This window comes from Synchiropus splendidus, chromosome 1 (genome assembly GCF_027744825.2).
Source record: "Synchiropus splendidus isolate RoL2022-P1 chromosome 1, RoL_Sspl_1.0, whole genome shotgun sequence".
Classification (NCBI taxonomy): Eukaryota; Metazoa; Chordata; class Actinopteri; order Syngnathiformes; family Callionymidae; genus Synchiropus; species Synchiropus splendidus.
Genome location: NC_071334.1, coordinates 53,077,375 through 53,220,669, shown reverse-complemented (window position 1 = coordinate 53,220,669; position 143,295 = coordinate 53,077,375). Strand labels below are relative to the sequence as shown.

The window sequence follows — 143,295 nt, the reverse complement described above, 5'->3', positions numbered from 1 at the left end:
AATAGGATGACCTCAACTCAGAGAACGTGTGAGAAAGCAGATGCAGACTCAAATACAGAAATAAAAGAAAAAAAGCTAAACATAAGAAACTGAATTAAGAGGTTATTGTCATGTCCGCACTTTAACCTGTTTGTTTTTCTACTGTTTGTATTTTCTCCACGTCCCTTCCTCGTGTTTTTATTCTGTTACTCCCTCTTGTTTTCGTTTCTTCTCTTCAACTTCACAAGCAAATGCAGCTGGCTCGCACCGTCTTATCAATCCCTCCTCAGATACATTCCTCCCGACACCAGCTATGTTTGCCAGATGGTAGATTTCCTCTCTCCACTCAAGTACCTCTCCACTTCCCATGACTTCCGTGTTCTAGCTTCAGCCCTTGACCTCTCAAAATTCCTCCCACGCATGAATTCCTATTCTGTCGCAACCCTTTGTTTTCACGTCCTTCCTCGCTAGCTTCCCAACCTTCCATTCATTCCGTGTGTGAGCAGTTATTTGTCTCATTTTTCAGTGAAGATAAATCCGCTTTGTTTACCCCTTGTGTACGACTGTGAATAGCCACCGCCACCAAGCGCTTTTAGTTCATTGCCACCTTGTCGAGCTTAACTCCGGGTATGTTTTCTGTTCTCCCAGTTTTATGGCTTGTGATTCTAATCCGCATCCATGTTCCAGATTCTTCCCTGTTTCCTGTGTGTTTTTCCTGGTTCGCGCTTTGGTTCCCGGTGCCTTTTGTTCATAGTTACTTGTCTGTGTATTTATTTACTTGTGTCAATCGATTAAATTGTTAAATTTAATATTGTTCTCACGTGTCATCTGTCGACTTGCATTGATTGCATTTGGGTCCGTCCTTTGACTAATCATGACAGAACCATCTGGCCATGAGCAGGACCCTGTGTTGGTAGCTGGTTTACAGAACGCATTAGGCGTCAGTGCTGGCCAATCGGTACTCTTGAAAGAGCCGTACAGAGTGTCCTGGAGCCACTTAGCTGCTCTTCCGTCAGTCCTAGCAGCTCCCTCTGCAATTGACCCAGCACACCTGGTTACCAAAGGCCGTGAACCTACCATCCCCACACCGGAGGTTTATGCGGGTAAGGCAGGTTTTTGCAAACATTTCTTTTTTCAGTGTTCTTCAGTATTTGATTCTCAACCATCTTCATTCAAGACTGACAGATTCCGAGTGGCGAATTGCATAAGCCTACTCCGTGGCAAGGCCAGTCAGTGCGCAGTCTCCCTATGGGAGTCAGACGCTGCCATCTTAAATAACTTCTCTTATTTTTTCTGCAGAAATGAGAAGGGTTTTCGATGCTACTGAGAATTGTGTTTATTTTCTCAATTTACAGACTCTGCTCGCATGCCATCTCCCGGTTTGGTGACGCCTTTTGTTGGACTTTTTCTGTTGTGGACTGATCCTGGTTCAGTGACGTTTGGGATTTTAGACTTGAGTTTATTTCTCCTGGTTTGTTGATGCTTTTTGTTGTATTTTTATATTATTGTTATTAAGCTATTGTATTCTACCCGCTGTGTGCCTCCTGTGACTCTTTCATCACTGCGCTTGGGTCCTGCTTCACATCTCGAACGTTTTGTGTGTGTTTTGCGGTAATTAATGTTGAATTGTTTGATCATAAAATCCAATTTCTAAAATACACAAAAATCAAACAAATGTTTTTATTGTCACATTGCAGTTGTTTGTGAGTAGGTTGAGATCCTGAACCAAAAACGGTGGTAATGTCAAAGTTAAGCATCATGAATAGTGATAATGTGATTAGGACCACAACTATTTTATAAACAGGTTGGACCCGTGGAAGCCTGTGCACTAAAACTCCAAGCAGATAGCTGGTTGGAGTCTAAACATTTGGGTCCACCTAAAGGGAATATTTGAGATATTCCAGTTGAGCACCATAGTTGTTGTTGTTGTTTTCTAATTAAACAGGATATTTGATCGATGATCGATTTGATCATGGTGTTCTTTCTGCTCCCTGATGTCCATTTGCTTTGTTCCGCTCTGTTAACAGTGTTTGATGGTGTTCTTTTGGCAGCAGAAGTCAACCCCTGCCATTGGCTCTCTTGTGGAGGAGTCTTTACTCATTAACGTGTCATTTGGCTCTGAGTTTAGGCCGCTGCCTTTTGGTAGACTTGGCTATGAAGTGCAGGACTTGTGCCAGTCACTGCGTCTCTTTCCTGACTGATGAAAGAAACTTCCCTGCTGCCCCCAGTTTTGGTCTTGTACTAAGGTGACCGCACATCGGATGACAAATGTGGTCCATGGAGACACATCATCTCCCACTACAAGTGAACCTTCCACAGCAGCTTTGAGTCTTTCTGTCTTCACTTCAGCTGTACGCTGGGCTATGTACAGATCAACGTCAAGGGGTCACCTAGAAAGGCCATCAGCAGTAACGGTATCTTATTGTAAGCTAAAAATCGTCCAGCTCACAGACCCATTGATGGCCTGTTGCATTCAATTTCACAGTTGTAGGTCGTGTACATGTTCGGGGCTTGTTGTCTGTGAACACAAGAACGTGTGGGGAATAAAAAAGGTTATATCGAAGCTTTCACATGAGGTTCAGTCAGTTTGTTTACATTTACCTTCAGGCTCTGGGACCAACTACATAGGTGTGCTGGGTGGTAATCGGCCCTTCTGATTTTTACTTACCTTTCTTCCTTTAGTTGTGGACAATGGTGGTGAAGATACATCCTTGCTGTCGGAGGCAAAAGCATGACATTCCTCTCACAACAGCTGCCAGAACTGTATTTTCTGGGTGAGTGTCACAGTCCAAATGAAACTTGGTTTCTATCCATCCATCACATGGAATTGCCCTCCCATTACCAGCAACTGCTACAAGTGGTTAATCCCCCAACAGGTCAGTCATTGGTCTGATGGTGCTGAGCATTTGTTGTAAACATCCAATATCTTCCCTTGCCGTACGCTCTGTACCGTAGAATGCAGGCAACGTGTGTGGTATGTTCGATTACAGAACAATTAAATACAACTATTCTTCTGGGATGTCCTCTGCTGCTTGTACCTCAATATTGTCAGTCAATGGAGAACAGTGGGGTGAAGTATATTTGTATGTGGACTTGCAGTACCCTCTCTGGTCTTCCTCTCTTTGAAAGTCTTTTTGGTCACTGTCCTGCAGTACAGCAGACGAGGGAGGATGTGATTATTATGAAGATGAACATTATTAAAGCAACACAGAGCCTCTTGGCTGGTTGTTGCTGGGATAGACTCCATGAGTCCCCACAACCCTGAACAGGACAAAGCAGTTGTTCACTGAAGATGTGTGATAATGTATGTATGATGATTTATTACCGATTCTCATTGTGAACATAAATATTTTAATTGGTGGTTTCCATATGCTCATGTATTATATAAATGACAGTAAAAATGTTGGCGCTCATTCATGAAAGATATGTACCTGTCACTTTTTGGATGGTGGGAGGAAACTGTGGCGGCAGGAAGAAACCCATACTTCCATCTTGCACAAACTTTAGGCCGGCTCCACGTGGCCACTGCTCTAACTACAGTTTGTGTCCCACTGTGCTTATAACATGGGTACACAGTGTTACCGATGGATGCGTGTGAAAAACCTGTCATCGACACAATACTTTATAGACCCAGTACCGGGCAGAGTTTGAAAGAAAAAATAAAATAGATAAATAAATGATAATCATAATAATGTCACCGCACAGCAGCGCCTCAGTGACAGTGCACAGAAGGATCAGTAGGTGGTTTGAATGGATTTCTGGTTAAACATAAACTCCATCAAGGAATGACCTGTTGATTTGAATAAACCGATGACACTTAAACCTGCTGTGTGTTTGTCTTGGAGTGAGAAGTCACAATGGCTTCAGGATACTTGTTGCTGCTGCTGATCGTGACCTGCTCTGCCCTGGAAAAATGCATGAATGACACAGATGTTTTTCTCCAGGAACTCAGTCAGAACAATCCAAAGGATTTTGCTGTTGTCAGTAAGTAAAAACTTTGCTCATCTTCATGTTTACAAATTACTTGCTTTTATAGTCAGAACATTACTGTCATGTTAAATGTGGCTGCTGTGGGAGGGAGGATTCATTTTGCAACTCCAGAAGAGAAAAAACAATTCGACAAAGTTTGCTTGGCACGTGTGGCTCTAATTCAAACTTGATCTGAGCCATGACCTCTGTCGCCAAATGATCCGTGGCTCATTAACATTTCAACCAAATGTTGAATGTTCTCTGTATCTGAGTCCCGCTACAAGTGGCCAGTGTGTATATATGTGAAGGACATAGCAGAGTTTCATGAGTTTCACCAAACCGTGACGTCTCATGACGAATTAAATGTTTTACAATCGTCCTTTTTACATAACAGTTGATCCAATCTGCAAGGTTTTTTTTTTTCTATTTTTTTCCCTACTTGAAGAGGTATATTAAAATGAAATCTGAAGTCTGAATAAAAGTGACTGAATGGTTCGTGTTTTCACATCATGTACACAGAAGAGCTCATCGTTTTTATTCCAAATCCATTGTCAATCCATGTGATCGGTATCTGTGATCAGCAGCAAAAACCCTGATCAGAACATCCCGACCACAAACCTTTATCAGCATCTCAAAAGTCATATGTTTGGTGCTGCAGCTTTGTTTTATCAAGGTTCATGTGCGCAATAAGCTTCATACTTGATGAGGAAAAAAATTATTGTGGCCGAGAATCGTAAATGAATTCTGAGCATAAGAATCGTGATTCATATTTTCCCCTGTGCATTATAGCATCGACTATAATGTTGCTGCTCAGGCTTCCAGTACAGCCTTGACTGTAATGTATGGATAACAACTGAACCATGCATAGAGTGATGCCACCAACAAGGCTCAGCAGAGACTTATTTTCCAGGTCAGATTCATCCACATGCTTCACGTTTTTATGGATTTCTGAATGCAGAAACATGCATTCACACGCGCTCACTTTATTCAGAGGTTAACATATGGTGTTCTAAAGGTTTGTCTGCAAAGAAGTAAATGATCTTTGTACTATTTTAATTTATAATAACTGGACAATTTGGAAGATTAATTAATATGAATGTTGTACATAATTCATACATTCAAAAGCTTTTGAAAAAAACTTGTGCAGGCCTCTTATTTATGAATGCATTATGTTTTTATAGTGTACGATTCATTTGGGAAGATGGGAAGTAACGTAAGAGGAGGCAACCTCAACCGACCAGGCTTGATGTCTGAATGTCGCTCTGTCCACACGGCTTCCTTCTCTGGACAATACTGCCAGGTGTTTCTGACTCAGGTGATGACACCAAACATAGAGACCAGACCATTCAGAACAGGGCTCTCAAACTGATCCACCAATGGGTGACTGTGGGAGCAGGTTGGAAGATAAACCTGTTGCCAAAGCAGCGTTTTTGTGGATGAGCTTCAAAGCCCTTATTTAGCATAACTTGAACATCTATTTAACTAGTGAACCACGAGTGAGTCATTATTGAGTGAGTCAATAACCACTTTTCCATTTCAGGGAGATTTATTCTACTATGTGGGGGTTTGTGTTCCTGACTCCTGCGACGATAAAGAGGTGCACATGTTGATGCTCGAAGGTAAGTTATCTGTCTCATCTAGGCAGACACACCTTTGCTGTGCAGCTTTTTCAGTTCCGATTTAATCCTTAGTCATGATTTGTTTCTCTGAACATATGTTGCACTGATGGAGGTGATTAAATCTCACTGTACAATGGTCTGTATTAGGACAGTGATGGCCACTGCTATAACTACTTTGAGATAAATGAACCCATTTGGTCCTTTTCGGTGACGGGTTCTAGAACTTGAGCTGCTACTGTCTGTTTGGTTTTCCATCTAAACAGGCTTCCCATTAATATAAAGTGGGAGAGGTAGAGGCGGGTCAACAAGTTAAGAGTTTCATCAGGATTATTGAGTAAATAGTTGACTGCAAAGATAGACTTTTGAATGTTTTTATTTATGACTTTGACTCAGCTCTATACATGTGTGATCAGTTCCAATGTTTCAATCTTAACTTAGTGGTGCAGGGGGGGCCAACCAGTCAGAGGCCAAGAGCCACAATGTTTTACTGTGCTGCTGAAAAGAGCCACATCCTACAAACATGTAAGGCTGGAAGGTTCACCTGAACAGCTGGTCACGTGACTTTGCGGCAGTGTAGCGGTTAAAGAATGACAAAGTGAAATGTGGAACTAAGTGACGTAAGTCGTGTTGATTGTGGATCTGATGACGGTCCAAGTCTTAGGACCACGTCTCATTGGTGTTGAACGTGCTCCAATCCTCCCCAGTTGTGTATGTTTCAAAGTTAAACGTCTTTGAACAACATTTTGACATTTCGCCGGCCTAGCTCTTACTTTTTTGTCTAATATGTCTACAATGATTAAAATACAGTTGCTGGACTTACACAGCTTATTTTGTACTTGTTTCTCATCACCTCACCACTTATCCATGGAAAAGTCAAAACCAAATCCATGTTTCAATTATTGGGCTGAGTTGTTTACTCGCCAGAGGAGCTGTGTGAGAGTCGTGTTAATATTTTTTACATTCAGGTGGGTTTCTGAGTTAGAAAAAAGGAGATATCTATCATGACTATAGTCAGGTTAAGATCAAAACATGTATAAATATATTAGGGATGCTCCGATCGATCGTGACCGATCACAACAACTGATCACGTGTGACAGCCGGTGCTCTGAGGAAGCACCGCTGGTTGTGATGCGTCTCCTCCTCCCTCATTCCCAACTCCCTGCTGACTCTGCAGCAGCATGTCTGCAGTGGAGCTTCTTTCAATCTGTCATGGAAAGTTTGCATCCTGCAGCACAAACACAGTAAAATGCTGTGCAGGGAAATGCCTTCAAATTAAATACACCATTTAAAGCGCCAGCACACAGTTTTCTGGGCTCATGAAAGTGAGACCGCTGGTTCCTCAGCAGGAACCCAACACTAGCAAATATATATATATATATATATATATATATATTAATGGTTATTCACGTAGCTGTCTCTGGTGCAGGATGTTGATGGAGAAATGGATGAGCTTCTAGTTTTGTTTTATTATTTTGCCTTCAAAGGGAGGCTGAAGTTTGGAGAGGTCTCCCTCATTCCTCCTTTACCAGCTATATTCGTCAATGAGTCGAAACTGGACGTCATGTCGACATATTGTTTGTCCAATGCTGTTCATCCTGATGCATCTGGAGTCGCTTGTCTGTAAGTAAATAACCACCAGAAGTCTTTACTCTTGTTTTGCCTTGATTTATTTGAATATTTTAATAATTATTCACACCTAACTTTTCTAACATCTCTTCATTTGCATCTTTGGAGCCTGCATGAGAGGCGAAGCCCAAATCCATCCGTATTTTCTCTCATAGGGTCATTTGTGCTGTTCTAGTAGCAATTCCTCTGGCTGCTACGCTGGTCACTGCTGTGAGGACTTGTCAGCAGAGCAAAGAAAAGGCTCCAGCAGTCGAACCTTTCTGCTTGGATGAGGGGAAAAGCGATGGAAACTTCAACATGTCTTCTTCCTTAAATTGTCAAAAGGATGATTGCAATACACGAGAAGACAGTAAGTTTAAAATTCTGCCTAGTCATTACAAGTTTCCAAAATGTACATTAATTCAGACTGCAGGCTGCAAAAAGCACTTCAGCAGGAAACAGTATGAAAGTGCCAGTAATGCAGCGTTTCCAACGTCCAGTCCACGTCATGTCGTGTCTTTCTCCCCACAGAGCCCCTTTGCATTCCCAGTCCACACTGAGCTCTGTAGCTATAAATTTATGTTATATTCGAGAAAAAGAAGTGTTTTTTTTTTCTAAATAAGTAGAAGAAATGTAAAAATGTTTGTGAACATTACACTATTAGTTTTCAGGAAACTTCATTTCTTGTCAACTGGGATCTGTTGGTTCATAGGAGAGTACCCTACACATTTCTCACCATTTCAAGACGTCAAATTTGATAAACATTTAATTCAATTGTTCACCGTGTCTCCAACTTCTACCTGTCCATCAGCCACATTTGTCATTGTCGGACATGTGTTGTCAGACCTGGGATCAGTGTATCCGACTCAAATCTGGGTGCAGGTTGTGTGGGTCCCAACATCACCCTGTTTGACACTGAAGAGTAGCTAGCCAATAGTGGCATCACCGGGAAAGCAACACGATGTGAACAAACTTCTGAGTGTTTTGTTTACATTGTTAGTATGTATTTGATCCCAGACATCAATGACAGACTGCAACAGATGGGTTCTGCTGTTTTTTGTTTCTAAATTAAAGAGGTAAACATATTAGCAGTCACCATTTGTCAGCGGAAATTGCTGGTAGCTCTGCCACGACAAAATTTCAGTCACCGAGAAAATAATTTAGAGACACATAGTCACAACTCAATGAAGCACTGTTTCTCATCCAACCAGCGACAGTTCTCTTTTCAGACCCCTCCAGCACCGAAGGTAAGAGGTACCAAAAAAATGGGATGGAATGTGTTGGGTTTTTCTGACCCCAGTGGAAACGCTGAAAACAGCATACTGACCCGAACCATACTGTCGTGGACCAATTGATGGAAACATGGACTAAACGAGAGACAAATGCTCTGAATGAAAAAAAAAGTATTGAATAAAGAAACCTTGCGTTCCATCTGTATTGCAGTGTACTCCCGAAAAACTTGGATCTTAGTTCATATTCTGAAAAATGAGTTACATTTTGGGAGCCTTATTTTGGATATTGCTCAAATATTTGTTTGATTTTAAATTCATACAGGAACTTTATATCTGGCATTTGAAATCATGTAATTTGATGGCATGTTTTTACAGAACAACACAAGAGAACACAGAAGAGTTTCCTCAGTCGCTGTTGGCATCAGTTTCTGGAAGCCTTCTCTCTTCAGACGACGACTCAGGGAGTCCTCAGCACCCCAGCATCAGTCAAGGATTCCTATCCTTCCTTGAACGGCATCCGAGCTCTGAGCATGTTATGGATCATTTCAGGACATTCTCTGAACATACCATCATTTTACTCGACTGGTATGACCCACTCCTGCCCATTAAAAAAGAATATGTTTGTCTAACAACACTCTTCCGACCACAGATAACACGAACGATTTACAAGCATCTTTGAAAACGAACCCCCTGCATGTGTTTACAGTGGGAGGACCCAACGGTTTGGGTGTGGACACGTTTCTATTATTGAGGTCAGGCACCAGAAATCTATTGTTCCTTCTGCTTTGCCACGTTCACTTTTTCTTTCGTTCATAACCTACGAACTTATACAGACCTCGTGTTCTTTCCTCATTCTGTTGCATGGCTTCTCCCTGTTGCTGTTCACGCTCCTTCTTCCTTCTGAATCAACTAAAATGGAAAACTAGACTCAATAAAAGACATACAACACAAAATCAAATGAACATTTATGGCTCATCGTTCATTAATATTGCTGGCTGTGACTTGGTCGGGAATTGTGGAATGTGGTATTCGGTTGAAATCCAGAAAACTTTTTTGCTTTGAGTCAAACTAAATTCTTGAATGATCAAAGCTGTTTTATTGATCTGATGACGTGTTTTATAGTCTTTTGAAATATGCTTTACGTCAGCGCTATCTCAGTGCTTTTCAAGTTTCAGCTGCACTCTACGACTGTGGCCCTTTGGCAATGAAGCAGAAAGAAAAAAAGACTATCGTGCTCCAAAACTGTGCGACTCTAAATATTCCATGTTGTGTTGTAGTGGTTTGTTAAGCGCCAAAAGTCTCTTGAGCTCAATCCAGAGGAATGAAGACACCATGAGTCCACGTCTTGTGGCAGATTTCTACTTCAAGAGAATCAGAAGGTCAGATTTAGTGACATGAGCAACATTATTTCATCCCATGTTATGGTTCCTTTAATGTCTGAAAACATGTTTCCATTCCAGGATACAGCCCCTCCACATGTTTGTGGTTATGCTTTGTGAAGGTGTCACATCTGTGTTCAATGGAGGCCCGTTTCTGATCCTACTACCTTCAATATTTTTTCAATGTGACAAGTACTGGTGGACAAACCTGCTGTTGATAAACAATCTATTTACTCGTGATTTATCTGTAAGTCAGAGCAACAAGAATCATTTGACAAGGATTGTTTTGAATCTTGTTCATTCATAGCTCAATGTCATCCCAAGTGCCTACCTTGGACATGGTACCTATCGCTGGACTTTCAGTGCTATGCCACAACTCCTCTGTTGATTCTTGCCCACAGAAAGTATGTTTTTTTCCACCAGATTAGAAATTACTTTATGGTTGTTTGGATTCATTCTCTTCAATATGTTTATTTATTTATCCTCAGGAACAAAGTTGTATTTGCTGTTTTGGTGGTCACCCTGCTGCTGATGACCATTTTGACTGGATCTATTTTAACAGCACTCCTACATCTACCTGTCTTTTGGTCAGATGTTATGTAAGAAGAGAGATGATCTTTGAGATTTGAATATAAAATCAAATCCTTACAATATACATATATGATTGCTCTCTCCATTTTAATTTCAGCACGACGGCAGATTTTGGGTTTTTGTACTACCAAAAACCCTACTCCAGATATGGACCATTTTTGATAGGAATTCTGTTCGGAGTGTATCTGAAAACAAGGAAGGCAACCCTTCTAAAGAAAAAGGTAAGTTGCAATGGAAATCTCTGGATTTGCATTTTACTACCTGTGACTCGATGTAGTGGCAAGCGGCTCTGGGATGGATATGCTCCTTGTGTGTCCTGGCTCTGGTGGTGGGGTTGAGCTACGCCCTCCAGGACACACCAGACCATCCATCAGCACCACATGCCATATACCAGGGACTACACAGAACCGCCTGGGCGACAGCTCTTACCTGGGTCGTACTAGCCTGTGAGGAGGGCTATGGAGGTACGGAGAGGATTCTTCAGTTAACATGAACTTCTCTACTCCAATACTTAAAGAATACTCACCTGAAAAATACAACAAATAAATGGTCGACTGTTGGAGATTAATAGGTTTAACCAAAATCTGTTTAAAAAAATGGAGTGCAAACACACACAACAATGTTGTGAGCAAACAGGATTTTCAGAAACCCCAGTATGGAGCATTGATTGCTGCGTGATACAACCCAAGAATTTTGGTAAAGAGTCTCTTGATACATAACCCTTAATTTTAATGGAACACAAAAATAACCCAGAAAAGTGATACAGGAGTTTTCAGAGTGTGGTGTCTGGTAGGGATGCACCGAAATGAAATCCAGACATAACCATGGAATTCTGTCTGTTTTCCAGGTTTCATCATGAGCCTACTTTCACTGAAGTTCTGGCTTCCTCTTTCAAACCTCAGCTTCTCCTGCTACCTAATTCATCCCTTGGTTGTTTACATATACATTGGCCTGCAAGAAACTCCAATACACTATTTAGACATCAACTTTGTGAGTCTTTTAAAAACACTGAATTATCTCTGTCTGTCTAGAGATAATTCTCTGTCTAACATTCTACCATGTTTCTCTCCAGATGTATTTGTTCGTGGGTCACGTGGCGCTGACCGTTGTCCTGAGCTATGTGGTGACAGTGTTGGTGGAGAGACCTTTCATTCTTCTGAAGTGGAAGTGACACTAAACAGATGCACAAGTGACACAATGATGTGCAGTTTGAACCAGTAGTTTTGAGAACTTCAAGAGTGATCTGACAAGTACCAAAGCAACTGTAATCAATTTTGCCATGAACCAGTTTAAAACATCTAAGAAAATGACGATGACTGTTTTTTGACAACTAAAAAGACCTTAATAAAATCTGCTATCGTTCCACCCCATCCCTGTATTCTGAAAGCATTTGTTGCTTCACTCACATCATTTGATTTTATTTAAGACAATGATGTCGGATGCGTCTGGTATGAAACAAGTGTGTGTATTGGCGATATGTTTTCCTTGTCCGGGTTCATGTAGCTGTGTCACGTCTGAGCAAACAAAGCATAACTGATTCTGTAAACAGAGAGGACGACACACCCACCGATGATGTCACGGTTTGTTAGATTCTCACCTTCACCACTGATGCTCTCTATGCCTGGGACCAGAGCACCACGCAGGGACTGCAAGGCCTGCTTTGCACTAGCACCAGCCTGCCATGGCAAACCATACAACCCCGCTTCCAAGTCGATGGCAGACTATCATGAGGACGACAAGCAGAGCGCAGACCCTGAGACCCTTTTCCAACAGCAGCCAGGGCTCCAGATAGGGGTGTAGCTCAGTACCCTCTGGCAGGGCTGCCAACTCTCACGCAATTATACGCTCCTCGCTAATCTACAGATCAGCAGGTCGGCGTCATTCAATGCACTGGAAATTTTGTGGTTTTTAACCACATTACAGAAATTTAGATCGAGAAGTGTTAGGTAATTTATCTTGTGCTAAGCATGGATTTCTTATTATTGGTGTTTGACTTCTCACTAAAATGTCAAGCATCACCCAGTCTTTTTGTCGATTATAGACTGGAAGGCAAATTAGGTAAATAGTTGCTAAAATATGATATTTTACATCACTGATCCTGTCTCATCAAAATACATGAGACACAGCCACATCACAACTCATCAGTCATTTATTTCACTATCTCAAACCATCTTAAAACCAGATGTTTTCTCTTATTTTATGCTCAAATCCAGCATGTCCAGTCCATCCAGGCTGGCTTTGGAGTAAAGGATTATGGAGGTAGGGGTGAGCTGTAAAATTGATACTTGTAGTGTATTAATGTGAATTATCTTTTTGGGATGTTAATGTAGAGTGTTCATGTTTCCCATTCTTACAAATGTAGTTAGCGCTGTAAGTTTGTAGGATATATGTGGAGAGGACCTGTGTTCTGTTGCTCTTCTGTTACCACATGCAAAGGTGTAGAAACTAAGTGTCTAGGAGTTTGCTAATCTGAGTTTTTTTTTTTATCATGCTTTTGATGACCCTTTTCTGTTTTTTTTTTTTTTTCTCGCTGAATCCTAAATCTTAAATTTGGAGTGGCTTTTTTTGCCATGTGCACTACATGCAGGATTAATTGAACTTTAAACTGCATTATCCTGCATGCACACCACTAGCAGGAGGGAAGCTGGTGGGTGGAAGGTGGATCACAGCTGGTCGGACCAGTTATAATTCAGGGTAGCTGGTTTCCCCAGGTAGCTGTATGTCTCCCTCAGGAACATCCTGACTCTGCAAGAAGCCGTACAAGTCCTTCATCATGAGGCAAATTTACACAAGATGATCTCTCAGGGTCAAAACTATACACTTTACTTTAAATTTCACAAAATGTACAATTAATTGACATGTGTATCTAAACAATATCTTTATTTAGATGCCAATTATTATCTTGGGATGTCAGGATCATGGGATCTCTAGATGATCCTACAAACGACGTCACAAACACGGGACTGACAACATCAAAAATGTTGCTTCATTGCTCACCATTATACTTTATTCACATTACATATGTGTCTCAGCAACCCTCTGCTGCAGTGGTGGGCAGAATGGTTCTTCAAAGGTAATAGTTCCTATAAATTGTTCAGAGTCCTGAACGGTTCCTTCAGTGTGAAAGTGGCTTCAGTGAGTTGACCAGGTCATGGTGCACAGTTGGAGTTACTCATTTTTTTCATTCCAGAGCTGCTTATTGTTTATTTATTCCAGTGGACTCCAAGGCTACAATACTGACTAACACTCCGGAATAATAGGCATCTTGAATCAACTGACTGAATGAATGAATGAATCATCAATGCAACTTTGCTGTTGTTTCGACTGTTGACTTTACAAATGATACACCCCCGTCCAACACCGCTCTCAAAAAATAGGATGACATGGAAAACAGACAATCAAGAAGCCAAGTTTTGACAATTATTGAATTGGTGAGAATAAAAACGCGAGTTTTTAGGAAAGAGAAGTGAATCTCTCTTCAGGCTGCAGCCGTCTTCACCTGGTCCGTCTCTTCATTTGTCTGGCTGGATGCACCACGTAAGTTCCACGAGCAAGTTATTGTGATTTTCATATCTGGATTTTGCCACTTCGTTTTAATATTTTTGGTCACATGTGAGTTCATCTTTCACCCAGAAACCTGTCTCCAGAATTCACGGTGATTCACCTGCATGCAGTTTTGTTTCAAGCCATGGAGGCGCAGCAAGACGACATGAAATTGGACGATACTTCTGCTTTCTAAAACAAGTAGTGCATCTTCTGGTGTGGAACGCGACAAAGAGGAGGGAGTTTTTGTTTATTTTTTAAATCTTGCAAAATGTTTTAGTCATGTTTTTGTGCAGTTTTCCTCAGCATTATCACATTGGTGCCATCTCAGAATCAGAATCAGAATCAAATTTATTGCCATGATCAGTGGGGAGCCCACCAACTAGGTGTTTTGGAATAACGTGCAGTCAAAAGGTAAATAAATAATAAAATAAAATAAAATAACAACAAGGCTGTTCACGAATTCAACTGTCTGACGGCCGAGGGGAAGAAGCTGTTCCTGTGACGGGAGGTTCTGGTCTGGATGGACTGTAGCCTCCTGCCAGAGGGAAGAGGAACAAACAGTCCATGTCAAGGGTGAGAAGGGTCGGCACTGATCCGATCTGCACGTCTCTGGGTCCTGGAGGCATACAGGTCCTGAAGAGGTGGCAGGCTGCAACCGATCACCTTCTCAGCAGAACGTACGATGCGCTGCAGTCTGCTGTTGTCCCTGGAGGTGGCGCTGTTGTACCAGACGGTGATAGAGGAGGTGAGGATGGACTGGATGATGGCCGTGTAGAACTCCACCAGCAACTTCGTTGGCAGTCGTAGTTTCCGTAGCTGCCTTAGACAGAACATTCTTTGCTTGTCAAGTATTTAGTCTGACGAATTGTGCAATTTTAGCAAGAAAAAAAAAAGTCCATAAATATCTGGTAACAGAGGAGACCAGTTAGCTGAGTTTTGAGAGAGGAATCCCTTATTTTTTTGTACCGGTTTTCATGGTTGATCATTTTGCATTGTTTTGGAATGTGCATGTAACGTTTTGTGACAGAAGACCCACATGCAGCAGGGACGAGAAGAAGGTCCAGAAGACAGTTTCAACAAAATTTAATAAGTCAAACACTTAACCTCTACAAAAAAGGGAGGCAACGTACTTAAAACAAAACTCAAACGGAAGGTGAATACACAGAGTGTCCAAATGCACTAACTAAATGGCAAAACCAGTGTTTCAGGCACAGTGAGTCCAAACAAGAAGTCCTTAGGATTGGGGGAGAGGAGCAGACACACTGCAAAACAAATGAGAACAGTCAGAAAACCCACAAACACAAAACCTCACAAAACGTATGGAAAAGTATCATCCACAAGAAGTCCAGGACAGGAGAACAGGCACGGAGAGTCATAGTAGGGAGAGGGAAAACCAACACACTGGCGCTGGTTGACTTCTGTCAGGTGTCTAAGAAGGGAGAGCGGGATTGGTAGAGTGGGATCAGGTGTGTCTGCAGAGGCTGCTTGGTGGGAAAAGAGGGAGAAGCCCCCAATCCTAGAAGAAAAAGGAAGAGAAACAGCAAGAACAGGAAGTTGTCTAGAAAAATAAGACTGGTTGCGAAGGGGCTCATAACATTACATCTGCCTCTAATATGCGCCACCTGGCGTCTTTCCCGATTTCGTGGGGTTCTCCTGATAGAAATCCTGAATGAGTCTAGGCTCCAAGATGAGCTCCAAGATAAGCTTTCCTTTGCGCCATATCCCTCTCAGTGTGTAAAAAGTGTGACAAATGTGAGACCATTAACGTTCCAAAAACTCAGATTTTCTGATGCACCGCCTTTGACTGCTTCACGCATTTCTGCCTCCATCCAAATCCAGTCAGGGTCGCAGTGGCGCACAGTGCATTCACAAGCTGTTTATTCATATACAGCACCGTCTAGTCTTATTTACTTTTATTTTTTACTTCCATTTTTGTGACTAACCATTCCTCCTTGATTTCAGAACTCAGAGTGCAGACTGACAGTCTCACAGATGATCAAGGTTGTTGCTACATTCTACGTGTCATTGTAAATGTTCCTGTGTACCCCTTCCGTCCAGTGACTAAAGTGGTTGCTCGCTGAGATTTCCTCAGAGAGAGTGTCAACTTCATACTGTACTTTATACTTGCAAAGATTCTTGAATAAATATCCATAAGAGACAATTATCACTTTATTGAAGTCAAGAGAAACCAGGAACCAAATATATTTTAATTTCTTTTTATTATTATTATTTTTTAAATATAAAGTCGATTGACTGAAGGAAAAATTGACCGTTATCAAACAATGAACCCAAAAATCCAGGTTTAACTAAGTTAACATTGATGAAAGGAAAAGCGAAGTAGCAATGACACCTTTGTTGATTTTCACTTCCACTTCAGGAGAATGAAAGGCCTCTCCACCAGCACAGTCAGAACATAGCTCACAGGAATGGTGAGCACCACGTGGCCAAAGAACAAATACATCTAGAGAGAGATAGACAGTTTCAATGCATCTGCGAATCTGTTGTGCGTACAAAAAAGGACTTACACCGTTGATGTCTAAATAGTGTACTGGAGTTTCTTGTAGGCCAATGAATATATAGATAATGAAGGGATGAATTAGGTAGGAGGAGTAACTTAGGTTTGCAAGAGGAACCCAGAACTTCAGTGAAAGCAGACTCGTGATAAAACCTGGAAAGAAGACAGAATTCCATCATTATTTCTGTAAATTAATGTTTCATTTTTCTGATACATTACTGATGAATTACAGATGTTTCAAATGTTACTTGACATCACTGTTGGGTTACTATTATATGACTTAGCTTCTCGATTGATACAACTGTCTTCACTGACAATTTCACTAAAATTTGACAATATATAATAACAACAGAATGTTGCGTATATTCAGCACAGTTCAGAACACAGTTTCCTAAATTTGAAAAACAAAGACAAACAAAAAGAAGAACGTGGGAAGATTAGAATGACAATGAAAGAGGATGATTTGACAAAATGTGCAGTACGATATAGACAGTTATCTCTGAGGTGTGGATGAAGAGGAGCGACACCTTGCACCTAATGCAACTGGAGTTGAAATTCCAAGGTCATAAATGTCTTAAACTAATATTTGTCTTGCATTTCTACATTATTGTTGGGATGAGTGTCACTGAACTTTGTACACTGCCAGGCAAAACAAGGACCCAATGTGGAACCACGGGTATTTCACATCCTCTCTGGCTGAGGAGCAACCGGCGCATGTCAGCCACCAGTTATCCAGTGACAATGCTGTCGTGTTGTTGATTCGGTTTCATGGATCTACTGAGGTGAAGTGAAAGTTAATTGTACAAAGATGACTAAGCTACAGAACAATGTACCTGGTTAAAAGTATATCCTAAAAGAAAGTATAAGTTTGGATTAAATAATAATAAATTACAAAATAATTTCACGGAAATGTATTCAAGTGAAAGTAAAGTGTTTTTCAGGAAATCTACTCATGGCTGTAGCTAGTGACTGCCAACCTTGTTTGTTGTGTTCACTCACTAATGCCATGGTTCTTCTACATCCTAGTGCTAAAACACATTCTAAAGTTGATCCAGTACTCACAGAAATCCAAAGGTGGATTAAACTGACTGACAACAAAATGGTATTTAATGACCTACCCTCACATTGACTGTTTCTTCTCTCAGTTTTTGAGTCCACAGGAAGTAACAAAGGATAATACTAAGTTCACAGAAGCTGCCGCTGACAGAGCAGATTTTTGAAAAAGCAAGGTTTGATCAACCCTTTATTTGCAAGATTACCTGTGTTGTTTTCATTTAATAAAATGGTTCTTGGTTCACCACTAAGTCTCAAGTTGACCACTTTTTCACACTGGCGAAATAGATATTGCTACATAGAATAACATTGCACGCATCTTTAGTTTAGGAAGGACTTCTACACGTCTCTGGTGAGAAATAGAGACACATATAAAGTACCTCCATAGCCCTCCTCGCAGGCCAGTATGACCCAGCTGAGAGCCGTCACCCACAATATTCTGTGTAGTCCATGGTAAAAGGCCGGGCCTGTTGCTGAACGGTCTGGATCAAGATAAAAGAAAAAGCCTAGTCCTACCACCAGCGCCAGGACTGACAACGAGCTCATCCATCCAAGAGCCGCTTGCCACTATAATGAAACACAGACAACACAGTGTATAGTCAATAATCATTGTTTTACAGATGGTTTTTGGATTCAAAATCCCTGCTAGGAACTTTTCATGAGAGTCACCTTTTTCTTTAAAAAGCTTTCCTTCCGTAGTTTCAAGTACATTCCGAACAGGATTCCTATCACAAAGGGTCCACATCTGGAGTACGGTTTATAGTAGTAGAAAAATAAGAAATCATCCGTTGATCTGAAAAGAGAAGCTGATCGAGTTAGACCTTGTTCAGACATAGACACCTTTGACTCATGCCATGCTTGTCGCTTTTGGCTATATTTAAAACAAAGACACCAAGTGGCTCTTTTGGAGAACTTACTCTTAGAAAGTCATCTCACCTTGCATTTGCTATGAAGAAAAATCCAGTCAAAACAGTCATAATCTGGAAGCCAACCACTAAGATAACAAATACAACTTTGTTCCTGAAAAATAAAATCAGCAATGAGACACGACTTCAGCCTTTTCCAATGGAGGTAACATACTTTCTGTGAGCAAGAATCAGCAGAGGCGTTGTAACATAGCACTGCATGTCCAGTGAGAGGTACCATGTCCAAGGTAGGCACTGTGAAGAGTAGAAAGTGTGTGGAAAAGGGGAAAAAACAGATGTTATCAACTTTGTTTTTACTAAAATTCACGACATCTTTGGCACACTGGTCTAGTTCAATCAACTTACTGATAATCGGATTGTAAATAGATTGTTAATCAACAGCAGGTTTGTCCACCAGTATTTGCCACATTGGTGTTGTAATACATCCCCATAAGGTCCTCCACTGAACACAGAGGTGAAGCCTACATAGAGTAGAAGAACAAACATGTGCAGGGGCTGTATCCTAGAATGAAGAGAATACAACTGTGGTTACTTGTGGTTTAACTACCATTCACCGTCTTGAACTGATCTTGGTTGTTTGGTCAATCTTCAGTGTGACCCCGAGTTTGGGATGGGCGCAAATTCACTCATCGACCTGTAAGTGATATGTTATGGTGTGACCAGGCAACGGCCATATTGAATCACATAACTACAGATGTTTGTCTGACCCACTGGTGATACTCTTCCTCATCTCACAAGCAACAGTGATGATAAGGACGATGATGATGATGGGGACAGTGAAGCATGGGCTCCATCATTCACTCACCGTGAGCTGAAGCAGCATCACTTTTTGTCAGATTGTAAAGTTAAACATTCCCTCATAGAAACAGTGCAACGTCACAAGCATTTTAACCTTTACTTTTCAGATTACTACAGCGAGGTGCATTCACAGCAAGTACAAGTGCTGAAACAGATCACAATATTTTCTCTCTTGGTCAAAAACACAACTGTTTATCAAAATAAAGATTATCCTAGTACATACAGTACGTGAAGTCTACAGTTCACCATAGGTTGCAGAGATGAGTCACTCTCTGCTCCGACACTGCTTTATTTCTTACATCCAAATCTGATCTTTGTCATGTCGATTGAGTACAGTGATGATGACGAGTGTGACACGTGTTGACAGACTCGCGCACTTGTCATTGTTTCACTCCGTGGTTCGCTGAAATTAGAGGAGCAGTGCCTTCAGCTGAAACATCAGAGGAGCGAGTCTTTGTAGTTAGTGGCTCGAAGGCAGGTAGAAGTGAAACAATCTTGTCTTTTAAGACACACTCTAGGGACGCAACTGTCAAGCCAGCAGCAGCCAAGACCCACTGTTGCTACAGTCATAAGACTACAGACTACAAACTACAGACTAGAGTTCAGACTCCCTCACAAATATGTCCACGCCACAGACATGTTGGCTGTATCTAGACAGTTGCGCACACCGTTTTGCTTTTATGAGGCTTCACTGATAGAAACACGCCCACAAATGTGAAGACACAGGTAGTAACTATATCAGGCTTCATATATGTAGTGTGGTTTGTTTAAATGCAGCCAGGCTGTGTGCCTGATGGTGCTAAAAGGGTTGAGTCTGACCTTCTGATCCTCTTGAAGTAGTAATCTGCCACAAGACTGGGGCTCATGGTGTCATCATTCCTCTGGATTGAGTTTAGGAGACTTTTGGCGCTGAGCAAACCTCTAAAACACAAAGACCAGATCAAAACTTCATTGAGCAGCTTTGCAATGTACCATGATGTCAGAAACAAGATCAAATATTATTAAAATCAAACAAGACCATATTATAATGAGGTGTCTCACCCGAGTAGCAAAAATGAGTCCACGGCCAGGTAGATATTCCCACTGTCAGTAAACACATGCAGGGGACTTGTTTTCTCAGATGCTTGCAAGGTGCTTCTGTTATCTGTGGTTGGAGACATGTTGTTAGATCAAGAACAGTCAGATGGCTATTGATCATTTTTGGACAGCAGTCATACCCACAAGGCTTGTTTCAATGAGACGTAAAGCATGTCCTGAAATGATCCATAAAAGGCTAAGTGCTCGAATGCCGTTCAAGGAAGGATAGGAGGCCTTGACAGAGGCCGGAGTGCTAAAGATTCCCTGTGTTGTTGTCTGCAGGGAGAAGGCCTGAAGAAACTGCTGCAAGCAATGACTGAGAGTATCCTGCTGACTTGCATTGGTTTGGTCTGGAAAAAAAACCAAAAAAAAAAAACCACAAACATAGCTTCAGAGGTCAAATACTGATTAGATGTATATATTGTATATATTGAGCTTTCCAATTGGAATCACACACGTCTTGCCATCTCCAACCAACGAACATCTCTGGCTGGGCGGTGATCTGTGGGCTAAGCCCTCAATCCCACACTATGCTTTTCGAAGTCAAAACCACCAGTCAGCAACCAACTGCCATCATTCAGTAGAGTTTTCTATTTGTTATTGTTGCGAATAAGAAAAAACATGCGATGGAAGGAGAAAGCTATGCGGTGGAACTGGGCTGGAGAGTGGTCAGATGAGGTGAGCAGTAGATTTCACAGCTTGTTCTACTTTAATGAAGGAAGTAGCTGTCACTGTGATCACTGTGAGAAGCAGCTCTTGGCTGTGGCTGAAAGGGGAGGGCATCTTCTAGGCTCTTCTTGGAGCCACCAGTGAGAGACACACCCAGGTCTGAGTCACTTGTGACTGGGCCATCGCTGGGTGACGGTATGTTGTGATAAATGGCTGGAACACTGGATCCAGGGCACCACCAGATAAAGACCTGTGAACATGCCCATCAACCTGCCCACAAAGCTTAGTTGTTGAAAGCATCAAAGGACACCTAGTCTTAGAATGCAAAACATTCTGTGGAACACGGTTATCTGGATTTGACTCTTTAGGTGTGTTCAAATAGGTCAGTCATCTGCATGTTCATTTGCCATTTTGTTCTGTTGAGTGTGCTCTTTATTATAAAGGGTCTAAGGACTAACTGTTGTCCATGATTTATTGTCTTTGGTGTTGTATTTGTATATTTTTGTTGTGGGCGACACTTCTGCCCGATATAAAGGGGTGACTTTTACTATATGACATGACCAAGATAAAGACTGTGACCTGCACCTTAGCTTGTTATCTTATCTTGGGACAGGTCCAGAAGTGGCACTGCACTATTGAGGACTGGGAAAGTCATTGACCTGGAGTCAGATTGTGTGAGGAATTAATGACGCCACAGACGTCATTAATTCCTCACACAGACGTCTGTGAGAGGGAAACCAGATGATCAACTAACCACTGGCAGTACTGCCATTGGCGCAGCTGCAACACTGTAGTTGATGCATTTGTTGTTGTGTATAAGCAAAGAGAAAAGACAAGTGTCCAGCATTTGGAAACAGGTGCAAGAAATTGTGTTTCAGGATTAACCTTCGTCATGTTTTTCACGTATCTCATTTCAGCCTGTTAAACCTCCAAGTTTAATAGAACTGTTCATTGTAGCTGGTAATGTGAATTTTCCTTTTTTACCCCCAACTTACTGGCTTCTTTTAAACTGCAATGATCTTTTCCCCAATTTGAGGTATTGTTAATCTTTAAATCTCCAACTGGTTGTCCCTCAACCAAAGGGAGAGGTTCCAAAGCAGCAGGGACTTTCCTCCTCAGTTGTTCATTCTTCACAGCTGTGATGAGGGTAGCAGCAAGAGGAAGTGTTACCAAAACACAACAAAGGACCCTGTGGGTGGAAAAGAAAAAAAACAACACATAATTGAATCCAGGGCTTTTCTCTCTCTTTCAAGGCTCCAAACTTTAATATGGACAATATCATGTGATTCCTGTCACCATCGCTGAGCTCTAGTTTTAGCAATATGACTCAGTTTTCACATTTGTTCACTTACAGACAAGCGATTCCTGATGGATCAGGGTGAACAGTTTTGGACAAACAATGTGTCCCCACCACATGCTGCGTAGAATCATTGATGAGTGCAGATGGTAAAGGCGGAATGAGGGAGATCTCTCTGAACTTCAGTCTCCCTTAAATGCAAAAACAGAATTAAAACATTGATGGCGGCTGCGTCGTATGCTGTGAAAATATTGATGTAGTCAAACAAATTTTTGGACTTTGGCACTTCAACCATCATTTTTAAATCTATAATGATCTGTACATTTTTATCGCATTGTTTGTGGCATCAATCCATCTTTTGTTTTCGTGACAAAAGTATGTCACACTTCATTCTTTTAGTAATAGCTGTAACACAGCAGTATTCCGTAACATAAAAACATACAAAATTACCCCTGAAAGTAATTTAAGTTAAATGAGTTGCTCAGTCGTCAGCAGTCAGAGATGAAGTTAGCTTCTTTCTATATTTCAGAATTTTTTTCACAACTTTCAATGAGAATTTCTATTTATATCTTAAAAGCAGAATTTGTGAGTTCATTCATATCACACACGTGCCGTTCACAATGGCCATCTTACCTTCAAGCACCAGCATGTGTGCATCTGTATCTTCGCAAGAGTCAGGAACACAAATACCCACAAAATAGAAAACCTTTCCCTGTAAAGGAAAATCATTTAACAGTAACAGTAGTCACTACCTGTTGCACTGCAAATGCAAAATTATGTAGAATAACCTGCAATAATAAAAGCTCAGTCAGGCAGGTTGAACGGCTGCAAGCCACTCTTTAATGTGAGGTCCCAACCTTTTGGATAAATACACCCTTGGTCTCCAGGCCTTCACCAAGAGTGTGGAGTCAGAGCTAGGTTTGCTCTGGGTAAGCAGAGAGAGGGTCCTGAATCCTGCTGGAGCTGCTGATCCAGAAGGTGCTGTTCCAGTTTGATCATCTATAAACAGCTCTTGTCCTAGTTCTCACTAGTACTCACTAAAGGTGCAGTCACATATGGGAACTGACTGGGCAGCATCAGGTACCCCACTTTCCACAGCACGTGGTGTGGACTTGTCATTCAAATGCTTCATAGATGCTTCACCTTGTTCTGATGTTGATGGGCCACCAGACTCAGGTGCAGAGCAATGTGATAGTATTTGTGTTATAATACGTTTTGAGGTGGATTCTCAGAATTATTGTGAATCCTAAAGCAGCTATTCTTTAGGATTTTTATTATTTGTGTTATTTGTATTAAAGTTACTGTTAACTTTTACTCAAGTTGTTTGAGTCTTCTGTATACTGTCATCGACATTGCAATAGTGTCAGACTCACCTGGCGATCATGACACTCAAATGAAAATAATAATCACCGTCTCAAAAAAATCAGGATGTCACCTGATAATTTCTATGTGTTTGATTTAGTTACCTGAGTGAGAGACACCTTGCAGTATTGTCCAGAGAAGGAAGGAGTGTGAGCAGAGCGACACTCCGACATCAAGCCAGGTTGGTTTACGTTGCCTCCGACCATGTTGCTTCCCATCTTCCCGTAAGAATCATACACTGTAAAGATGACAAACATATCACTGAAGGACATGCTACAAGCTGTTTTTCTTTAAGAAGTCTCCATTAAAATTTGAATTTTTTGGAAAGTGCAAAAACTCCCAAATCCACTATTTAACTCATCCAGTTCACATGTTCCCATTTTCCAATTCTGACGACAGCTATAGTATATTTCCAACATGCAATAATAATTATACCTTAAAACACACCAATTCACTATTGACTGAGATATTAATTTCATACTATCACAATTGAATCTTTGTTTTCAAGTGTTAATAACATCCTCACATGAATGCATTACAACAACCTACCTATCAGTCCCAAACTGTACTTAAGGATGAATCCAATCACATGGCTTCTGACAAGTTTTTATTGTGTACTTACTCATGACAGCGTATTCCTTTGGATTGTCCTGGTTCAGGTCCCAGAGAAATGAGTTTGTGTCTCTCATGCATTTGCTTGAGATGTTCTGCATCTGGGGTTCTGCCAGCGCAGAGCAGCAGCTCACAACTGTGAGCAGCAGCACTGAGCGAGTCACAGCCATCGTTCTACATCAGGTGTTTAGTCAAGCAAGGCCTTATATTACCCTTTAAAAAGTTAATTTATCACGCAAGAGTTCAGAGTGCTGCTCATCAGGTCAGTGATTTGCAGCATGGAGTTTAGTTTCACAGTGAAGGAAGATAATCATTCTGGTGAGTGACATGTATAAAGAGAGTCGGGAGCTCAAGCTTTTAGCAATGAACAGCTGAGAAATGATGGGGATTCAGGACAAGATCTGGCCCTGTGCGACTTGATGCCCCAAGAATTTAGCCTGGGAAACAGTCACTCTGCGATTCACTGTCACATTAAGTGAACAGAGAGGAAATTCTTTTGCTCTTAAATTTTCCTCTCTTTCTTTTCGTTCCTAGTGTGCCAGCAGTTTCCAATTTTTTTTTTAAAATCAATTTAAGGTCAAACCTGTCCATCAAAGCAGTCCATAAATATCCAGGTTTGGGCTGCCACATGTGGTTTAGCATTGTCTGGGTGTCTTGGAATGTGCAAGCCTACCCTGAAAAAGACGTTGTCTAGATGGGAGCAAATGTTGCTCCAAAACTTCCATACACGTCTTAGCAACTCCTGCAGTTTTCAATGTAAGCCTGACCTGCCGCCCCATTTATCTCTTTGCCCAGGCTTTTAGCCAGGGGGCTAAAATGTTTTGCATAGCTAAAAGCCTGTCTGACATTGTTGACCTGCAGGGAGCCACTTTTTCAGTCATAAATATTGTCTTTCCTCATGTATCCAGACCAGATGACCATGGTGCTAAATAATCTAGCATGTAGCCTGTGGATTTTATTTACTAAAGTGAGGAATATGTCTCGATATTTGCTTTCCAATCCAAGAAAACATGGCTGACACCATGAGAATGAGCTGCTCATCCAGACCACAGAGGACATGGAAGTCAGATGTATGGTATGGATGGAAGGCGGTTTAGAATTAAAGTTGGAGAACCATCAGAACCAAAAAAAGAATCCACTTGAAAATAGTCACTATGTGAGAGCGTGTGAGAATGTGTCGCTTGTTTCCACAGCAGATGCCGACTCAAATCGAGATGTTTTAAAAAAAAACTAAACATAATTCCAGCTCTAGAACCTGTGGGTTCTATTGATCTCAGGGCGTTGAGCAGGAGCGAGTGGAAACACAAAGAACCACAGACGTTGTGGGATGCAAAATGTAGTTTATTCCAGATCAGCATCAGCATCTAGTTGTCAATAGTCAGAATCAGTGGAAAGCATCATAGAAGTCAAAGTACAGATACAATAAATGGAGACTTGACCGAGGGCGTTCCTCCAATCCATTGCACCATCCAATACACAGTAGGACCGAGGGCGTTCCTCCAATCCAACACACAATATTACACACGAACACAAGACCACGTTAGAATGTCCGATCACTGGAAGCGTTATCTGATTTACCTGACTCCAGGACTTGGCTGGGCCACCATGACCTGACATTACAAATGATAGATGCCTGACCTACGTGGAAACTTGGCTGAACATTCTGTTTGTGCAAAAGTAACTAATGTTAAACTGAGTCCAGCATGGGTGAAGCCCAGTTCATCATTCCATTGGTGTCAGGATACAGGTCAAACTTATATAATAATATATTAATTATACTCCAACACTATTGGAACACATCTAAATTGTCTTTTGTCTGGATCAATACTACTCATCCTGTTTTTAGACAATTACAACGGTGTTCTTTCTGCTCCCTTACGTCCATTTGCTTTGTTCCGCTCTGTTAACAGTGTTTGATGGTGTTGTTTTGGCAGCAGGAGTCGACCCCTGCCACTGGCTCTCCTGTGGAGGAGTCTTGACTCATTAACTGTCAATAAAGGTAATATCGAGGCCTTCACATGAGGTTCAGTGAGTTTGTTTACAGCAACCTTCAGGCTCTGGGACCAACTACATAGGTGTGCTGGGTGGTAATCGGCCCTTCTGATTTTTACTTACCTTTCTTCCTTTAGCTGTGGACAATGGTGGTGAAGATACATCCTTGCTGTCGGAGGCAAAAGCATGACATTCCTCTTGCAACAACTGCCAGAATTGTCTTTTCTGGGTGAGCGTCACAGTCCAAATGAAACTTGGTTTCTATCCATCCATCACATGGGATTGAACTCCCATTAGCAGCAACTGCTACAAGTGGTTCATCCCCCAAGAAGTCAGTCAGTCAATCCCTTATAGACCCAGTACCGGCCAGAGCTTCCCTCCCTGCCATGACTAAGTTTGACTGAAAAAATAAAATAGATACATAAATGATACTCATAATAATGTCACCACACAGCAGCGCCTCAGTGACAGTCCGCAGAAGGATGAGTAGGTGGTTTGATTGGATTTCTGGTTAAACATAAACTCCATCAAGGAATGACCTGCTGATTTGAATAAACCAATGATACTTAAACCTGCTGTGCGTTTGTCCTGCAAAGAGAAGTTGCAATGGCTTCAGGATACTTGTTGCTGCTGCTGATCGTGACCTGCTCTGCCCTGGAAAAATGCATGAATGACACAGATGTTTTTCTCCAGGAACTCAGTCAGAACAATCCAAAGGATTTTGCTGTTGTCAGTAAGTACAAACTTTGCTCATCTTCATGTTTATAAATTACTTGCTTTTATAGTCAGAACATTACTGTCATGTTAAATGTGGCTGCTGTGGGAGGGAGGATTCATTTTGCAACTCCAGAAGAGAAAAAAACAATTCGACAAAGTTTGCTTGGCACGTGTGGCTCTAATTCAAACTTGATCTGAGCCATGACCTCTGTCGCCAAATGATCCGTGGCTCATTAACATTTCAACCAAATGTTGAATGTTCTCTGTCTCTGAGTCCCACTACAAGTGGCCAGTGTGTATATCTGTCAGGGACATAGCAGAGTCTCATGAGATTCACCAAACCGCGACGTCTCACGCCGAATTAAATGTTTTACAATCGTTCTTTTTACATAACAGTTGCTCCAATCTGCAAGGTTTTTTTTTTTCCCTACTTGCAGAGGTATATCAAAATGAAATCTTAAGTCTGAATAAAAGTGACTGAATTGTTCATGTTTTCACATCATGTACACAGAAGAGCTCATCATTTTGATTCCAAATCCATTGTCAATCCATGTGATCGGTATCTGTGATCAGCAGCAAAAACCCTGATCAGAACATCCCGACCACAAACCTTTATCAGCACCTCAAAAGTCATATGTTTGGTGCTGCAGCTTTTTTTGTCATGGTTCATGTGGGCAATAAGCTTCATACTTGATGAGGAAAAAAATAGTTGTGGCCGAGAATCGTAAATCAATTCTGAGCATAGGCATCGTGATTCATATTTTCCCCTGTGCATTATAGCATCGACTATAATGTTGCTGCACAGGCTTCCAGTACAGCCTTGACTGTAATGTATGGATAACAACTGAACCATGCATAGAGTGATGCCACCAACAAGGCTCAGCAGAGACGTATTTTCCAGGTCAGATTCATCCACATGCTTCACGTTTTTATGGATTTCTGAATGCAGAAACATGCATTCACATGCGCTCAATTTATTCAGAGGTTAACATGTTTGGTGTTCTAAAGGTTTGTCTGCAAAGAAGTAAATGATCTTTGTGCCATTTTAATTTATTATAATTATAAATCAAACAATATGAATGTTGTACATGTTCATACATTCAAAAAGCTTTTGAAAAAAACTTGTGCAAGCCTCTTTTTTAATGGATACATTATGTTTTTATAGTGTACGATTCATTTGGGAAGATGGGAAGTAACGTAAGAGGTGGCAACCTCAACCGACCAGGCTTGATGTCTGAATGTCGCTCTGTCCACACGGCTTCTTTCTCTGGACAGTACTGCCAGGTGTTTCTGACTCAGGTGATGACACCAAACATAGAGACCAGACCATTCAGAACAGGGCTCTCAAACTGATCCACCAATGGGTGACTGTGGGAGCAGGTTGGAAGATAAACCTGTTTCCAAAGCAGCGTTTTTGTGGATGAGCTTCAAAGCCCTTATTGAGCATAACTTGAATCTATTTAACTTGTGAACCACGAGTGAGTCATTATTGAGTGAGTCAATAACCACTTTTCCATTTCAGGGAGATTTATTCTACTTTGTGGGGGTTTGTGTTCCTGACTCCTGCGACGATAAAGAGGTTCACATGTTGATGCTTGAAGGTAAGTTATCTGTCTCATCTAGGCAGACACACCTTTGCTGTGCAACCTTTTCAGTTCCTATTTAATCCTGAGTCAAGATTTGTGATTCATTCTCTCTGAACATATGTTGGACTGGTGCAGATGATGCAGTCTCACTGTTTAATGGCCACTGCTACAACTTCTTTGAGATAAATGAACCCATTTGGTCCTTTTCTGCTCTAGAACTTGAGCTGCCACTGTCTGTTTGGTTTTCCATCTGAACAGGCTTCCCATTAATATAAAGTGGGAGAAGTAGAGGCGGGTCAACAAGTTAGGAGCGTCAAAAGGATTAAATATTAGTGAGCAAATTGTTTACTGCAAAGATAATGACTTCAATTTGACCAACATCGAAGACTTTGACTCATATTGATGTGTGATCAATGACAAGGTTCAACTCTTAACCGACTAGTCACTTACCTAACAATGACTCACATTGACAAGAATGAATTAACCAAGTCTGAGCTGAGCTGAGGCCCCTCACGTGCGACTGTTATCCTGCAGCATGAGAACCACCCACCTGTATAATAATACACCTGTTTCATGAAGATACATCATTCGCTTCAATATATTTATTTATTTATCCTCAGAAACAAAGTTGTATTTGCTGTTTTGGTGGTCACCCTGATGCTGATGACCATTTTGACTGGATCTATTTTAACAGCACTCCTGCATCTACCTGTCTTTCGGTAAGGTTTTATGTAAGAAGAGAGATGATCTTTGAGAATTGAATATGAAATCAAATCCTCACAATTTAAATATTCAATTGCTCTCTCGTTTTAAATTTCAGCACAAGGAAGGATTTAGACTTTTTTTACTACCAAAAACCCTCCTCCAGATATGGACCATTTTTGATAAGAATTCTGTTCGGAGTGTATCTGAAAACAAGGAAGGAAACCCTTCTAAAGAAAAAGGTAGGTTGTAATGGAAATCTCTGGATTTGCATTTTACTACCTGTGACTCGATGTAGTGGCAAGCGGCTCTGGGATGGATATGCTCTTTGTCTGTCCTGGCTCTGGTGGTGGGGTTGAGCTACGCCCTCCAGGACACACCAGACCATCCATCAGCACCACATGCCATATACCAGGGACTACACAGAACCGCCTGGGCGACAGCTCTTACCTGGGTCGTACTAGCCTGTGAGGAGGGCTATGGAGGTACGGAGAGGATTCTTCTGTTAACATGAACTTCTCTACTCCAATACTTATAGTATTAAAGTTAAAGTAATAAATAGTGGAGTGTTGGGGATCAAAGTTTAACCAAAATCTGTTTTAAAAAAATGGACCTGCAAACAAATACAACAATGTTGTGAGCAAACTGGATTTTCAGAATCCCCAGTCTGGTGCATCAACAACACACAAACTTTGAAAAACTTTGTAAAACATGAGCCCTGTGATTTAGAAAAGACTGAGACTTAGTCTCTTGATACATAACCCTTAATTTTAATGGAACACAACAATAACCCTGAAAGAGATACAGGAGTTTTCAGAGTGTGGTGTTTAGTAGGGATGCACCGAAATGAAATCCAGACATAACCACGGAATTCTGTCTGTTTTCCAGGTTTCATCATCCGCCTACTTTCGCTGAAGTTCTGGCTTCCTCTCTCAAACCTCAGTTTCTCCTGCTACCTAATTCATCCCTTGGTTGTCTGCATATACATTGGCCTGCAAGAAACTCCGATACACTATTTAGACATCAACTTTGTGAGTCTTTAAAAACACTCAATTATCTCTGTCTATCTTTCTAACATTCTGCCATGTTTCTCTCTAGATGTATTTGTTCGTGGGTCATGTGGCGCTGACCGTTGTCCTGAGCTATGTGGTGACAGTGTTGGTGGAGAGACCTTTCATTCTTCTGAAGTGGAAGTGACACTAAACAGAACAATAAAGGTGTCACGATAACGTTTTTGAACCTCCTCATTTTTATTGATTTTGTGTCATGGTGTAACTTTTTCCTTCAATATAGTCATGGAAGTTGATATGCAGAGTTGTGTTTCTTATGGCTGCCTCCTCCCAGTCTCTCACCTTCACCATTGATTCTCTCTATGCCCAGGACCAGAGCACCATGCAGGCACCTGCCAACCATGGCACACCAACAACCCCGAGTCCAACTCGAGGGCACACTATCATGAGGACGACAAGCAGAGCGCAGACCCTGAGACCCTTTTCCAACAGCAGCCAGGGCTCCAGATAGGGGATGTAGCTCAGTACCCACTGGCAGGGCTGCCAACTCTCACGCAATTACACGCTCCTCGCTAATCTACAGATCAGCAGGTCGGCGTCATTCAATGCACTGGAAATTTTGTGGTTCTTAACCACATTAAAGAAACTTAGATTGTCTAGAGAATTTCTGATTCCTGGTGTTCGACTTCTCACTAAGATCTTAACTCAAGCGTCACCCAGTCTTTTTGTCGATAATAGACAGGAATGGAAATGAGGTAAATAGCTGCTAAAATATGATATTTGACATCACTGGCTCTGTCTCATCAAAATAAAACTTGTTGCTTCATTCAAGTGTTTGTTATTATTTCAAGCGTGTTGAGACACAGTCACATCACCACTCATCAGTCATTTATTTCACGACCTCAAACCATCTTAAAACCAGATGTTTTCTGCTATTTCATTCTTATATTCAGCTCATTGTAGTGATCCAGACTGCCTTTGGAGTAAAGGATATGGAAGTAGGGCCGAGCTGTAAAAACTATAGTCGTTGTGTATTAAAGTGAATTACATATCTGGTTGTTTTTTGGGATGTTAATGTAGAGTGTTCATGTTTGCCATTCTTACAAATGTAGTTAGCGCTGTAAGTTTGTAGGATATGTGTGGAGAGGACCTGTTGCTCTCCTGTTCCCACATGTAAAGGTGTAGAAACTAGGTGTCTAGATGTCTGCTAATCTGCATCCATGAGTGTTTTTATCGTGGTTTTGTTTACCCTTTTTCTAAATTTCACTAAATTCAAAATCTTAAATCTTAAATGTATAGTGGCTAAATGCAGGGTTAATTGGGGCTGGATCACAGCTGGTCGGACCAGTTATAAATCAGGGTAGCTGGTTTCCTCAAGTAGCGCTATTTCTCCCACAGGAACATCCTGACTCAGCAGGTGCAAGTCCTTCATCCCAAAGCAGATTTCCACTAGATGATCTCTCAGGGCAAAACAACGCACTTTATTTGAAATTTCACAAAACGTACATTTTATTTATACACTTTATTTATACACTTTATTTAGATGGCAATTATTATCTTGGCATGTCTGGATCATGGGATTTCAAGATGTTTTTGCCCCTATGTGGCTGTGTCTCACACACACACGCCCAGATATACACGTGTTCATAGTCTGATTGGACACTTCATGAATCTCATTGTGGGCCTGTGGTAAATCAGAATGTAGATTACAAGTTTTCTCCGGAGTGATCAGCCCACGGACGTCACACAGAACTGACAACATCAAAACTGTTGCTTCATTGCTCACTATTATCCATCAATTGTGCCTCAGCCACCTCTCAGTTGCAGTGGTGGGCAGAATGGTTCTTCATACTAAATGGTTCCTACAAATTGTTCCGATTCCTGAACGGTTCTGAAAGCAGCTTTTGTGAGTTGACCAGGTCATGGTGCACAATCTACTCTCTTGCTACTTAAGTTCATGTACTAAGTGCAAGACTGTCCTCGTTCCTCTCTTTGAGACTTGCTCTTCATATTTCAATGCATGTTCAGTGTCGCGTTAATTTTGGTGCCCAGTTTTCAATTTAGTCTTAGTATTAATTCTTAGTCACATTTGGTCATTTACATATTTAGTTCAAATATATATATTATATATATTTTGCAGGGAGCCACATTTTTAGACATAGTTTGTCATGTATCAAGACCAGATTCTCCTGCTGTATTTGTTTTTGCGTTCACAAGGTTCTAAAGAACCTTGCATAACGACATATTTTGCCTCAAGTCTGTGGACTTCATTTAGAAAAATGGAGAACATGTCAACATATTTGCTTTCCATTCCTGGAAGACATGAAACCATGAGAGCTGCTCGAGCGCTAATAGCTGCCAGATCTCAGAGGAAATGGACGTAAGATGTATGTTATGGGTGAATGGTGGCTTAACCCTTGTTTAATGTTCATGTTGTTGTTACTCAGCTAATGTTTGTGGGTCTGATGGACCCGTTGCATTCTTTGGCTTTTAATGCTTCACAATCAAACACTTTATGTTAAAATACTGAACAGATGTTTACCTTATCCCAATTACAAGCAGTATAAACAATATTAGTTATTATTTAAAACGTAATGAAAAAAATCAATTAAAATCAAGATATGAGTGGAAACAAATTTACAAGTGAAGCAAGGTTTTTCAAAACTATTCACTTTTATTTCTTTGAACTTGAAATTTTAACCATTGCACAACACAAGCTGAACACATGAACAAAGTAAACATGTCAGTCAGGACAACACATCAACCCCATTGAACACACGGCCTTTAGCCACGAGCCTATACAACACATGAGGGGCAGAGCTTTACCGTGAGTGTGTTGTAGATATAATTTTTGCACTTGATGCATGTATATTGTGTTTTCCTGTCCATCTTGGGTCTGCACACTTCGCACCGCTCAATCTCATCATCTTCTTCAGAGTCACTGTCAGACTCTGAATTTTCAGAAATGTGATCCTCAAATTCTGAAACCTCTTCTTCTGAATCTTCTCCATCCACATCATTGTCAGAAACTTCTCTCTCTTCCAAAATCAATTCCAGGGCTCTTTGCGCAGAGTACCTTTTGGACATCTTGATCAGTTATGATAAGAAACCACACTGGCAAAGCTGGAATTATAGTGTCTCGCCTCCAATTTGTAGCAAATAGAGTCAGAAAATAAACATTCCAGTAAGTCAGAGGGTCAAATGTGCGAGAAAATTGTGGCAACTGTGCTTTTGTGTTTTTGTACCTGCGGTTCTCACACAAGGTCACAAGGTCTCATTTTCTCGCACATTTGACCTTTTGATGTCCTGTGTTCCTACACTCTGTCCTCCTCCTGTCTCTGCATGCTCTGTGTGTGTGTGTGTGGTACACAGAACATCAATTTCAACACTTCTATTGGCCCCGGGTCCAGGGGACCCAGACATCTTATATGTAATAGAAATGTGTAGGGGGGTGTACAGTGTGTGATTATTAAATATGTATTCTGATATATGTTCCTCATAGAAAATGAGCCAAAGCCAGTGAGTTTCAGTTTGAAAAATTCATTCATTGTATCATTTTTTTTTAATGAAGAATGAAAACGGATCCCACAGACCCGGACACCACACAAGGGTTAAGTGATGGGGAATCATCAGATCTAAAAAATCCTCATGCAAATATTCAGGTTTCTTGTTGCCACAGCAGATGTTGACCGAAATGATTTACATACTATTAAAGTTGACAGAAAAAAATGCTAAATACATGAAGCTGAATTTACATAGACAAATAAAAGCTTTACGAAAACCATGAAAATGCAGAATTACAAAAATATTTGGTAAACGCATATAACGTTTATAACATAAACGTCGGTGCAAAAATGCAATGCCAAAGGACCAAACGTTGCTTAAGCAAAAAGTCTGTGTTGTTTCTTTTTTTCAGAAGTGAGCGGCAACTTTGGTTTTCCGGTTTCATGAAGCAGGATCAGCGAACCTATGTGAGCAAAACACTGAACTTCCCCTGTTGTAGTGCAGATACTACGCAGAAATCCCCAGCTGGAGAGGATGAATTGGATGTTATGTCATTCCCAAATGAGAATGTGAACCATAACTGTGAATTCCAGACAAATATGTTAGTTTACTTAAAATACTCTGATTTTCCGTATCACACAGGACATGCAGCAGGAGTGGGAGGAAGAATTGGTGACCAATTAAAAAAAAAAGGGGCGATTACTTTCGCTCATTAAACACCTGACTGCTACACTTCGGAACTCTTTTGAAGTCAAAATGAATTATTCGATTTTACTTGAGGCATAACAGGATTTTACCACTGGAATAAAGAACATGTATGGATGTGTGGCGACGATGTGAATATTTATTCATTTCTATCCCAAGTCAAATGTACACACAACTACTCTTTCGGCATCACCTTGAGCTGAGCGATCGGAAAGAAGCAGAGAGAAGAACAGTTCTGATAACTTCTGCCCCTTTTTTGTACTTTCTTTTCCCAGAGAGGTCAGGTGTCTCTCGATGACTAAAAAGTGCAGATGGATACAGTAATAGCACAGATGCGGATCACTTTAACAGGCGTATGGATTGTGAATCCTTTTTTTCTTCATGGCTTCCGAAGGTTTCTGAACGTGTCAAAAGTCCTCATGGTTTGCTCCCGTCTGATGCAGCAGTGGGTATGAAATGCCTCCTCTGGTGTTTGGTAGACAACTACACTGCCCTCTTAACCCGCAGCACCACAGGGAACGTGTGCCAATTGTGGCTGCATTGAACGCCTGGCACCATTGCTACGCAGAACTAAATTGGTGTTCTACACAGCTGTTGTTACCACCTGTCTTGTTTTCAAAGGTCACAGTGTCTTTTACAATACGTATCTGGTGGCACAGTTGTTGTAAACATCCAATATCTTCCTTTGTCGTAAGCTCTGTACGCTAGAACGGAGTCAAAGTGTGCGGTATGTTCGATTACAGAACAGCAAAATGCAAGTATTCTTCCATGATGTCCTCTGCTTGCCTGTGTCACAATATTGTCAGTTAATGGTGTCGGAAAATACAACTTTAACTTGTTAAAGTTAAAGTCAAAATCCAAAAGAATTTATTCCCTGACAGAGGAGTCCAATTACCCTGACAGAGCTCTGGGTCAACAGCTATGCCTGACTCAGCCTTAGCTCAAGTGGTGTAGTCAGACAAAGACTTATCTGGCCCTGGCTCTTTTCATATGCTTTCAGTGCATCTTGCGGCGTCGTCTCCAGTGATTGGTACTGGTCTCCTTCGGTCCTGATAATCGTAGGTCAAACTCCACTCAGCTTGGAGCGATGTTGACGGATCCTCCCAAATGTTGCCTTTTATTGGTGGTAGCTGTAAAAGCAGACAACCTGGATCCACTCTTCTGATTGGCTTGCTTGGTTGCCCTCTCGTCTGGTCTCTGTCTGACTCCTTGGTCCATCATCGATCTTCTTCCTCCACTTCCTTGAGGCTTATACCGGAGGCTTCCTGCCAATCACGACCCACTCTTTCATCTCACACATTCTTCCATGCATACAGGGTCAAATTGAGGTGACCTGACACACTATAACTGCATCTATTGAATTCAGTCTCTCATGAGGCATAGCATTATAACACAGTTTATTTCATGTAAAAAGATACTTCGATTCATTTAATTATGAGGAAAATATCATTATTATCATAATGGAGAATAGTGGGGTGTATAGTATATTCATATTTTGACTCAGTCTGTCTGATTTTGACTATTTCTTGCAGTACCTTCTCACGTGTTCTTCACAGACGAGTGAGGACATCATTACAACATTGATAATACGTTTACTTAGCACATAGATCGTGTTTAATGATGGGAGGAACATCCTGCTGATTTTAATAAACGAATGATACTTAAACCTGCTGAGTGTTTTTACTGCAGAGAGAAGTTGCAATGGCTTCAGGATACCTGTTGCTGGTGCTGATCGCCAGCTCTTCTGCCCTGGAAAAATGCATGAATGACACGGATGTTTTTCTCCAGGAACTCAGCCAGGACTATCCAAAAGATTTTGCCGTTGTCAGTAAGTAAAAACCAAGCGCCTCTACATGTTCATCAGTTATTGTCTTTCAGAGTGAGAAGAACTTTGTTGTCATGTTAAATGTGGATGCTGTGGAAGGGAGGGTTCGTTTTGCAACTCCAGAAGAGAAAAAAACTATTTAGACAAAGTTTGCTTGGCAAGTGTGGCAACCCATAACCAAACTTGATCTGATCCACTGCCTCTGTCGCCAAATGATCCGTGGCTCGCTAACATTTCAACCAAATGTAAAGTACATCGAACCATTGATGCTATAGTACAAGACGAGATGATGAGTCATAAAAATGGCTCTATAACACTTTTTTAAAACTTTGGCTTTTGGAGGTTGATTTGGAACAGGCTTTGTGTGTGAGTGTGTGTACAGCTACCGCTCTGGAAAAGAATTAAGACACCACTGCAAATTTGTGAATATTTCTGATCCTACTATTTTACTATTTATAGATATGTCTTTAACTATTTTTGTTTCATTTTATAATCTACTGACAACATTATGTCCAAATTCCAAATAACATATTGGCATTTAGAGTATTAATTTGCAGAAAATGGTCAAAATAACAACAAATTTAAAACATCACAATACTAATGTTTTAACTTAGCAAGAGTTTAGGAATCCATATTTGGTGCAAGAATTCAAGTAGCTCAGCTTTGTTTGATGGCTTGCAAACATCCATCTTCCTCGTAATCACATCCCAGAGGTTTTCAATGGGGTCCGGTCTGGAGATTGGGTTGGCCATGACAGGGTCTTGATCTGGTGGAGCATTTGACAGTCATCTCAGGAAATCTTCAAATAATGTATTTATGACTAAATGTTACGCATTGTTGCTTTAACATATGGTGTTGTAAAGGGTTTGTCTGCAAAGAAGTAAATGACCTTTGTCCCAGTTAAGATTTATTGAAACCTGCCAGTATGGGCGATCAAATAATATGAATGTTGTGCATGTTTCATAAATTCAAAAGCTTTTGAAAAAAACTTGTACAAGCCTCTTTTTTATGATTACGTTCTGTTTTTATAGTGTACGATTCATTTGGGAAGATGGGAAGTAACGTAAGAGGAGGCAACCTCAACCGACCAGGCTTGATGTCTGAATGTCGCTCTGTCCACACGGCTTCCTTCTCTGGACAATACTGCCAGGTGTTTCTGACTCAGGTGATGACACCAAACATAGAGACCAGACCATTCAGAACAGGGCTCTGAAACTGATCCACCAATGGGTGACTGTGGGAGCAGGTTGGAAGATAAACCTGTTTCCAAAGCAGCGTTTTTGTGGATGAGCTTCAAAGCCCTGATTTAGTAAAACATGAAAAACTTTCTAACTTGTGAACCACGAGTGAGTCATTGTTGAGAGAGTCAATAACCACTTTTCCATTCCAGGGAGATTTATTCTACTTTGTGGGGGTTTGTGTTCCTGACTCCTGCGACAATAAAGAGGTGCACATGTTGATGCTCGAAGGTAAGTTATCTGTCTCATCCAGGCAGACACACCTTTGCTGCGCAGCCTTTTCAATTCCTATTTAATCCTGACTCATGATTTGTGATTAATTCTCTCTGAACACATGTTGCACTGATGGAGATGATTAAATCTCACTGTACAATGGTCAGTATTAGGACAGTGATGGCCACTGCTATAACTACTTTGAGATAAATGAACCCATTTGGTCCTTTTCGGTGACGGGTTCTAGAACTTGGGCTGCCAGTGTCTGTTGGGTTTTTTAAAGTGGGTTACCTCTCCCACTTTATATAAATGGCTTCCCATTAATATAAAGTGGGAGAGGTAGAGGCGGGTCAACAAGTTAGGAGTGTCATCAGGATTATTGAGTAAATAGTTGACTGCAAAGATAGACCTCAATTTGACTGTTTTTATTTACAACTTTGACTCAGCTCTATTTCTTGTGTGATAAGTTCCAATGTTTAAATCTTAACCTTCTAGTGCAGGGGTGGCCAACCAGTCAGAGGCCAAGAGCCACAATGTTTTACTGTGCTGGTGAAAAAGAGCCACATCCTACAAACATGTAAGGCTGGAAGGTTCACCTGAACAGCTGGTCATGTGACTTTGCGGCAGTGTAGCGGTTAAAGAATGACAAAGTGAAATGTGGAACTAAGTGATGTAAGTCATGTTGATTGTGGATCTGATGACGGTCCAAGTCTTAGGACCACGTCACATTGGTGTTGAACGTGCTCCAAGCCTCCCCGGCGCTTTTTGTTTATGATTCAAAGTCTTACTGAACAATATTTCGACATTTCGCTAGCATAGCTCTTACTTTTTGGTGTTGTTTCCTATACAAGTGATCATCTCAATGTCAAGTTGACCAGAATCACAGCCAGTTCGGCGGCTCGTTGATGAAGAGCTGAATGAAACGGGGGAAAGAGCAGCATGTAGCTTGGGAGCCATAGGATGACCAGGCCTGTACTAGTGTCTAACCGAACAGTGACTCACATTGACAAGAATGAATTAACCAAGTCTGAGCTGAGCAGAGGCCCTTCACATGCAACTGTTATCCTGCAGCATGAGAACCACCCACCTGTATAATAATACACCTGTTACATGAAGATACATCCTCATCTACCACTGTTGTTACTCTTCTGTGTGAAGACATTACGTTTTTTCTGACTGCCGCCAGACAACTTCATCATTTCAATGAGTGGTTGCACAATAAACAATGTTATCCTTCCATCACCTGTTTATTTTGAAGAAGAACACAAGCATTTAACAATAGCAACAACAAATCAATAGGCTGAAGTAAATACAAATACTCAATATAACTATTACTAAATAAATATAAATATACATAGAACTGAAGGTGAAGAACAGGACCTTTCATGAAAGACCTTTTAAACATCTGAAAAGCACATTGTTATAAAACAAAACACAATGTCTACAATGATTCTAATACAGTTGCTGGACTTACACAGCTTATTTTGTACTTGTTTGTCATCACCTACTTGTTTCTCATTACCTCACCACTTATCCATGGAAAAGTCAAAACCAAAACCATGTTTCAATTATTGGGCTGAGTTGTTTACTCGCTAGAGGAGCTGTGTGAGAGTCGTGTTAACATTTGGGCCATTTATAACACTCTCTGTTCTGTCAATCAGCTCAGTCATTTTACAGCCCCCTTCAAGCCCCATTAGATTCTCAATGACGGACATTCAGGTGGTTTTCTGAGTTAGAACAAAGGAGATATCTATCATGACTATAGTCAGGTTAAGATCAAAACATGTATAAATATATTAGGGATGCTCCGTTCGATCGTGACCGATCACAACAACTGATCACGTGTGACAGCCGGTGCTCTGAGGAAGCACCGCTGGCTGTGATGCGTCTCCTCCTCCCTCATTCCCAACTCCCTGCTGACTCTGCAGCAGCATGTCTGCAGTGGAGCTTCTTTCAATCTGTCATGGAAAGTTTGCATCCTGCAGCATAAACACAGTAAAATGCTGTGCAGGGAAATGCCTTCAAATTAAATACACCATTTAAAGCGCCAGCACACAGTTTTCTGGGCTCATGAAAGTGAGACCGCTGGCTCCTCAGCAGGAACACTCAACAATATATATATATATATATATATATATATATATATATATATATATATATATATATATATATATATATATATATATATATATATGGTTATTCAGGTAGCTGTCTGTGGTGCAGGATGTTGATGGAGAAATGGATGAGCTTCTAGTTTTGTTTAATTTTTTTGCCTTCAAAGGGAGGCTGAAGTTTGGAGAGGTCTCCCTCATTCCTCCTTTACCATCTATATTCGTCAATGAGTCGAAACTGGAAGTGATGTCGACATATTGTTTGTCCAAAGCTGTTCATCCTGACGCAGCTGGAATCGCTTGTCTGTAAGTAAAAAAACACCAGAAGTCTTTACTCTTTTAAAACGACCTGAATGGCTCAATTACCATATAAGATAGATGCAGATGCAGATTTATTTGAATATTTTAATAATTATTCACACCTAACTTTTTTAACATCTCTTCCTTTTGCATCTTTGGAGCCTGCACGAGAGGCGAAGCCCAAATCCATCCGTATTTTCTCTCACAGGGTCATTTGTGCTGTTCTAGTAGCAATTCCTCTGGCTGCTACGCTGGTCACTGCTGTGAGGACTTGTCAGCGGAGCAAAGAAAAGGCTCCAGCAGTCGAACCTTTCTGCTTGGATGAGGGGAAAAGCGATGGAAACTTCAACATGTCTTCTTCCTTAAATTGTCAAAAGGATGATTGCAATACACGAGAAGACAGTAAGTTTAAAATTCTGCCGAGTCATTACAAGTTTCCAAAATGTACATTAATTCAGACTGCAGGCTGCAAAAAGCACTCCAGCAGGAAACGGTATGAAAGTGCCAGTAATGCACCGTTTCCAACGTCCAGTCCACGTCATGTCGTGTCTTTCTCCCCACTGAGCCCCTTTGCATTCCCAGTCCACACTGAGCTCTGTAGCTATAAATTTATGTTATATTCGAAAAAAAGAAGTGATTTTTTTTCTAAATAAGTAGAAGAAATGTAAAAATGTGTGCGAACATTACACTATTAGTTTTCAGGAAACTTCAGGTCTTGTCAACTGGGATCTGTGGGTTCATAGGAGAGTACTCTACACATTTCTCACCATTTCAAGACGTCAAATTTGATAAACATTTAATTCAATTGTTCACTGTGTCTCCAACTTCTACCTGTCCATCAGCCACATTTGTCATCGTCAGACTTGTGTTGTCAGACTCGGGATCAGTGTATCCGACTCAAATCTGGGTGCAGGTTGTGTGGGTCCCAACATCACCCTGTTTGACACTGAAGAGTAGCTATTTTGCCTGCGGAGGTTTGACTACAGTCAACAGTAAGTATTTTTGCCCACGATGGTAGAGGAAGGTAGCGCCTTCCTCCCCCCCCAATAGTGGGAAAGCAACACGCTGTGAACAAACTTCTGAGTGTTTTGTTTACATTGTTAGGTATGTATTTGATTCCAGACATCAATGACAGACTGCAACAGATGGGTTCTGCTGTTTTTTGTCTCTAAATTAAAGAGGTAAACGTCATAGCATTCACCATATGTCAGCGGAAATTGCTGGTAGCTCTGCCACGACAAAATTTCAGTCACCGACAAAATAATTTAGAGACACATAGTCACAACTCAATGAAGCACTGTTTCTCGTCCAACCAGCGACAGTTCTCTTTTCAGACCCCTCCAGCACCGAAGGTAAGAGGTACCAAAAAAATGGGACGGAATGTGTTGGGTTTTTCTGACCCCAGTGGAAACGCTGAAAACAGCATACTGACCCGAACCATACTGACGTGGACCAATTGATGGAAACATGGACTAAAAGAGAGACGAATGCTCTGAATGAAAAAAAAAGTATTGAATAAAGAAACCTTGCGTTCCATCTTTATTACAGAGTACTTACAGTGTACGAAAAACTTGGATCTTAGTTCATATTCTTAAAAATGAGCCTTATTTTGGATATTGCTCAAATATTTGTTTGATTTTAAATCCATACAGGAACTCTATATCTGGCATTTGAAATCATGTGATTTGATGGCATGTTTTTACAGAACAACACAAGAGAACACAGAAGAGTTTCCTCAGTCGCTGTTTGCATCAGTTTCTGGAAGCCTTCTCTCTTCAGACGACGACTCAGGGAGTCCTCAGCACCCCGGCATCAGTCAAGGATTCCTATCCTTCCTTGAACGGCATCCGAGCTCTGAGCATGTTATGGATCATTTCAGGACATGCTTTGAACATACCATCATTTTACTCTACTGGTATGACCCACTCCTGCCCATTAAAAAAGAATATGTTTGTCTGACAACACTCTTCCGACCACAGATAACATGAAAGACTTACAAGCATCTTTGAAAACGAACCCCCTGCATGTGTTCACAGTGGGAGGACCCAACGCTCTCGGTGTGGACACGTTTCTGTTATTGAGGTCAGGCAATACAAATCTATTGTTCCTTCTGCTTTGCCACGTTCACTTTTTCTTTTGTTCATAACCTACGAACTTATACAGACCTCATGTGTTCTTTCCTCATTCTCTTGCATGGCTTCTCCCTGTTGCTGTTCACGCTCCTTCTTCTTCTGAATCAGCTAAAATGGAAAACTAGACTCAATAAAAGACATACAACACAAAATCAAATCAACATTTATGGCTCATCGTTCATTAATATTGCTGGCTGTAACTTGGTCGAGAATTGGAATGCAGTATTGGGTTAAAATCCAGAAAACTTTTTTGCTTTGAGTCAAACTAAATTCTTGAATGATCGAAGCTGTTTTATTGATCTGATGACGTGTTTTATAGTCTTTTGAAATATGCTTTACGTCAGTGCTATCTCAGTGCTCTTCAAGTTTCAGCTGCACTCTACGACTGTGTCCCTTTGGCAATGAAGCAGAAAGAAAAAAAGACTATCGTGCTCCAAAACCGTGCGACTCTAAATATTCCATGTTGTGTTGTAGTGGTTTGTTAAGCGCCAAAAGTCTCCTGAGCTCAATCCAGAGGAATGAAGACACCATGAGTCCACGTCTTGTGGCAGATTTCTACTTCAAGAGGATCAGAAGGTCAGATTTAGTGACATGAGCAACATTATTTCATCCCATGTTATGGTTCCTTTAATGTCTGAAAACATGTTTCCATTCCAGGATACAGCCCCTCCACATGTTTGTGGTTATGCTTTGTGAAGGTGTCTCATCTGTGTTCAATGGAGGCCCGTTTCTGATGCTACTACCTTCAATATTTTTTCAATGTGACAAGTACTGGTGGACAAACCTGCTGTTGATAAACAATCTATTTACTCGTGATTTACCTGTAAGTCAGAGCAACAAGAATCATTTGACAAGGATTGTTTTGAATCTTGTTCATTCATAACTCAATGTCATCCCAAGTGCCTACCTTGGACATGGTACCTATCGCTGGACTTTCAGTGCTATGCCACAACTCCTCTGCTGATTCTTGCCCACAGAAAGTATGTTTTTTTCCACCAGATTAGAAATTACTTTATGGTTGTTTGGATTCATTCTCTTCAATATATTTATTTATCCTCAGGAACAAAGTTGTATTTGCTGTTTTGGTGGTCACCCTGCTGCTGATGACCATTTTGACTGGATCTATTTTAACAGCACTCCTGCATCTACCTGTCTTTTGGTCAGATGTTATGTAAGAAGAGAGATGATCTTTGAGATTTGAATATAAAATCAAATCCTTACAATATACATATACGACTGGTCTCTCCATTTTAATTTCAGCACAACGCCAGATTTTGGGTTGTTTTACTACCAAAAACCCTACTCCAGATATGGACCATTTTTGATCGGAATTCTGTTCGGAGTGTATCTGAAAATAAGGAAGGCAACCCTTCTAAAGAAAAAGGTAGGTTGTAATGGAAATCTCTAGATTTGCATTTTCCATCTAAAGTTCATCTTTAAATCACAGTTCACTTAACTTTCTGTCACTTGATGTAGTGGCAAGCGGCTCTGGGATGGATATGCTCTTTGTCTGTCCTGGCTCTGGTGGTGGGGTTGAGCTACGCCCTCCAGGACACACCAGACCATCCATCAGAACCACATGCCATATACCAGGGACTACACAGAACCGCCTGGGCGACAGCTCTTACCTGGGTCGTACTAGCCTGTGAGGAGGGCTATGGAGGTACGGAGAGGATTCTTCAGTTAACATGAACTTCTCTACTCCAATACTTAAAGAATACTCACCTGAAAAATACAACAAATAAATCGTCGACTGTTGGAGATTAATAGGTTTAACCAAAATCTGTTTAAAAAAATGGACGTGCAAACACACACAACAATGTTGTGAGCAAACAGGATTTTCAGAAACCCCAGTCTGGTACATCAATTGGTTTGTGAAACAACCCAAGAATTTTGGTAAAGCGTCTCTTGATACATAACCCTTAATTTTAATGGAACACAAAAATAACCCAGAAAAGTGATACAGGAGTTTTCAGACTGTGGTGTTCAGTAGGGATGCACCGAAATGAAATCCAGACATAACCATGGAATTCTGTCTGTTTTCCAGGTTTCATCATGAACCTACTTTCGCTGAAGTTCTGGCTTCCTCTTTCAAACCTCAGCTTCTCCTGCTACCTAATTCATCCCTTGGTTATCTCCATATACATTGGCCTGCAAGAAACTCCAATACACTATTTAGACATCAACTTTGTGAGTCTTTTAAAAACACTCAATTTTCTCTGTCTGTCTTTTTAACATTCTGCAATGTTTCTCTCCAGATGTATTTGTTCGTGGGTCACGTGGCGCTGATCGTTGTCCTGAGCTATGTGGTGACAGTGTTGGTGGAGAGACCTTTCATTCTTCTGAAGTGGAAGTGAGACAAAACAGATGCACAAGTGACAAAATGATGTGCAGTTTGTACCAGTAGTTTTGAGAACTTCAAGAGTGATCTGAGAAGTACCAAAGCAACTGTCATCAATTTGCCATGAACCAGTTTAAAACATCTAAGAAAATGACGATGACTGTTTTTTTGACAACTAAAAATACCAAATAAAATCTGCTATCGTTCCTCCTCCCCAGCCCTGTATTCTGAAAGCATTTGTTGCTTCACTCACATCATTTGATTTTATTTAAGACAATGATGTCGGATGCGTCTGGTATGAAACGAGTGTGTATTGGCGATATGTTTTCGTTGTCGGAGTTCATGTAGCTGTGTCACGTCTGAGCAAACAAAGCATAACTGAATCTGTTAACAGACAGGACGACACACCCACCGATGATGTCACGGTTTGTTAGATTCTCACCTTCACCACTGATGCTCTCTATGCCTGGGACCAGAGCACCACGCAGGGACTGCAAGGCCTGCTTTGCACTAGCACCTGCCAGCCATGGCAAACCATACAACCCCGCTTCCAAGTCGATGGCAGAGAATAAGGACAACAACCTATGAGCGTAGACCCTGAGACCCTTTTCCAACAGCAGCCAGGGCTCCAGATGGGGGATGTAGCTCAGTACCCTCTGGCAGTGCTGCCAACTCTGACGCAATTATACGCTCCTCGCTAATCTACAGATCAGCAGGTCAGCGTCATTCAATGCACTGGAAATTTTGTGGTTTTAAACCACATTACAGAAACTTAGATCGAGAAGTGTGAGGTAATTTATCTTGTGCTAAGCATGGATTTCTTATTATTGGTGTTTGACTTCTCACTAAAATGTTAAGTCAAGCATCACCCAGTCTTTTTGTCGATTATAGACTGGAAGGTATATTAGGTATGATTATTGTTTGGACTCCAAGGCTACAATACTGACTAATACTGTGAAATGATAGGCATCTTGAATAAACTGAATGAATGAATCATCAATGCAACTTTACTGTTGTTTCGACTGTTGACTTTACAAATGATACACCCCCGTCCCACACTGCTCTCACAAAAATAGGAAGACATGGAAAACAGACAATCAAGAAGCCAAGTTTTGACAATTATTGAATTGGTGAGAATAAAAACGCTAGTTTTTAGTAAGGAGAAGTAAATCTCTCTTCAGCCGTCTTCACCTGGTCCGTCTCCTCAGTTGCATTTTTCTGGCTGGATGCACCACTTAAGTTCCGCGAGCAATAAACATCAGTTATTGTGTTTTTCATATATGGATTTTGCCACTTCATTTTAATATTTTTGGTCACATGTGAATTCATCTTAAGAAAGAGATCATGATTCTGAAGCCAAGTCATTTGAGACGTGGCTCTGTGCCACAATCGTTCACGTTGCCGAAACCCGGAAATGGCAGATGTACACTGTGCTGTCTCCAGTGATCCTCCTGCATGCAGTTTTATTTCAAGCCACAGAGGCGACGCCAGAAGACATGTAACACTTCTGCTTTCTAAAACAAGTAGTGCATCTTCTTGTGTGGTAAACGACAAAGTGGAGGGAGTTTTCGTTTATTTTGCACAACGTTTTAGTCTTGTTTTTATGCAGTTTTCGTCAGCGTTATCACATTGGTGCCGTCTCATTATCGTTTCGTCTTCATCATGGAAAATAGGGGCGTTGACAAACATATTTTGTTGTGTATGACTAAAATGTTCAACAAAATGAAAGTTGGAGAAAACCTGACTGCGATCAGTTCTAGCACTTTTCCTGGACATGCAGCTGGGAAGCTTGTAGCTTGAAAACATAAGGTGCAGAATCGAACATAGAACATTTCAAATATTTGGTCTGACCAATTGTGCAATTTTGACAAGAAAATGTCCCAAAAAAAACAGTCCATAAATATCTGGTAACAGAGGAGACCAGCTGAGTTTTGAGAGAGGTGTTAGGGTTTTGGTTTTTGTGTGCTTTTATATTGTTACTTCCTGTGCTCCCTGTTTCCTGTTTGTTTCCTTACTCTCGCCAGCTTTATGGCAGCGCAGCTGGATCACATTTGGCTGATTGCACCCGCGGAGACTTAAACCCTGGAGATCCAGCAGGTGCTGCCAGATGATCGTTTGTGTGCGAATGGTAAAGTTTTCTCTCTACCCATTGTTCTCTTGTATTTCTGTTTTTGCATATTTGTTGTCCACGTTCTTCTCTTCTTATTATTGTTTTCAGTGTTGATTGTGATTAGTGACTTGTACACGAGTGTTTAACTCGCTTCCTTTGTTAGACCGTGTGCTGTTTAGTCTTTTTTTTTTTTTTGGTGATTTTTATGCCACTACCGAGCGCCTTTTGTTCTTTATAGCCTCGTGAGGATTGTTTTTCCGAGCGCATCTTTCAGTTGTCCCCGTTTTCAGTGCTGTAGATCTTACACCTGTTTTCTGTTTCAGGTTTTCCCCCTCCTTTTGTGTTTGTCTTCCTCGCTCCGCTTCTGGAGTTGAAGCCTTGGGTTTTCTGTATTGTTCGTGTTTTATTTTGTGTTATCTGTATTAAATCATTACTGTTAACCTCGTTGACCGAGTCACCTGTTCATTGGCGGCCATCTTGCACTTGGGTCAGGCTCCTACAGCAAACCTGACAGGAGGAATGCCTTATATTTCGTGCCTTTTTTCCTGGTTGATAATTTCGCATTGTCTTGGAATGTGCATGTAACCTTTTGAGACGGGAGACCCACATGCAGCAGGGAGGAAATGAAAGTCCAGAACACAGTTTCAACAAACTAAACCAAAATGACACTCAACCTCTACATAAGAGGGAGGCAAAGTCCTTAAAACAAAACTCAAACAATCCCGGAGGGTGAATATACAGAGTGTCCAAATGCACTAACTAAATGGCAAAACCAGTGTCCCACTCCCTGTGAGTCCAAACAAGAAGTCCAAAAGATTGGGGAAGAGCAATGAGGAGCAGGCAACAGACACACTGCAAAACAAAAGAGAACAGTCAGAAAGTCCACAAGCACAAAACCTCCAAGGTATGGAGAAGTATCATCCACAAGAGGTCCAGAACAGAACAGGCACAGAAGGTCATAGTAGGGAGAGGAAAACCTACAGACTGATGCTGGTTGACTTCTGGCAGGCATTTGACAATGGAGAGTGGGATTGGTAGATTGGGATCAGGTGTGTGTGTCTGCGGAGGCTGCTTGGTGGGAAAAGAGGGTGATGTCCCAATCAAAACAGCAAGAACAGGAAGTTGTCTAGAAAAATAAGACAGGTTGGGGAGGGGTCGTGACATTACATCTCCCTCTAATATGTGTTACCTGGCGTCTTTCCCGATTTCGTGGGGTTCTCCTGATAGAAATCCTGGATGAGTCTGGGCTCCAAGATGAGCTTTCCTCTGCACCATATCCCTCCCAGTTCACTAGGAACTGGAACCCACATCCACGACGAGTCCCCGACTTCACACCCGTTAATGAAAGAAGCGCTCATCTGAGTCTGGGATTCAGAGTAATAACAAGGTCGGTCATCTGTGACGCAATCATGGATGAAAGTAGTTCTTCTCTGTCAGGGACTCGGTGTAAACATGTCCTAGGGGTCCTGTGTTCGGTGGTTAACAACAAGGAGTCTTTTTTTTTTTTTTAAAGAGCAATGGGTAACAACAAGAGTAAAATGGAGGAGCCAAAGTGGGTAGCTCCATGCATGAAAATTATGGAAGACAAATAAGGGGATGAATGTTTGGAGTGTGTGACTGAATGGGTGAAACATCTTGGGTTTCCCAAGAACGAGTGAGTGTGAATGAATTCCAAATGTTTACACACAAATGAATGAAGAAGTTGAGCAAATGAGAAAACCAAAAGAAAATTGAAATGGAGTGTGTGGAAAAAGAAAAAGTATGAAAAACATGATGAAAAGTGTGACAAATGTGAGGAAAAGCAGGTAAAGTGTGATGGACTGCAAATTGCTGAATGTCTCTCTGGTCTTATCCAAGTCTAAGTCAAATCACACATCGGAGAGATGATGACTGGGTGCCTCCGCCATTCAAAAAACACCAGGTTCTGGGTCCATTGCCAACTGCTCCACCCATTGCTGTCTAACCTCCAATTCCAGGACCTCCTCCTATCCCTCCGCCACAACACATCCCTGCACCAGTGGTGACAAGATCAAGGGCAAAGCAACACCAAGAAGCACCACAAGATGACGCCAAAACTGTCCTCATCGCTGCATCACCTGTTCGCTACAACGTTGACACGCCACCGATTCCTAAGAAAAGCCCACGATGGTCCTTCTCACCTGAAAGCTCTTCAGGGGGCAACACAATACATCAAAGTTAGAGCATTGATGTTTAAAAAATACAGATGCTCATGATTGAGTACCTACGTGTGGACAGCAGACCAGTCCTGATGCGCCGCCTTTGACTGCTTCATGCAGTTCTACCTCCATGGCGGAAATCCAAGCAGAGTCGCAGTGGCGCACAGTGCATTCACAAGCTGTTTATTCATATACAGCACCGTCTAGTCATATTTACTTTTATTTTTTACTTCCATTTTTATGACTAACCATTCCTCCTTGATTTCAGAACTCAGAGTGCAGACTGAGTGTCTGACAGATGATCAAGGTTGTTGCTACAGTCTATGTGTCTACATGTGTACCCCTTCCATCCAGTGACTAAAGTGTTTGCTCGCTGAGATTTCCTCAGAGAGAGTGTCAACTTCATACTGTGTACCGTGTTCTCACACTCTTTGCAAAGATTCTTCACTTAATATCCATAAAAGACAATTCTCTCATTATTGAAGTCAAGAGAGATCTCTCTGAACTTCAGTCTCCCTTAAATGCAAAAACAGAATTAAAACATTGATGGCGGCTGCGTCGTATGCCTGTGAAAATATTGATGTAGTCAAAAAAGTTTTTGGACTTTGGCCTCCTGCACTTCAACCATCATTTTTAAATCTATAATGATCTATACATTTTTATCGCATTGTTAGTGGCATCAATCCATCTTTTTGTTTTCGTGACAAAAGTAAATCACACTTCTTCCTTTTAGTAATAGCTGTAACACAGCAGTATTCCGTAACATAAAAACATATAAAATTACCCCTGAAAGTAATTTAAGTTAAATGAGTTGCTCAGTCGTCAGCAGTCAGTGTTGAAGTTAGCTTCTTTCTATATTTCAGAATTTTTTTCACAACTTTCAATGACAATTTCTATTTATATCTTAAAAGCAGAATTTGTGAGTTCATTCATATCACACACGTGCCGTTCACAATGGCCATCTTACCTTCAAGCACCAGCATGTGTGCATCTGTATCTTCGCAAGAGTCAGGAACACAAATACCCACAAAATAGAAAACCTTTCCCTGTAAAGGAAAATCATTTAACAGTAACAGTAGTCACTACCGGTTGCACTGCAATTGCAAAATTATGTAGAATAACCTGCAATAATAAAAGCTCAGTCAGGCAGGTTGAACGGCTCCAAGCCACTCTTTAATGTGAGGTCCCAACCTTTTGGGTAAATACACCCTTGGTCTCCAGGCCTTCACCAAGAGTGTGGAGTCAGAGCCAGGTTTGCTCTGGGTAAGCAGAGAGAGGGTCCTGAATCCTGCTGGAGCTGCTGATCCAGAAGGTGCTGTTCCAGTTTGATCGTCTATAAACAGCTCTTGTCCTAGTTCACTCACTAAAGCAGCTGCAGTCACGAATGGGAACTGACTGGGCAGCATCAGGTACCCCACTTTCCACAGCACGTGGTGTGGACCTGTCATTCAAATGCTTCATAGATGCTTCACCTTGTTCTGATGTTGATGGGCCACCAGACTCAGGTGCAGAACAAAGGGCTAGTATTTGTGTTATAATAATATCAGAATCAGAATCAGAATCAAATTTATTGCCATGGTCAGTGGGGAGCCCACTGAATTTATGTACTCAAATACATTATTTGAGGTGGATTTTCAGAAATTTTGTAAATCCTAAAGCAGCTTCTGTGAGTTGACCAAGCCATGGTGTTCAGTTGGAACCAATCCACAACCTACTCTCTCGCTACTTACAGCAAGTTCCTGTACAATGTGCAAGACTGTCCTAGCTCCTGTTGTAAAGCAGCCTCTTTAGAGACTTGCTCCTTATATTAAAATGTTTAGTGAAGCGAAAGCTGGAGAAAACCTGACTGGGATCAGTTTACTAGGACTCTGTCCTGGACATGCAAATGTGGCTTGAAAACAACAGGTTAACTTGGTTCATAAAAATGTGCATAACACAAAACAAAATTCTAGCAACAAGTGAACGAAGCTCCATGTCATATTTGGTTGTTTTATGTGCTTTTATTTCGTTATTTCCTGTGTTCCAGTGTCTTTCTTCCTGTTTTCATCCGTTTCTAGCTTAATGGCAGTGCAGCTGGAAGTCATTCCGCTGATCAGTCTGCAAGCATTTCTACACCAGGGTTCCACACTGTGCTGCCAGATGGTCACTTCGAGTTCAGATGATCTCACTTGTGAACCACGAGTGAGTCACCTTTGAGTGACTCAGTAACCACTTTTCCATTCCAGGGAGATTTATTCTACTATGTGGGGGTTTGTGTTCCTGACTCCTGCGACGATAAAGAGGTGCACATGTTGATGATTGAAGGTAAGTTATCTGTCTCATCTAGGCAGACACACCTTTGCTGTTCAACCTTTTCAGTTCCTATTTAATCCTGAGTCATGATTTGTGATTCATTCTCTCTGAACATATGTTGGACTGGTGCAGATGATGCAGTCTCACTGTTTAATGGCCACTGCTACAACTTCTTTGAGATAAATGAACCCATTTGGTCGTTTTCTGTTATCAGCTCTAGAACTTGAGCTGCCACTGTCTGTTTGGTTTTCCATCTGAACAGGCTTCCCATTAATATAAAGTGGGAGAGGTAGAGGCGGGTCAACAAGTTAGGAGCGTCAAAAGGATTAAATATTAGTGAGCAAATTGTTTACTGCAAAGATAATGACTTTGACCAACATTGAAGACTTTGACTCATATTGATGTGTGATCAATGACAATGTTCAACTCTTAACCGACTAGTCAATTACCTAACTGACTTAAATTGACAAGAATGAATTAACCAAGTCTGAGCTGAGCAGAGGCCCTTCACATGCGACCGTTATCCTGCAGCATGAGAACCACCCACCTGTATAATAATACACCTGTTACATGAAGGTACATCATTCTCTTCAATTTATTTATTTATCCTCAGAAACAAAGTTGTTTTTGGTGGTCACCCTGCTGCTGATGACCATTTTGACTGGATCTATTTTAACAGCACTCCTGCATCTACCTGTCTTTCGGTCAGGTTTTATGTAAGAAGAGAGATGATCTTTGAGAATTGAATATGAAATCAAATCCTCACAATTTAAATATTCAATTGCTCTCTCCTTTTAAATTTCAGCACAAGGAAGGATTTAGACTTTTTTCACTACCAAAAACCCTACTCCAGATATGGACCATTTTTGATAGGAATTCTGTTCGGAGTGTATCTGAAAACAAGGAAGGCAACCCTTCTAAAGAAAAAGGTAGGTTGTAATGGAAATCTCAAACAATTCAAGATGGCGCCGACGAAGGCTGGCCTGGAATTACCGTGCATGTTATTTTGTTTATTTTTGTGTTTTGATGGAGCATCTGCGTGTTCGTACACACGAGATCAGTTGATGAACATCAGGGCTATGACTCCGTCTGACTTACTACCAGTATTTTTGGTGTCAGTTGCGGAGTTAGTTCATCTTTTGGCGGGGCGGAAGAAACTGAGGAGGAGAGGGAAACGTGCCGGTGCGCTCGTTCGCCTTCATCGAAGAGGATCGCGCACTCCACTTCCCGGGATAATCCTCTCCAACGTCCGCTCGCTCAGCAATAAGATGGATGAATTGGCGCTGATGTTGAGACGGAACAGAGACTTCTCCTCTTGTGTTTTGTTTTTCACGGAGACGTGGTTGAGCGATCTCATCCCGGACACTGCGCTTCATCTGGAGGGTTTCCAGCTTCACCGCGCGGACCGGGTTCCGGAGCTCACCGGCAAAACCAAAGGCGGAGGACTGTGTTTCTACATCAACAATCGCTGGTGTACGGACGTGACGGTGATCTTCCAGCACTGCTCTCCCTCTCTGGAATGTCTGATCGTGAACTGTAAGCCGTTTTACTCCCCACGTGAGTTCGCTTCATTCATTCTGGCTGCCGTGTATATCTCGCCCAGTGCGGATGTACGTGAGGCTCAGAGTGCGCTCGCGGATCAGGTCCTGCATGTGGAGCGAACTTTCCCGGACTCTCCTGTGATTGTGCTTGGTGACTTCAGCAAGGCAAATCTGAGTGAGGAGCTTCCCAGGTACAGGCAGGTTGTAAAATGTCCCACCAGAGAGCAGAGCGTGCTGGATCACTGTTACTCATCACTCCGCAACTCCTATACCGCCCTCCCTCGAGCTGCACTGGGACTCTCTGACCACTTGATGGTTCATCTTGTTCCTACATACAAGCAGAAGCTGAAGCTGGCAAAGCCTGTGGTGAGGAGCATGAAGATCTGGACAAGTGAAGCTAAAGAGGAGCTGCAGTCTTGCATGGAGACCACAGACTGGGAGGTGTTCAGGGCTGCGACCAATAATCTGGATGAGTATACAGACACTGTGACTTCATGGATCAGCTACTGTGAAGAGTGCATAGTTCCAACGCGCACCAAGGTGAGTTATGCAAATGACAAACCTTGGTTCACAACTAAACTCAGCCAGATTAGACGGGAGAAGGAGGCAGCTCGCAAGAGTGGGGACAGGAACTGCTACAAAGAGATGAAGTATCGGTTTCAGAGGGAGCTGAAGAAAGCTAAGGCCGCATACTCTGACAAACTCACGCAGCAGTTCTCAGCCAATTTGATTCTGATTCTGACTCGGCTGCGGTGTGGAGAGGGCTCAAGGTGGTCACTAACTACAAGCCACGTGCCCCCCACAGTCTGAACAACCTCACTCTTGCACAGGACCTCAACAACTTCAATTGTCGCTTTGAGCAGCCATTTTGCCCCAGCACCTCTGTGGTCTCTCCAGCCCCATGTTCCACTTTACAACAAAGGACTGTGCTGTCTCTTAATGACACAACTAAGACCAACGATGTCACTGAGACAGCAAAGATCACAGTCACTTTTGATGAGCCACCCCCTCACCTCCCCCCTCTTTCTCTTGACATCATGGAGCAAGACGTGCGCATTCAGTTCAGGAGGCTGAACCTTCGGAAGGCGGCAGGTCCGGACAGAGTTTCCCCTGCCATCCTGAATCATTGTGCTGCTGAGCTGGCTCCAGTGTTCACGGACATCTTCAATGCTTCCTTGGTGTCCTGTCATGTTCCTGCCTGCTTTAAGTCCTCCACTATCATCCCTGTTCCCAAGAAGGCCAGCATCACTGGACTGAATGACTACAGACCGGTGGCACTGACGTCTGTGGTCATGAAGTCCTTTGAACGCCTGGTTCTCTCTCACCTGAAGTCCATCACTGCTTCTCACCTGGACTCATTGCAGTTTGCCTACAGAGCCAACAGATCTGTGGACGATGCAGTGAACCAGGCCCTTCATTTCGTTCTGGAGCATCTGGACTCCCCAGGAACCGATGCCAGGATCCTGTTTGTAGACTTCAGCTCTGCCTTTAACACGATTCTTCCAGATCTGCTTGAAGACAAGCTTCGCCAGCTGGACGTGCCTGACTCCCTCTGCAGATGGATTACAGACTTCCTGACCAGCCGAAGTCAGCGTGTGCGGCTGGGGATGACTGTCTCTGACCCTCAACATTGGGTCTCCTCAGGGCTGTGTTCTTTCTCCATGGCTCTTCTCCCTGTACACTAACTGCTGCACCTCCAGCCACGAGTCCGTGAAGCTGATCAAGTTTGCGGACGACACCACCATCATCGGGCTCATCTCAGATGGAGATGAGTCGGCTTACAGGAGGGAGGTGGAGCGGCTGGTGTCCTGGTGCAGCAACAACAACCTGGAGCTCAACGCTCAGAAGACAGTGGAGATGATCATGGACTTCAGGAGAGTCACAGTTTGTCTATCCCCTCTCATGTTGGCTGGTTTATCCATTCCTATTGTGGACTCCTTCTGCTTCCTGGGAACCACCATCACTGAGGACCTCAAATGGGAGCCAACCATCAGGTCCCTCATCAGGAAGGCCCAGCAGAGAATGTTCTTTCTGAGGCAGCTACGAAAACTACGACTGCCGACGAAGTTGCTGGTGGAGTTCTACACAGCCATCATCCAGTCCATCCTCACCTCCTCTATCACCGTCTGGTACAACAGTGCCACCTCCAGGGACAAGAGCAGACTGCAGCGCATCGTACGTTCTGCTGAGAAGGTGATCGGTTGCAGCCTGCCACCTCTTCATGACCTGTATGCCTCTAGGACCCAGAGACGTGCAGGTCGGATCAGAGCCGACCCTTCTCACCGTGGGCATAGACTGTTTGTTCCTCTTCCCTCTGGCAGGAGGCTACGGTCCATCCAGACCAGAACCTCCCGTCACAGGAACAGCTTCTTTCCCTCGGCCGTCAGATTGTTAAATTCATGAACAGCCTTGTTGTAATGTTATTCTATTTATTTTATTTTATTTGTTTTTTGTTGCACTTTATTCCAAGGCACTTTCCTAGTCAGTGGGCTCCCCACTGACCATGGCAATAAATTTGATTCTGATTCTGATTCTCTGGATTTGCATTTTACTACCTGTGACTCGATGTAGTGGCAAGCGGCTCTGGGATGGATATGCTCTTTGTCTGTCCTGGCTCTGGTGGTGGGGTTGAGCTACGCCCTCCAGGACACACCAGACCATCCATCAGCACCACATGCCATATACCAGGGACTACACAGAACCGCCTGGGCGACAGCTCTTACCTGGGTCGTACTAGCCTGTGAGGAGGGCTATGGAGGTACGGAGAGGATTCTTCAGTTAACATGAACTTCTCTACTCCAATACTTATAGAATTAAAGTTAAAGTAAAATAAATGGTGGAGTGTTGGGGATCAAAGTTTAACCAAAATCTGTTTTAAAAAAAATGGACCTGCAGACAAACACAACAATGTTGTGAGCAAACTGGATTTTCAGAAACCCCAGTCTGGTGCATCAATTGGTTTGTGAAACAACACACAAACTTTAAAAATCTTTGTAAAACATGAGCCCTGTGATTTAGAAAAGACTGAGACTTAGTCTCTTGATACATAACCCTTAATTTTAATGGAACACAAAAGTAACCCTGAAAAGTGATACAGGAGTTTTCAGAGTGTGGTGTATAGTAGGGATCCACCGAAATGAAATCCAGACATAACCATGGAATTCTGTCTGTTTTCCAGGTTTTATCATGAGCCTACTTTCACTGAAGTTCTGGCTTCCTCTTTCAAACCTCAGCTTCTCCTGCTACCTAATTCATCCCTTGGTTGTCTACATATACATTGGCCTGCAAGAAACTCCGATACACTATTTAGACATCAACTTTGTGAGTCTTTAAAAACACTCAATTATCTCTGTCTGTCTTTTTAACATTCTGCCATGTTTCTCTCTAGATGTATATGTTCGTGGGTCACGTGGCGCTGACCGTTGTCCTGAGCTATGTGGTGACAGTGTTGGTGGAGAGACCTTTCATTCTTCTGAAGTGGAAGTGACACTAAACAGAACAATAAAGGTGTCATGATAACGTTTTTGAACCTCCTCATATTTATTGATTTTGTGTCATGGTGTAACTTTTTCCTTCAAAATAGTCATGGAAGTTGATATGCAGAGTTGTGTTTCTTATGGCTTCCTACTCCCAGTCTCTCACCTTCACCATTTATTCTCTCTGTGCTGGGGACCAGAGCACCATGCAGGCACCTGCCAACCATGGCACACCAACAACCCCGAGTCCAACTCGAGGGCAGACTATCATGAGGACGACAAGCAGAGCGCAGACCCTGAGACCCTTTTCCAACAGCAGCCAGGGCTCCAGATAGGGGATGTAGCTCAGTACCCACTGGCAGGGCTGCCAACTCTCACGCAATTATACGCTCCTCTCTAATCTACAGATCAGCAGGTCGGCGTCATTCAATGCACTGGAAATTTTGTGGTTCTTAACCGCATTAAAGAAACTTAGATTGTGTTGAGAATTTCTTATTCTGGTGTTCGACTTCTCACTAAGATCTTAACTCAAGCGTCACCCAGTCTTTTTGTCGATAATAGACAGGAATGGAAATGAGGTAAATAGCTGCTAAAATATGATATTTGACATCACTGGCTCTGTCTCATCAAAATAAAACTTGTTGCTTCATTCAAGTGTTTATTATTTCAAGCGTGTTGAGACACAGCCACATCACCACTCATCAGTCATTTATTTCACGACCTCGAACCATCTTAAAACCAGATGTTTTCTGCTATTTCATTCTTATATTCAGCTCATTGTAGTGATCCAAAAGTGATGCCTTTGGAGTAAAGGATATGGAAGTAGGGCAGAGCTGTAAAAACTATTGTCGTTGTGTATTAAGGTGAATTACATATCTGGTTGTTTTTTGGGATGTTAATGTAGAGTGTTCATGTTTGCCATTCTTACAAATGTAGTTAGCGCTGTAAGTTTGTAGGATATGTGTGGAGAGGACATATTGGGCCTGTGGTAAATCAGAATGTAGATTACAAGTTTTCTCCGGAGTGATCAGCCCACGGACGTCACACAGAACTGACAACATCAAAACTGTTGCTTCATTGCTCACTATTATCCATCAATTGTGCCTCAGCCACCTCTCAGTTGCAGTGGTGGGCAGAATGGTTCTTCATACTAAATGGTTCCTACAAATTGTTCCGATTCCTGAACGGTTCTGAAAGCAGTTTTTGTGAGTTGACCAGGTCATGGTGCACAATCTACTCTCTTGCTACTTAAGTTCATGTACTAAGTGCAAGACTGTCCTCGTTCCTCTCTTTGAGACTTGCTCTTCATATTTAAATGCATGTTCAGCGTCGCGTTAATTTTGGTGCCCAGTTTTCAATTTAGTCTTAGTATTAATTCTTCGTCACATTTGGTCATTTACATATTTAGTTCAAATATATATATTATATATATTTTGCAGGGAGCCACATTTTTAGACATAGTTTGTCATGTATCAAGACCAGATTCCCCTGCTGTATTTGTTTTTGCGTTCACAAGATTCTAAAGAACCTTGCATAACGACATATTTTGCCTCAAGTCTGTGGACTTCATTTAGAAAAATGGAGAACATGTCAACATATTTGCTTTCCATTCCTGGAAGACATGAAACCATGAGAGCTGCTCGAGCGCTAATAGCTGCCAGATCTCAGAGGAAATGGACGTAAGATGTATGTTATGGGTGAATGGTGGCTTAAGTGATGGGGAATCATCAGATCCAAAGAATCCTCATGCAAATATTCAGGTTTCTTGTTGTCACAGCAGATGTTGACCGAAATGCTTTACATACTATTAAAGTTGACAGAAAAAAACGCTAAATACACGAAGCTTAATTTACATAGACAAATAGAAGCTTCACTAAAACCATGAAAATGCAGAATTACAAAAATATTTGGTAAACGCATATAACGTTTATAACATAAACGTCGGTGGAAAAATGCAATGCCAAAGGACCAAACGTTGCTTAAGCAAAAAGTCTGTGTTGTTTCAAGTGTTGCGGCAACTTTGGTTTTCCGGTTTCATGAAGCAGGATCAGCGAACCTATGTGAGCAAAACACTGAACTTCCCCTGTTGTAGTGCAGATACTACACAGAAATCCCCAGCTGGAGAGGATGAATTGGATGTTATGTCATTCCCAAATGAGAATGTGAGCCATAACTGTGAATTCCAGACAAATATGTTATTTGTTTACTTAAAATACTCTGATTTTCCGTATCACACAGGACATGCAGCAGGAGTGGGAGGAAGAATTGGTGACCAATTAAAAAAAAAAGGGGCGATTACTTTCGCTCATTAAACACCTGACTGCTACACTTTGGAACTCTTTTGAAGTCAAAATGAATTATTCGATTTTAGTTGAGGCATAACAGGATTTTACCACATGAATAAAGAACATGCATGGATGTGTGGCGACGATGTGAATATTTATTCATTTCTATCCCAAGTCAAATGTACACACAACTACTCTTTCGGCATCACCTTGAGCTGAGCGATCGAAAAGAAGCAGAGAGAAGAACAGTTCTGATAACTTCTGCCCCTTTTTTGTACTTTCTTTTCCCAGAGAGGTCAGGTGTCTCTCGATGAGTAAAAAGTGCAGATGGATACAGTAATAGCACAGATGCGGATCACTTTAACATGCGTATGGATTGTGAATCCCTTTTTTTCTTCATGGCTTCCGAAGGTTTCTGAACGTGTCAACAGTCCTCATGGTTTGCTCCCGTCTGATGCAGCAGTGGGTATGAAATGCCTCCTCTGGTGTTTGGTAGACAACTACACTGCCCTCTTAACCCGCAGCACCACAGGGAACGTGTGCCAATTGTGGCTGCATTGAACGCCTGGCACCATTGCTACGCAGAACTAAATTGGTGTTCTACACAGCTGTTGTTACCACCTGTCTTGTTTTCAAAGGTCACAGTGTCTTTTACAATACGTATCTGGTGGCACAGTTGTTGTAAACATCCAATATCTTCCTTTGTCGTAAGCTCTGTACCCTAGAATGGAGTCAAAGTGTGCGGTATGTTCGATTACAGAACAAAATGCAAGTATTCTTCCATGATGTCCTCTGCTTGCCTGTGTCACAATATTGTCAGTTAATGGTGTAGGAAAATACAACTTTAACTTGTTAAAGTTAAAGTCAAAATCCAAAAGAATTTATTCCCTGACAGAGGAGTCCAATTACCCTGACAGAGCTCTGGGTCAACAGCTATGCCTGACTCAGCCTTAGCTCAAGTGGTGTAGTCAGACAAAGACTTATCTGGCCCTGGCCCGTTTCGTATGCTTTCAGTGCATCTTGCAGCGTCGTCTCCGGTGATTGGTACTGGTCTCCTTCGGTCCTGGTAATCGTAGGTCAAACTCCACTCAGCTTGGAGCGATGTTGACGGATCCTCCCAAATGTTGCCTTTTATTGGTGGTAGCTGTAAAAGCAGACAACATGGATCCACTCTTCTGATTGGCTTGCTTGGTTGCCCTCTCGTCTGGTCTCTGTCCGACTCCTTGGTCCATCATCAATCTTCTTCCTCCACTTCCTTGAGGCTTATACCGGAGGCTTCCTGCCAATCACGACCCACTCTTTCATCTCACACATTCTTCCATGCATACAGGGTCAAATTGAGGTGACCTGACCCACTATAACTGCATCTATTGAATTCAGTCTCTCATGAGGCATAGCATTATAACACAGTTTATTTCATGTAAAAAGATACTTCGATTCATTTAATTATGAGGAAAATATCATTATTACCATAATGGAGAATAGTGGGGTGTATAGTATATTCATATTTTGACTCAGTCTGTCTGATTTTGACCATTTCTTGCTGTACCTTCTCACGTGTTCTTCACAGACGAGTGAGGACATCATTACAACATTGATAATATGTTTACTTGGCACATACATCGTGTTTAATGATGGGAGGAACATCCTGCTGATTTTAATAAACGAATGATACTTAAACCTGCTGAGTGTTTTTACTGCAGAGAGAAGTTGCAATGGCTTCAGGATACCTGTTGCTGGTGCTGATCGTGACCTGCTCTGCCCTGGAAAAATGCATGAATGACACAGATGTTTTTCTCCAGGAACTCAGCCAGAACTATCCAAAAGATTTTGCCGTTGTCAGTAAGTAAAAACCAAGCGCCTCTACATGTTCATCAGTTATTTTCTTTCAGAGTGAGAAGAACTTTGTTGTCATGTTAAATGTGGATGCTGTGGAAGGGAGGGTTCGTTTTGCAACTCCGGAAGAGAAAAAAACTATTTAGAATAAGTTTGCTTGGCAAGTGTGGCAACCCATAACCAAACTTGATCTGATCCACTGCCTCTGTCGCCAAATGATCCGTGGCTCGCTAACATTTCAACCAAATGTAAAGTACATCGAACCATTGATGCTATAGTACAAGACAAGATGATGAGTCATAAAAATGGCTCTATAACACTTTTTTAAAACTTTGGCTTTTGGAGGTTGATTTGGAACAGGCTTTGTGTGTGAGTCTGTGTACAGCTACCACTCTGGAAAAGAATTAAGACACCACTGCAAATTTGTGAATATTTCTGATCCTACTATTTTACTATTTATAGATATGTCTTTAACTATTTTTGTTTCATTTTATAATCTACTGACAACATTATGTCCAAATTCCAATTAACATATTGGCATTTAGAGTATTAATTTGCAGAAAATGGTCAAAATAACAACACATTTAAAACATCACAATACTAATGTTTTAACTTAGCAAGAGTTCAGGAATCCATATTTGGTGCAAGAATTGAAGTAGCTCAGCTTTGTTTGATGGCTTGCAAACATCCATCTTCCTCGTAATCACATCCCAGAGGTTTTCAATGGGGTCCGGTCTGGAGATTGGGTTGGCCATGACAGGGTCTTGATCTGGTGGAGCATTTGACAGTCATCTCAGGAAATCTTCAAATAATGTATTTATGTCTAAATGTTACGCATTGTTGCTTTAAGATATGGTGTTGTAAAGGGTTTGTCTGCAAAGAAGTAAATGACCTTTGTCCCATTTAAGATTTATTGAAACCTGACAGTATGGGCGATCAAATAATATGAATGTTGTGCATGTTTCATAAATTCAAAAGCTTTTGAAAAAAACTTGTGCAAGCCTCTTATTTATGATTACGTTCTGTTTTTATAGTGTACGATTCATTTGGGAAGATGGGAAGTAACGTAAGAGGAGGCAACCTCGACCGACCAGGCTTGATGTCTGAATGTCGCTCTGTCCACACGGCTTCCTTCTCTGGACAATACTGCCAGGTGTTTCTGACTCAGGTGATGACACCAAACATAGAGACCAGACCATTCAGAACAGGGCTCTCAAACTGATCCACCAATGGGTGACTGTGGGAGCAGGTTGGAAGATAAACCTGTTTCCAAAGCAGCGTTTTTGTGGATGAGCTTCAAAGTCCTGATTTAGTAAAACATGAACAACTTTCTAACTTGTGAACCACGAGTGAGTCACCTTTGAGTGAGTCAATAACCACTTTTCCATTCCAGGGAGATTTATTCTACTATGTGGGGGTTTGTGTTCCTGACTCCTGCGACGATAAAGAGGTTCACATGTTGATGCTCGAAGGTAAGTTATCTGTCTCATCTAGGCAGACACACCTTTGCTGTGCAACCTTTTCAGTTCCTATTTAATCCTGAGTCAAGATTTGTGATTCATTCTCTCTGAACATATGTTGGACTGGTGCAGATGATGCAGTCTCACTGTTTAATGGCCACTGCTACAACTTCTTTGAGATAAATGAACCCATTTGGTCCTTTTCTGTTATCAGCTCTAGAACTTGAGCTGCCACTGTCTGTTTGGTTTTCCATCTGAACTGGCTTCCCATTAATATAAAGTGGGAGAGGTAGAGGCGGGTCAACAAGTTAGGAGCGTCAAAAGGATTAAATATTAGTGAGCAAATTGTTTACTGCAAAGATAAAGACTTCAATTTGACCAACATCGAAGACTTTGACTCATATTGATGTGTGATCAATGACAATGTTCAACTCTTAACCGACTAGTCACTTACCTAACAATGACTTACATTGACAAGAATGAATTAACCAAGTCTGAGCTGAGCAGAGGCCCTTCACATGCAACTGTTATCCTGCAGCATGAGAACCACCCACCTGTATAATAATACACCTGTTTCATGAAGATACATCATTCTCTTCAATATATTTATTTATTTATCCTCAGGAACAAAGTTGTATTTGCTGTTTTGGTGGTCACCCTGCTGCTGATGACCATTTTGACTGTGACCATTTTTGATCGGAATTCTGTTCGGAGTGTATCTGAAAACAAGGAAGGCAAGCCTTCTAAAGAAAAAGGTAGGTTGTAATGGAAATCTCTGGATTTGCATTTTACTACCTGTGACTCGATGTAGTGGCAAGCGGCTCTGGGATGGATATGCTCTTTGTCTGTCCTGGCTCTGGTGGTGGGGTTGAGCTACGCCCTCCAGGACACACCAGACCATCCATCAGCACCACATGCCATATACCAGGGACTACACAGAACCGCCTGGGCGACAGCTCTTACCTGGGTCGTACTAGCCTGTGAGGAGGGCTATGGAGGTACGGAGAGGATTCTTCAGTTAACATGAACTTCTCTACTCCAATACTTATAGAATTAAAGTTAAAGTAAAATAAATGGTGGAGTGTTGGGGATCAAAGTTTAACCAAAATCTGTTTTAAAAAAAATGGACCTGCAAACAAACACAACAATGTTGTGAGCAAACTGGATTTTCAGAAACCCCAGTCTGGTGCATCACTTGGTTTGTGAAACAACAAACAAACTTTGAAAAACTTTGTAAAACATGAGCCCTGTGATTTAGAAAAGATTGAGACTTAGTCTCTTGATACATAACCCTTAATTTTAATGGAACACAAAAGTAACCCTGAACGGTGATACAGCAGTTTTCCGAGTGTGGTGTTTTTAGTAGGGATCCACCGAAATGAAATCCAGACATAACCACGGAATTCTGTCTGTTTTCCAGGTTTTATCATGAACCTACTTTCACTGAAGTTCTGGCTTCCTCTTTCAAACCTCAGCTTCTCCTGCTACCTAATTCATCCCTTGGTTATCTCCATATACATTGGCCTGCAAGAAACTCCGATACACTATTTAGACATCAACTTTGTGAGTCTTTAAAAACACTCAATTATCTCTGTCTGTCTTTTTATCATTCTGCCATGTTTCTCTCTAGATGTATTTGTTCGTGGGTCATGTGGCGCTGACCGTTGTCCTGAGCTATGTGGTGACAGTGTTGGTGGAGAGACCTTTCATTCTTCTGAAGTGGAAGTGACAGTAAACAGAACAATAAAGGTGTCATGATAATGTTTTTGAACCTCCTCATATTTATTGATTTTGTGTCATGGTGTAACTTTTTCCTTCAATATAGTCATGGAAGTTGATAGGCAGAGTTGTGTTTCTTATGGCTGCCTCCTCCCGGTCTCTCACCTTCACCATTGATTCTCTCTATGCCCAGGACCAGAGCACCATGCAGGCACCTGCCAACCATGGCACACCAACAACCCCGAGTCCAACTCGAGGGCAGACTATCATGAGGACGACAAGCAGAGCGCAGACCCTGAGACCCTTTTCCAACAGCAGCCAGGGCTCCAGATAGGGGATGTAGCTCAGTACCCACTGGCAGGGCTGCCAACTCTCACGCAATTACACGCTCCTCGCTAATCTACAGATCAGCAGGTCGGCGTCATTCAATGCACTGGAAATTTTGTGGTTCTTAACCACATTAAAGAAACTTAGATTGTGTTGAGAATTTCTGATTCCTGGTGTTCGACTTCTCACTAAGATCTTAACTCAAGCGTCACCCAGTCTTTTTGTCGATAATAGACAGGAATGGAAATGATGTAAATAGCTGCTAAAATATGATATTTTACATCACTGGCTCTGTCTCATCAAAATAAAAAATAAAATAAGCGTGTTGAGACACAGCCACATCACCACTCATCAGTCATTTATTTCACGACCTCAAACCATCTTAAAACCAGATGTTTTCTGCTATTTCATTCTTATATTCAACTCATTGTAGTGATCCAGACTGCCTTTGGGGTAAAGGATATGGAAGTAGGGCCGAGCTGTAAAAACTATAGTCGTTGTGTATTAAGGTGAATTATATATCTGGTTGTTTTTTGGGATGTTAATGTAGAGTGTTCATGTTTTCCATTCTTACAAATACAGTTAGCGCTGTCAGTTTGTAGGATATATGTGGAGAGGACATATTGGGCCTGTGGTAAATCAGAATGTAGATTACAAGTTTTCTCCGCAGTGATCAGCCCGCAGACGTCACACAGAACTGACAACATCAAAACTGTTCTTCATTGCTCACTATTATCCATCAATTGTGCCTCAGCCACCTCTCAGTTGCAGTGGTGGGCAGAATGGTTCTTCATACTAAATGGTTCCTACAAATTATTCAGATTCCTGAACGGTTCTGAAAGCAGCTTTTGTGAGTTGACCAGGTCATGGTGCACAATCTACTCTCTTGCTACTTAAGTTCATGTACTAAGTGCAAGACTGTCCTCGTTCCTCTCTTTGAGACTTGCTCTTCATATTTCAATGCATGTTCAGTGTCGCGTTAATTTTGGTGCCCAGTTTTCAATTTAGTCTTAGTATTAATTCTTAGTCACATTTGGTCATTTATATATTTAGTTCAAATATATATATTATATATATTTTGCAGGGAGCCACATTTTTAGACATAGTTTGTCATGTATCAAGACCAGATTCCCCTGCTGTATTTGTTTTTGCGTTCACAAGGTTCTAAAGAACCTTGCATAACAACATATTTTGCCTCAAGTCTGTGGACTTCATTTAGAAAAATGGAGAACATGTCAACATATTTGCTTTCCATTCCTGGAAGACATGAAACCATGAGAGCTGCTCGAGCGCTAATAGCTGCCAGATCTCAGAGGAAATGGACGTAAGATGTATGTTATGGGTGAATGGTGGCTTAACCCTTGTTTAATGTTCATGTTGTTGTTACTCAGCCAATGTTTGTGGGTCTGATGGACCCGTTGCATTCTTTGGCTTTTAATGCTTCACAATCAAACACTTTATGTTAAAATACTGAATAGATGTTTACCTTAAAACGTAATGAAGAAAATCAATTAAAATCAAGATATGAGTGGAAACAAATTTACAAGTGAAGCAAGGTTTTTCAAAACTATTCACTTTTATTTCTTTGAACTTGAAATTTTAACCATTGCACAACACAAGCTGAACACATGAACAAAGTAAACATGTCAGTCAGGACAACACATCAACCCCATTGAACACATGGCCTTTAGCCACGAGCCTATACAATACATGAGGGGCAGAGCTTTACTGTGTGTGTGTTGTAGATATCATTTTTGCACTTGATGCATGTATATTGTGTTTTCCTGTCCATCTTGGGTCTGCACACTTCGCATCGCTTCTTCTTGTTGCTGGTGTTCACAACCTAGAATAATGAAAAGATCAGGAATTTTACAAACATCTCTCTCTCTCTCTCTCTCTCTCTCTCTCTCTCACACACACACACACACACACACGAGAGCACACAAGACATGAGTGCCAGACATGTACTGCAACAGCATCATACACTTACTTCAGGCTCTGCAGATTGTGGTTCTGTAGGTTGGGTGGACAGGACACCAGCATTCTCCTCCTGAATCCTCCTCACCATGGCTATAGAGGTTGGGGTTCTGTGGATATGTTTTCTTCTTTCGATTTCTGGTCTCACCAATTCCTTTCCCAGATCCTCAAGAAAGAGTCGTCTTTTCTGGAGCTTCACTCGGTTCCACCCTGGGTTCAGTGCCATTTGCCAATGCCTTTGTCATTTGGATTGCATCTTTTTTTTGGAACTGGCTGATGCTCAATCTCATCATCTTCTTCAGAGTCACTGTCAGACTCAATTCATTCATTGTATCATTTTTCTTTTAATGAAGAATGAAAACGGATCCCACAGACCCGAACACCACACAAGGGTTAAGTGATGGGGAATCATCAGATCTAAAAAATCCTCATGCAAATATTCAGGTTTCTTGTTGCCACAGCAGATGTTGACCGAAATGATTTACATACTATTAAAGTTGACAGAAAAAAATGCTAAATACATGAAGCTGAATTTACATAGACAAATAGAAGCTTCACTAAAACCATGAAAATGCAGAATTACAAAAATATTTGGTAAACGCATATAACGTTCATAACATAAACGTCGGTGCAAAAATGCAATGCCAAAGGACCAAACGTTGCTTAAGCAAAAAGCCTGTGTAATTTTTATTTTCAGAAATGAGCGGCAACTTTGGTTTTCCGGTTTCATGAAGCAGGATCAGCGAACCTATGTGAGCAAAACACTGAACTTCCCCTGTTGTAGTGCAGATACTACACAGAAATCCCCAGCTGGAGAGGATGAATTGGATGTTATGTCATTCCCAAATGAGAATGTGAACCATAACTGTGAATTCCAGACAAATATGTTATTTGTTTACTTAAAATACTCTGATTTTCCGTTTCACACAGGACATGCAGCAGGAGTGGGAGGAAGAATTGGTGACCAATTAAAAAAAAAAGGGGCGATTACTTTCGCTCATTAAACACCTGACTGCTACACTTCGGAACTCTTTTGAAGTCAGTTTAGTTGAGGCATAACAGGATTTTACCACTGGAATAAAGAACATGCATGGATGTGTGGCGACGATGTGAATATTTATTCATTTCTATCCCAAGTCAAATGTACACACAACTACTCTTTCGGCATCACCTTGAGCTGAGCGATCGAAAAGAAGCAGAGAGAAGAACAGTTCTGATAACTTCTGCCCCTTTTTTGTACTTTCTTTTCCCAGAGAGGTCAGGTGTCTCTCGATGAGTAAAAAGTGCAGATGGATACAGTAATAGCACAGATGCGGATCACTTTAACAGGCGTATGGATTGTGAATCCTTTTTTTCTTCATGGCTTCCGAAGGTTTCTGAACGTGTCAACAGTCCTCATGGTTTGCTCCCGTCTGATGCAGCAGTGGGTATGAAATGCCTCCTCTGGTGTTTGGTAGACAACTACACTGCCCTCTTAACCCGCAGCACCACAGGGAACGTGTGCCAATTGTGGCTGCATTGAACGCCTGGCACCATTGCTACGCAGAACTAAATTGGTGTTCTACACAGCTGTTGTTACCACCTGTCTTGTTTTCAAAGGTCACAGTGTCTTTTACAATACGTATCTGGTGGCACAGTTGTTGTAAACATCCAATATCTTCCTTTGTCGTAAGCTCTGTACCCTAGAATGGAGTCAAAGTGTGCGGTATGTTCGATTACAGAACAGCAAAATGCAAGTATTCTTCCATGATGTCCTCTGCTTGCCTGTGCCACAATATTGCCAGTTAATGGTGTAGGAAAATACAACTTTAACTTGTTAAAGTTAAAGTCAAAATCCAAAAGAATTTATTCCCTGACAGAGGAGTCCAATTACCCTGACAGAGCTCTGGGTCAACAGCTATGCCTGACTCAGCCTTAGCTCAAGTGGTGTAGTCAGACAAAGACTTATCTGGCCCTGGCCCTTTTCGTATGCTTTCAGTGCATCTTGCAGCGTCGTCTCCAGTGATTGGTACTGGTCTCCTTCGGTCCTGGTAATCGTAGGTCAAACTCCACTCGGCTTGGAGCGATGTTGACGGATCCTCCCAAATGTTGCCTTTTATTGGTGGTAGCTGTAAACGCAGACAACCCAGATCCACTCTTCTGATTGGCTTGCTTGGTTGCCCTCTCGTCTGGTCTCTGTCCGACTCCTTGGTCCATCATCGATCTTCTTCCTCCACTTCCTTGAGGCTTATACCGGAGGCTTCCTGCCAATCACGACCCACTCTTTCATCTCACACATTCTTCCATGCATACAGGGTCAAATTGAGGTGACCTGACACACTATAACTGCATCTATTGAATTCAGTCTCTCATGAGGCATAGCATTATAACACAGTTTATTTCATGTAAAAAGATACTTCGATTCATTTAATTATGAGGAAAATATCATTATTACCATAATGGAGAATAGTGGGGTGTATAGTATATTCATATTTTGACTCAGTCTGTCTGATTTTGACCATTTCTTGCTGTACCTTCTCACGTGTTCTTCACAGACGAGTGAAGACATCATTACAACATTGATAATACCTTTATTTGGCACATAGATCGTGTTTAATGATGGGAGGAACATCCTGCTGATTTTAATAAACGAATGATACTTAAACCTGCTGAGTGTTTTTACTGCAGAGAGAAGTTGCAATGGCTTCAGGATACCTGTTGCTGGTGCTGATCGCCAGCTCTTCTGCCCTGGAAAAATGCATGAATGACACGGATGTTTTTCTCCAGGAACTCAGCCAGGACTATCCAAAAGATTTTGCCGTTGTCAGTAAGTAAAAACCAAGCGCCTCTACATGTTCATCAGTTATTGTCTTTCAGAGTGAGAAGAACTTTGTTGTCATGTTAAATGTGGATGCTGTGGAAGGGAGGGTTCGTTTTGCAACTCCAGAAGAGAAAAAAACTATTTAGACAAAGTTTGCTTGGCAAGTGTGGCAACCCATAACCAAACTTGATCTGATCCACTGCCTCTGTCGCCAAATGATCCGTGGCTCGCTAACATTTCATCCTAATGTAAAGTACATCGAACCATTGATGGTATAATACAAGACGAGATGATGAGTCATAAAACTGGCTCTATAACACTTTTTTAAAACTTTGGCTCTTGGAGGTTGATTTGGAACAGGCTTTGTGTGTGAGTGTGTGTACAGCTACCGCTCTGGAAAAGAATTAAGACACCACTGCAAATTTGTGAATATTTCTGATCCTACTATTTTACTATTTATAGATATGTCTTTAACTATTTTTGTTTCATTTTATAATCTACTGATAACATTATGTCCAAATTCCAAATAACATATTGGCATTTAGAGTATTAATTTGCAGAAAATGGTCAAAATAACAACAAATTTCAAACATCACAATACTAATGTTTTAACTTAGCAAGATTTTGGAATCCATATTTGGTGCAAGAATTCAAGTAGCTCAGCTTTGTTCGATGGCTTGCAAACATTCATCTTCCTCGTAATCACATCCCAGAGGTTTTCAATGGGGTCCGGTCTGGAGATTGGGTTGGCCATGACAGGGTCTTGATCTGGTGGAGCATTTGACAGTCATCTCAGGAAATCTTCAAATAATGTATTTATGTCTAAATGTTACGCATTGTTGCTTTAAGATATGGTGTTGTAAAGGGTTTGTCTGCAAAGAAGTAAATGACCTTTGTCCCATTTAAGATTTATTGAAACCTGCCAGTATGGGCGATCAAATAATATGAATGTTGTACATGTTTCATAAATTCAAAAGCTTTTGAAAAAAACTTGTGCAAGCCTCTTTTTTATGATTACGTTCTGTTTTTATAGTGTACGATTCATTTGGGAAGATGGGAAGTAACGTAAGAGGAGGCAACCTCGACCGACCAGGCTTGATGTCTGAATGTCGCTCTGTCCACACGGCTTCCTTCTCTGGACAATACTGCCAGGTGTTTCTGACTCAGGTGATGACACCAAACATAGAGACCAGACCATTCAGAACAGGGCTCTCAAACTGATCCACCAATGGGTGACTGTGGGAGCAGGTTGGAAGATAAACCTGTTGCCATAGCCGCGTTTTTGTGGATGAGCTTCAAAGCCCTTATTGAGCATAACTTGAACATCTATTTAACTTGTGAACCACGAGTGAGTCATTATTGAGTGAGTCAATAACCACTTTTCCATTTCAGGGAGATTTATTCTACTTTGTGGGGGTTTGTGTTCCTGACTCCTGCAACGATAAAGAGGTGCACATGTTGATGCTCGAAGGTAAGTTATCTGTCTCATCTAGGCAGACACACCTTTGCTGTGCAGCCTTTTCAATTCCTATTTAATCCTTAGTCATGATTTGTTTCTCTGAACATATGTTGCACTGATGGAGATGATTAATATCTCACTGTACAATGGTCTGTATTAGGACAGTGATGGCCACTGCTATAACTACTTTGAGATAAATGAACCCATTTGGTCCTTTTCGGTGACGGGTTCTAGAACTTGGGCTGCCAGTGTCTGTTGGGTTTTTTAAAGTGGGTTACCTCTCCCACTTTATATAAATGGGTTCCCATTAATATAAAGTGGGAGAGGTAGAGGCGGGTCAACAAGTTAAGAGTGTCATCAGGATTATTGAGTAAATAGTTGACTGCAAAGATAGACTTCAATTTGACTGTTTTTATTTACAACTTTGACTCAGCTCTATTCATGTGTGATCAGTTCCAATGTTTAAATCTTAACCTTCTAGTGCAGGGGGGGCCAACCAGTCAGAGGCCAAGAGCCACAATGTTTTACTGTGCTGCTGAAAAGAGACACATCCTACAAACATGTAAGGCTGGAAGGTTCACCTGAACAGCTGGTCATGTGACTTTGCGGCAGTGTAGCGGTTAAAGAATGACAAAGTGAAATGTGGAACTAAGTGATGTAAGTCATGTTGATTGTGGATCTGATGACGGTCCAAGTCTTAGGACCACGTCACATTGGTGTTGAACGTGCTCCAAGCCTCCCCGGCGCTTTTTGTTTATGATTCAAAGTCTTACTGAACAATATTTCGACATTTCGCTAGCATAGCTCTTACTTTTTGGTGTTGTTTCCTATACAAGTGATCATCTCAATGTCAAGTTGACCAGAATCACAGCCAGTTCGGCGGCTCGTTGATGAAGAGCTGAATGAAACGGGGGAAAGAGCAGCATGTAGCTTGGGAGCCATAGGATGACCAGGCCTGTACTAGTGTCTAACCGAACAGTGACTCACATTGACAAGAATGAATTAACCAAGTCTGAGCTGAGCAGAGGCCCTTCACATGCAACTGTTATCCTGCAGCATGAGAACCACCCACCTGTATAATAATACACCTGTTACATGAAGATACATCCTCATCTACCACTGTTGTTACTCTTCTGTGTGAAGACATTACGTTTTTTCTGACTGCCGCCAGACAACTTCATCATTTCAATGAGTGGTTGCACAATAAACAATGTTATCCTTCCATCACCTGTTTATTTTGAAGAAGAACACAAGCATTTAACAATAGCAACAACAAATCAATAGGCTGAAGTAAATACAAATACTCAATATAACTTTTATTACTACAATATTACTAAATAAATATAAATATACATAGAACTGAAGGTGAAGAACAGGACCTTTCATGAAAGACCTTTTAAACATCTGAAAAGCACATTGTTATAAAACAAAACACAATGTCTACAATGATTCTAATACAGTTGCTGGACTTACACAGCTTATTTTGTACTTGTTTGTCATCACCTACTTGTTTCTCATTACCTCACCACTTATCCATGGAAAAGTCAAAACCAAAACCATGTTTCAATTATTGGGCTGAGTTGTTTACTCGCTAGAGGAGCTGTGTGAGAGTCGTGTTAACATTTGGGCCATTTATAACACTCTCTGTTCTGTCAATCAGCTCAGTCATTTTACAGCCCCCTTCAAGCCCCATTAGATTCTCAATGACGGACATTCAGGTGGTTTTCTGAGTTAGAACAAAGGAGATATCTATCATGACTATAGTCAGGTTAAGATCAAAACATGTATAAATATATTAGGGATGCTCCGTTCGATCGTGACCGATCACAACAACTGATCACGTGTGACAGCCGGTGCTCTGAGGAAGCACCGCTGGCTGTGATGCGTCTCCTCCTCCCTCATTCCCAACTCCCTGCTGACTCTGCAGCAGCATGTCTGCAGTGGAGCTTCTTTCAATCTGTCATGGAAAGTTTGCATCCTGCAGCATAAACACAGTAAAATGCTGTGCAGGGAAATGCCTTCAAATTAAATACACCATTTAAAGCGCCAGCACACAGTTTTCTGGGCTCATGAAAGTGAGACCGCTGGCTCCTCAGCAGGAACCCAACACTAGCAATTATATATATATATATATATATATATATATATATATATATATATTAATGGTTATTCAGGTAGCTGTCTGTGGTGCAGGATGTTGATGGAGAAATGGATGAGCTTCTAGTTTTGTTTTATTTTTTTGCCTTCAAAGGGAGGCTGAAGTTTGGAGAGGTCTCCCTCATTCCTCCTTTACCATCAATATTCGTCAATGAGTCGAAACTGGAAGTCATGTCGACGTATTGTTTGTCCAAAGCTGTTCATCCTGACGCATCTGGAATCGCTTGTCTGTAAGTAAAAAAACACCAGAAGTCTTTACTCTTTTAAAACGACCTGAATGGCTCAATTACCATATAAGATAGATGCAGATGCAGATTTATTTGAATATTTTAATAATTATTCACACCTAACTTTTTTAACATCTCTTCCTTTTGCATCTTTGGAGCCTGCACGAGAGGCGAAGCCCAAATCCATCCGTATTTTCTCTCACAGGGTCATTTGTGCTGTTCTAGTAGCAATTCCTCTGGCTGCTACGCTGGTCACTGCTGTGAGGACTTGTCAGCGGAGCAAAGAAAAGGCTCCAGCAGTCGAACCTTTCTGCTTGGATGAGGGGAAAAGCGATGGAAACTTCAACATGTCTTCTTCCTTAAATTGTCAAAAGGATGATTGCAATACACGAGAAGACAGTAAGTTTAAAATTCTGCCGAGTCATTACAAGTTTCCAAAATGTACATTAATTCAGACTGCAGGCTGCAAAAAGCACTCCAGCAGGAAACGGTATGAAAGTGCCAGTAATGCAGCGTTTCCAACGTCCAGTCCACGTCATGTCGTGTCTTTCTCCCCACTGAGCCCCTTTGCATTCCCAGTCCACACTGAGCTCTGTAGCTTTAAGTTTATGTTATATTCGAAAAAAAGGAGTGATTTTTTTTTCTAAATAAGTAGAAGAAATGTAAAAATGTGTGTGAACATTACACTATTAGTTTTCAGGAAGCTTCATTTCTTATCAACTGGGATCTGTGGGTTCATAGGAGAGCACTCTACACATTACTCACCATTTCAAGTCGTCAAATTTGATAAACATTTAATTCAATTGTTCACCGTGTCTCCAACTTCTACCTGTCAATCAGCCACATTTGTCATTGTCAGACTTGTGTTGTCAGACTCGGGATCAGTGTATCCGACTCAAATCTGGGTGCATGTTGTGTGGGCGCCAAAATCACCCTCTTCATGACCCTTAAGAGCAGCTGTGGTGCATGCGGAGGTTTTACTGCAGTCAAATCCTAAGATGGTAGAGGCCTTGCCCCCCCAATATTGACATCACCGGGAAAGCAACACATTCCGCACAACCTTCTGAGTGTTGTATTTACATTGTTAGGTATGTATTTGATCCCAGACATCAATGACAGACTGCAACAGATGGGTTCTGCTGTTTTTTGTCTCTAAATTAAAGAGGTAAACATCATAGCAGTCACCATATGTCAGCGGAAATTGCTGGTAGCTCTGCCACAACAAAATTTCAGTCACAGAGAAAATAATTTAGAGACACATAGTCACAACTCAATGAAGCACTGTTTCTCGTCCAACCAGCGACAGTTCTCTTTTCAGACCCCTCCAGCACCGAAGGTAAGATGTACCAAAAAAATGGGACGGAGTTGGATTTTTCTGACCCCAGTGGAAACGTTAAAAAAAGCATACTGACCCGAACCATACTGACGTGGACCAATTGATGGAAACGTAGACTAAATAAGAGACGAATGCTCTGAATGAAAAAAAAAGTTTTGAATAAAGAAACCTTGCATTCCATCTGTGTTACAGTGTACTCCTGAAAAACCTGGATCTTAGTTCATATTCTGAAAAATGAGTTACATTTTGGGAGCCTTATTTTGGATATTGCTCAAATATTTGTTTGATTTTAAATCCATACAGGAACTTTATATCTGGCATTTGAAATCATGTAATTTGATGGCATGTTTTTACAGAACAACACAAGAGAACACAGAAGAGTTTCCTCAGTCGCTGTTTGCATCAGTTTCTGGAAGCCTTCTCTCTTCAGACCACGACTCAGGGAGTCCTCAGCACCCCGTCATCAGTCAAGGATTCCTATTCTTCCTTGAACGGCATCCGAGCTCTGAGCATGTTGTGGATCATTTCAGGACATGCTCTGAGCTTTTCAGCATTTCACCCTATTGGTATCACCCACTCCTGCCCTTTAAAAAAGAATATGTTTGTCTGACAAGACTCTTCCGACCACAGATAACATAAAAGATATAGAAGCATCTTTGAAAACGAACCCCCTGCATGTGTTTACAGTGGGAGGACCCAGCGCTCTCGGTGTGGACACGTTTCTATTATTGAGGTCAGGCACCAGAAATCTATTGTTCCTTCTGTTTTCTCACGTTCACTTTTTCTTTTGTTCATAACCTACGAACTTATACAGACCTCATGTGTTCTTTCCTCATTCTCTTGCATGGCTTCTCCCTGTTGCTGTTCACGCTCCTTCTTCCTTCTGAATCAGCTTTGAGTCAAACTAAATTCTTGAATGATCGAAGCTGTTTTATTGATCTGATGACGTGTTTTATAGTCTTTCGAAATATGCTTTATGTCAGTGCTATCTCAGTGCTTTTCAAGTTTCAGCTGCACTCTACGACTGTGGCCCTTTGGCAGTGAAGCAGAAAGAAAAAAGACTATTGTGCTCCAAAACTGTGCGACTCTAAATATTCCATGTTGTGTTGTAGTGGTTTGTTAAGCGCCAAAAGTCTCCTGAGCTCAATCCAGAGGAATGAAGACACCATGAGTCCACGTCTTGTGGCAGATTACTACTTCAAGAGGATCAGAAGGTCAGATTTAGTGACATGAGCAGCATTATTTCAGATCATGTTAAGGTTCCTTTAATGTCTGAAAACATGTTTCCATTCCAGGATACAGCCCCTCTACATGTTTGTGGTTATGATTTGTGAAGGTGTCTCATCTGTGTTCAATGGAGGCCCGTTTCTGATGCTACTACCTTCACAATTTTTTCAATGTGACAAGTACTGGTGGACAAACCTGCTGTTGATAAACAATCTATTTACTCGGGAAATATCTGTAAGTCAGAGCAACAAGAATCATTTGACAAGGATTGGTTTGAATCTTGTTCATTCATAACTCAATGTCCTCCCAAGTGCCTACCTTGGACATGGTACCTATCGCTGGACTTTCAGTGCTATGCCACAACTCCTCTGCTGATTCTTGCCCACAGAAAGTATGTTTTTTTTCCACCAGATTAGAAATTACTTCATGGTTCTTTGGATTCATTCTCTTCAATATATTTATTTATCCTCAGGAACAAAGTTGTATTTGCTGTTTTGGTGGTCACCCTGCTGCTGATGACCATTTTGACTGGATCTATTTTAACAGCACTCCTGCATCTACCTGTCTTTCGGTCAGGTTTTATGTAAGAAGAGAGATGATCTTTGAGAATTGAATATGAAATCAAATCCTCACAATATACATATATGATTGCTCTCTCCTTTTAAATTTCAGCACGACGCCAGATTTTTTGTTTTTGTACTACCAAAGACCCTACTCCAGATATGGACCATTTTTGATCGGAATTCTGTTCGGAGTGTATCTGAAAACAAGGAAGGCAACCCTTCTAAAGAAAAAGGTAGGTTGTAATGGAAATCTCTGGATTTGCATTTTACTACCTGTGATTCGATGTAGTGGCAAGCGGCTCTGGGATGGATATGCTCTTTGTCTGTCCTGGCTCTGGTGGTGGGGTTGAGCTACGCCCTCCAGGACACACCAGACCATCCATCAGCACCACATGCCATATACCAGGGACTACACAGAACCGCCTGGGCGACAGCTCTTACCTGGGTCGTACTAGCCTGTGAGGAGGGCTATGGAGGTACGGAGAGGATTCTTCAGTTCACATGAACTTCTCTACTCCAATTCTTATAGAATTAAACTTAAAGAAATAAATGATGGAGTGTTGGGGATCAAAGTTTAACCAAAATCTGTTTTAAGAAAATGGATGTACAAACACACACAACAATGTTGTGAGCAAACTGGATTTTCAGAAACCCCAGTCCGGTGCATCAATTGGTTTTTGAAACAACCCAAGAATTTTGGTGAAACATGAGCCCTTAGACTGAGACTGAGTCTCTTGATACATAACCCTTAATTTTAATGGAACACAACAATAACCCTGAAAGGTGATACAGGAGTTTTCAGAGTGTGGTGTTCAGTTGGGATGCACCGAAATGAAATCCAGACATAACCATGGAATTTTGTCTGTTTTCCAGGTTTCATCATGAGCCTACTTTCGCTGAAGTTCTGGCTTCCTCTTTCAAACCTCAGCTTCTCCTGCTACCTAATTCATCCCTTGGTTGTTTACATATACATTGGCCTGCAAGAAACTCCAATACACTATTTAGACATCAACTTTGTGAGTCTTTTAAAAACACTGAATTATCTCTGTCTGTCTAGAGATAATTCTCTGTCTAACATTCTACCATGTTTCTCTCCAGATGTATTTGTTCGTGGGTCACGTGGCGCTGACCGTTGTCCTGAGCTATGTGGTGACAGTGTTGGTGGAGAGACCTTTCATTCTTCTGAAGTGGAAGTGACACTAAACAGATGCACAAGTGACACAATGATGTGCAGTTTGAACAAGTAGTTTCGAGAACTTCAAGAGTGATCTGAGAAGTACCAAAGCAACTGTAATCAATTTTGCCATGAACCAGTTTAAAACATCTAAGAAAATGATGATGACTGTTTTTTGACAACTAAAAATACCTTAATAAAATCTGCTATCGTTCCTCCTCCCCAGCCCTGTATTCTGAAAGCATTTGTTGCTTCACTCACATCATTTGATTTTATTTAAGACAAAGATGTCGGATGCGTCTGGTATGAAACGAGTGTGTGTATTGGCGATATGTTTTCGTTGTCCGAGTTCATGTAGCTGTGTCACGTCTGAGCAAACAAAGCATAACTGAATCTGTTAACAGACAGGACGACACACCCACCGATGATGTCACGGTTTGTTAGATTCTCACCTTCACCACTGATGCTCTCTGTGCCTGGGACCAGAGCACCACGCAGGGACTGCAAGGCCTGCTTTGCACTAGCACCTGCCAGCCATGGCAAACCATACAACCCCGCTTCCAAGTCGATGGCAGACTATCATGAGGACGACAAGCAGAGCGCAGATCCTGAGACCCTTTTCCAACAGCAGCCAGGGCTCCAGATAGGGGATGTAGCTCAGTACCCTCTGGCAGGGCTGCCAACTCTCACGCAATTATACGCTCCTCGCTAATCTACAGATCAGCAGGTCGGCATCATTCAATGCACTGGAAATTTTGTGGTTTTTAACCACATTACAGAAACTTAGATCGAGAAGTGTGAGGTAATTTATCTTGTGCTAAGCATGGATTTCTTATTATTGGAGTTTGACTTCTCACTAAAATGTTAAGTCAAGCATCACCCAGTCTTTTTGTCGATGATAGACTGGAAGGCAAATTAGGTGAATAGCTGCTAAAATATGATATTTTACATCACTGATCCTGTCTCATCAAAATACATGAGACACAGCCACATCACAACTCATCAGTCATTTATTTCACTATCTCAAACCATCTTAAAACCAGATGTTTTCTCTTATTTTATGCTCAAATCCAGCATGTCCAGTCCATCCAGGCTGGCTTTGGAGTAAAGGATTATGGAGGTAGGGGTGAGCTGTAAAATTGATACTTGTAGTGTATTAATGTGAATTATCTTTTTGGGATGTTAATGTAGAGTGTTCATGTTTCCCATTCTTACAAATGTAGTTAGCGCTGTAAGTTTGCAGGATATATGTGGAGAGGACCTGTGTTCTGTTGCTCTTCTGTGACCACATGCAAAGGTGTAGAAACTAGGTGTCGAGATGACTGCTAATCTGAATCCATGTGTTTTTATTGTGCTTTAGATACCATTTTGGGGGGGTTGAAAAAAATTAACTAAATTGTAAATGTTAAATCATAAAATTGGAGTGGCTTCTTTGTCGTGCCCCACATGCAGGCTTGATTGAGCTATGAACTGCATTATTCATCATCATGACTGCAAGAAGCTGTACAAGTCCTTCATCACAAAGCAAATGTATACAAGAATTTAAACTTAAATTTCACAAAATGTACAATTAATTGACATGTATGTACACAATATCTGTATTTAGATGCCAGTTATTATCTTGGGACGTCCGGATCATGGGATCTCTAGATGATCCTACAACCGATGTCACAAACACGGGACTGACAACATAAAAATGTTGCTTTATTGCTCACTATTACACATTACATGTGTTTCTCAGCAACCCTCTGCTGCAGTGGTGGGCAGAATGGTTCTTCAAAGGTAATTGTTCCTATAAATTGTTCAGAGACCTGAACGGTTCCTTCAGTGTGAAAGTGGCTTCAGTGAGTTGACCAGGTCATGGTGCACAGTTGGAGTTAGTCATTTTTTTCATTCCAGAGCTGCTTGTTGTTCATTTTTCCCAGTGGACTCCAAGGCTACAATACTGACCAGTACTGTGGAATAATAGGCATCTTGAATCAACTGACTGAATCAGTGACAATCAACTCAACTTTGCTGTTTCGATCGTTGACTTTACAAATGATACACCCTCCCCACACTGCTCTCAAAAAAAAATAAAAATAAAAAACAGACAATCAAGAAGCCAAGTTTTGACATTTATTGAATTGGTGAGAATAAAAACACTAGTTGTTTCCAAAAGTTTATGTGCGCGCCTGACTTTTCTCAGCCGCCTTCTTAGTTTTCTCTCGCTCCTTTGTTTGTTATTCTCCGCTGTTGTTGTGCGCGCGAGTACATTTGGCTTGGCTCACTTTTCTGTTTTCCCGCATGAGAGTTTGTTCCTCGCGTGAGTGTGATTTAGATCCACCACCGCGTGTAATATTGTATATTGTTGACACGGACAGAGACGCAGAGAGACCACTGTTTGTCAGTTTACCTATCTGTCTTGTTCTAGAATTCTCCACAGGTCAATTCCACACAACACAGTTAACACACTCCCCCTAGTGGGAGAAGTTATACATACATCACATCTTCCCCCTTAAGATTCTTCATAACATTTGTACTTGGAAAAATAAAATAAATTTAACAAAGTCAAAATTGATCCTAAACAGATCGAACAAACATTCTGAAATATAGTTATGAAAGTAATTTTCCACTAGCAGGTATATTTCAAAACCATACACCCTAACGTTTCGAATGAGATTTACTACACTCAATATAAACCATCAATATACTCAATATAATGCTGCTTATCACTGAGAATAACGTTTTGGTGGTCTAATTGGTCTTCCACATCTTGACCTTTTAATTGGTTCTTCTCCGTTCCCGCCTAGCGTCACAGTCTCTTTCACCGGTGTTGTTACTGGTGACTGTGCAGGTGATGGCAAGAGCCGATCAGTATCTGCAGGTGTGCTGTTGACTTGATACCCATCCTCCGTGTCCACAGAGCTTGATCGTGGAAATGTCACTTCTTTGGTTTTTAGCAGATGTCGCCAATTTCTCCTGTTGATGTTTCCACCTGCAGTTTGAACAATCTTCTCACAACCAATGCTGGCTCCCAGTGATCTTTGACTCTTACTCTCACTTTCTCACCTTCCTTTTAAAGTGGTAATCGTCTGGCTCCTCTGTCAAAGTACTGCTTTTGTTTCAGCTGCCTCTCCTTCAAGCTTTCGTGAACATTCTCATACAGTTGTGGCTTTAGCAGCTGTGCTGATGTTGGCAGTCTGGTTTTCAATCTCCGACCCATAAGCAATTGGGCAGGGGACAGTTTCACTCCATCCAATGGTGAGTTTCTGTATTCTAACAGAGCAATGTAAGGATCACTCTGACTCTCTTGTGCTTTCTTCACTAAGTTCTTTACTGTTTGTATTGCTCGCTCACTTTGCCCATTTGACTGAGGAAATCCCGGGCTGGATGTGGTGTGTACAAACTCACAACGTTCTGAAAATGTCCTGAACTCAGCACTCATGAATTGTGGACCATTATCTGACAAGACCTCGTCTGGAATCCCATGTTTTGCAAACATTGATTTTAGAGCTGTCACCACTTGTCGGCTGGTTGTCTCTGTGAGTTTAGCAATTTCCTGGTATTTTGAATAGTAATCCACACATAGCAAATAGTCACCTTGCTCATAGTGGAACAAATCTATTCCAACTTTTGCAGATGCTCTCTCTGGAATGTCACGGCAGATGAGTGGCTCTTTGGTGTTTTTTTTCTCCTGAATTCATTACATACAGGACACTTCAACACAACATCTTCAATCACTTTTGACATATTAGGCCTGAACATGACGTCTCTCGCCCTTTCTTTGCATTTGACTCTCAGGCTGTTTGGAACCATGAGCCGTGTGTTCTTGAAGAGTAGGCCATCAACAAATGTAAGTTCCTCTTTGAATGTCCAGTACTTTGTGATTGCTGCTGGTACTTGTCGTATTTCTGCCGGCCATCCTTTTTGAACCATCCTTATGACTATCTGCAGTTCTTCATCAGCTGCTGTTTGTGCTCTGAATGTGTTCAGTGTCTCTTCTGTGATCGGTATTTGAGCTGTTAGTTGATGTACCTGTAGTTCATCTTCCAGCAGTTGCTCTGTTGTCTCTTTCAGGTGAGCTCGACTCAGTGTATCAGCAATGTAGAGGTCCTTTCCAGGCTTGTAGCTGTCCCTCAAGTCATAAGGTGGTAGACTCATTAACATCCTCTGCAGTCTCGGTGGAGCTTTCTGAAGTGAGTTCTTGAACACAGTCTCGAAGGGCTTATGGTCTGACTCCACATGTACTGTCTTTCCATTAACGTATTGTTTGAACTTCTCACAACCATGGACAATGGCGAAGAGCTCTTTTTCAATCTGTGCATATCTTTTCTGACACTCTGTCAGCGCTCATGAACCGTAGGCCACCGGCTGTCCATCCTGGATTAAAACTGCTCCAAGGCCTTCTGAGCTTGCGTCCACAGACAACGTGATATCCTTTTTCACATCAAAGTACCTGAGCACCGGAGCTTCACTCACAAGCAACTTCGGCTTTTTAAAACTTTTCTGCTGCTCAGTCTCCCAATGCCATGCTACGTCACCTTCCAGGCGTTTCAGGAGTGGCGCACTCACATCAGAGAGGTTTGGGACAAACTTTGCCAAATACTGTAGCATGCCTTAAAAAACCGCAGCAGACCTGCCTTGTCTTCTGGTTCAGGCATTTCTTGTATTGCTGACTTTCTCCTTGTCTGGTTTCACTCCCTCTGCAGACAGAATGTGACCAACGAATGTGATTTCCATCTTTCTAAATTTGCATTTGTCTTTGTTTAACTTTAGGTTGATGCTTCTGATCCTGTCCATCAGTGCTCTCAGTCTTATGCCATGCTGTTTTTCATCTTCTCCCCAAATCAAGATATCATCCACTACGTTCACCACTCCTTCCAAACCTCGAGTCTCATACTGTCTTCATCCTGTACTTTATACTTGCAGAGATTCTTGAATAAATATCCATAAAAGACAATTCTCTCTTTATTGATGAGAAACCAAGAACCAAATATATTTTAATTTCTTTTTATTATTATTATTTTTTAAATATAAAGTCGATTGACTGAAGGAAAAATTGACTGTAATAAAACAATGAACCCAAAAATCCAGGTTTAACTAAGTTAACATTGATGAAAGGAAAAGCGAAGTAGCAATGACACCTTTGTTGATATTCACTTCCACTTCAGGAGAATGAAAGGCCTCTCCACTAGCACGGTCAGAACATAGCTCACAGGAATGGTGAGCACCACGTGGCCAAAGAACAAATACATCTAGAGAGAGATAGACAGTTTCAATGCATCTGCGAATCTGTTGTGCGTACAAAAAGGGACTTACACCGTTGATGTCTAAATAGTGTACTGGAGTTTCTTGTAGGCCAATGAATATATAGATAATGAAGGGATGAATTAGGTAGGAGGAGTAACTTAGGTTTGCAAGAGGAACCCAGAACTTCAGTGAAAGCAGACTCGTGATAAAACCTGGAAAGAAGACGGAATTCCATCATTTCTATAAATGAATGTGTTACAGATGAATTACAGATGTTTCAAATGTTACTTGTCATATCATATCACCATTGTGTAACTACTATATGACTTAGCTTCTCGATTGATACACTGAATACTCTTTGTCTTCACTGACAATTTCACTAAAACAGAAACAGAACGTTACATATATTTAGCACAATTCAAATGTTTCATTTGAAAAACAAAGACAAACAAACAGAAGAACGTTGGAAGAATAGAATGACAATGAAAGAGGATCATTTGACAAAATGTGCAGTACGATATAGACAGTTATCTCTGTGGTGTGGATGAAGAGGAGCGACACCTTGCACCTAATGCAACTGGAGTTGAAATTCCAAGGTCATAAATGTCTTAAACTAATATTTGTCTTGCATTTCTACATTATTGTTGGGATGAGTGTCACTGAACTTTGTACACTGCCAGGCAAAACAAGGACCCAATGTGGAACCACGGGTATTTCACATCCTCTCTGACTGAGGAGCAACCGGCGCATGTCAGCCACCAGTTATCCAGTGACAATGCTGTCGTGTTGTTGATTCGGTTTCATGGATCTACTGAGGTGAAGTGAAAGTTAATTGAACAAAGATGACTAAGCTACAGAACAATGTACCTGGTTAAAAGTATATCCTAAAAGAAAGTATAGGTTTGGATTAAATAATAATAAATTACAAAATAATTTCACGGAAATGTATTCAAGTGAAAGTAAAGTGTTTTTCAGGAAATCTACTCATGGCTGTAGCTAGTGACTGCCAACCTTGTTTGTTGTGTTCACTCACTAATGCCATGGTTCTTCTACATCCTAGTGTTAAAAGACATTCTAAAGTTGATCCAGTACTCACAGAAATCCAAAGGTGGATTAAACTGACTGACAACAAAATGGTATTTAATGGCCTACCCTCACATTGACTGTTTCTTCTCTCAGTTTTTGAGTCCACAGGAAGTAACAAAGGATAATACTAAGTTCACAGAAGCTGCCGCTGACAGAGCAGATTTTTGAAAAAGCAAGGTTTGATCAACCCTTTATTTGCAAAATTACCTGTGTTGTTTTCATTTAATATAATGGTTCTTGGTTCACCACGAAGTCTCAAGTTGACCACTTTTTCACACTGGCGAAATAGATATTGCTACATAGAATAACATTGCACGCATCTTTAGTTTAGGAAGGACTTCTACACGTCTCTGGTGAGAAATAGAGACACATATAAAGTACCTCCATAGCCCTCCTCGCAGGCCAATATGACCCAGCTGAGAGCCGTCACCCACAATATTCTGTGTAGTCCATGGTAAAAGGCCGGGCCTGTTGCTGAAGGATCTGGATCAAGATAAAAGAAAAAGCCTAGTCCCACCACCAGCGCCAGGACTGACAACGAGCTCATCCATCCAAGAGCCACTTGCCACTATAATGAAACACAGTGAATAGTAAATAATCATTGTTTTAGAGATGGTTTTTGGATTCAAAATCCCCGCCAGGAACTTTTCATGAGAGTCACCTTTTTCTTTAAAAGGCTTTCCTTCCGTAGTTTCAAGTACATTCCGAACAGGATTCCTATCACAAAGGGTCCACATCTGGAGTACGGTTTATCATAGTAGTAGAAAAATAAGAAATCATCCGTTGATCTGAAAAGAGAAGCTGATCGAGTTAGACCTTGTTCAGACATAGACACCTTTGACTCATGCCATGCTTGTCGCTTTTGGCAATATTTAAAACAAAGACACCAAGTGGCTCTTTTGGAGAACTTACTCTTAGAAAGTCATCTCACCTTGCATTTGCTATGATGAAAAATCCACTCAAAACAGTCATCATCAGTAAGAAAATCATTAAGATAACAAATACAACTTTGTTCCTGAAAAATAAAATCAGCAATGAGACACGACTGCAGCCTTTTCCAATGGAGGTAACATACTTTCTGTGAGCAAGAATCAGCAGAGGCGTTGTAACATAGCACTGCATGTCCAGTGAGAGGTACCATGTCCAAGGTAGGCACTGGGAAGAGTAGAAAGTGAGTGGAAAAGGGGAAAAAACAGATGTTATCAACTTTGTTTTTACTAAAATTCACGACATCTTTGGCACACTGGTCTAGTTCAATCAACTTACTGATAATCGGATTGTAAATAGATTGTTAATCAACAGCAGGTTTGTCCACCAGTATTTGCCACATTGGTGTTGTAATACATCCCCATAAGATCCTCCACTGAACACAGAGGTGAAGCCTACATAGAGTAGAAGAACAAACATGTGCAGGGGCTGTATCCTAGAACGAAGAGAATACAACTGTGGTTACTTGTGGTTTAACTACCATTCACCGTCTTGAACTGATCTTGGTTGTTTGGTCAATCTTCAGTGTGACCCCGAGTTTGGGATGGGCGCAAATTCACTCATCGACCTGTAAGTGATATGTTATGGTGTGACCAGGCAACGGCCATATTGAATCACATAACTACAGATGTTTGTCTGACCCACTGGTGATACTCTTCCTCATCTCACAAGCAACATTGATGATAAGGACGATGATGATGATGGGGACAGTGAAGCATGGGCTCCATCATTCACTCACCGTGAGCTGAAGCAGCATCACTTTTTGTCAGATTGTAAAGTTAAACATTCCCTCATAAAAACAGTGCAACGTCACAAGCATTTTAACCTTTACTTTTCAGATCACTACAGCGAGGTGCATTCACAGCAAGTACAAGTGCTGAAACAGATCACAATATTTTCTCTCTTGGTCAAAAACACAACTGTTTATCAAAAAAAAGATTATCCTAGTACATACAGTAACTGAAGTCTACAGTTCACCATAGGTTGCAGAGTGACGAGTCACTCTCTGCTCCAACACTGCTTTATTTCTACATCCAAATCTGATCTTTGTCATCTCAATTGAGTACAGTGGTGATCATGAGTGTGACACGTGTTGACAGACTCGCGCACTTGTCATTGTTTCACTCCGTGGTTCGCTGAAATTAGAGGAGCAGTGCCTTCAGCTGAAACATCAGAGGAGCGAGTCTTTGTAGTTAGTGGCTCGAAAGCAGCTCGAAGTGAAACAATCTTGTCTTTTAAGACACTGTTGGTACACAACTGTCGCGGGAACTCGCTATCAGCAGCCAAGACCCACTGTTGCTACAGTCATAAGACTACAGACTACAAACTACAGACTAGAGTTCAGACTCCCTCACAAATATGTCCACGGCACAGACATGTTGGCTGTATCTAGACAGTTTCACACACTGTTTTGCTTGCGTCATCAAAATATTAATTTTTGGCAGTGTGTTATCAGTGGCCAAATTTTATGAGGCTTCACTGATAGAAGCACGCTCACAAATGTTGCTAACGTTGAAGTCACAGGCAGTAACTATATCAGGCTTCATATATGTAGCGTGGTTTGTTTAAATGCAGCCAGGCTGTGTGCCTGATGGTGCTAAAAGGGTTGAGTCTGACCTTCTGATCCTCTTGAAGTAGTAATCTGCCACAAGACTGGGGCTCATGGTGTCATCATTCCTCTGGATTGAGCTCAGGAGACTTTTGGCGCTGAGCAAACCTCTAAAACACAAAGACCAGATCAAAACTTCATTTAGCAGCTCTGCAATGTACCATGATGTCAGAAAGAAGATCAAATATTATTAAAATAAAACAAGACCATATTATAATGAGGTGTCTCACCCGAGTAGCAAAAATGAGTCCACGGCCAGGTAGATATTCCCACTGTCAGTAAACACATGCAGGGGACTTGTTTTCTCAGATGCTTGCAAGGTGCTTCTGTTATCTGTGGTTGGAGACATGTTGTTAGATCAAGAACAGTCAGATGGCTATTGATCATTTTTGGACAGCAGTCATACCCACAAGGCTTGTTTCAGTGAGACGTAAAGCATGTCCTGAAATGATCCATAAAAGGCTAAGTGCTCGAATGCCGTTCAAGGAAGGATAGGAGGCCTTGACAGAGGCCGGAGTGCTAAAGATTCCCTGTGTTGTTGTCTGCAGGGAGAAGGCCTGAAGAAACTGCTGCAAGCAATGACTGAGAGTATCCTGCTGACTTTCATTGGTTTGGTCTGGAAAAAAAACCAAAAAAAAAACACAAACATAGCTTCAGAGGTCAAATACTGATGAGATGTATGGGGTAAAAATTAACTCAAACAGATTACAGTGATTCGGTCATGTGCTGTGTTTTCCGAGTTCTGTGGAGTCCAATATATTGAGCTTTCCAATTGGAATCACACACGTCTTGCCATCTCTAACCAACGAACATCTCTGGCTGGGCGGCGATCTGTGGGCTAAGCCCTCAATCCCAACACACCACCTAGTGACAAGTCTTAACCAAGACCGAGACACCTGGAACCACAGCCAAGTCGTGACAAGCATAGCAGCAGCACTAAAGGACAAGAGAATAAGCCACAACACTATGCTGATCGAAGTCAAAACCACCAGTCAGCAACCAACTGCCATCATTCAGTAGAGTTTTCTCTGCGTCATTGTAGTTCCATGACTACAATAAGAAAACACATGCGATGGAAGGAGAAAGCTATGCGGTGGAACTGGGCTGGAGAGTGGTCAGATGAGGTGAGCAGTAGATGTGTCTCAGCTTGTTCTACTTTAATGAAGGAAGTAGCCATCGCTGTGATCACTGTGAGAAGCAGCTCTTGGCTGTGGCTGAAAGGGGAGGGCTTCTTCGAGGCTCTTCTTGGAGCCACCAGTGAGAGACACACCCAGGTCTGAGTCACTTGTGACTGGGCCAGCGCTGGGTGACGGTATGTTGTGATAAATGGCTGGAACACTGGATCCAGGGCACCACCAGATAAAGACCTGTGAACATGCCCATCAACCTGCCCACAAAGCTTAGTTGTTGAAAACATCAAAGGACACCTAGTCTTAGAATGCAAAACATTCTGTGTAACACGATTATCTGGATTTGACTCTTTAGGTCTGTTCAAATAGGTCAGTCATCTGCATGTTCATTTGCCATTTTGTTCTTTTGAGTGCGCTCTTTATTATAAAGGGTCTAAGGACTAACTGTTGTCCATGATTTATTGTCTTTGATGTTGTATTTGTATATTTATGTTGTACGCGCCAATTCTGCCCGATATAAAGGGGTGACTTTTACTATATGGAGCCAGCATGAGAGACAGACGTCTGTGAGAGGGAAACCAGATGATCAACAAACCACTGGCAGTACTGCCATTGGCACAGCAGCAACACTGTAGTTGATGCATTTGTTGTTGTGTATAAGCAAAGAGAAAAGACAAGTGTCCAGCATTTGGAAACATCCCCCCACCCCACCCCCAACTTACTGGCTTCTTTTAAACTGCAATGATCTTTTCCACAATTTGAGGTATCGTTAATCTTTAAATCTCCAACTGGTTGTCCCTCAACCAGAGGGTGAGGTTCCAAAGCAACAGGGACTTTCCTCCTCAGTTGTTCATTCTTCACAGCTGTGATGAGGGTAGCAGCAAGAGGAAGTGTTACCAAAACACAACAAAGGACCCTGTGTGAGGAAAAGAAAAAAAACAAACACATAATTGAATCCAGGGCTTTTCTCTCTCTTTCAAGGCTCCAAACTTTAATATGGACAATATCATGTGATTCCTGTCACCATCGCTGAGCTCTAGTTTTAGCAATATGACTCAGTTTTTACATTTGTTCACTTACAGACAAGCGATTCCTGATGGATCAGGCTGAACAGTTTTGGACAAACAATGTGTCCCCACCACATGCTGTGTAGAATCATTGATGAGTACAGATGGTAAAGGCGGAATGAGGGAGATCTCTCTGAACTTCAGTCTCCCTTAAATGCAAAAACAGAATTAAAACATTGATGGCGGCTGCGTCGTATGCTGTGAAAATATTGATGTAGTCAAACAAATTTTTGGACTTTGGCACTTCAACCATCATTTTTAAATCTATAATGATCTGTACATTTTTATCGCATTGTTTGTGGCATCAATCCATCTTTTGTTTTCGTGACAAAAGTATGTCACACTTCATTCTTTTAGTAATAGCTGTAACACAGCAGTATTCCGTAACATAAAAACATACAAAATTACCCCTGAAAGTAATTTAAGTTAAATGAGTTGCTCAGTCGTCAGCAGTCAGAGATGAAGTTAGCTTCTTTCTATATTTCAGAATTTTTTTCACAACTTTCAATGAGAATTTCTATTTATATCTTAAAAGCAGAATTTGTGAGTTCATTCATATCACACACGTGCCGTTCACAATGGCCATCTTACCTTCAAGCACCAGCATGTGTGCATCTGTATCTTCGCAAGAGTCAGGAACACAAATACCCACAAAATAGAAAACCTTTCCCTGTAAAGGAAAATCATTTAACAGTAACAGTAGTCACTACCTGTTCCGCTGCAAATGCAAAATTATGTAGAATAACCTGCAATAACAAAAGCACAGTCAGGCAGGTTGAATGGCTCCAAGCCACTCTTTAATGTGAGGTCCCAACCTTTTTGTTTAATTACACCCTTGGTCTCCAGGCCTTCACCAAGAGTGTGGAGTCAGAGCTAGGTTTGCTCTGGGTAAGCAGAGAGAGGGTCCTGAATCCTGCTGGAGCTGCTGATCCAGAAGGTGCTGTTCCAGTTTGATCATCTATAAACAGCTCTTGTCCTAGTTCACTCACTAAAGCAGCTGCAGTCACGTATGGGAACTGACTGGGCAGCATCAGGTACCCCACTTTCAACAGCACGTGGTGTGGACCTGTCATTCAAATGCTTCATAGATGCTTCACCTTGTTCTGATGTTGATGGGCCACCAGACTCAGGTGCAGAACAATGGGATAGTATTTGTGTTATAATGCGTTTTGAGGTGGATTTTCAGAATTATTGTAAATCCTAAAGCAGCTTCTGTGAGTTGACCAAGCCATGGTGTTCAGTTGGAACTAATCCACAACCTACTCTCTCGCTACTTACAGCAATTTCCTGTACAATGTGCAAGACTGTCCTAGCTCCTGTTGTAAAGCAGCCTCTTTAGAGACTTGCTCTTTATATTCAAATGTTTAGTGAAGCGAAAGCTGGAGAAAACCTGACTGGGATCAGTTTACGAGGACTCTGTCCTGGACATGCAAATGTGGCTTGAAAACAACAGGTTAACTTTGTTCATGAGGATTCTAGCAACAAGTGAACCAAGCTCCATGTCATAGTTGGTTTTTTTATGTGCTTTTATTTTGTTATTTCCTGTGTTCCAGTGTCTTTCTTCCTGTTTTCATTCATTTCTAGCTTGATGACAGTGCAGCTGGAAGTCATTCCGCTGATCAACCTTCAAGGACTTCTACACCTGGGTTCCAGTCTGTGCTGCCAGATGGTCACTTCGTGTTCCGATGGTAAATCTCATCATTGACATTGCAATTGGGTCAGACTCACCTAACGATCATGACAGAACCATCTGGCCATTTATCGGACCCAGCAATCGTTGCCGGATTACTGAAGGCTGTAGCCGTCCAGGACACAAGGATAGCGAGTCTCGAGAGTGCGACCCAGAGTGTCCTGGAACAGCTACAGAATATTTCACTCATGTGTCTGCTTCGTCTGTGGCTTCTGCAACTGTCCCAACACAACACCCTACCGGCGGTTTATGCTGGTAGGCCGGGTTTTGTAAGAATTTGTTTTACGATATTGTCAGGTTGTCCACTCACAACCGTCCCTTTTTCAAACGGACCGGTCCAAGATTGCGTACTGCTTAGACCTCCTATGTGATAAGGCCAGTCAATGGGCAGTCTCTCTGTGGGAGTCAAACTGTCAGATTTTACATAGTTTTCTTACTTTTTTGGATGAAATGCGACGTGTATTTGAAGCTCCTTTTAGCAGTCCCAGTGTCTCGTCAACTTATCGCAAGATTCCCCTAGAGAATCGGTCTCTGAGCTCTCCATAGGTTGGGGAAGTTTTTACAAAAGACCAAGCCCTTTCTCTTCCTCACCACCGTCCCTACGACTGCACTATCGACTTGATCGCCGCGGCTCCATTCCCCTCGATCAGACTGAACAATGTTTCTCGCCCTGAAAGGGAGGATATGAAGAAATGTATAAACCAGTCTTTAGCGGCTGGTCTGATTTTATTGATTTTTTTTTTTTTTGTCAACAAGAAGGATAAAACCTTAATTCCTTGCATTGATTATCGTGGTCTCAACCAAATCACCATCATTGATACCCACTCCCACTCAAAGAACCAGCCTTTGAACCTTTAAATCAGGTGACATTTTTTTCTAAATTCGATCACCTGGTCTACATCAATGAGGGGGAAGAGTGGAAAAACGCTTTCAAGATGCCTCTGGGACATTTTGAATACTGTGTTAAGCCGTTCGGTTTAACTAATGCTCCAGCTGTTTTCCAAGCCGTCAATGACGTTCTTGCAGATATGATCTACCACTTCATCCATGTCTACTTTGATGACATCCTGATCTTCTTGAGGAGGAAAGAGGAACATCAAGGACACTTAGGCTTCGTTCTTCAGAGGCTGTTGGAGAACAAGATATTCAGAAAAGCAGAGAAATGTGAGTCCCACGTGAAGGTGATTAGTTTTTTGGGTTTCATCTTGGGAGAGGGACGTTTACTTCCTGACCCTGCCAAGATCGAGGCAGTCATCAACTGGAAGACCTCCACCAACCGTAAGCAACTCCAGCAGTTCTTGGGCTTTGGCAATTTCTGCAGGCGATTCATTTGCAGCTACAGCGAGGTAGCTGCACCGTTGACCTCCCTTACTTCCACAAAAAGAACCTTTGCTTGGAGCCCTGAGGCCAAACAGGCCTTCAAAAGAATTCAGTCTTTCTTCTCGTCGGCTCCGATCCTATGACACCCTGACCGCAACCATCACTTCATTGTGTAAGTGGATGCTTCTCACAACAGGATCCCACGGACCAAAAGGTACACCCCTGCGCCTTCTTTTCCAGGAGACTATCCCCTGCTGAAAGGAAATACGACATTCGATATCTTGAACTGCTGGGGACACTCCTCCAAGCTCACCTGCCATCCAGATACATTTCGCACTGTCAGTCTTGTTAATTGTTTTGTTGAACGTTTTTGGTGGCCAGGTATGACTAAGGACGTCAAGACCTTCTGCAAGGCCTGCATTACATGCAACAGGTCCAAGTCCTCCCACCACCCTCCCGCGGACCTCCTTCAGTCGTTGCCGCTTCCCATCGGTCCATGGTCCCATATCTCAGTGGATTTAGTCACCGGTCTGCCTCAGTCAGCAGGCATGACCACCGTAGACAGGTTCTCAAAGATGGCTCACTTCATTCCTCTGACCAAGCTTCCCTCCACCCTTGAGACTGCCAACCTGATGGTCCCGCACGTCTTCATGGTATCTCTGTTGACGTGGTGTCTGACAGAGGACCTCAGTTTTCCTCTCAAGTTTGGCACGCTTTCCTGAAAGACCTTGGAGCCTCACCAAGCTTTACTTCAGGCAACCACCCCCAATCTAACAGGCAAACCGAGACGGTGAACTAGGATCAGGAGTCCATCCTAAGATGTGTATCCGTGAAGGATCCTATTTCCTGGTCTTCTCACCTTCCATCGGTCGAATGTGCCCACAACACCCTCGTCTCTTCATCCATGGGTATGTCTCCATTCATGATTGCTTATGACTACCAGGCTCCCGTTTCCCTCCCAGGAAGCAGAGACTGCCGTTCACTTAGTTACTCAACATATTCAACGCTGTCGAGACATCTGGTCCAATACGGACCATGAGACTGGCGGATTGGAGCAGGATTCCTGTTCCTCAATATCAGCCTTTCGACAAGGTGTGGCTCTCAAAGCGGGACCTACAGTTCCCTGGTGAGTCCAGAAATCTCTCTGCCAGACTCATCAGTCCTTTCAAGGTGGACAGACGCATCAATGACAATATGGTCCGACTGAAACTGACCTCGTCATTGACAGTCACCCTGCCTATACCGTTCACAGTATCATTGATAGTAGACAACATGGTCGGGGTGTAAAGTACCTTGTAGACTGGGAGGCATATGGTCCCAAATAATGTTCGTGGGTCTCTGGCTCTCTGGTTCTCGACCCCAAATTGATCTCTGAGATTCACTCTAAATTTCCTGATAAACCTGAAGAATGCATAGAGGTCCTCCTTAAAGTGGGGGTACTGTCATATCTTGTTTTTTTTAATGTGCTTTTATTTTGTTATTCCCTGTTTTCCGGTGTCTTGCTTCCTGTTTTCATCCAATTGTTCCTAGCTTCATGGCAGCACAGCTGGATCTCATTCGGGTGATCAGTCTGCAAGGATTTCTACACCTGGATTCCAGTCTGTGCTGCCAGATGGTCACTTTGTGTTCCGATGGTAAATCGCTCCCTCTTGACCCTCCAATCTGACTTCGAATTATAGACCTGTTCCCGCGTATGGTGTTTATTTGTTCATCTCGCTTACTTCCTTTTCGTTTTATTGATTGCGCGTGAGTGCTATTTATTGAACTCACCTTTTATGTTTCTATGCGTTATTGTGATCGTCGTGTGTGTAGTACCACGACTCAGCACTTAGAGGTATTTAGCCTGAGTTTAGTTTCCGAGTGCGTTTCAGTTGTCCCGTTTGTTCAGGTTTGAGCTTAATTCACCTGCTTTTTCTGTTTTCAGGTTTTCACCCTTCCCTACATGTCTGTCCTCCTCACTCTGCTTCTGCTATTCACGTTTTCTGTTGTTCCTTATTGTTACTGCTTTATTTGTCTTATTTGTATTAAAGTTACTGTTAACATTTCCTCTGGTGGTTCCAGTCTTCTGTATACCATCATCAACATTGCAATTGGGTCAGATTCACCTAGCGATCATGACACTCAAATGAATAAACAGTGACTGCACAACTACAGCCTCAAAAAAATGAACAGCCACCATCTACAAATGGTGATGATTATTGCAAACTACAGCCCATGGTCATTTCTGTGTGTTTGATTTAGTTACCTGAGTGAGAGAGACCTTGCAGTATTGTCCAGAGAAGGAAGGAGTGTGAGCAGAGCGACACTCCGACATCAAGCCAGGTTGGTTCATGTTGCCTCCGACCACGTTGCTTCCCATCTTCCCGTAAGAATCATACACTGTAAAGATGACAAATATATCACTGAAGGACATGCTACAAGCTGTTTTTCTTTAGATTTTTTTGGAAAGTACAAAAAGTCCCAAATCCACTATTTAACTCATCCAGTTCACATGTTCCCATTTTCCAATTCTGACAACAGCTATAGTATCTTTCCAACATGCAATAATAATTATACCTTAAAACACACCAATTCACTATTGACTGAGATATTAATTTCATACTATCACAGTTGAATCTTTGTTTTCAAGTGAAGTATTAATAACATCCTCACATGAATGCATTACAACAACCTACCTATCAGTCCCAAACTGTACTTAAGGATGAATCCAATCACATGGCTTCTGACAAGTTTTTATTGTGTACTTACTGATGACAGCGTATTCCTTTGGATTGTCCTGGTTCAGGTCCCAGAGAAATGAGTTTGTGTCTCTCATGCATTTGCTTGAGATGTTCTGCTTCTGGGGTTCTGCCAGTGCAGAGCAGCAGCTCACAACTGTGAGCAGCAGCACTGAGCGAGTCACAGCCATCGTTCTACTTCAGGTGTTTAGTCAAGCAAGGCCTTATATTACCCTTTAAAAAGTTAATTTATCACGCAAGAGTTCAGAGTGCTGCTCATCAGGTCAGTGATTTGCAGCATGGAGTTTAGTATCACAGTGAAGGAAGATAATCATTCACATCAATCACATGTTGTTTAGCATTGAGTGTCTTTGAATGAGCAAGCTTTCCCTGCAAAAGACATTGTCCAGATGGCAGCAAATGTTGCTCCAAAACGTACACATATATTTAAGCAACTCCTGCAGTTTTCTATCTAACACCCACCTGCCACCCCATTTATCCCTTCGCCATCACATCAGGTTTTTAGCTAGGGGTGTGTGTGGGCGTCTGCAAAACATCAGGCAAAAGAATCGGGCGTCCTTTTTTTCATGTTTTGCAGACGCCGCCCTGGCTAAAAGCCTGGCTCACGTAAAGTATGCTGACCAGCAGTCATTCTTGATGTATCCAGACCAGATAAACTCATTCAGCAATTTTACCAGTGTGGACTGTTGTTCCCTTGCTGCATTTGGTCTTGGTCATAATCTGCGAAATAATCTTGCAAAGCAATGTATTTTTGCCTCAAGCCGGTGGATATTACTTACTAAAATGAGGAATATGTCAATATATTTGGTTTCCAATACAAGAAAACATGGCTGAAACCATGAGAATGAGCTGCTCAACCGCTAATAGCTGCTCATCCAGACCTGGAGGAAATGGAGGTAAGATGCATGGTATGGATGGAAGGCAGTTTAGAATTCAAGATGGAGAACCATGAGAACCAAAAAAAGAATCCACATAAAAATTGTCACTATTTGAGAGCGTGTGAGAAAGTGTTGCTTGTTTCCACAGCAGATGGCGACTCAAATTCAGATATTTAAAAAAAAGGTAACATAATAGAAATTCTGCTATTGGAACACATCTAAATTGTCTTTTGTTTGGATCAATACAACTCATCCTGTTATTATAAAATAGCTAATAATACCTGTGGGAGTCTGTGCACTGGAACAGACGAGTGGTGGGAGTCTAAACATTTGCGTCTACCTTAAAGAAATATTTCAGATATTCCAGTTGAGCACCAGAGTTGGTGTTCGGTGGTCTCAAGAAGGAAGTCTAACTCAAATGGGTAGGACGAGGTAATGGTGGTCAGCGGTGCTCTGGTGTTGCCTTTTTAAACATTCACAAGCACGCATCACAAAGTGCTCCACATCACTCTGATTTGATTCTGATTCTGATTCTGATTCTGATTATTGGCCAGTAGAACCAGTCCCTTATTAACCACGGTGTTCTTTCTGCTCCCTGACGTCCCATTGCTTTGTTCCGCACTGTTACACTGTTTGATGGTGTTCTTTTGGCAGCAGGAGACGATCTCTGCCATTGGCTCTCCGGTAGAGGATTCTTCACTCATTAAAGAATCCTCTTGGTCGGAACCGATCCTGGTCGGAAGTGAGATTGGACGTAAGTCAAATGCCGTTCAAAATGGCAGACGCAATGGTTATAGGTACTACTGTATACATGATGTTGCTTTTTTATGTGTGAGAGTGAGATGCTGGGATACTGTGCTGCCATACACATTGCCGGGCTGCTACGTGCTGCGGTGCCAGACACTGAATAAAAAAAATAATAATAATAATCATAAGTACGGGTGGACGCAAGTCGAGCAGGTCTTAAGTCGGATGTTACTTGTATATCTTTCGTCAGATACCAATCGACCCAGAAAGCGAACCTTTCAAACCTTTTCTCTGTAGAACTGCACATATATGAGCCACATGACTGTTGAATGAAGGTGAGTGAAAAAGGTTATCATCCAGGTACAGCTGCCAGATGACATCACTAAGGCCACTGAACTGAACTGAGCCCAAAGGGTATACGGTTCCAGTGATAGAGACCCTATAGTGTTATGAAGGCTGTGTCAGGATCCAACAAGCCCTGATGACATGCTTTGCCATGGTCGAGGACTGAGAACCAGGAGCTGGTGTGTAGGGAATAGAATGTCTGTCTGGCACAGATTTCCCAGTCAACTCCCTGTAATCACAGCGCAGCCTCAATTCACCCGACTTTGTCGTAGACAGTCAGAGAAGAATAGGATAACCTCAACTCAGTGAACGTGTGAGAAAGTGTTGCATGTTTTCATAGCAGATGCCGACTCAAATACAGAAATAAAAAAAAGCGAAACATAAGAAAATGAATTAAGACATGATGAACAAATAAACTGCAGAATAAAAAACTATATATCGGAAAAGCACACAACTGGTCATAATAGATGGTTCCGATATAGACTCTGCAGCATTATATCAGGTGGGAGACTTCTCCTCTGTTCTCTCGGTTGGGTCGACATCATTGCCTGAATGAACTTCATTTCGTTCAATGTCTGGATTCCTTCCTCAGCATCAACTTACTAACAAATTCAGAAATGTGTTTCAAACAATGCTCCAATTCCCCATAAATGGGATAAATGGGATTTTGAGTCATGATCCGCTTTTATTTTGTCCCATAATTCCAGTTCTGTGCTTTCCTCCTTCCTTCCTGTTTAGGTGCACAAGGCTGGAGTCAATTATCCACTCATCATCTGAGCATAAGAACACTTGGATTCCAGCAACTTGGTCCAGATCGACTTCAATTGTTTCTATGGTAAATTGGCTCTCCTCGCTTGTTCTCGTTTCTTTGCTCTTTTATCCATTCGTTGACTTACTTTCGATCACTCTCTCTGAAACCCTGGTGTTCTGAGTTTGTTTTTTTCCCTGCTTGTGCATTCGTTTTTACCACCACTGTACTAAGTTTGTGTTTTACTGTTAATTGCGTTTATTTTCATACAGACTGCTCGCATGCCTTCTCCCGGTTTGGTGACGCCTTTTGTTGGACTTTTTCCGTCTCATCCCGGTTCAGTGACGTTTGGGATTTTGGACTGAAGTTTATTTCTCCTGGTTGTGTGACACCTTTTTGTTGTACTTTTGTCTTATTGTTATTAAACTATTGTATTCTACCCGCTGTCTGCCTCCTGTGACTCTTTCATCGCTGCACTTGGTTCCCACTCCGCATCTCGAACATTTTGTGTGTGTTTTTTGGTAATTAATCTTGAATTGTCTGATCATAAAATCCAATTTCTAAAATACATGAAACTCAAACAAACGTTTGTATGGTAACATTGCAGTTGTTTTGTGAATAGGTTTAGATATTGAACCAAAAACCGTGGTAATGTCAAGGTTTAGCATCATGAATAGTGACTAATGTGATTTGCTCTAAACTGAGAGGGAAATCAATCATCTGTCTCCTGAGTAGGCATATTTTGCTCATGTCTAGCAACACACTGTCCAGCTAGCTGTATTTTGTCTTAATCTTCACCTTCACCTTCTTCTGCCGCTTATCCGGGGTCGGGTCGCGGAGGCAGCATTCGGAGCAGGGAAGCCCAAACTTCCTGGTCCGCACAAACCTCCTCCAGCTCCTCCCAGGGATCCCGAGGCGTTCCCAGGCCAGACCGGAGACATAATCTCTCCAGCGAGTCCTGGGTCTTCCCCGGGGTCTCCTCCCAGTAGGACATGTCTGGAACACCTCCCCAGGGAGGCGTCCAGGGGGCATCCGGATCAGATGCCCGAGCCACCTCAACTGGTTCCTCTCGATGTGAAGGAGCAGCGGCTCCACCCCGAGCTCCTCCCGGATGACCGAACTCTTCACCCTATCTCTAAGGGTGCGTCCAGCCACCTGCGGAGGAAACTCATCTCAGCCGCTTGTATCTGCGATCTCATCCTTTCGGTCATTACCCAAAGCCCGTGAGCATAGGTGAGGGTGGGAACGTAGATCGATCGGTAAATCGAGAGCTTCGTCTTGTGACTCAGGTCCCTCTTCACCACGTCGGTCTGATACAGCGACCATATCATTGCTACCGCTGCACCAACCCGTCTATCAATCTCATGCTCTCCTTTTCCCTCACTCAAGACCCCGAGATACTTAAACTCCACCACTTGGGGCAAGAACTCGCCACCAACCTGGAGAGAGCAAACCACCTTATTCCGTTCGAGAACCATGGCCTCAGACTTGGAGGTGCTGATCCCCCATCCCGGCCGCTTCACACTCGGCTGCAAACCGCCCTAGTACATGCTGAAGGTCCCGGTCTGATGAGACCAGCAGAACAACATTGTCCGCAAATAGCAAAGATGAAATTCCGTGGTTCCCGAACCGGATCCCCTCCGACCACTGGCTGCGCCGAGAAATTCCGTCCATAAAAGTAATGAACAGAACCGGTGACAAAGGGCAGCCCTGGCGGAGACCAACATGCACTGGGAACAAGTCTGATATACTGCCGGCAATGCGAACAATGCTCCTGCTCCGGTCATACAGGGACCGGACAGCCCCTAGCAGAGGGTCCCGCACCCCATATTCCCAGAGCACCCCCCACAGGACATCGCGAGGGACACGGTCGAACGCCTTCTCCAAATCCACAAATCACATGTGGACTGGTTGGACGAACTCCCATGAACCCTCGAGCACCCGATGGAGGGTATAGAGCTGGTCCAGTGTTCCACGACTGGGACGAAAACCACACTGTTCCTCCTGGATCTGAGGTTCAACTATTGGCCGAAGTCTCCTCTCAAGTAACTGGGAATAGACCTTTCCAGGGAGGCTGAGGAGTGTGATCCCCCTGTAGTTGGAACACACCCTCCGGTCCCCCTTCTTAAACAGGTTTTAATCTGATGAATACAATTAAGCGCTAGTAATCTTTGTCCTTATTTAGACTCAACTTCTTAGAAAATATCAACAATTTTTATATTGACAACTTGCCGTCACAGTCTGAGGGAGATTGCATCGAGGATGTGACCGAATGATGGGTTCTGGGAACTGACCGACCAGGACTGTCATTTGACAAGACAAAAGAGGGGGCCCCAAGTTAAAGGGTTGGACCCGTGGGAGCCTGTCCACTGAAACTCCGAGCAGACGACTCATGGGACTTTGAACATTTGGCTCTACCTAAAGGGAATATTTGAGATATTCCAGGTCTCAAGATGCAGGAAGTCTATGGAAACTCAAATGGGTAGGTTGAGGTTATGGTGGTCAGCGGTGCTCTGGTGATGCTGTTTGGGCGTTTCCTTTTTAAACATTCACAAGCACGCATCACAAAGTGCTCCACATCACTCTGCATCATTGGCCAGTAAAACCTGTTCCTTATTAACCATGGTGTTCTTTCTGCTTTGGTTTGTTCCGCTCTGTTAACACTGTTTTTGGCAGCAGGAGCTGATCCCTGCCACTGGCTCTCCTGTGGAGGAGTCTTTGCTCATTAATGTGTAATTTGGCTCAGTGTTTAGGGCGCTGCCTTTTGGTAAACTTGGCTATGAAGTGCTGCACTTCTGCCATGCAATACGGCCAATCACTGCATCTCTTTCCTGACTGACAAAAGAAACTTCCCTGCTGCCCCGTGTTTTGGTCTTGTACTAGGGTGACGGCACATGGGCTGACAAGTGTGGTCCATGGAGACACATCATCTCCCAGTACAAGTGCACCTTCCACAGCAGCTTTGAGTCCTTCTGTCTTCCTTCCAGCTGTACACTGGGATATGTACTGATCGATGTCAAGGGGTCACCTAGAAAGGCCATCAGCAGTAACAGCATCTGCTTGTAAGCTAAAAATCATCCAGCTCGTCTGTTGCATTCAATTTCTCAGTTGTAGGTCGTGTACATGTTCGGGGCTTGTTGTCTGTGAATACAAGAAAGTGTGGGGCCCTTCTGATTTTTACTTACCTTTCTTCCTTTAATTGTGGACAATGGTGGTGAAGATATATCTGCAGCACAGATAGAGGCCAATACTGTACAGTGGTCTTGCGTGTGGTGTCTTGTCGTGTTCTGCGCAGCCTTAAAGGAGGAATGTATTTCACATCCTTGCTGTCGGAGGCAAAAGCATGACATTCCTCTTGCAATAGCTGCCAGAATTGTCTTTTCTGGGTGAGTGTCAGAGTCCAAATGAAACTTGGTTTCTATCCATCCATCACATGGAATTGCCCTCCCATTACCGGCAACTGCTACAAGTGGTTCATCCACCAAGAGGTCAGTCAGTGGTCTGATGGTGCTGAGCATTTGTTGTAAACATCCAATATCTTCTCTTGCCGTACGCTCTGTACCGTAGAATGGAGGCAACGTGTGCGGTATGTTCGATTACAGAACAAATAAATGCCACTATTCTTGTAGAATGTCCTCTGCTGCTTGTGCCACAATATTGTCAATGGAGAATAGTGGGGTGAAGTGTATTTATATGTGGACTCCTTTGGTCTGTTTGATTTTGACCATTTCTTGCAGTACCCTCTATGGTCTTCTTCCCTTTGAAAGTCTTTTTGGTCGCTGTCCTCACAGTACAGCAGACGAGAGACAATATGATTATTATAAAGATGGAGATTGATATGGCGGCACAGAGCCTCTCGGGCAACTGCTGCTGGGATAGACTCCAGGACTCCCTGCAACCCTGAACAGGATTAAACGGTTGTTAACTGAAGATGTGTGTTAATGTATGTATGATGATTTATTAATGATGCTCACTGTGTACATAAATATTTTAATTGGTGGTTTGCATATACATATATATATATATATACATAAAATATTGGTGTTAATTTATTCAGTCATTGATGAAAGATATGTACCTGTAACTTTTTGGACCCAAGATGCAAGATGCAAGGATGCTACCCATACTTGCATCTTGTACAAACTTTAGGCCGGCTCCACCTGGCCACTGCTCTAACTGCAGTTTGTGTCTCACTGTGCTTATAACATGGGTACACAGTGTTACCGATGGATGCGTGTGAAAAACCTGTCATCGACACAATCCTTTATAGACCCAGTACCGGGCAGAGTTTGAAAGAAAAAATAAAATAGATAAATAAATGATAATCCTAATAATGTCAGCGGACAGCAGCGCCTCAGTGACAGTGCACAGAAGGATCAGTAGGTGGTTTGAATGGATTTCTGGTTAAACATAAACTCCATCAAGGAATGACCTGTTGATTTGAATAAACCAATGATAATTAAACCTGCTGTGTGTTTGTCCTGCAAAGAGAGGTTGCAATGGCTTCAGGATACTTGTTGCTGCTGCTGATCGTGACCTGCTCTGCCCTGGAAAAATGCATGAATGACACAGATGTTTTTCTCCAGGAACTCAGTCAGAACAATCCAAAGGATTTTGCTGTTGTCAGTAAGTAAAAACTTTGCTCATCTTCATGTTTATATATTACTTGCTTTTATAGTCAAAATATGACTGTCATGTTTAATGTGGCTGCTGTGGGAGGGAGGATTCATTTTGCAACTCCAGAAGAAAAAAAACAATTCGACAAAGTTTGCTTGGCAAACGTAGCCATAAACCAAACTTGATCTGAGCCACGACCTCTCAAAGCGTAAAGTGTGTGTAATGTCTTGTGGCTGTGTCACACACTCACACACACACACACAGCTGACACACTCTCGGACATTAGCGCGTCCATAGTCTGAATGGACACTTCATGAATCATATAATGGGCTGTAGTAAATCTGAATAAATATAAAAACTGTTGCTTCATTGCTCACTACATATGTATATATATATATATATATATATATATATATATATATATATTACATGTGTGTCTCAGCAACCCTCTGCTGCAGTGGTGGGCAGAATGGTTCTTCAAAGGTAGTAGTTCCTACAAATTGTTCAGAGACCTGAACGGTTCCTTCAGTGTGAAAGTGGCTTCAGTGAGTTGACCAGGTCATGGTGCACAGTTGGAGTTAGTCATTTTTTTTCATTCCAGAGCTGCTTATTGTTTATTTATTCCAGTGGACTCCAAGGCTACACTACTGACTAACACTCCGGAATAATAGGCATCTTGAATCAACTGACTGAATGAATGAATGAATCATCAATGCAACTTTGCTGTTGTTTCGACTGTTGACTTTACAAATGATAAACCCCCGTCCCACACTGCCCTGAAAAAAATAGGAAGACATGGAAAACAAACAATCAAGAAGCCAAGTTTTGACAATTATTGAATTGGTGAGAATAAAAGCGCTAGTTTTTAGTACAGATAAGTTAATCTCTCTTCAGGTTGCAGCCGTCTTCACCTGGTCCGTGTCTTCATTTGTCTGGCTGGATGCACCACATTAGTTCCGCGAACAATAAACATCAGTTATTGTGTTTTTCATATCTGGATTTTGCCACTTCGTTTTAATATTTTCGGTCATATCTGAGTTCATCTATAAAAAGAGATCATGATTCTGAAGCCGAGTCATTCAAGCCGTGGCGCTGTGCCACAAACATATTTCATTATGTATGACTAAAATCTTCAACGAAATGAAAGTTGGAGAAAACCTGACTGCGATCAGTTCTAGCACTTTTCCTGGACATGCAGCTGTGAAGCTTGCAGCTTGAAAACATAAGGTGCACAATCGAACATAGAAAATTTCAAATATTTGGTCTGACCAATTGTGCAATTTTGACAAGAAAATGTCCCAAAAAACAGTCCATAAATATCTGGTAACAGAGGAGACCAGATGGCTGAGTTTTGAGAGAGGTGTTGGGGTTTTGGTTTTTGTGTGCTTTTATATTGTTACTTCCTGTGTTCCCTGTTTCCTGTTTGTTTCCTCACTCTCTCCAGCTTAATGGCAGCTGGATCACGTTTGGCTGATTGCACCCGCGGAAACTTAAACCTTGGAGATCCAGCAGGTGCTGCCAGATGATCGTTTGTGTGCGAATGGTAAAGTTCTCTCTCGACCCATTGTTCTCTTGTGGCTCTGTTTTTGCATATTTGTTGTCCACGTTCTTCTCTTCTTATTATTGTTCTCAGTGTTGATTGTGATTAGTGACTTGTACACGAGTGTTTGTTAACTCGCTTCCTTTGTTAGACCGTGTGGTGTTTAGTCTCCTCGGGTTTGTTTGTCTTTATAGCCTCGTGAGGATTGTTTTTCCGAGCGCATCTTTCAGTTGTCCCTGTTTTCAGTGCTGTAGATCTTACACCTGTTTTCTGTTTCAGGTTTTTGAGTTGAAGCCTTGGGTTTTCTGTATTGTTCGTGTTTTATTTTGTGTTATCTGTATTAAATCAATACTGTTAACCTCGTTGACCGAGTCACCTGTTCATTGGCGGCCATCTTGCACTTGGGTCAGGCTCCTACAGCAAACATGACAGGAGGAATGCCTTATATTTCGTGCCTTTTTTCCTGGTTGATCATTTCACATTGTCTTGGAATGTGCATGTAACCTTTTGAGACGGGAGACCCACATGCAGCAGGGAGGAGATGAAAGTCCAGAAGACAGTTTCAACAAACTAAACCAAAATGACACTCAACCTCTACATAAAAGGGAGGCAAAGTCCTTAAAACAAAACTCAAACAATCCCGGAGGGTGAATATACAGAGTGTCCAAATGCACTAACTAAATGGCAAAACCAGTGTCCCACTCCCTGTGAGTCCAAACAAGAAGTCCACAAGATTGGGGAAGAGCAATGAGGAGCAGGCAACAGACACACTGCAAAACAGAGGAGAACAGTCAGAAAGTCCACAAGCACAAAACCTCCAAGGTATGGAGAAGTATCATCCACAAGAGGTCCAGAACAGAACAGGCACAGAAGGTCATAGTAGGGAGAGGAAAACCTACAGACTGATGCTGGTTGACTTCTGGCAGGCATTTGACAATGGAGAGTGGGATTGGTAGATTGGGATCAGGTGTGTGTGTCTGCGGAGGCTGCTTGGTGGGAAAAGAGGGTGATGTCCCAATCAAAACAGCAAGAACAGGAAGTTGTCTAGAAAAATAAGACAGGTTGGGGAGGGGTCGTGACATTACATCTCCCTCTAATATGCGCCACTTGGCGTCTTTCCCGATTTCGTGGGGTTCTCCTGATAGAAATCCTGGATGAGTCTGGGCTCCAAGATGAGCTTTCCGCTGCACCATATCCCTCCCAGTCCACTAGGAACTGGAACCCACATCCCGACGAGTCCCCCGGGATTCAGAGTAATAACAAGGTCGGTCATCTGTGTCGCAATCATGGATGAAAGTAGTTCTTCTCTGTCAGGGACTCGGTGTAAACATGTCCTAGGGGTCATGTGTTCGGTTGTTAACAAGGAGTTTTTTTTTTTTTTTTTTAAGAGCAATGGGTAACAACAAGAGTAAAATGGAGGAGCCAAAGTGGGTAGCTCCATGCATGAAAATTATGGAAGACAAATAGGCGGATGAATGTTTGGAGTGTGTAACTGAATGGGTGAAACATCTTGGGTTTCCCAAGAACGAGTGAGTGTGAATGAATTGTGAATATTGATACACAAATAAATGAAGTTGAGCAATGAGAAAACAAAAGAAAATTGAAATGGAGTGTGTGAAAAAAAGAATAAGTAAGAAAAATATGAAAAGTGTGACAAATGTGAGGAAAAGCAGGAAAAGTGTGATGGACTGCAAATTGCTGAATGTCTCTCTGGTCTTATCCAAGTCTAATTCAAATCACACATCGGAGAGATGATGACTGGGTGCCTCCGCCATTCAAAAAACACCAGGTTCTGGGTCCATTGCCAACTGCTCCACCCATTGCTGTCTAACCTCCAATTCCAGGACCTCCTCCTATCCCTCCGCCACAAGACATCCCTGCACAAGTGGTGACAAGATCAAGGGCAAAGCAACACCAAGAAGCACCACAAGATGACGCCAAAACTGTCCTCATCGCCGCATCACCTGTTCGCTACAACGTTGACACGCCACCGATTCATAAGAAAAGCCCACGATGGTCCTTCTCACCTGAAAGCTGTTCAGGGGGCAACACAATACATCAAAGTTAGAGCATTGATGTTTCAAAAATACAGATGCTCATGATTGAGTACCTACGTGTGGACAGCAGACCAGTCCTGATGCGCCGCCTTTGACTGCTTCATGCAGTTCTACCTCCATGGCGGAAATCCAAGCAGAGTCGCAGTGGCGCACAGTGCATTCATGAGCTGTTTATTCATATACAGCACCGTCTAGTCATATTTACTTTTATTTTTTACTTCCATTTTTGTGACTAACCATTCCTCCGTGATTTCAGAACTCAGAGTGCAGACTGAGTGTCTGACAGATGATCAAGGTTGTTGCTACATTCTATGTGTCTACATGTGTACCCCTTCCGTCCAGTGACTAAAGTGTTTGCTCGCTGAGATTTCCTCAGAGAGAGTGTCAACTTCATACTGTGTACCGTGTTCTCACACTTTTTGCAAAGATTCTTCACTTAATATCCATAAAAGACAATTCTTTCTTTATTGAAGTCAAGAGAAACCAGGAACCAAATATGTTTTTTCTTTTTATTATTATTATTTTTTAAATATAAAGTCGATTGACTGAAGGCAAAAATTGACTGTTATAAAACAATGAACCCAAAAATCCAGGTTTAACTAAGTTAACATTGATGAAAGGAAAAGCGAAGTTAGACCTTGTTCAGACATAGACACCTTTGACTCATGCCATGCTTGTCGCTTTTGGCTATATTTAAAACAAAGACACCAAGTGGCTCTTTTGGAGAACTTACTCTTAGAAAATCATCTCACCTTGCATTTGCCATGATGAAAAATCCAGTCAAAACAGTCATCATCAGTAAGAAAATCATTAAGATAACAAATACAACTTTGTTCCTGAAAAATAAAATCAGCAATGAGACACGACTGTAGCCTTTTCCAATTGAGGTAACATACTTTCTGTGAGCAAGAATCAGCAGAGGCGTTGTAACATAGCACTGCATGTCCAGTGAGAGGTACCATGTCCAAGGTAGGCACTGTGAAGAGTAGAAAGGGCTTTTCTCTCTCTTTCAAGGCTCCAAACTTTAATATGGACAATATAATGTGATTCCTGTCACCATTGCTGAGCTCTAGTTTTAGCAATATGACTTAGTTTTCACATTTGTTCACTTGCAGACAAGCGATTACTGATGGATCAGGCTGAACAGTTTTGGACAAACAATGTGTCCATACCACATGCTGCGTAGAATCATTGATGAGTACAGATGGTAAAGGCGGAATGAGAGAGATCTCTCTGAACTTCAGTCTCCCTTAAATGCAAAAACAGAATTAAAACATTGATGGCGGCTGCGTCGTATGCTGTGAAAATATTGATGTAGTCAAAAAAGTTTTTGGACTTTGGCCTCCTGCACTTCAACCATCATTTTTAAATCTATAATGATCTATACATTTTTATCGCATTGTTTGTGGCATCAATCCATCATTCTGTTTTCGTGACCAAAGTACACACTTCTTTCTTTTAGTAATAGCTGTAACACAGCAGTATTCCATAACATAAAAACATACAAAATTACCCCTGGAAGTAATTTAAGTTAAATGAGTTGCTCTGTCGTTGTGCCGTTCACAATGGCCATCTTACCGTCAAGCACCAGCATGTGTGCATCTGTATCTTCGCAAGAGTCAGGAACACAAATACCCACAAAATAGAAAACCTTTCCCTGTAAAGGAAAATCATTTAACAGTAACAGTAGTCACTACCGGTTGCACTGCAAATGCAAAATGATGTAGAATAACCTGCAATAATAAAAGCACAGTCAGGCAGGTTGAACGGCTCCAAGCCACTCTTTTATGCAAGGTCCAAACCTTTTTGTTTAATTACACCCTTGGTCTCCAGGCCTTCACCAAGAGTGTGGAGTCAGAGCTAGGTTTGCTCTGGGTAAGCAGAGAGAGGGTCCTGAATCCTGCTGGAGCTGCTGATCCAGAAGGTGCTGTTCCAGTTTGATCAGCTATAAACAGCTCTTGTCCTAGTTCACTCACTAAAGCAGCTGCAGTCACGTATGGGAACTGACTGGGCAGCATCAGGTACCCCACTTTCCACAGCATGTGGTGTGGACCTGTCATTCAAATGCTTCATAGATGCTTCACCTTGTTCTGATGTTGATGGGCCACCAGACTCAGGTGCAGAACAATGGGCTAGTATTTGTGTTATAATAATAACATGTACTCAAATACATTATTTGAGGTGGATTTTCAGAAATTTTGTAAATCCTAAAGCAGCTTCTGTGAGTTGACCAAGCCATGGTGTTCAGTTGGAACGAATCCACAACCTACTCTCTCGCTACTTACAGCAAGTTCCTGTACAATGTGCAAGACTGTCCTAGCTCCTGTTGTAAAGCAGCCTCTTTAGAGACTTGCTCCTTATATTCAAATGTTTAGTGAAGCGAAAGCTGGAGAAAACCTGACTGGGATCAGTTTACTAGGACTCTGTCCTGGACATGCAAATGTGGCTTGAAAACAACAGGTTAACTTGGTTCATAAAAATGTGCATAACACAAAACACACAAAACAAAATTCTAGCAACAAGTGAACCAAGCTCCAGGTCATATTTGTTTTTTTTATGTGCTTTTATTTTGTTATTTCCTGTATTCCAGTGTCTTTCTTCCTGTTTTCATCCGTTTCTAGCTTAATGGCAGTGCAGCTGGAAGTCATTCCGCTGATCAGTCTGCAAGGATTTCTACACCAGGGTTCCACTCTGTGCTGCCAGATGGTCACTTCGAGTTCAGATGGTAAATCTCACCCTCTCGACCGTCCAATCTCTTGTGATTCTGCTGTATATTCCCGTTCCCGTGTACAGTGTTCATTTGTTCTTCTCACTCGCTTAACTTTAACTCTCATTGTTCGAGTCTTCTGTATACTGTCATCGACATTGCAATTGGGTCAGACTGACCTAACGATCATGACAGAACCGTCTGGCCATTTATCGGACCCAGCAATCGTTGCCGGATTACTGAAGGCTGTAGCCGTCCAGGGCACAAGGATAGCGAGTCTCGAGAGTGCGACCCAGAGTGTCCTGGAACAGCTACAGAATATTTCGGCCATGCTCGAGCGTTTCCCGACCTCACCCGCCAGAGCTGACACTAATGTGTCTGCTTCGTCTGTGGCTTCTGCAACTGTCCTAGCACAACACGCTACCGGCAGTTTATGCTGGTAGACCGGCTTTTGTAAGAATTTTTTTATACGATATTGTAAGGTTTTCCACTCACAGCCATCCCTTTTTCAAACGGACCAGTCCACGATCGCGTACTGCATAGACCTCCTACGCGATAAGGTCAGTCAATGGGCAGTCTCTCTGTGGGAGTCAAACTGTCAGATTTTACATAGTTTTCTTACTTTTTCGGCTGAAATGCGACGTGTATTTGAAGCTCTTTTTAGCAGTCCCAGCGTCTCGGTCTCTGAGCTCTCCATAGGTTTTTCGCATACTAGCCACCAAAGCTGGTTGGAATGAGCCCACCCGCACGTCTATATTTACCAATGGCTTAGCTTCCAACATTCAGGACCATCTTTCTCTCCGAGATGAGCCTAACTCTCTGGAGGAACTCATTTTCCTCGCGATAAATATGGATAACCGCATCAGAGGGCATGTCCAGGAGAGACGGTCCACCCATCACATGGTGTTGCCAGTCCCGTTTTCCCCAACTGCTATTGTTCCCCAATCCGGGCCTCAAACATCCACTGAACTGTCTTAGGCCATGCAGGTGGGGAGAACGAGACTGACTCCGGAGGAACACCAACTCTGACAATCTCGGGGTTTGTGTCTCTACTGACAACCAGGACATGTCACCCGCGCGTGTCCGATCCGTCCCAGAGGCCCTAGTCTTCCACTCGTCCCCCTCGTCTCCTATTAGAGTGGGCAGCATTATTTGCACTGCTTCCTAACGTGAAGTAGAGACCAGCGCACCTGTAGAGGTGTTCATAGACTCTGGTGCTGACGATAATTTCATTCACGCCGTCTTCGCTAATTCTTTGTCTCTTCCTCTCATCAGATTGGAGTCCCCTCGCTCCCTATCTGTGATTGACGGCAGTCCACTTCCTCAAGTCACCCACCGCACCTCCGTCCTGACTGTCAATTTAATCGGCAACCACACTGAGGTGATTTCGTTTCTGGTTCTTTCGTCCTCTTCATCTGCTTTGGAACTTGGTTTTCCATGGCCCTCTCTCCACAACCCCAAGATTGACTGGACACAATCCAAAATTCCTGCTTGGAGCCCTCACTGCCATTCCCACTGTCTCAGATCCGCCTCCAACTATACACATATCCCTCCTTCTTCGCCCCCCTCCCCCACCTGACCTCTCACAAGTTCCCACCTGTTACCACGATTTAGTGGAAGTTTTTAAAAAAAAGACCAAGCCCTTTCTCTTACTCACCACTGTCCCTACGACTGCACTATCGACTTGATCGCCGCGGTCACAATTGTGAGCAGCAGCACTGAGCGAGTCACAGCCATCGTTCTACTTCAGGTGTTTAGTCAAGCAAGGCCTTATATTACCCTTTAAAAAGTTAATTTATCATGCAAGAGTTCAGAGTGCTGCTCATCAGGTCAGTGATTTGCAGCATGGAGTTTAGTATCACAGTGAAGGAAGATAATCATTCTGGTGAGTGACATGTATAAAGAGAGTCGGGAGCTCAAGCTTTTAGCAATGAACAGCTGAGAAATGATGGGGATTCAGGACAAGATCTGGCCCTGTGTGACTTGATGCCCCAAGAATTTAACCTGGTAAACAGTTACAGTACTAGTAGTAACTTATCACTTCATCACATTAAGTGAACAATAACGCAGTTTTTAAAAAATATATTTCTTTCTTTCTTTTCATTCCTAGTGTGCCAGCAATGTGCAATCATTCCTTCCTTCATTCAATGGTTACTGCAGTTTCCAAATTCCTCAAAATTTTGTGTTTAGTTGAATAAGCAATGGGACTGTCATGTTCCTTTTCATGCTTTTATTTTGTTGTTGCCTGTCTTGTTTCCATTTCCTGTGTCTTTCACCAGCTTAATGGCCGCTGAGCTGGACCTCATTTCCTCATCAAACTTCCAGGTTTTCTACACCCGGGTTCCAGTCTGCAAGGCCAGATGGTTGCCTTGCATCCAACAGTAAGCTCCTTCGATTCTTCGCTTCTCTCGTTGCCCTGCTTCCCCAGATCTAGTGCGTGCTTGACGACTTTTCTCAGTTTCTTTCGCTCCTTCGTTTCTGTTGTTGCTATCCGCTGTTGTTGCGCGTGTGAGTGTTGTTGGCTTCGCTTACTTTTCTGTATTCCCGCATTAGTTATTTCCTCGTGTGTGTGTGTGATTGTGATCCACCCCCGAGCGCTTTTCGTTGTTTGTGCCTCGGGAGTAACCTCCGAGTGTTGTTGTGCCCCTGAGTCAGGTTTCTTGTCAATTTTCTGTTTTCAGGTTTTTCCCTGCCATCGTTCGTTTCCTCACTCTGCGTTTGGTTTGACGTCTTCAGTTATTGTTCCTGTCCATCTTTGTGTTATATTATTGTATTAATAAATTGTTAAATTATCCTCGTTGTTCCGTGTCATCAGTAAACCTGCATCAATCTAGCAATTGGGTCTAACTTCGTAGACGAGCCATGACAGGGACCATCCAACACATTGATGTTTTTGAAGTACTTATCGGATCTCTAGATGGAGAGCAAAGAGGTGAAAAGGCTTGAGATGATCAACAGAAAATTAAAAAAAATAAATAATAAAGCGTGGCCCAAATTTAAAGAAAAATAGAGCAAAATGGAAATGAAAACAATTCAGTTATTTTGGAATTGAATATATCAATTACTGAAACAGAAATGTTTTTTTTTTTTTTTTTTTTTTATCATTTTAAGGTAAAAATTGTCCATAAAAGCAGTCCATAAATATCCAGGTTTGGGCTCCACATGTGGTTTAGCATTTAGTGTCTTGGAATGTGCAAGCCTACCCTGAAAAAGACGTTGTCTGGATGGGAGCAAATGTTGCTCCAAAACTTCCACATACATTTCAGCAACTCCTGCAGTTTTCTAACACCCACCTGCCACCCCATTTATCTCCTCGCCCTCACATACAGTATGTTGGGAGCCACTTTTTCAGTCATACTGTAAATAGTCAGTTTCATCTATTCAGACCAGATTCAATCATTCAATGACTTTAACAGTGTGGACTGTTACTCCCTTGCTGTATTTGTTCTTGGTCACAAGGTGCTTAATAATCTAGCATAATGATGTTTTTTTTTGCCTCAAGACCGTGGATTTTATTTAGTAAAATGAGGAATATGTCAATACATTTGCTTTTCAATCCAAGAAAACATGAAAATCATGAGAATGAGCTGCTCAAGTGCTAATACAGTGGCTGCTCATTCAGGCCACAGAGCACATGGAAGTAAAATGTATGGTATGGATGGAAGGCGAATTCAAGATGGAGAACCATCAGAACTAAAAAAAAAAAAAAAAAAAATCCACTTGCAAATAGTCACTACGTGACTAAGTGTTGTTGACACCACAAACAAATAAAAGCCGAATTATAACCAATAAATGCACAATTTAAAAAATGTACAGGAAAAGCATACAACTGGTCGTAATAGTTGGTTCTGATATAGACTGTGGAGCATTATATCTGGAGGGAGAATTATCCTCTGTCAGGATGAAGTTTGGGGTCTACGTCATTGCTGGAATGAACTTAATTTCGTAGAAGTTCTAGGTTCCTTCCTCAGCATCAACTTGCACAACAAATTCACAAATGTATTTCAAACAATGTGCACCAATTCACCATACAGTATATGGGAATGTTACTCAACAGTACACGTTTTCGTGTGTCTGTTGTGGCGATTAATGTTGTTTGTATTGTAACATTGCTGTTGCTTTGTGACTAGGTTTAGATATTGAACCAAAAACCGTGGTAATGTCTAGGTTAAGCATCATGAATAGTGACTAATGTGATGTACTCGAAACTATCTGTTTGCTTGTGTGTAAAAGAGGGGAAACAATCATCCATCTGCTGATTGTCGCGAATCATCTTCGTTCTCATTTCGACTCACTTCTTGGAAAATATCAACAATTTTTATATTGACAACTTACCGTCACGAACAGTCTGAGGGAGACTGCGTCAAGGATGTAACTTGATGACGGGTTCCTGGAACTGTCTGACCAGGACCGTGGTTTGACAAGAGAGGGTCTCGAGTAAAAGTCAGAAATCTGTTCATTCATTCTATTGGAAAACATCTAAAATGCCTTTTGTCTGGATCAATACTGGTCATCCTGTTTTTAGACAATAGTTATGGTCAGATTAGGACAGCGGGTTAGACCTGTGGGAGCCTGTGCACTGAAACTCCGAGCAGACAACTAGTTGGAGTCTAAATATTTGGGTCTACCTAAAGGGAATATTTGAGATATTCCAGTTGAGCAACATAGTTGGTGTTGTAAACAGGATATTTGATCTATTCCGCAGGTCTCAAGATGCAGGAAGTCTATGGAAACTCAAATGGGTAGGTTGAGGTTATGGTGGTCAACGGTGCTCTGGTGATGCTGTTTGGGCGTTTCCTTTTTAAACATTCACAAGCACGCATCACAAAGTGCTCCACATCGCTCTGCAGTATTGACCAGTAAAACCTGTTCCTTATTAACCATGGTGTTCTTTCTGCTTTGGTTTGTTCCGCTCTGTTAGCACTGTTTGATGGTGTTCTTTTGGCAGCAGGAGCCGATCCCTGCCACTGGCTCTCTTGTGGAGGAGTCTTTACTCATTAATGCGTAATTTGGCTCTGTGTTTAGGGCGCTGTCTTCTGCCATGCAATACGGGCAATCACTGCATCTCTTTCCTGACTGACAAAAGAAACTTCCCTGCTGCCCCGTGTTTTGGTCTTCTTCTTTCTCAGTTGTAGGTCGTGTACATGTTCGGGGCTTGTTGTCTGTGAACACAAGAAATAAAGGTAATATCGAAGCGTTCACATGAGGTTCAGTCAGTTTGTTTACAGCAACCTTCAGGCTCTGGGACCAACTACATAGGTGTGCTGGGTGGTAATCGGCCCTTCTGAATTTTACTTACCTTTCTTCCTTTTGTTGTGGAGACTGGTGGCAAAGTTACATCTGCAGCACAGAAAAATACTAATACAGGGGTCTTGCCACCTTGTATAAATCTGGAATGTCGACCCTTTAGTATTAGAGGAAACCAAGAATTCTGAACAGGCGCTATCTTAGCTAGATATCTTTCCTCAGATACCAATCAACCCAGAAAGAGAAACTTTCAAACCTTTTCTCTGTAGAACAACACATATATGAGCCACATGACTGTTGAATGAAGGTGAGTGAATGAGGTTATCATCCAGGTACGACTGCCAGATGGCATCACTAAGGCCACTCAAACTGTCCTCCATGCTTCTCTGGACCTCTTGTGCTAAACTGAGGGCAAAGGGTATGCAGTTCCACTGACAGAGACCCCACGGTGATATGAAGGCTGTGAGGGGATGATTTTCAGGATCCAACAAACCCTGATGACATGCTTTGCCATGGTCGAGGACTGAGAACCAGGAGCTGGTGTGCATCGAATCGGATGTGTGTCTGGTACTGATTTCCGGTTCAACTCCTGGTAACCTCAATTCACCTGACTTTTTCTGGACACAGACATTCAGAGAAGAATAGGTGACCTCAACGCTGATATCCACCCATGGGTCTGGTACCTCCTGGGGCAGGGGTTTCAGCAATGTAATGTAGGTTTTAAGAACAGATGTTGTGTCCTGTAGTGTTATGTGCAGGCTTAAAGTCGGAATTCATCTCGCATCCTTGCTGTCGGAGGCAAAAGCATGACATTCCTCTCACAACAGCTGCTAGAATTGTCTTTTCTGGGTGAGTGTCACAGTCCATACGAAAATTGGTTTCTATCCATCCTTGACACTGCTACAAGTGGTTCATCCCCCAAGAGGTTAGTCAGTGGTCTGATGGTTCTGAGATTGTTTTCTCCACAGTCGTTGTAAACATCCAATATCTTCTCTTGCCGTACGCTCTGTACCGTAGAATGGAGGCAAAGTGTGCGGTATGTTCGATTACAGAACAAATAAATGCCACTATTCTTGTAGAATGTCCTCTGCTGCTTGTACCACAATATTGTCAATGGAGAATAGTGGGGCAAAGTATATTTATATCTGGACTCATTTGGTCTGTTTGATTTTGACCATTTCTTGCAGTACCCTCTCTGGTCTTCTTCCCTTTGAAAGTCTTTTTGGTTGCTGTCCTCATAGTACAGCAGACGAGAGACAATATGATTATTATAAAGATGGAGATTGATATGGCGGCACTGAGCTTCTCGGGCAACTGCTGCTGGGATAGACTCCAGGACTCCCTGCAACCCTGAACAGGACAATGCGGTTGTTCACTGAAGATGTGTGTATATGTATATATGATGATTTATTACTGATGCTCACTGTGTACATAAATATTTTAATTGGTGGTTTGCATATACATATATATATATATATATATATACATAAAATATTGGTGTTAATTTATTCAGTCATTGATGAAAGATGTGTACCTGTAACTTTTTGGATTGTGGGAGGAAACTGTGGCGGCAGGAAGAAAACCATACTTGCATCTTGTACAAACTTTAGGCCGGCTCCACGTGGCCACTGCTCTAACTACAGTTTGTGTCCCACTGTGCTTATAACATGGGTACACAGTGACACAATCGACATAATCCCTTATAGACCCAGTACCGGGCAGAGCTTCCCTCCCTGCCATGACTAAGTTTGACTGAAAAAATAAAATAGATAAATAAATGATACTCATAATAATGTCACCGCACAGCAGCGCCTCAGTGACAGTGCACAGAAGGATGAGTAGGTGATTTGATTGGATTTCTGGTTAAACGGGTTCAACATCATAAACTCCACCAAGGAACATCCTGCAGATTTTAATAAACGAATGATACTTAAACCTTGTGTGCATTTGTACTGCAGAGCAAAGTTGCAATGGCTTCAGGATACTTGCTGCTGCTGCTGATCGCGAGCTCTTCTGCCCTGGAAAAATGCATGAATGACACAGATGTTTTTCTCCAGGAACTCAGCCAGGACAATCCAAAAGATTTTGCTGTTGTCAGTAAGTACTAACTTTGCTTATCTAAATGTTTATAAATAACTTGTTGTTAAAGTAAGAAACAACTTTGTTGTCATCATAAATGTGGCTGCTGTGGAAGGGAGGATTTGTTTTGCGACTTCAGAAGAGAAAAAACAATTTAAATCAAGACAAACTTGGCAAGCGCGGCCCTAACCGAATGCATAAAATACACCCAACTATTCATGCTATAATATAAGACAAGATGACGACTGACCAGTCAGACTGATAAAAATGGCACCATGACACTTTTTTTTTAACTTCTTGGAGGTTGATTTTGAACAGGCTTTGTTCTTCTCTTCATTGTAGTTTCTGCTCAAGAAAACAGTTGAGCCAGATATGGATTTTTTTGAATGACTGACATACAGGACAGTAGGTTGTGAGAGAGACCAAGTAAGTACAAACATGCACTGCAGTGGGGAAACTTGTCTTTCTGTATGACCAGGTTAATTGCCTGAACGACAACCTATTGTTCTCTTTGGTAGCGATCCGTTCAGCATCAGTTCAGTCCAGGAGTTCACACAATGCATCTGCTTTAATGTTGCTGCACAGGCTTCCAGTACAGCCTTGACTGTAATGTATGGATAACAACTGAACCATGCATAGAGTGATGCCACCAACAAGGCTCAGCAGAGACTTATTTTCCAGGTCAGATTCATCCACATGTTTCACGTTTTTGTGGATTTGTGAAAGCAGAAAAATGCATTCACACGCGCTCAATTTATTCAGAGGTTAACATGTTTGGTGTTCTAAAGGTTTGTCTGCAAAGAAGTAAATGATCTTTGTGCCATTTTAATTTATTATAATTATAAATCAAACAATATGAATGTTGTACATGTTCATACATTCAAAAAGCTTTTGAAAAAAACTTGTGCAAGCCTCTTTTTTAATGTATACATTATGTTTTTTTGTGTACGATTCATTTGGGAAGATGGGAAGTAACGTAAGAGGAGGCAACCTCGACCGACCAGGCTTGATGTCTGAATGTCGCTCTGTCCACACGGCTTCCTTCTCTGGACAATACTGCCAGGTGTTTCTGACTCAGGTGATGACACCAAACATAGAGACCAGACCATTCAGGACAGGGCTCTCAAACTGATCCACCAATGGGTGACTGTGGAGCAGGTTGGAAAATAAACCTGTTGCCAAAGCAGCGTTTTTGTGGATGAGCTTCATAGCCCTGATTTAGTAAAACATGCACAACTTTCAAACTTGTGAACCACGAGTGAGTCATTATTGAGTGAGTCAATAACCACTTTTCCATTCCAGGGAGATTTATTCTACTTTGTGGGGGTTTGTGTTCCTGACTCCTGCGACGATAAAGAGGTGCACATGTTGATGCTCGAAGGTAAGTTATCTGTCTCATCGAGGCAGACACACCTTTGCTGCGCAGCCTTTTCAGTTCCTATTTAATCCTTAGCCATGATTTGTTTCTCTGAACATATGTTGCACTGATGGAGATGATTAATATCTCACTGTACAATGGTCTGTATTAGGACAGTGATGGCCACTGCTATAACTACTTTGAGATAAATGAACCCATTTGGTCCTTTTCGGTGACGGGTTCTGGAACTTGGGCTGCCACTGTCTGTTGGGTTTTTTAAAGTGGGTTACCTCTCCCACTTTATATAAATGGCTTCCCATTAATATAAAGTGGGAGAGGTAGAGGCGGGTCAACAAGTTATGAGCATCATCAGGATTAAATATTCGTGAGCAAATAGTTTACTGCAAAGATAATGACTTCAATTTGACCGTTTTTATTCACAAGATTCGAGACTTTGACTGATATTCATGTGTGATCAATGCCAATGTTCAACTCTTAACCTACTAGTCACCTAACAATGACTTACATTGACAAGAATGAATTAACCAAGTCTGAGCTGAGCAGAGGCCCTTCACATGCAACTGTTATCCTGCAGCATGAGAACCACCCACCTGTATAATAATACACCTGTTACATGAAGATACATCCTCATCTACCACTGTTGTTACTCTTCTGTGTGAAGACGTTCAGTTTTTTCTGACTGCCGCCAGAGAACCTCACCATTTCCATGAATGGTTGCACAATAAACAATGTCATCTTTACATCACCTGTTTATTTTGAAGAAGAACACAAGCATTTAACAATAGCAACAACAAATCAATAGGCTGAACTAAATCCAAATACTCAATACAACTATTACTAAATAAATATAAATATACATAGAACTGAAGGTGAAGAACAGGACCTTTCATGAAAGACCTTTTATACATATGAAAAGCACATTGTTGTAAAACAAAACACAATGTCTACAATGATTCTAATACAGTTGCTGGACTTACACAGCTTATTTTTGTCATGGCTCCGCTTCCAGGCTCCGAGTCCTGGTTTAGCTTTTTTCCCTCTGTTCCTTTGGCACACAGCTGGAGCTGATTAACCCCTGACGAACTGTCTTCAAAAACACCTGGGCTCCAGCAACGTGTGCCAGATGGTTGTCTTTGTTCCCTGCCAGTTCTCCTAGTCCCTGTGTGTTTCCATGTTCCCTGTGATTTTGGACTCCTCTTGTTCCCCGTGGTAACTCCTGGTTCTCGTGTCCCTCCCTGTGTTCGACTTCTTGTTCTGTGTGCTAGCTAGCTCGTTTAACTCCTGGGTCTCCTTATTTTCGGTCTCCTGTTCTGTTGGCTAACTTTTTGGATTTCTCTGTGTTGAACTGAAGTGAGTTAGTGTTTCAGTTTCTTCCTGTTTTCCTTGTGCTTCCTGATTTAATTTGTAATTAAGTTAGTTTTCTCCCGGTTCAGTGACGTTTTCCCGCGTTCCCATTGAACTGTGACAATTTTATACTTGTTTCTCATCACCTACTTGTTTCTCACTACCTCACCACTTATCCATGGAAAAGTCAAAACCATGTTTCAATTATTGGGCTGAGTTGTTTACTCGCTAGAGGAGCTGTGTGAGAGTCGTGTTAATATTTGGGCCCAGCGCATTTACAACACTCTCTGTTCTGTCAAGCAGCTCAGAGTCATTTTACAGCCCCCTTCAAGCCCCATTAGATTCTCAATGACGGCCATTCAGGTGGTTTTCTGAGTTAGAAAAAAGGAGATATCTATCATGACTATAGTCAGGTTAAGATCAAAACATGTATAAATATATTAGGGATGCTCCGATCGATCGTGACAGATCACAACTGATCACGTGTGACAGCCGGTGCTCTGACGAAGCACCGCTGGTTGTGATGTGCCTCCTCCCTCATTCCCAACTCCCTGCTGACTCTGCAGCAGCATGTCTGCAGTGGAGCTTCTTTCAATCTGTCATGGAAAGTTTGCATCCTGCAGCACAAACACAGTAAAATGCTGTGCAGGGAAGTGCCTTCAAATTAAATACAACATTTACACAGTTTTCTGGGCTCATGAAAATGAGACCGCTGGCTCCTCAGCAGGAACCCTCAACAATGTATGTATATATATATATATATATTTATTAATGGTTATTCAGGTAGCTGTCTGTGGTGCAGGATGTTGATGGAGAAATGGATGAGCTTCTAGTTTTGTTAAATTTTTTGCCTTCAAAGGGAGGCTGAAGTTTGGAGAGGTCTCCCTCATTCCTCCTTTACCATCTATGTTCGTCAATGAGTCTAAACTGGAAGTGATGTTGGCATATTGTTTGTCCAATGCTGTTCATCCTGATGCATCTGGAATCGCTTGTCTGTAAGTAAATAACCACCAGAAGTCTTTACTCTTTTAAGACGACCTGGATGGATCATGTACCATATAAAGCTCAGAGGTGCAGATTTTTTTTTTTTTGATGCAGATGCAGATTTTTTTTATTGAATATTTTAATAATTATTCATAGCTAAATTTTCTTACTTGTCTTCCTTTTGCATCTTTGGAGCCTGCACGAGAGGCGAAGCCCAAATCCATCCGTATTTTCTCTCACAGGGTCATTTGTGCTGTTCTAGTAGCAATTCCTCTGGCTGCTACGCTGGTCACTGCTGTGAGGACTTGTCAGCAGAGCAAAGAAAAGGCTCCAGCAGTCGAACCTTTCTGCTTGGATGAGGGGAAAAGCGATGGAAACTTCAACATGTCTTCTTCCTTAAATTGTCAAAAGGATGGTTGCAATACACGAGAAGACAGTAAGTTTAAAATTCTGCCGAGTCATTACAAGTTTCCAAAATGTACATTAATTCAGACTGCAGGCTGCAAAAAGCACTCCAGCAGGAAACGGTATGAAAGTGCCAGTAATGCACCGTTTCCAACGTCCAGTCCACGTCATGTCGTGTCTTTCTCCCCACTGAGCCCCTTTGCATTCCCAGTCCACACTGAGCTCTGTAGCTATAAGTTTGTTTTATTCGAAAAAAAAGGAGTGATTTTTTTTTCTAAATAAGTAGAAGAAATGTAAAAATGTGTGTGAACATTACACTATTAGTTTTCAGGAAGCTTCATTTCTTATCAACTGGGATCTGTGGGTTCATAGGAGAGTACTCTACACATTTCTCACCATTTCAAGACGTCAAATTTGATAAACATTTAATTCAATTTTTCACCGTGTCTCCAACTTCTACCTGTCAATCAGCCACATTTGTCATCGTCAGACTAGTGTTGTCAGACTCGGGATCAGTGTATCCGACTGACATCTGGGCAGGTTGTGTGGGCGCCAAAATCACCCTCTTCATGACACTTAAGAGTAGCTGTTGTGCATGCGGAGGTTTTTACTGCAGTCAGTGGTAAGCATCTGCAAATCCCGCGATGGTAGAGGAAGGTAGCGCCTTCCTTTCCCCCCAAAATTAGTGACATCACAGGGAAAGCAACATGCTGTGAACAAACTTCTGTTTTGTTTACATTGTTAGCTATGTATTTGATCCCAGACATCAATGACAGACTGCAACAGATGGGTTCTGCTGTTTTTTGTCTCTAAATTAAAGAGGTAAACGTATTAGTCACCATATGTCAGCGGAAATTGCTGGTAGCTCTGCGACAACAAAATTTCAGTCACCGAGAAAATAATTTAGAGACACATAGTCACAACTCAATGAAGCACTGTTTCTCGTCCAACCAGCGACAGTTCTCTTTTCAGACCCCTCCAGCACCGAAGGTAAGAGGTACCAAATAAATGGGACGGAATGTGTTGGGTTTTTCTGACCCCAGTGGAAACGCTGAAAATAGCATACTGACCCGAAACATACTGTCGTGGACCAATTGATGGAAACGTAGACTAAAAGAGAGACGAATGCTCGTCTGAATGAAAAAAAAAAGTTTTGAATAAAGAAACCCTGCATTCCATCTGTGTTACAGTGTACTCCTGAAAAACCTGGATCTTAGTTCATATTCTGAAAAATGAGTTACATTTTGGCAGCCTTATTTTGGATATTGCTCAAATATTTGTTTGATTTTAAATTCATACAGGAACTTTATATCTGGCATTTGAAATCATGTGATTTGATGGAATATTTTTACAGAACAACACAAGAGAACACAGAAGAGTTTCCTCAGTCGCTGTTTGCATCAGTTTCTGGAAGCCTTCTCTCTTCAGACGACGACTCAGGGAGTCCTCAGCACCCCGGCATCAGTCAAGGATTCCTATCCTTCCTTGAACGGCATCCGAGCTCTGAGCATGTTGTGGATCATTTCAGGACATTCTCTGAACATACCATCATTTTACTCGACTGGTATGACCCACTCCTGCCCATTAAAAAAGAATATGTTTGTCTAACAACACTCTTCCGACCACAGATAACACGAACGATTTACAAGCATCTTTGAAAACGAACCCCCTGCATGTGTTCACAGTGGGAGGACCCAACGCTCTCGGTGTGGACACGTTTCTGTTATTGAGGTCAGGCACTACAAATCTATTGTTCCTTCTGCTTTGCCACGTTCACTTTTTCTTTTGTTCATAACCTACGAACTTATACAGACCTCATGTGTTCTTTCCTCATTCTCTTGCATGGCTTCTCCCTGTTGCTGTTCACGCTCCTTCTTCTTCTGAATCAGCTAAAATGGAAAACTAGACTCAATAAAAGACATACAACACAAAATCAAATCAACATTTATGGCTCATCGTTCATTAATATTGCTGGCTGTGACTTGGTAGAGAATTGGAATGCAGTATTGGGTTAAAATCCAGAAAACTTTTTTGCTTTGAGTCAAACTAAATTCTTGAATGATCGAAGCTGTTTTATTGATCTGATGACGTGTTTTATAGCCTTTCGAAATATGCTGTATGTCAGCGCTATCTCAGTGCTTTTCAAGTTTCAGCTGCACTCTACGACTGTGGCCCTTTGGCAATGAAGCAGAAAGAAAAAAAGACTATCGTGCTCCAAAACTGTGTGACTCTAAATATTCCATGTTGTGTTGTAGTGGTTTGTTAAGCGCCAAAAGTCTCCTGAGCTCAATCCAGAGGAATGAAGACACCATGAGTCCACGTCTTGTGGCAGATTTCTACTTCAAGAGGATCAGAAGGTCAGGTTTAGTGACATGAGCAACATTATTTCAGATCATGTTAAGGTTCCTTTATTGCCTGAAAACATGCTTCCATTCCAGGATACAGCCCCTCCACATGTTTGTGGTTATGCTTTGTGAAGGTGTCTCATCTGTGTTCAATGGAGGCCCTTTGCTGGTGATACTACCTTCAATATTTTTTCAATGTGACAAGTACTGGTGGACAAACCTGCTGTTGATAAACAATCTATTTAGTCGTGATTTACCTGTAAGTCAGAGCAACAAGAATAATTTGACAAGGATTGTTTTGAATCTTGTTCATTCATAACTCAATGTCATCCCAAGTGCCTACCTTGGACATGGTACCTATCGCTGGACTTTCAGTGCTATGCCACAACTCCTCTTCTGATTCTTGCCCACAGAAAGTAAGTTTTTTTTTTTTTTCCATCAGATTAGAAATTACTTTATGGTTGTTTGGATTCATTCTCTTCAATATATTTATTTATCCTCAGGAACAAAGTTGTATTTGCTGTTTTGGTGGTCACCCTGCTGCTGATGACCATTTTGACTGGATCTATTTTAACAGCACTCCTGCATTTACCTGTCTTTCGGTCAGATGTTATGTAAGAAGAGAGATGATCTTTGAGATTTGAATATAAAATCAAATCCTCACAATATACATATACGATTGCTCTCTCCTTTTAAATTTCAGCACAACGCCAGATTTTTTGTTTTTGTACTACCAAAAACCCTACTCCAGATATGGACCATTTTTGATAGGAATTCTGTTCGGAGTGTATCTGAAAACAAGGAAGGAAACCCTTCTAAAGAAAAAGGTAGGTTGTAATGGAAATCTCTGGATTTGCATTTTACTACCTGTGACTCGATGTAGTGGCAAGCGGCTCTGGGATGGATATGCTCTTTGTCTGTCCTGGCTCTGGTGGTGGGGTTGAGCTACGCCCTCCAGGACGCACCAGACCATCCATCAGTACCACATGCCATATACCAGGGACTACACAGAACCGCCTGGGCGACAGCTCTTACCTGGGTCGTACTAGCCTGTGAGGAGGGCTATGGAGGTACGGAGAGGATTCTTCAGTTAACATGAACTTCTCTAGTCCAATTTTTATAGAATTAAACTTAAAGAAATAAATGGTGGAGTGTTGGGGATCAAAGTTTAACCAAAATCTGTTTTAAAAAAATGGATGTGCAAACCCACACAACAATGTTGTGAGCAAACAGGATTTTCAGAAACCCCAGCCTGGTGCATCAATTGGTTTTTGAAACAACCCAAGAATTTTGGTAAAACATGAGCCCTTAGACTGAGACTGAGTCTCTTGATACATAACCCTTAATTTTAATGGAACACAAAAGTAACGCTGAAAGGTGATACAGGAGTTTTCCAAGTGTGGTGTTTAGTAGGGATGCACCGAAATGAAATCCAGACATAACCATGGAATTCTGTCTGTTTTCCAGGTTTCATCATGAACCTACTATCACTGAAGTTCTGGCTTCCTCTTTCAAACCTCAGCTTCTCCTGCTACCTAATTCATCCCTTGGTTGTCTACATTTACGTTGGCCTGCAAGAAACTCCGATACACTATTTAGACATCAACTTTGTGAGTCTTTAAAAACACTCAATTATCTCTGTCTGTCTTTTTAACATTCTGCCATGTTTCTCTCTAGATGTATATGTTCGTGGGTCACGTGGAGCTGACCGTTGTCCTGAGCTATGTGGTGACAGTGTTGGTGGAGAGACCTTTCATTCTTCTGAAGTGGAAGTGACACTAAACAGATGCACAAGTGACACAATGATGTGCAGTTTGAACAAGTAGTTTTGAGAACTTCAAGAGTGATCTGAGAAGCACAAAAGCAACTGTAATCAATTTTGCCATGAACCAGTTTAAAACATCTAAGAAAATGACGATGACTGTTTTTTGACAACTAAAAAGGCCTTAATAAAATCTGCTATCGTTCCCCCCCAGCCCTGTATTCTGAAAGCATTTGTTGCTTCACTCACATCATTTGATTTTATTTAAGACAATGATGTCGGATGCGTCTGGTATGAAACGAGTGTGTGTATTGGCGATATGTTTTCCTTGTCCGAGTTCATGCAGCTGTGTCACGTCTGAGCAAACAAAGCATAACTGAATCTGTTAACAGAGAGGACGACACACCCACCGATGATGTCACGGTTTGTTAGATTCTCACCTTCACCACTGATGCTCTCTATGCCTGGGACCAGAGCACCACGCAGGGACTGCAAGGCCTGCTTTGCACTAGCACCTGCCAGCCATGGCAAACCATACAACCCCGCTTCAAAGTCGAGGGCAGACTATCATGAGGACGACAAGTAGAGCGTAGACCCTGAGACCCTTTTCCAACAGCAGCCAGGGCTCCAGATAGGGGTGTAGCTCATTACCCTCTGGCAGGGCTGCCAACTCTCACGCAATTATACGCTCCTCGCTAATCTACAGATCAGCAGGTCGGCGTCATTCAGTGCACTGGAAATTTTGTGGTTTTTAACCACATTACAGAAACTTAGAGCGAGAAGTATTCGGTAATTTATCTTGTGCTAAGCATGGATTTCTTATGATTGGTGTTTGACTTCTCACTAAAATGTTAAGTCAAGCATCACCCAGTCTTTTTGTCGATGATAGACTGGAAGGCAAATTAGGTGAATAGCTGCTAAAATATGATATTTTACATCACTGATCCTGTCTCATCAAAATACATGAGACACAGCCACATCACAACTCATCAGTCATTTATTTCACTATCTCAAACCATCTTAAACCCAGATGTTTTCTCTTATTTCATGCTCAAATCCAGCATGTCCAGTCCATCCAGGCTGGCTTTGGAGTAAAGGATTATGGAGGTAGGGGTGAGCTGTAAAATTGATACTTGTAGTGTATTAATGTGAATTATCTTTTTGGGATGTTAATGTAGAGTGTTCATGTTTCCCATTCTTACAAATGTAGTTAGCGCTGTAAGTTTGTAGGATATATGTGGAGAGGACCTGTGTTCTGTTGCTCTTCTGTTACCACATGCAAAGGTGTGGAAACTAGGTGTCGAGATGACTGCTAATCTGAATCCATGTGTTTTTATTGTGCTTTAGATACCATTTTGGGGGGTTTTGAAAAAAATTAACTAAATTGTAAATGTTAAATCATAAAATTGGAGTGGCTTTTTTGTCGTGCCCCACATGCAGGCTTGATTGAGCTTGAGATATGAACTGCATTATTCATCATCATGACTGCAAGAAGCTGTACAAGTCCTTCATCACAAAGAAAATGTATACAAGAATTTAAACTTAAATTTCACAAAATGTACAATTAATTGACATGTATGTACACAATATCTGTATTTAGATGCCAGTTATTATCTTGGGATGTCCGGATCATGGGATCTCTAGATGATCCTACAACCGATGTCACAAACACGGGACTGACAACATAAAAATGTTGCTTTATTGCTCACTATTACACATTACATGTGTTTCTCAGCAACCCTCTGCTGCAGTGGTGGGCAGAATGGTTCTTCAAAGGTAATTGTTCCTATAAATTGTTCAGAGACCTGAACGGTTCCTTCAGTGTGAAAGTGGCTTCAGTGAGTTGACCAGGTCATGGTGCACAGTTGGAGTTAGTCATTTTTTTCATTCCAGAGCTGCTTGTTGTTCATTTTTCCCAGTGGACTCCAAGGCTACCATACTGACCAGTACTGTGGAATAATAGGCATCTTGAATCAACTGACTGAATCAGTGACAATCAACTCAACTTTGCTGTTTCGATCGTTGACTTTACAAATGATACACCCTCCCCACACTGCTCTCAAAAAAAAAAAAAAAAAAAACAGACAATCAAGAAGCCAAGTTTTGACATTTATTGAATTGGTGAGAATAAAAACACTAGTTGTTTCCAAAAGTTTATGTGCGTGCCTGACTTTTCTCAGCCGCCTTCTTAGTTTTCTCTCGCTCCTTTGTTTGTTATTCTCCGCCGTTGTTGTGCGTGCGAGTACATTTGGCTTGGCTCACTTTTCTGTTTTCCCGCATGAGAGTTTGTTCCTCGCGTGAGTGTGATTTAGATCCACCACCGCGTGTAATATTGTATATTGTTGACACGGACAGAGACGCAGAGAGACCACTGTTTGTCAGTTTACCTATCTGTCTTGTTCTAGAATTCTCCACAGGTCAATTCCACACAACACAGTTAACACACTCCCCCTAGTGGGAGAAGTTATACATACATCACATCTTCCCCCTTAAGATTCTTCATAACATTTGTACTTGGGAAAAATAAAATAAATTTAACAAAGTCAAAATTGATCCTAAACAGATCTAACAAACATTCTGAAATATAGTTATGAAAGTAATTTTCCACTAGCAGGTATATTTCAAAACCATACACCCTAACGTTTCGAATGAGATTTACTACACTCAATATAAACCATCAATATACTCAATATAATGCTGCTTATCACTGAGAATAACGTTTTGGTGGTCTAATTGGTCTTCCACATCTTGACCTTTTAATTGGTTCTTCTCCGTTCTCGCCTAGCGTCACAGTCTCTTTCACCGGTGTTGTTACTGGTGACTGTGCAGGTGATGGCAAGAGCCGATCAGTATCTGCAGGTGTGCTGTTGACTTGATACCCATCCTCCGTGTCCACAGAGCTTGATCATGGAAATGTCACTTCTTTGGTTTTTAGCAGATGTCGCCAATTTCTCCTGTTGATGTTTCCACCTGCAGTTTGAACAATCTTCTCACAACCAATGCTGGCTCCCAGTGATCTTTGACTCTTACTCTCACTTTCTCACCTTCCTTTTAAAGTGGTAATCGTCTGGCTCCTCTGTCAAAGTACTGCTTTTGTTTCAGCTGCCTCTCCTTCAAGCTTTCGTGAACATTCTCATACAGTTGTGGCTTTAGCAGCTGTGCTGATGTCGGCAGTCTGGTTTTCAATCTCCGACCCATAAGCAATTGGGCAGGGGACAGTTTCACTCCATCCAATGGTGAGTTTCTGTATTCTAACAGAGCAATGTAAGGATCACTCTGACTCTCTTGTGCTTTCTTCACTAAGTTCTTTACTGTTTGTATTGCCTGCTCACTTTGCCCATTTGACTGAGGAAATCCCGGGCTGGATGTGGTGTGTACAAACTCACAACGTTCTGAAAATGTCCTGAACTCAGCACTCATGAATTGTGGACCATTATCTGACAAGACCTCGTCTGGAATCCCATGTTTTGCAAACATTGATTTTAGAGCTGTCACCACTTGTCGGCTGGTTGTCTCTGTGAGTTTAGCAATTTCCTGGTATTTTGAATAGTAATCCACACATAGCAAATAGTCACCTTGCTCATAGTGGAACAAATCTATTCCAACTTTTGCAGATGCTCTCTCTGGAATGTCACGGCAGATGAGTGGCTCTTTGGTGTTTTTTTTCTCCTGAATTCATTACATACAGGACACTTCAACACAACATCTTCAATCACTTTTGACATATTAGGCCTGAACATGACGTCTCTCGCCCTTTCTTTGCATTTGACTCTCAGGCTGTTTGGAACCATGAGCCGTGTGTTCTTGAAGAGTAGGCCATCAACAAATGTAAGTTCCTCTTTGAATGTCCAGTACTTTCTGATTGCTGCTGGTACTTGTCGTATTTCTGCCGGCCATCCTTTTTGAACCATCCTTATGACTATCTGCAGTTCTTCATCAGCTGCTGTTTGTGCTCTGAATGTGTTCAGTGTCTCTTCTGTGATCGGTATTTGAGCTGTTAGTTGATGTACCTGTAGTTCATCTTCCAGCAGTTGCTCTGTTGTCTCTTTCAGGTGAGCTCGACTCAGTGTATCAGCAATGTAGAGGTCCTTTCCAGGCTTGTAGCTGTCCCTCAAGTCCTAAGGTCGTAGACTCATTAACATCCTCTGCAGTCTCGGTGGAGCTTTCTGAAGTGAGTTCTTGAACACAGTCTCGAAGGGCTTATGGTCTGACTCCACATGTACTGTCTTTCCATTAACGTATTGTTTGAACTTCTCACAACCATGGACAATGGCGAAGAGCTCTTTTTCAATCTGTGCATATCTTTTCTGACACTCTGTCAGCGCTCATGAACCGTAGGCCACCGGCTGTTCATCCTGGATTAAAACTGCTCCAAGGCCTTCTGAGCTTGCGTCCACAGACAACGTGATATCCTTTTTCACATCAAAGTACCTGAGCACCGGAGCTTCACTCACAAGCAACTTCAGCTTTTTAAAACTTTTCTGCTGCTCAGTCTCCCAGTGCCATGCTACGTCACCTTCCAGACGTTTCCGGAGTGGCGCACTCACATCAGAGAGGTTTGGGACAAACTTTGCCAAATACTGTAGCATGCCTAAAAACCACAGCAGACCTGCCTTGTCTTCTGGTTCAGGCATTTCTTGTATTGCTCTGACTTTCTCCTTGTCTGGTTTCACTCCCTCTGCAGACAGAATGTGACCAACGAATGTGATTTCCATCTTTCTAAATTTGCATTTGTCTTTGTTTAACTTTAGGTTGATGCTTCTGATCCTGTCCATCAGTGCTCTCAGTCTTATGCCATGCTGTTTTTCATCTTCTCCCCAAATCAAGATATCATCCACTACGTTCACCACTCCTTCCAAACCTCGAGTCTCATACTGTCTTCATCCTGTACTTTATACTTGCAGAGATTCTTGAATAAATATCCATAAAAGACAATTCTCTCTTTATTGATGAGAAACCAAGAACCAAATATATTTTAATTTCTTTTTATTATTATTATTTTTTAAATATAAAGTCGATTGACTGAAGGAAAAATTGACTGTAATAAAACAATGAACCCAAAAATCCAGGTTTAACTAAGTTAACATTGATGAAAGGAAAAGCGAAGTAGCAATGACACCTTTGTTGATATTCACTTCCACTTCAGGAGAATGAAAGGCCTCTCCACTAGCACAGTCAGAACATAGCTCACAGGAATGGTGAGCACCACGTGGCCAAAGAACAAATACATCTAGAGAGAGATAGACAGTTTCAATGCATCTGCGAATCTGTTGTGCGTACAAAAAGGGACTTACACCGTTGATGTCTAAATAGTGTACTGGAGTTTCTTGTAGGCCAATGAATATATAGATAATGAAGGGATGAATTAGGTAGGAGGAGTAACTTAGGTTTGCAAGAGGAACCCAGAACTTCTGTGAAAGCAGACTCGTGATAAAACCTGGAAAGAAGACGGAATTCCATCATTTCTATAAATGAATGTGTTACAGATGAATTACAGATGTTTCAAATGTTACTTGTCATATCATATCACCATTGTGTAACTACTATATGACTTAGCTTCTCGATTGATACACTGAATACTCTTTGTCTTCACTGACAATTTCACTAAAACAGAAACAGAACGTTACATATATTTAGCACAATTCAAATGTTTCATTTGAAAAACAAAGACAAACAAAAAGAAGAACGTTGGAAGAATAGAATGACAATGAAAGAGGATCATTTGACAAAATGTGCAGTACGATATAGACAGTTATCTCTGAGGTGTGGATGAAGAGGAGCGACACCTTGCACCTAATGCAACTGGAGTTGAAATTCCAAGGTCATAAATGTCTTAAACTAATATTTGTCTTGCATTTCTACATTATTGTTGGGATGAGTGTCACTGAACTTTGTACACTGCCAGGCAAAACAAGGACCCAATGTGGAACCACGGGTATTTCACATCCTCTCTGACTGAGGAGCAACCGGCGCATGTCAGCCACCAGTTATCCAGTGACAATGCTGTCGTGTTGTTGATTCAGTTTCATGGATCTACTGAGGTGAAGTGAAAGTTAATTGAACAAAGATGACTAAGCTACAGAACAATGTACCTGGTTAAAAGTATATCCTAAAAGAAAGTATAGGTTTGGATTAAATAATAATAAATTACAAAATAATTTCACGGAAATGTATTCAAGTGAAAGTAAAGTGTTTTTCAGGAAATCTACTCATGGCTGTAGCTAGTGACTGCCAACCTTGTTTGTTGTGTTCACTCACTAATGCCATGGTTCTTCTACATCCTAGTGTTAAAACACATTCTAAAGTTGATCCAGTACTCACAGAAATCCAAAGGTGGATTAAACTGACTGACAACAAAATGGTATTTAATGGCCTACCCTCACATTGACTGTTTCTTCTCTCAGTTTTTGAGTCCACAGGAAGTAACAAAGGATAATAGTTCACAGAAGCTGCTGCTGAGAGAGCAGATTTTTGAAAAAGCAAGGTTTGATCAACCCTTTATTTGCAAAATTACCTGTGTTGTTTTCATTTAATATAATGGTTCTTGGTTCACCACGAAGTCTCAAGTTGACCACTTTTTCACACTGGCGAAATAGATATTGCTACATAGAATAACATTGCACGCATCTTTAGTTTAGGAAGGACTTCTACACGTCTCTGGTGAGAAATAGAGACACATATAAAGTACCTCCATAGCCCTCCTCGCAGGCCAGTATGACCCAGCTGAGAGCCGTCACCCACAATATTCTGTGTAGTCCATGGTAAAAGGCCGGGCCTGTTGCTGAACGGTCTGGATCAAGATAAAAGGAAAAGCCTACTCCCACCACCAGCGCCAGGACTGACAACGAGCTCATCCATCCAAGAGCCACTTGCCACTGTAATGAAACACAGACAACACAGTGTTTCGTAAATAATCATTGTTTTACAGATGGTTTTTGGATTCAAAATCTCCGCCAGGAACTTTTCATGAGAGTCACCTTTTTCTTTAAAAGGCTTTCCTTCCGTAGTTTCAAGTACATTCCGAACAGGATTCCTATCACAAAGGGTCCACATCTGGAGTACGGTTTATCATAGTAGTAGAAAAATAAGAAATCATCCGTTGATCTGAAAAGAGAAGCTGATCGAGTTAGACCTTGTTCAGACATAGACACCTTTGACTCATGCCATGCTTGTCGCTTTTGGCAATATTCAAAACAAAGACACCAAGTGGCTCTTTTGGAGAACTTACTCTTAGAAAATCATCTCACCTTGCATTTGCTATGATGAAAAATCCACTCAAAACAGTCATCATCAGTAAGAAAATCATTAAGATAACAAATACAACTTTGTTCCTGAAAAATAAAATCAGCAATGAGACACGACTGCAGCCTTTTCCAATGGAGGTAACATACTTTCTGTGAGCAAGAATCAGCAGAGGCGTTGTAACATAGCACTGCATGTCCAGTGAGAGGTACCATGTCCAAGGTAGGCACTGTGAAGAGTAGAAAGTGAGTGGAAAAAGGGAAAAAACAGATGTTATCAACTTTGTTTTTACTAAAATTCACGACATCTTTGGCACACTGGTCTAGTTCAATCAACTTACTGATAATCGGATTGTAAATAGATTGTTAATCAACAGCAGGTTTGTCCACCAGTATTTGCCACATTGGTGTTGTAATACATCCCCATAAGGTCCTCCACTGAACACAGAGGTGAAGCCTACATAGAGTAGAAGAACAAACATGTGCAGGGGCTGTATCCTAGAATGAAGAGAACACAACTGTGGTTACTTGTGGTTTAACTACCATTCACCGTCTTGAACTGATCTTGGTTGTTTGGTCAATCTTCAGTGTGACCCCGAGTTTGGGATGGGCGCAAATTCACTCATCGACCTGTAAGTGATATGTTATGGTGTGACCAGGCAACGGCCATATTGAATCACATAACTACAGATGTTTGTCTGACCCACTGGTGATACTCTTCCTCATCTCACAAGCAACAGTGATGATGAGGACGATGATGATGATGGGGACAGTGACGCATGGGCTCCATCATTCACTCACCGTGAGCTGAAGCAGCATCACTTTTTGTCAGATTGTAAAGTTAAACATTCCCTCATAGAAACAGTGCAACGTCACAAGCATTTTAACCTTTACTTTTCAGATTACTACAGCGAGGTGCATTCACAGCAAGTACAAGTGCTGAAACAGATCACAATATTTTCTGTCTTGGTCAAAAACACAACTGTTTATCAAAAAAAAGATTATCCTAGTACATACAGTACCTGAAGTCTACAGTTCACCATAGGTTGCAGAGTGACGAGTCACTCTCTGCTCCAACACTGCTTTATTTCTACATCCAAATCTGATCTTTGTCATGTCGATTGAGTACAGTGGTGATGACGAGTGTGACGCGTGTTGACAGACTCGCGCACTTGTCATTGTTTCACTCCGTGGTTCGCTGAAATTAGAGGAGCAGTGCCTTCAGCTGAAACATCAGAGGAGCGAGTCTTTGTAGTTAGTGGCTCGAAGGCAGCTAGAAGTGAAACAATCTTGTCTTTTAAGACACACTCTAGGGACGCAACTGTCAAGCCAGCAGCAGCCAAGACCCACTGTTGCTACAGTCATAAGACTACAGACTACAAACTACAGACTAGAGTTCAGACTCCCTCACAAATATGTCCACGCCACAGACATGTTGGCTGTATCTAGACAGTTGCGCACACCGTTTTGCTTTTATGAGGCTTCACTGATAGAAACACGCCCACAAATGTGAAGACACAGGTAGTAACTATATCAGGCTTCATATATGTAGCGTGGTTTGTTTAAATGCAGCCAGGCTGTGTGCCTGATGGTGCTAAAAGGGTTGAGTCTGACCTTCTGATCCTCTTGAAGTAGTAATCTGCCACAAGACTGGGGCTCATGGTGTCATCATTCCTCTGGATTGAGTTTAGGAGACTTTTGGCGCTGAGCAAACCTCTAAGACACAAAGACCAGATCAAAACTTCATTGAGCAGCTTTGCAATGTACCATGATGTCAGAAACAAGATCAAATATTATTAAAATAAAACAAGACCATATTATAATGAGGTGTCTCACCCGAGTAGCAAAAATGAGTCCACGGCCAGGTATACACCCCCGCTGTCAGTAAACACATGCAGGGGACTTGTTTTCTCAGATGCTTGCAAGGTGCTTCTGTTATCTGTGGTTGGAGACATGTTTTTAGATCAAGAACAGTCAGATGGCTATTGATCATTTTTGGACAGCAGTCATACCCACAAGGCTTGTTTCAATGAACCGTAAAGCATGTCCTGAAATGATCCATAAAAGGCTAAGTGCTCGAATGCCGTTCAAGGAAGGATAGGAGGCCTTGACAGAGGCCGGAGTGCTAAAGATTCCCTGTGTTGTTGACTGCAGGGAGAAGGCCTGAAGAAACTGCTGCAAGCAATGACTGAGAGTATCCTGCTGACTTGCATTGGTTTGGTCTGGGAAAAAAAAAACAAAAAAAACACAAACATAGCTTCAGAGGTCAAATACTGATGAGATGTATGGGGTAAAAAGTAAACTCAAACAGATTACAGTGATTCGGTCATGTGCTGTGTTTTCCGAGTTCTGTGGAGTCCAATATATTGAGCTTTCCAATTGGAATCACACACGTCTTGCCATCTCCAACCAACGAACATCTCTGGCTGGGTGGTGATCTGTGGGCTAAGCCCTCAATCCCAACACACCACCTAATGACAAGTCTTAACCAAGACCGGGACACCTGGAACCACAGCCAAGTCGTGACAAGCATAGCAGCAGCACTAAAGGACAAGAGAATAAGCCAAAACACCATGCTGATCGAAGTCAAAACCACCAGTCAGCAACCAACTGCCATCATTCAGTAGAGTTTTCTCTTTGTTATTGTAGCAATAAGAAAAAAACATGCGATGGAAGGAGAAAGCTATGCGGAGGAACTGGGCTGGAGAGTGGTCAGATGAGGTGAGCAGTAGATGTGTCTCAGCTTGTTCTGCTTTAATGAAGGAAGTAGCCATCGCTGTGATCACTGTGAGAAGCAGCTCTTGGCTGTGGCTGAAAGGGGAGGGCATCTTCTCGGCTCTTCTTGGAGCCACCAGTGAGAGACACACCCAGGTCTGAGTCACTTGTGGCTGGGCCAGCCCAGGGTGACGGTATGTTGTGATGACTGGCTGGAACATTGACTCTTTAGGTCTGTTCAAATAGGTCAGTCATCTGCATGTTCATTTGCCATTTTGTTCTGTTGAGTGTGCTCTTTATTATAAAGGGTCTAAGGACTAACTGTTGTCCATGATTTATTGTCTTTGGTGTTGTATTTGTATATTTTTGTTGTGGGCGACACTTCTGCCCGATATAAAGGGGTGACTTTTACTATATGACATGACCAAGATAAAGACTGTGACCTGCACCTTAGCTTGTTATCTTATCTTGGGACAGGTCCAGAAGTGGCACTGCACTATTGAGGACTGGGAAAGTCATCGACCTGGAGTCAGATTGTGTGAGGAATTAATGACGCCACAGACGTCATTAATTCCTCACACATTCCTCACACAGACGTCTGTGAGAGGGAAACCAGATGATCAACAAACCACTGGCAGTACTGCCATTGGCACAGCAGCAACACTGTAGTTGATGCTTTTGTTGTTGTGTATAAGCAAAGAGAAAAGACAAGTGTCCAGCATTTGGAAAGAGGTGCAAGAAATTGTGTTTCAGGATTAACCTTTGTCATGTTTTTCATGTATCTCATTTCAGCCTGTTAAACCTCCAAGTTTAATAGAACTGTTCATTGTAGCTGGTAATGTGAATTTTCCTTTTTTACCCGCAACTTACTGGCTTCTTTTAAACTGCAATGATCTTTTCCACAATTTGAGGTATTGTTAATCTTTAAATCTCCAACTGGTTGTCCCTCAACCAAAGGGAGAGGTTCCAAAGCAGCAGGGACTTTCCTCCTCAGTTGTTCATTCTTCACAGCTGTGATGAGGGTAGCAGCAAGAGGAAGTGTTACCAAAACACAACAAAGGACCCTGTGGGTGGAAAAGAAAAAAAAAAAAAAACAACACATAATTGAATCCAGGGCTTTTCTCTCTCTTTCAAGTCTCCAGACTTTAATATGGACAATATCATGTGATTCCTGTCACCATCGCTGAGCTCTAGTTTTAGCAATATGACTCAGTTTTCACATTTGTTCACTTACAGACAAGCGATTCCTGATGCATCAGGCTGAACAGTTTTGGACAAACAATGTGTCCCCACCACATGCTGCGTAGAATCATTGATGAGTACAGATGGTAAAGGCGGAATGAGGGAGATCTCTCTGAACTTCAGTCTTCCTTAAATGCAAAAACAGAATTAAAACATTGATGGCGGCTGCGTCGTATGCTGTGAAAATATTGATGTAGTCAAAAAAGTTTTTGGACTTTGGCCTCCTGCACTTCAACCATCATTTTTAAATCTATAATGATCTATACATTTTTATCTCATTGTTTGTGGCATCAATCCATCTTTCTGTTTTCGTGACCAAAGTATGTCACACTTCATTCTTTTAGTAATAGCTGTAACACAGCAGTATTCCGTAACATAAAAACATACAAAATTACCCCTGGAAGTAATTTACATTAAATTAGTTGCTCTGTCGTCAGCAGTCAGTGTTGAAGTTAGCTTCTTTCTATATTTCAGAATTTCACATTTTTTTCACGACTTTCAATGAGAATTTCTATTTATATCTTAAAACCAGAATTTGTGAGTTCATTCATATCACACACGTGCCGTTCACAATGGCCATCTTACCTTCAAGCACCAGCATGTGTGCATCTGTATCTTCGCAAGAGTCAGGAACACAAATACCCACAAAATAGAAAACCTTTCCCTGTAAAAATCATTTAACAGTAACAGTAGTCACTACCTGTTGCACTACAATTGCAAAATTATGTAGAATAACCTGCAATAACAAAAGCACAGTCAGGCAGGTTGAATGGCTCCAAGCCACTCTTTAATGTGAGGTCCCAACCTTTTGGATAAATACACCCTTGGTCTCCAGGCCTTCACCAAGAGTGTGGAGTCAGAGCTAGGTTTGCTCTGGGTAAGCAGAGAGAGGGTCCTGAATCCTGCTGGAGCTGCTGATCCAGAAGGTGCTGTTCCAGTTTGATCATCTATAAACAGCTCTTGTCCTAGTTCACTCACTAAAGCTGCTACAGTCACGTGTGGGAACTGACTGGGCAGCATCAGGTACCCCACTTTCCACAGCATGTGGTGTGGACCTGTCATTCAAATGCTTCATAGATGCTTCACCTTGTTCTGATGTTGATGGGCCACCAGACTCAGGTGCAGTACAATGGAATAGTATTTGTGTTATAATAATAACATGTACTCAAATACATTATTTGAGGTGGATTTTCCAGAAATTTTGTAAATCCTAAAGCAGCTTCTGTGAGTTGACCAAGCCATGGTGTTCAGTTGGAACGAATCCACAACCTACTCTCTCGCTACTTACAGCAAGTTCCTGTACAATGTGCAAGACTGTCCTAGCTCCTGTTGTAAAACAGCCTCTTTAGAGACTTGCTCCTTATATTCAAATGTTTAGTGAAGCGAAAGCTGGAGAAAACCTGACTGGGATCAGTTTACTAGGACTCTGTCATGGACATGCAAATGTGGCTTAAAAACAACAGGTTAACTTTGTTCATGAAAATGTGCATAACACAAAACACACAAAACAAAATTCTAGCAACAAGTGAACCAAGCTCCGTGTCATATTTGGTTTTTTTTATGTGCTTTTATTTTGTTGTTTCCTGTGTTCCAGTGTCTTTCTTCCTGTTTTCATTCCTTTCTAGCTTAATGACAGTGCAGCTGGAAGTCATTGTCACTGATCAACCTGCAAGGATTTCTACACCTGGCATCCAGTCTGTGCTGCCAGATGGTCACTTCGTGTTCTGATGGTAAATCTCATCATCGACATTGCAATTGGGTCAGACTCACCTAACGATCATGACAGAATCATCTGGCCATTTATCGGACCCAGCAATCGTTGCCGGTTTACAGAAGGCTGTAGCCGTCCAGGGCACAAGGATAGCGAGTCTCGAGAGTGCGACCCAGAGTGTCCTGGAACAGCCACAGAATATTTCGGCCATGCTCGAGCATTTCCCGACCTCACCCGCCAGAGCTGACACTAATGTGTCTGCTTCGTCTGTGGCTTCTGCAACTGTCCCAGCACAACACGCTACCGGCGGTTTATGCTGGTAGACCGGGTTTTGTAAGAATTTTTTTATACGATATTGTAAGGTTTTCCACTGACAGCCATCCCTTTTTCAAACGGACCGGTCCAAGATTGCGTACTGCATAGACCTCCTAAGCGATAAGGCCAGTCAATGGGCATCATTTTACATAGTTTTCTTACTTTTTCGGCTGAAATGTGACGTGTATTTGAAGCTCCTTTTAGCAGTCCCAGCGTCTCGGTCTCTGAGCTCTCCATAGGTTTTTCGCATACTAGCCACCAAAGCTGGTTGGAATGAGCCTAATGGCTTAGCTTCCAACATTCAGGACCAACTTTCTCTCCGAGATGAGCCTAACTCTCTGGAGGAACTCATTCTTCTCGCGATAAATATGGATAACCGCATCAGAGGGCATGTCCAGGAGAGACAGTCCACCCATCACATGGTGTTGCCAGTCCCGTTTTCCCCAACTGCTATTGTTCCCCAATCCGGGCCTCAAACATCCACTGAACTGTCTTAGGCCATGCAGGTGGGGAGAACGAGACTGACTCCGGAGGAAGAGTAGCTGCACCATTGACCTCCCTTACTTCCACAAAAAGAACCTTTGCTTGGAGCCCTGAGGCCAAACAGGCCTTCAAAAGAATTCGGTCTCTCTTCTCGTCGGCTCCGATCCTATGACACCCTGACCCCAACCATCACTTCATTGTGTAAGTCGATGCTTCTCACAACAGGATCCCACGGACCAAAAGGTACACCCCTGCGCCTTCTTTTCCAGGAGACTATCCCCTGCTGAAAGGAAATACGACATTCGATATCTTGAACTGCTGGGGACACTCCTCCAAGCTCACCTGCCATCCAGATACATTTCGCACTGTCAGTCTTGTTAATTGTTTTGTTGAACGTTTTTGGTGGCCAGGTATGACTAAGGACGTCAAGACCTTCTGCAAGGCCTGCATCACATGCAACAGGCCCAAGTCCTACTTCCTGGTCTACTCACCTTCCATCGGTCGAATGTGCCCACAACACCCTCGTCTCTTCATCCATGGGTATGTCTCCATTCATGATTGCTTATGACTACCAGGCTCCCGTTTCCCTCCCAGGAAGCAGAGACTGCCGTTCACTTAGTTACTCAACATATTCAACGCTGTCGAGACATCTGGTCCAATACGGACCATGAGACTGGCGGATTGGAGCAGGATTCCTGTTCCTCAATATCAGCCTTTCGACAAGGTGTGGCTCTCAAAGCGGGACCAACAGTTCCCTGGTGAGTCCAGAAATCTCTCTGCCAGACTCATCAGTCCTTTCAAGGTGGACAGACGCATCAATGACAATACGGTCCGACTGAAACTCCCCGACTCCTCACGCATCCATCTTACCTTCCACGTCTCTCTGCTCTGGCTGGTCTCCACGTCTCCTCTCAGCCCAGCCTCTGAAGCCTCCCCTCGTCATTGACAGTCACCCTGCCTATACCGTTCACAGTATCATTGATAGTAGACAACATGGTCGGGGTGTAAAGTACCTTGTAGACTGGGAGGCATATGGTCCCAAATAATGTTCGTGGGTCTCTGGCTCTCTGGTTCTCGACCCCAAATTGATCTCTGAGATTCACTCTAAATTTCCTGATAAACCTGAAGAATGCATAGAGGTCCTCCTTAAAGTGGGGGTACTGTCATATCTTGTTTTTTTTAATGTGCTTTTATTTTGTTATTCCCTGTTTTCCGGTGTCTTGCTTCCTGTTTTCATCCAATTGTTCCTAGCTTCATGGCAGCACAGCTGGATCTCATTCGGGTGATCAGTCTGCAAGGATTTCTACACCTGGATTCCAGTCTGTGCTGCCAGATGGTCACTTTGTGTTCCGATGGTAAATCGCTCCCTCTTGACCCTCCAATCTGACTTCGAATTATAGACCTGTTCCCGCGTATGGTGTTTATTTGTTCATCTCGCTTACTTCCTTTTCGTTTTATTGATTGCGCGTGAGTGCTATTTATTGAACTCACCTTTTATGTTTCTATGCGTTATTGTGATCGTCGTGTGTGTAGTACCACGACTCAGCACTTAGAGGTATTTAGCCTGAGTTTAGTTTCCGAGTGCGTTTCAGTTGTCCCGTTTGTTCAGGTTTGAGCTTAATTCACCTGCTTTTTCTGTTTTCAGGTTTTCACCCTTCCCTACATGTCTGTCCTCCTCACTCTGCTTCTGCTATTCACGTTTTCTGTTGTTCCTTATTGTTACTGCTTTATTTGTCTTATTTGTATTAAAGTTACTGTTAACATTTCCTCTGGTGGTTCCAGTCTTCTGTATACCATCATCAACATTGCAATTGGGTCAGATTCACCTAGCGATCATGACACTCAAATGAATAAACAGTGACTGCACAACTACAGCCTCAAAAAAATGAACAGCCACCATCTACAAATGGTGATGATTATTGCAAACTACAGCCCATGGTCATTTCTGTGTGTTTGATTTAGTTACCTGAGTGAGAGAGACCTTGCAGTATTGTCCAGAGAAGGAAGGAGTGTGAGCAGAGCGACACTCCGACATCAAGCCAGGTTGGTTCATGTTGCCTCCGACCAAGTTGCTTCCCATCTTCCCGTAAGAATCATACACTGTAAAGATGACAAATATATCACTGAAGGACATGCTACAAGCTGTTTTTCTTTAGATTTTTTTGGAAAGTACAAAAAGTCCCAAATCCACTATTTAACTCATCCAGTTCACATGTTCCCATTTTCCAATTCTGACAACACCTATAGTATCTTTCCAACATCCAATAATAATTATACCTTAAAACACACCAATTCACTATTGACTGAGATATTAATTTCATACTATCACAGTTGAATCTTTGTTTTCAAGTGAAGTATTAATAACATCCTCACATGAATGCATCACATCAACCTACCTATCAGTCCCAAACTGTACTTAAGGATGAATCCAGTCACATGGCTTCTGACAAGTTTTTATTGTGTACTTACTGACGACAGCGTATTCCTTTGGATTGTCCTGGTTCAGGTCCCAGAGAAATGAGTTTGTGTCTCTCATGCATTTGCTTGAGATGTTCTGCATCTGGGGTTCTGCCAGCGCAGAGCAGCAGCTCACAACTGTGAGCAGCAGCACTGAGCGAGTCACAGCCATCGTTCTACATCAGGTGTTTAGTCAAGCAAGGCCTTATATTACCCTTTAAAAAGTTAATTTATCACGCAAGAGTTCAGAGTGCTGCTCATCAGGTCAGTGATTTGCAGCATGGAGTTTAGTATCACAGTGAAGGAAGATAATCATTCACATCAATCACATGTTGTTTAGCATTGAGTGTCTTTGAATGAGCAAGCTTTCCCTGCAAAAGACATTGTCCAGATGGCAGCAAATGTTGCTCCAAAACGTCCACATATATTTAAGCAACTCCTGCAGTTTTCTATCTAACACCCACCTGCCACCCCATTTATCCCTTCGCCATCACATCAGGTTTTTAGCTAGGGGTGTGTGTGGGCGTCTGCAAAACATCAGGCAAAAGAATCGGGCGTCCATTTTTTCATGTTTTGCAGACGCCGCCCTGGCTAAAAGCCTGGCTCACGTAAAGTATGCTGACCAGAAGTCATTCTTGATGTATCCAGACCAGATAAACTCATTCAGCAATTTTACCAGTGTGGACTGTTGTTCCCTTGCTGCATTTGGTCTTGGTCATAATCTGCGAAATAATCTTGCAAAGCAATGTATTTTTGCCTCAAGCCGGTGGATATTACTTACTAAAATGAGGAATATGTCAATATATTTGGTTTCCAATACAAGAAAACATGGCTGAAACCATGAGAATGAGCTGCTCAACCGCTAATAGCTGCTCATCCAGACCTGGAGGAAATGGAGGTAAGATGCATGGTATGGATGGAAGGCAGTTTAGAATTCAAGATGGAGAACCATGAGAACCAAAAAAAGAATCCACATGAAAATTGTCACTATTTGAGAGCGTGTGAGAAAGTGTTGCTTGTTTCCACAGCAGATGGCGACTCAAATTCAGATATTTAAAAAAAAGGTAACATAATAGAAATTCTGCTATTGGAACACATCTAAATTGTCTTTTGTTTGGATCAATACAACTCATCCTGTTATTATAAAATAGCTAATAATACCTGTGGGAGTCTGTGCACTGGAACAGACGAGTGGTGGGAGTCTAAACATTTGCGTCTACCTTAAAGAAATATTTCAGATATTCCAGTTGAGCACCAGAGTTGGTGTTCGGTGGTCTCAAGAAGGAAGTCTAACTCAAATGGGTAGGTCGAGGTAATGGTGGTCAGCGGTGCTCTGGTGTTGCCTTTTTAAACATTCACAAGCACGCATCACAAAGTGCTCCACATCACTCTGATTTGATTCTGATTCTGATTCTGATTCTGATTATTGGCCAGTAGAACCAGTCCCTTATTAACCACGGTGTTCTTTCTGCTCCCTGACGTCCCATTGCTTTGTTCCGCACTGTTACACTGTTTGATGGTGTTCTTTTGGCAGCAGGAGACGATCTCTGCCATTGGCTCTCCGGTAGAGGATTCTTCACTCATTAAAGAATCCTCTTGGTCGGAACCGATCCTGGTCGGAAGTGAGATTGGACGTAAGTCAAATGCCGTTCAAAATGGCAGACGCAATGGTTATAGGTACTACTGTATAGGATACATGATGTTGCTTTTTTATGTGTGAGAGTGAGATGCTGGGATACTGTGCTGCCATACACATTGCCGGGCTGCTACGTGCTGCGGTGCCAGACACTGAATAAAAAAATAATAATAATCATAAGTACGGGTGGACGCAAGTCGAGCAGGTCTTAAGTCGGATGTTACTTGTATATCTTTCGTCAGATACCAATCGACCCAGAAAGCGAACCTTTCAAACCTTTTCTCTGTAGAACTGCACATATATGAGCCACATGACTGTTGAATGAAGGTGAGTGAAAAAGGTTATCATCCAGGTACGGCTGCCAGATGACATCACTAAGGCCACTGAACTGAACTGAGCCCAAAGGGTATACGGTTCCAGTGATAGAGACCCTATAGTGTTATGAAGGCTGTGTCAGGATCCAACAAGCCCTGATGACATGCTTTGCCATGGTCGAGGACTGAGAACCAGGAGCTGGTGTGTAGGGAATAGAATGTCTGTCTGGCACAGATTTCCCAGTCAACTCCCTGTAATCACAGCGCAGCCTCAATTCACGCGACTTTGTCGTAGACAGTCAGAGAAGAATAGGATGACCTCAACTCAGTGAACGTGTGAGAAAGTGTTGCATGTTTTCATAGCAGATGCCGACTCAAATACAGAAATAAAAAAAAGCGAAACATAAGAAAATGAATTAAGACATGATGAACAAATAAACTGCAGAATAAAAAAACTATATATCGGAAAAGCACACAACTGGTCATAATAGATGGTTCCGATATAGACTCTGCAGCATTATATCAGGTGGGAGACTTCTCCTCTGTTCTCTCGGTTGGGGCGACATCATTGCCTGAATGAACTTCATTTCGTTCAATGTCTGGATTCCTTCCTCAGCATCAACTTACTAACAAATTCAGAAATGTGTTTCAAACAATGCTCCAATTCGCCATAAATGGGATAAATGGGATTTTGAGTCATGATCCGCTTTTATTTTGTCCCATAATTCCAGTTCTGTGCTTTCCTCCTTCCTTCCTGTTTAGGTGCACAAGGCTGGAGTCAATTATCCACTCATCATCTGAGCATAAGAACACTTGGATTCCAGCAACTTGGTCCAGATCGACTTCAATTGTATCTATGGTAAATTGGCTCTCCTCGCTTGTTCTCGTTTCTTTGCTCTTTTATCCGTTCGTTGACTTACTTTCGATCACTCTCTGTGAAACCCTGGTGTTCTGAGTTTGTTTTTTTCCCTGCTTGTGCATTCGTTTTTACCACCACTGTACTAAGTTTGTGTTTTACTGTTAATTGCGTTTATTTTCATACAGACTGCTCGCATGCCTTCTCCCGGTTTGGTGACGCCTTTTGTTGGACTTTTTCCGTCTCATCCCGGTTCAGTGACGTTTGGGATTTTGGACTGAAGTTTATTTCTCCTGGTTGTGTGACACCTTTTTGTTGTACTTTTGTCTTATTGTTATTAAACTATTGTATTCTACCCGCTGTCTGCCTCCTGTGACTCTTTCATCGCTGCACTTGGTTCCCACTCCGCATCTCGAACATTTTGTGTGTGTTTTTTGGTAATTAATCTTGAATTGTCTGATCATAAAATCCAATTTCTAAAATACATGAAACTCAAACGTTTGTATGGTAACATTGCAGTTGTTTTGTGAATAGGTTTAGATATTGAACCAAAAACCGTGGTAATGTCAAGGTTTAGCATCATGAATAGTGACTAATGTGATTTGCTCTAAACTGAGAGGGAAATCAATCATCCGTCTGCTGAGTAGGCATATTTTGCTCATGTCTAGCAACACACGGTCCAGCTAGCTGTATTTTGTCTTAATCTTCACCTTCACCTTCTTCTGCCGCTTATCCGGGGTCGGGTCGCGGAGGCAGCATTCGGAGCAGGGAAGCCCAAACTTCCTGGTCCGCACAAACCTCCTCCAGCTCCTCCCAGGGATCCCGAGGCGTTCCCAGGCCAGACCGGAGACATAATCTCTCCAGCGAGTCCTGGGTCTTCCCCGGGGTCTCCTCCCAGTAGGACATGTCTGGAACACCTCCCCAGGGAGGCGTCCAGGGGGCATCCGGATCAGATGCCCGAGCCACCTCAACTGGTTCCTCTCGATGTGAAGGAGCAGCGGCTCCACCCCGAGCTCCTCCCGGATGACCGAACTCTTCACCCTATCTCTAAGGGTGCGTCCAGCCACCTGCGGAGGAAACTCATCTCAGCCGCTTGTATCTGCGATCTCATCCTTTCGGTCATTACCCAAAGCCCGTGAGCATAGGTGAGGGTGGGAACGTAGATCGATCGGTAAATCGAGAGCTTCGTCTTGTGACTCAGGTCCCTCTTCACCACGTCGGTCTGATACAGCGACCATATCACTGCTACCGCTGCACCAACCCGTCTATCAATCTCACGCTCCCCTTTTCCCTCACTCAAGACCCCGAGATACTTAAACTCCACCACTTGGGGCAAGAACTCGCCACCAACCTGGAGAGAGCAAACCACCTTATTCCGTTCGAGAACCATGGCCTCAGACTTGGAGGTGCTGATCCCCCATCCCGGCCGCTTCACACTCGGCTGCAAACCGCCCTAGTACATGCTGAAGGTCCCGGTCTGATGAGACCAGCAGAACAACATTGTCCGCAAATAGCAAAGATGAAATTCCGTGGTT

At 42.0% G+C, this 143,295-nt stretch overlaps 7 protein-coding genes across 7 annotated transcripts; 4 read left to right on the top strand and 3 right to left on the bottom strand.

Annotated features, from left to right (window-relative positions):
* The first annotated feature begins 3,836 nt into the window (after positions 1 to 3,836).
* LOC128764584 (O-acyltransferase like protein-like) lies at positions 3,837 to 11,545 on the top strand. The gene is made up of 15 exons (XM_053874511.1): positions 3,837 to 3,963; positions 5,130 to 5,263; positions 5,489 to 5,567; positions 7,052 to 7,187; positions 7,349 to 7,542; positions 8,780 to 8,989; positions 9,054 to 9,156; positions 9,682 to 9,783; positions 9,865 to 10,030; positions 10,108 to 10,187; positions 10,272 to 10,382; positions 10,472 to 10,595; positions 10,652 to 10,838; positions 11,222 to 11,364; positions 11,447 to 11,545. Exons 1-15 carry the CDS (start codon positions 3,837 to 3,839, stop codon positions 11,543 to 11,545), a joined length of 1,995 nt encoding a protein of 664 aa, XP_053730486.1.
* A 3,609-nt stretch (positions 11,546 to 15,154) lies between these two features.
* Positions 15,155 to 24,321, bottom strand: LOC128764538 (O-acyltransferase like protein-like). Its single transcript, XM_053874371.1, has 17 exons — positions 24,240 to 24,321; positions 23,722 to 23,855; positions 22,889 to 22,967; positions 22,311 to 22,446; positions 21,954 to 22,147; positions 20,430 to 20,639; positions 20,254 to 20,356; positions 20,032 to 20,133; positions 18,760 to 18,916; positions 18,569 to 18,648; positions 18,425 to 18,508; positions 18,158 to 18,359; positions 17,869 to 18,055; positions 16,446 to 16,588; positions 16,287 to 16,381; positions 15,233 to 15,436; positions 15,155 to 15,182 (listed from the first exon to the last, which is right to left on the bottom strand). The coding sequence occupies exons 1-17, from the start codon at positions 24,304 to 24,306 to the stop codon at positions 15,155 to 15,157; spliced, it is 2,205 nt and encodes a 734-aa protein (XP_053730346.1). The 5' UTR covers positions 24,307 to 24,321.
* An 11,825-nt stretch (positions 24,322 to 36,146) lies between these two features.
* On the top strand, positions 36,147 to 56,536 carry LOC128764477 (O-acyltransferase like protein-like). The gene is made up of 19 exons (XM_053874248.1): positions 36,147 to 36,273; positions 37,302 to 37,435; positions 37,661 to 37,739; positions 40,003 to 40,138; positions 42,739 to 42,840; positions 42,922 to 42,946; positions 43,165 to 43,244; positions 43,325 to 43,435; positions 43,525 to 43,648; positions 43,741 to 43,927; positions 44,312 to 44,454; positions 44,523 to 44,617; positions 50,950 to 51,073; positions 51,118 to 51,196; positions 52,058 to 52,113; positions 55,297 to 55,483; positions 55,904 to 56,046; positions 56,114 to 56,164; positions 56,360 to 56,536. Exons 1-19 carry the CDS (start codon positions 36,147 to 36,149, stop codon positions 56,534 to 56,536), a joined length of 2,160 nt encoding a protein of 719 aa, XP_053730223.1.
* A 12,005-nt stretch (positions 56,537 to 68,541) lies between these two features.
* Positions 68,542 to 77,460, top strand: LOC128764380 (O-acyltransferase like protein-like). The gene is made up of 16 exons (XM_053874174.1): positions 68,542 to 68,611; positions 69,639 to 69,772; positions 69,998 to 70,076; positions 72,316 to 72,451; positions 72,654 to 72,847; positions 74,141 to 74,350; positions 74,415 to 74,517; positions 74,897 to 74,998; positions 75,080 to 75,245; positions 75,323 to 75,402; positions 75,484 to 75,594; positions 75,684 to 75,807; positions 75,864 to 76,050; positions 76,448 to 76,590; positions 76,673 to 76,767; positions 77,235 to 77,460. The coding sequence occupies exons 1-16, from the start codon at positions 68,545 to 68,547 to the stop codon at positions 77,458 to 77,460; spliced, it is 2,157 nt and encodes a 718-aa protein (XP_053730149.1). The 5' UTR covers positions 68,542 to 68,544.
* A 5,822-nt stretch (positions 77,461 to 83,282) lies between these two features.
* Positions 83,283 to 93,748, bottom strand: LOC128772158 (O-acyltransferase like protein-like). The gene is made up of 12 exons (XM_053888287.1): positions 93,618 to 93,748; positions 93,115 to 93,248; positions 88,451 to 88,529; positions 87,873 to 88,008; positions 87,515 to 87,708; positions 86,069 to 86,278; positions 85,893 to 85,995; positions 85,671 to 85,772; positions 84,333 to 84,489; positions 83,998 to 84,221; positions 83,728 to 83,854; positions 83,283 to 83,634 (listed from the first exon to the last, which is right to left on the bottom strand). Exons 1-12 carry the CDS (start codon positions 93,682 to 93,684, stop codon positions 83,407 to 83,409), a joined length of 1,761 nt encoding a protein of 586 aa, XP_053744262.1. The 5' UTR covers positions 93,685 to 93,748; the 3' UTR covers positions 83,283 to 83,406.
* A 13,686-nt stretch (positions 93,749 to 107,434) lies between these two features.
* LOC128764305 (O-acyltransferase like protein-like) lies at positions 107,435 to 122,966 on the top strand. Its single transcript, XM_053874048.1, has 17 exons — positions 107,435 to 107,631; positions 108,522 to 108,627; positions 114,452 to 114,590; positions 115,517 to 115,650; positions 115,875 to 115,953; positions 118,154 to 118,289; positions 118,521 to 118,714; positions 120,038 to 120,247; positions 120,312 to 120,414; positions 120,939 to 121,040; positions 121,122 to 121,287; positions 121,365 to 121,444; positions 121,532 to 121,642; positions 121,732 to 121,855; positions 121,912 to 122,098; positions 122,496 to 122,638; positions 122,706 to 122,966. The coding sequence occupies exons 1-17, from the start codon at positions 107,435 to 107,437 to the stop codon at positions 122,802 to 122,804; spliced, it is 2,310 nt and encodes a 769-aa protein (XP_053730023.1). The 3' UTR covers positions 122,805 to 122,966.
* Positions 122,967 to 127,115: 4,149 nt separating this feature from the next.
* On the bottom strand, positions 127,116 to 139,126 carry LOC128764253 (O-acyltransferase like protein-like). Its single transcript, XM_053873910.1, has 14 exons — positions 138,967 to 139,126; positions 138,464 to 138,597; positions 134,574 to 134,652; positions 133,981 to 134,116; positions 133,617 to 133,810; positions 132,044 to 132,253; positions 131,868 to 131,970; positions 131,646 to 131,747; positions 130,373 to 130,529; positions 130,182 to 130,261; positions 130,038 to 130,121; positions 129,768 to 129,894; positions 129,479 to 129,665; positions 127,116 to 127,468 (listed from the first exon to the last, which is right to left on the bottom strand). Exons 1-14 carry the CDS (start codon positions 139,124 to 139,126, stop codon positions 127,116 to 127,118), a joined length of 2,106 nt encoding a protein of 701 aa, XP_053729885.1.
* Between the last annotated feature and the right edge of the window lie 4,169 nt (positions 139,127 to 143,295).

Bases quoted from the DNA above. Each gene is read 5' to 3' on its own strand.
- LOC128764584 (XM_053874511.1), top strand. From the start codon at position 3,837: ATGGCTTCAGGATACTTGTTGCTGCTGCTGATCGTGACCTGCTCTGCC. The intron at 8,990-9,053 runs GTATGACCCACT...TTCCGACCACAG, and splicing joins ACCATCATTTTACTCGACTG to ATAACACGAACGATTTACAA. The intron at 10,031-10,107 runs GTAAGTCAGAGC...TGTCATCCCAAG, and splicing joins TATTTACTCGTGATTTATCT to TGCCTACCTTGGACATGGTA.
- LOC128764538 (XM_053874371.1), bottom strand. From the start codon at position 24,306: ATGAGAGACACAAACTCATTTCTCTGGGACCTGAACCAGGACAATCCA. The intron at 23,856-24,239 runs GTAAGTACACAA...TCATCTTTACAG, and splicing joins AAAGGAATACGCTGTCATGA to TGTATGATTCTTACGGGAAG. The intron at 20,134-20,253 runs GTGAGACACCTC...TTTGTGTTTTAG, and splicing joins GACTCATTTTTGCTACTCGG to AGGTTTGCTCAGCGCCAAAA.
- LOC128764477 (XM_053874248.1), top strand. From the start codon at position 36,147: ATGGCTTCAGGATACCTGTTGCTGGTGCTGATCGCCAGCTCTTCTGCC. The intron at 42,841-42,921 runs GTCAGATTTAGT...TTTCCATTCCAG, and splicing joins TACTTCAAGAGGATCAGAAG to GATACAGCCCCTCCACATGT. The intron at 43,649-43,740 runs GTAGGTTGTAAT...CACTTGATGTAG, and splicing joins CAACCCTTCTAAAGAAAAAG to TGGCAAGCGGCTCTGGGATG.
- LOC128764380 (XM_053874174.1), top strand. From the start codon at position 68,545: ATGAATGACACGGATGTTTTTCTCCAGGAACTCAGCCAGGACTATCCA. The intron at 74,999-75,079 runs GTCAGATTTAGT...TTTCCATTCCAG, and splicing joins TACTTCAAGAGGATCAGAAG to GATACAGCCCCTCTACATGT. The intron at 76,051-76,447 runs GTACGGAGAGGA...TCTGTTTTCCAG, and splicing joins CTGTGAGGAGGGCTATGGAG to GTTTCATCATGAGCCTACTT.
- LOC128772158 (XM_053888287.1), bottom strand. From the start codon at position 93,684: ATGAGAGACACAAACTCATTTCTCTGGGACCTGAACCAGGACAATCCA. The intron at 88,009-88,450 runs GTAAGATGGCCA...TTTGCATTTAAG, and splicing joins ACACATGCTGGTGCTTGAAG to GGAGACTGAAGTTCAGAGAG. The intron at 84,222-84,332 runs GTAAGTTGATTG...TACTCTTCCCAG, and splicing joins TATTTACAATCCGATTATCA to TGCCTACCTTGGACATGGTA.
- LOC128764305 (XM_053874048.1), top strand. From the start codon at position 107,435: ATGACAGAACCGTCTGGCCATTTATCGGACCCAGCAATCGTTGCCGGA. The intron at 118,715-120,037 runs GTAAGTTTAAAA...ATATTTTTACAG, and splicing joins TTGCAATACACGAGAAGACA to AACAACACAAGAGAACACAG. The intron at 121,288-121,364 runs GTAAGTCAGAGC...TGTCATCCCAAG, and splicing joins TATTTAGTCGTGATTTACCT to TGCCTACCTTGGACATGGTA.
- LOC128764253 (XM_053873910.1), bottom strand. From the start codon at position 139,126: ATGGCTGTGACTCGCTCAGTGCTGCTGCTCACAGTTGTGAGCTGCTGC. The intron at 134,653-138,463 runs GTAACTAAATCA...TGATTTTTACAG, and splicing joins GCAAGGTCTCTCTCACTCAG to GGAAAGGTTTTCTATTTTGT. The intron at 133,811-133,980 runs GTAAGTGAACAA...TTCCACCCACAG, and splicing joins GCATCAGGAATCGCTTGTCT to GGTCCTTTGTTGTGTTTTGG.